Genomic DNA, 103017 nt, shown 5'->3' on the forward strand with positions numbered 1-103017 from the left:
CCAATTCTCTGTGTACCTATATACGTGTATGTATGTATATATGTCCTGTACATAGGCCTATATAATTCGTTATAATATTTGTTCGTACTTTGTACGCACTGAAATAGAAGCTTGCAGTCGTTAAGTTGGTTGAATGCGTGCTTGGAATTAACAAAAAAGCTAATAAAATTTCATAAAATAAAATCCTATAAAGGAAAAAGAAAATAAACAAAGCTAAGTAGAAGCAGATGCAGGCTTGTGAAGTAGTTCTCTCCAGTAGTGCTCATTCCGTTCTGTGAAGAAGAAGAAGAAAAAGAAGGGTTGTTTAGTTCGGTCCATATAGCATCTTTCAAATGTCCTTCAGTTTTCTTTTTCGTCCGTTTTTGCTTCACTCTTCCTTTCTATTTATTTATTTTATTTTTCTTTTTTGTTTTATTTATGTATAACCCTGTTTTCTCGTTTGCTGTTGCCCGTTGTCTACATCCTTTCCTGTCTTTGTTTATTTATTTTCTTTGTGTTTCTCTCCATATATTTATTGGCTTTGAATTCGTGATAACAACGTCTCTTCATTCACATGCAATCGGCGTAGACCCTTTGAGATAATGTGTGGAGATTGTTACGGACAGGGTTTTTACCTCTTATCCATGGACTTGTCACAGTTATATCGCCGTGCATAATGACCCGAATGAAATTTGTGTGGGATGTACTATATTTGACATTTAAAATTAAGGTTTCTAAATACGGGATCGTTAGCCAGATCTGCTTGCCTTTATTGAAAGCCCCGTTTTCGGAGCTGTACATTGTTGCATGATGGCATTTATGGTCCTATCCAGAGCATTGGCCTCATATAGGTCAGTCACCCGGACGTCGTAGGAGGAAATTCGACTCCTACGTAACTCAGATCGTTCCGTGATCGATCCTTGCTCAGAATATTATCAGCGAATATGAAGTACGTTACTACAGAAACAGGAGTTCACATGTGGCACCTGTATAAGGTGTTTCACAAACACATTATCGTAGAAACCAACACCGATGGATGCAAAGTAGTTTGGTACTCAATTCGAACCTCGGTTGGGTTAGATTTTCGGATTCTAATTTCTTGCAGGCCAGTGTACGGACTGAGCGAAAATGTGACCACTCACTTGCTTCGAGTGACGAGATGCGTCCCCGCTCTTCCTTCATGCTTCTGTTTTGCGGTGTTTAGCAAAAATTCATATTATATTTGTACCTTGTTACTAGTACAAGTTCAGATTGCTGGAGGAGAAAGTGATCATTCGCCTCCGTAACATATGTTCGTAAAATGGCTGGAAATGCTCACGGAAAGCTGAAATTAGTTAACCCATTTTAACAAAGAACCAAACTGAGAATAGCACAACTACGGATCATGATAATTTGCTTTTATTCAGTACCTCTCTTAGACACTAAAATGCACGACAGTGTGGGCCATGAAATTGAAAAGGAAGATGATAACGTGTGGAAAAATGAGAGTGAGAAGAAAGGGGGCGAGGCAGAGAAGGAGAACTAGGAAGAAGGAAAGAGAATGAAGAGAAGATAAGAAGTTGTAGAGACAAAGGATAGGAAATGGAGGAGGAGGAAAAGGACAAATAATTTATTTCTTTGTTTCTCTTAGAATCTCATCTGTATTGTCCAGAGCACCACCACGAAACAAAAATTGACTTTTTTCTTGACGACTTGGGTATGAATGCCATACGAAATGAAGCATGTTGCTGAGTTCTCTGGCCGCAAAAAGTTTCTACAGAATGCAGTCTGGAAAGTTTCGCCCGAGCGCTGCGAATTTTAAGACACATCAAAATTGAAACCACTGATAGCAGAACATCCGAGAAGGCTGAGGAATGCTGTTTGTGTGAATGGATCATAAGATCGGCCGCTTGTAGATTTTATGATAATGCCGCCATTTTGGTTGGGCAAAAATAAATACTTTTATAAAGAAATTGTTAAAATTAGCTTCCTTAAAAACTAATTTAGCTAAAGAATTTCTCAGCATCTGTGTTCACCGCTCTAAACTGCATAATTGCCGTCATTGCCCTAACTATATTCTATAATTTTTTTAAAAATATATTTCAGGAATTTATACCTTCAAATTTAAGTTGTGAAAATTTATGTTATAAAGTATGTTAGTTATATTCAAATATATTTGTAAAAGTAATTTCTTTGCCACTAGAAGAAGCTACAGCCATACAAAATATAACTTGTTACAAATTGTAGAATATATATATTTTTTTTTTCCAATGGCTCTTCCAGCCCATTCAGGGCCCCGGCCTCTTATTTAGATCTGTAATCATTTTTCACAGGCGGTAGGACTCCTTGGATGAGTGATCAGCCCGTCGCAAGGCCGCTGCCTAAACACAGAATAAACGCATACACACCAAACATCCATGCCTTCAGTATGATTCGAACCCACGATCCTAGCGTCCGAGCCAGCAAGACAGTTCATACCTTAGACCGTGTGGTTACTGTGACCGGCTTGTAGCATATAAGCACACATGTATACATAGGGCTACGAGTACATACACGTATATTATCGAAATCTTCCATTATTGTCAGTATTTTTCTCAAAATAGACTGTAGTGAAGTAATAAAATTTTCGTATCATGTAGTTAACGATGGATTTCTCTGATGTTACGTAATACAAAATTCAGAATACGCAGTGAAACTGGTTTCATTCTATATCTTCAGGGCACACGTGGTTCCTGCTGGAAGGCCCTAATTGATATTTTTAAACTGATGGTCTTAGAAACTAATTCAAAAAGAAAGATCAGATAAGAGATGGTTGTTAAAAAGTTGTTTGTACTGAAAAATATGAACATTTTTTACATTTTTTCAAATCCGTTTGGAAATGTTATTCTTCTAGCAGCTAATGAGTTGCCATGGGGACATGTGTGGAATTTAATTTCAACATGTAGAGAATTTAAGTATTTCTGCGTTACAGAGTAGGATATTATGTAAGAAATTTACAGCTGTAGTAGTAAGCATTTTCTAATGTCGCCGCTTCTGACGCTGTGCTATTTGAATACCGTACTCCACTAAGTTACAAAAGTTAATTTATTTAACTATTCTTCTAACAGTCCGAACAGAAATAATAGAATTGCTTACTCATTTTTAAGAGCTTAGGATGTATATTCGCTTTAACTTTCCTACTACTTACTGGCGTCGCTGTAAGAAATGATTACTTTATGAATTAAATTATTACCAAGCAAAGAATCCATCACTGTCTTGGGTGAATTTTGCATTGGTGACTAATAACAGTCTCCAAAAAGCGACTTCAGCAACGGACTGATCTTAGGGAGAAACATTTTTAGATATGGAGAACACGTAAGGGCATAACTGAGGAAAATAATTTACAACTCGATGCAAACCTTCTCAGCTGAATGTTCATGGTCATACTGTCATCGACTTATGCAGTTGAAGTGATGTACTATAATCGGGAACCTTAGAAGTAATCACTTTATTTCATGATGAAGTCAGTTAACACATGGCGTAATCCTGACTAAATCAGGAGTGGATTGTTTTGCAGTCAGTGCCAGATTGCTTCATTTCGAAGCGACCTCCTACCGATGGGTCTTGGGAAGATACTTCAGTAATTCGGAAGTCCGCAATGCCCATGAATGGCACTCACTGACTTATCACATTCTTATGAATGTACAGGAAGATAAAGAAATAGAGCGAACCAGTTCATGAATCTTAAACTGGCTGATGTTCTCAGTTTGAAGGCATGAATTAAACTGAACCTGGGGTCGGGTTTAATCGACTCTCACTTAAATATCTGAAGCTTTAGGAAACGGAAGAATTATGAATGAATACATAAGGGGCGGGCCGTAATAATACGGTCCTCGCACTGCGACCTTCAATAATCTATTTTGCTTCCACTTTTTTGATTAACCCTTTATCAATCCTATAATTCGAATGAAATGTAGGACTTTGTTTATTGGGGCGTCATAACGATCACTTGGTTCCATGAAGAACTGACCCAGGTGACGAAATCTTAAATAAGCTCTGGCCTCACAATAACATAACGTGTGTGTGGCTGATTCATCTTTTTCCGGGCACCGTTCACAAATGCAAATATTAATTATATGCACTAAGAATCACAAAACTTTCTTGTCGTCAAAACCAAGATTGTTAAACGTTTATTTTTTTATTTATATTTGTTATTTGAGTGTTATCCCTCCACTGCACATGTGAAAGCAAACTTGACGACACAAATCTTTCCATGCTACAAATGACATACCTCAGCAACTCATGAATTTGATAGCATAAATAAGATAGTTTAAGTTTGATTTGTTTCGTCCTCATCCGTCACACTAATAATATTGTAAAACGTTAATTAATTCCGTCCAGTGTGACAAGCGGCTGTAGTTGTTAAAAAATTAGATTTTGTACTCATTGTATTATGATAACATTTTATGTAGATATTAATATTCAGAAAACTATTGTAATAGTAGTTTATAATTATAGTGATATCCTTCTGAAGGTGGTCTCTAAGACCGAAACATGTTAAGGATAAAATATTATAAAGGAAAACAAAAAAATTTCATCAGTCACACTGGTCGGAATTAATTAACCCTTTATAAGATAGTTTAACTTCCGTTAGAAGTTCAAGCAAATAATTCTTGCCCTCTCAGTAATGGAGAGAGTATTAGTGGCTGTCGATATGGAGAAACAAGTGACAGGGATTCGTTCCTGAAATACTCAACAGCGGAAGGATAACAACCACTGAACATCGCAGCTGGCCACACTGAATTTTTCCTATTTCTACTAAAGCACTGGAAGATTCAGGATGTGTAGTGAATGAACTCAACGTAACCCAGCATAGCCATGATCCCCTATATGGGGAGACACACTAAGTGGACACAACGCTCCATGACTTCTGTGCTGTAGGTAACTGGGGAACCCCCCTCGCCCTTCCCAAAAGCAGTTATCACCCACCCGTACGCGTGCGATTCCTCCTACAGATATCTGGACTCTTGCGTCATTTACAGCTTGGCGTTAACCCTCCCTGACATGCCCTGCATACCGTATTGTTACATTATGAGCTACACTCGTTATGCTTCTTGGGGTGGATTCGCGATGATTGCTTGGCCTGCGTCCTAGGATGTTACAGCAAGCAGATTGAGTGTTCAGGCTATGGCTTTCTGAGTTCTGACACCAGCCTTCTTTTGAGAGTCGACCTGGAGATGGAGGCATAATATTCTTCCTAACGTTTGTATCCTCCTCCAAGAATACACGGTATCACAACGCAGAGGACCATAGCATGAATGTGCACCGCTCTGGAAACCTGAGCAGTCTTATACTGTTCGAATTATTGGGTTTTGGACATTGTCCATCGACCGGTATTCTAAAAATCAGAGAATACGACGTTTCAGAAAGTATTCCGGTTTCCGAAGCGTTGTGTGTTCTGGTTTTTAGAATACCGGAAGATGGATGAAGTCCAAAACCCTGTAATGCTGAAGTTGAACCATTTAGAATGAATTTTATAAAGTAGATTTTTCTCTTGAAACCATAGTTGTAGCTACAAGCGGACCCCCTGGTTTGACATTCATTAACTTGGCGCTGCCCACACAGGCCAAGGTATATTTGAGGGTCTGGAGGGATAGAGAAAGCCATGAAGATATCTGGCGTCCGGGACCGGCAGTCGAGCACATAACCTCCTGAATACGAAGATGGATTGCCAGTCTTCCAATTATCTTCACAGAAACTATATAAAATGCATTTTCTTTAAATAACAGCTGCGCAATGAGCTTAATGTTATTTTATTAAGTTTAATATTTTAATTCGCATAATTGTAGTCCTTCCCAGAACTTTTTAGAAAATTCAGTAAAATAGTAATTTCAAAATATCCTCTAGGGGCAATAACGTACAAGACCGATCACGGCAAAATAATAACAGTGTAACCGAGTTCCTCATTTTAATTGTAGGTAAGTGTAGGTTCTGTGGTTTCGTTAGTATCACCTGCAAGTAGTGCACCGTGTGGAGAATGAAAAAGATTTGCGCTTTCGACCCAATAATCGGCAAACTCACTCTTAACTCTGACGCAGTAAGTCAAATGAAAAGAAAGCAAAGTTGTCCTTATGCTTAAGTAATTAAGCTCCACGCATGAAAGCATTTGGGGGAGTGAAGGTATAACTCAATCATGCTTGACCTCGACACTAGATGGAGAAGAGTGGTCAGCTTCATGCCCCAGCCGCTTTACCCCCAGGGAAAGAATCCACGATACTCATTGTGTAGGAGTCTGGGTGGGCCCCAGAGTCGGCCTGGACGCTGTAAAAAAGAGAAAATTCGCTGACGTAATACTGAATGAAAATTCTGCATTCTTTGCTTAGTTTGGGGGAGGTGAACGGATGAAGGGGGTGTCGTGTCCCTTGCATAAGAGATACGCCTGAGTGAATTTAGGCTGAATTCTCTATATAGCATAAGCCTGTAATAAAAAAGGCATCACTTGGTTTAATGTTGCTAAATAAAATAAGAATATGGAAGAGGAGGATACATGTTGTTAGGTCGGGCTCTTCCTTCAATGCCTCTTTTATTTACAGAGGGGACTGGATTCACGAGCAGGTTTGAATCACGCATTTCGGCATCTAATTCTGTATAAGAATATATACTTATTCCCGTCGCCTATATATTGACATTGAAGCAACTAGTGAACTCTAGCCATCAACTTGCTAATGGTCTTAAACTTTTTTTTTTCATTGGCGCTACAGCCCTCATTTTGGGCCTAGGCCTACCTCCATGAAACTCTCCGTTTCACTTCGGTTTACTAGATCTTAGACATATGGTAGGACTCCTTGGCGGGTGGTCAGCTCGTCGCAAGGCCTCTACCTGTACACAAACAGAAAACTCACACAAACATCCATGCCCTGAGTGGGATTCGAAACCACGATCCCGGCTTCCGAGCGAGAGAAGACAAGGCATGCCTTAGACCGCTCGGCTGCCGTGACCGGCCTTAAATCTTTTACCTAGGACAATTAAATAAGCTTATGGCATGAATGAACTATAGCTGCATAAATAGTTTGACTTTTACATGTTCCTTCAAGTTTTTGTGTGTGTATGTGTTTTATGTTGAAGGGAGAGTTCGATGACCGTCAGGTCTGAACTTGAAAATTCTTCCTGAATACCATCATGCTACTATTACATGGAAATAACTTAATGAACGATACGTGGCCCTGAGCTATAATTATATTCTGCGGCTGGAAATTAGTTTCTGCACATTAAGGCGGCTCTTCCCTGCATTTTTAATACTGGCTCATATCCTGCTTCATACATATTGCAGCATGTAGACGCGTTGATGGCCGGTCACGGTAGCCGAGCGGTCTAAGGCATGTACTGTCTTCGCTCGCTCGGAAACCGGGTTCAAATCCCACTCAGGGCATGAATGTTTAGTTTGTATGTGTGCGTTTTTCTGTGTTTGTGTACAGGTAGACGCCTTGCAACGAGCTGGTCACTCGCCCAAGGAGTCCTACCGAATGTGTAAGATCTAGAAAAACCGAAGTAGGCCTAGGCCCACTGGGGCTGTAGTGCCAAGGAAAAAAAAAAGACTCGTTGATGAGTAATGACTCTATAAACAACACCCGCTGCTAGTCAATATATTCCTAATAACAACTGAGCAGCAACAGCAAAAGGGTGTTTTCTGTGAGGTCCGTACCGAGGTGTTATAACCAGGCCAATTAGTGAGAGAGTGCAATGCCGAGAAGTGAAGAGCCTTGAATTGGGTGTTAGATGTTCGCCAGCCTGACAGTTAGTCAGTTGGAGCAATGAGTCAGTTGTGGAATATTCACCAGCTGGTAAGAACGTAAGCAGAGAACATTATTAGGATCCGTTGCCAAGAAACAACTAGTGCACACAAAGGAGACTGTGTTTGCTGCAGTTACAGTGATCTTTAGAGTGCGTAATCCAGCGATAGCGTTATAATTACTTGTAGCTACGATCTGTAACTGGTTAGTAAATCCAATTACCAATCCAAACTCCGTCTATAGTCACGCAAACATGTGATAATTTTTTTTTTAGTTCTGTTTATGCATTTATCCTTATTTTCTGAGAGAGATAACACGGTCGCGGAAATGTTTGTTACAATTATGTTTTTTTAGAATCTTCCAGGAACCGGGGTAGGGTAGTCGGTATAGCGATTGACTAGAGGCTGAGCGACCGAGGGTTCGGAGTTCGAGTCCTGGTAGGCTCAAGAATTTTCACTTTTCCGCTTCGTTCAGACCTACTCTGGGACCCACCGAGCCTCCTATCCAGTGGGTACAGGGGCGTGAACCTGACCACTCAACTCCAGCTAGTGCCGAGGTCAAGAAAAATATGGATATATGCATCTACGCCTTCATGGCTTAGTATGTAATTAGCTAAGCACAGGAGCGATTTTTTTTAAAAGAATCCTTGAGTTTACGAAACATATCTACTGTGTACTGTATGCCAAACAGCCAGGGACCAAACTTATTTTCTCCAAAATACGGCATGCCTTCTTCTGTTTTCCGTATTAGGCCCCCTGGCCTGTTTCCCACCAGAATTAATGTGGAACTATGGATCTTATAGACAGTCGGTAGGAGTCCTTGGGCAGGGGGGGAGGGGGTCAGCCCGTCGCAAGGCCTCTTGGAACCAACGATCCCATTGTTCGAGAGGGCGAAGGTATTTGATGTCTTAGACCAGTATTTCTCTACCGTCGGGCCACGGCCCGCTACCGGGCCCTCTTCTTATAGAAAAAAGAACGTACCGGGCCGCAGTCTGATAAAAGTTGAGAACCACTGGTTTGGACCATGCGGCTATTGTGATGGGCCAGTATACCTGTAATGGAATAATTCATGCAGCCACTGGAATATGAAAAATGTTCAAAGTCTCTTCAGTATGGTCCCAAACAACGGCTGTCCCTAGCAATGTGAAGATGGATTAGAATTTAAAGCCAGTTGGTTAACGTTTATGGACATAATAAGTTTCTTCTTTGAGAATAATGTGAAACAAATGCATTCTGCAGGCAAATTTAAAGTTTTGCAAATGTTGAAGCGGGCGGTAAAAACAATAATAGCTGTGATTTAAATGACTGAGACGTCCTTTCGGCGACCTCGGACAACGATTATCTCTAACTATGAGAAGGTGAAGAAAAATGTGACTTCTCTCATGGCCTCAAATATTTACTGCTTATATCAATGGGGTAATGAACAAATATTCAAATCTTCACTGTTTGCATCCTGTTGTATATCATAATTGGTGGTATTTGGGCGTCAAACACAGCAGTAACGACAAGAGAATGTTAAGTAATTTGAATTTTAAATTTTGAAGAAAAAATAGAAAAATTCTTGCAACTTCGTGTCGATTGCATGTATTATATGACTGTGATGAGTAGCACTAATATACATCCATATTAGGGCAGTTCAATAACAAGAGACATATTTGTTGAGACTGCCTGAAGATGGTCCCAAATATGAACTGAAACATATAGCAACTATCAAATAAAATAAATTTGAGCAGTTCGATTAGTTTACTTTTATTGTTGTGTTGACTGACAAATACCACTGAAGATTCAAACGTGTTTTATTGTGGTTAAAAGCAGAACTGTCTCCTGAATTTGTAAAGCGAAATAAGATTCTTTTTCCCCCTTGATTACAGACAGAAACTCTTTAGCTTTTGAGCGCTGAGTTGAAGGCTCCTTACCATGACTACAAATAGCGACTGTTGTGCCAATAGGATTGCAATGTTGAAGGTGGAGTAATGGGAATTCAATATGTCGACAGTATCGAACCTGTCTGAGGGATACTCCTCTTAGTATCTTGGGATTCTGCCAGCACGTGTCGTGTCGTACAACCCACATACACAGAATGAATAATGTACGTAGTTATACACCTACAGGAATACGGTACATACGATACGATAATATTTTTAGCGTCCATACGATAAATCCTTCAGCGATATTCCCACTGATAATGAATATTCTCTTCTCATTGCGTGTCAGTTTGTAATTAAACAAGGATGCCGTTATGTAATCCATTACAGTGTAGATAATTTCCTGACAGGTTTTTTGCGATATTGCACTCTACATTGACCCTGATGTTATTTTATTACAGATAGAAACCTAGCCCTGTAAAGCCAATGACACTACAGACCCCACTCTGAGGATGTTATATATTATATATGTTATCAAAAATACACTAACAAAAAACAAACTCCGTGGTTTTAGTTCGCAAGCGAACTATACCGACCGAGTGACCGTCGCTTGTCGGCGAAGTTAGTGCCAAATATAGCGGATAGAGGGTGTTGCGTGGTCAGCGCAACGAATCCCCACAGCCGTTAATTTCGGCTTTCTAAACTGGAGCCGCTATTTCCTTGAAACAACTCCTCAATTGTCCTAACGAGGCTGGGTGGACCCCGTCCCAGACCCACTACTTCTCAGAAAATCTGGTAGCGCCGGGAATCGAACCCGGACATCTGGATCTGTAGCTGACTACTAGACCACAGAGGCGGTCTGTCAAAAATACACGGTACTGAAAAATATTTTATATGGAAGTTCCAGTTCTTTATGAGTTCTGCAAATTCTTTCGTTTACGTTGTACCAGTAGGTTGCATGACGAGCATTTCTTAAGATAAATTTAAGTTTCTTATAAATCAAGAGACGGGTTAGAGATATATGTCACAAAGTAAAATTTACCCAGTGATTTAGCGTTAACTTCCAATATGAGGTTCAGTCTAAAGCCGTTTAGTAATATCGGTTATGAAAGATGAGGATGAACTTGTAAACACAATGCTATTATGCGTTCGTCTCAGGCATTTCTTGTATGAAGGCGTGATATATATTGTGATATTTTGATCCATCAACACCGCGGTTCCACAGAACACTGATATTATACTGCTTACATAAGCAGATAATATTATTATGTTTCCTTATTGCCGTTAACTTAAGAAAAGTCCTTCAACGATATCCTACGATTTCAGCGACCTTTTCGGAAGTTCTGATGCGTTAAGGAACTTGGATCTTGTTCGTATTCTGTTCCACGTTAACAAATGAAGAACGGAATGCACATACTTTAGTAATTTGTTGGTTACAGTCTACTGGCGCCACGTCGACTCGAAAACTCAGTATCAGTCTTATTTCAATGTGCGCATTACGTTTTCCGGAAGTTACAGAGTGAATATTATAATGAATCTCTTCTTTTATCATGTAACTGACTCCCTGACCTCATGGTACCAATATTTATATTGTCACATGACGCCCGAAAGCCGGAATAGTGATGTCAGAATAAACGTTCGTTGCTGGGCAACGACTCGGTAAACACATATCCGCTGCAAAATACGCAAGCGACAATCATATAACTTCCGTGCTATGCAACGGCTCTGTAAACACGCCTTCCCAATAATAGAGAAGCTGCGTTTTCTGCGTGGTCCATGCAAAGTGGTTATAAAGAAAATTTCAAGTGAGAAGAGTCAGTCGAGTTTCGAGATGCCAGCCTGCCAGGATATGTGAGCTTAGGAGCAGAGGAAGAGAATTGAGGGAGTCTCTGTGATGGTAGTCGAATGACTGAAAAGAGATGGCAAGAAAGGAATTAGGCTATACAAAGAAAACTTTATATATGCTGTAGTTACAGTGAGACCGTTATAATTCTTGTGTTGAAATCCGTTGCCAGGATACGACTAGTGAAGACGGAGAACCCTAGTGCATTTGTAACGGTGAACTGTAAAATATGTAGATCAACGATAGCGCTCTAATTATATGTAGCCCCAAGTTTATGGTATAAGTTGTCAACAAAACCAGTCAACCAATCCGGAACCCGTCTAAAGTCACACACACCCCATACACCTAACAATATTGAAAAGTAGACTGTTGTTCAGCTTATCAAGAAACGCTTCACTCTAATAAAAACCGAAATTTAGTTCACAAAATTCCGTTACAGAAATTGCCCTGAACTAACTGCATCCAATCATCGTCTCGAAACCCTTTTCGAGACGTACGCAACCATTCCATTTTGTGTTAAATTTCACGTGCTTTATGCCGCGGAGTTAGCATGTCCGCTACGAACCAAACTCCTGAGGTGATCATTAACTGGTAAATTTATTCCAGCACGCGTAATTATCGTGAGCATGCAGAAATAGGGACGCACTTCATTGAGTTTCGCTACGAGCATAGTCTGACACCGCCCACGCGAATAGAATGCCAACGCCATAACTGTTACGTAACAGTGTAGGGATCTCTCAACATGCCAGTGTCCCCTTCGTTATGTCACCGACCTCGAAAATTCTCTACTTCGATTGCAGTTGTTAAAAGTGTGTAAGAACTGTTTATTGCTAGTCGTGAACGGTTAGAATAATCCATGCTGAAAATAAATATTGTTCTCACTGAACAGGCAGGCAGGCAGGCAGGCAGGCAGGCAGGCGTTTCCATCCTCACACACACAGAGTGTACAGTCGCTTGCGTAGCTCATGATCAGCGCAGCTGAATGCAGCCGACAACGGTTAGAGAATTCTAAATATATAGAATTAATCACAAGATGTCTGAAACAGTACTTACATGAGATTTTTGCGTTAAAATTTGTGTGTGACTTGAATTAATGGAGCTAGGCCTATCCATTTCAAACCAATTTGTATGATTAGTCATACTGTTCCTTTTTCGCTGGCTCTACAGCACCCTTGGGCCCTGGCCTCTGGTTTTCTGTCTCATGATCATTTAACAGATGGTAGTATTCCTTGGACGGGTGATCAGTTCGTCGTAAGGCATCTACCTAAACACAGAATAAACACATACACAGACAACACATTCATGCCTTATATGGGATTCGAACCCACGATCCAGGCTTCGGAGCGAGCGAAGACAGTTCATGTCTTAGACCGCTCGGCTACCGTGAACGGCTTTAGTCATAGTATATATATTAAACATTATATTAGCATAAATTTTCTAATAAAATTTAGGTTTTTGATAGGCTTGGTTTTAATAAGTATCTGATTCGAATCTTACATCCGCTTCTCCTGAGATTTTACATGATTTTCTCACTGTCCTGAAAAGTGCCGGGTTACTACCATGAAGTAGACCATGATTGTCTCTTTCGAAACTCTTTCCTGTCACCATGCATGATAATATTTTCATTTAAATTGTATTGTTCTGAAGAGAATTTGTTTGGATCTTAAGTTTATTTTATTTTCGGAAGGAAAACAAAATGTTGTATGCTGAACGTTGACATGTAATTTTTAGTCAATCTTGCCCTAATGCATTAAGAATTCTAATCTTCCGATTTAAAAAGCAAACAAATATATATATATCACTCAGATTGTCTGTTTCTAACAGCTCTTTGCCCTGTTTAATTTCGCTACCAGTTCTGAGTTAGGGGCTTCTGCGCCGTCTGAGTGCAACACAGACCGTCGTTCCTTTATTTAACGCTATTTCACTGCATATTTCGGGGCCCGAATGGCCATCTTTACGTTTACAGGTTGCTGCAGTTCAGGATTCTGCAGCTCACTATAATGAAAATGTGTTCAGTAAGGGAACAAGGAACTGCGTTGCACTCAGACGGTTCAGAAACCCTAAGTCAGATCTACACAGTGCCACAGGATGCTGAAATACAACACTGGCCACCAGTTTCATGATATCAGCTACTGCAACGTATGCAATTTGTTTTCCGTGTTCAATATATGCCACAAAATTTGTGAGACACGACTTGCGAAATTATATTTAATGGCACAAACACTTCCGCTCATGCTACCTGGTTATTGGTTATTGTACTATGTTGAAGAAAGCAGTCTTCTGGGATTTGGCACCGTGTATATGTGGTGTTAACCGACGTTTCGGAGGAACGTATCGCCTCCATCTTCAGGGTAGAAATCTGCTTTTACCGGTTCTCACGGTCTCTGCGCCTGCGGATTTCTTATGTTTTTCCTTCTACCCTGAAGATTGAGGCGATACGTTCCTCCGAAACGTCGGTTAACACCACATATACACGGTGCCAAATCCCAGAAAGCTGCACCGCCGTGAAAACCTCAAATCTTACACTGTACTATGTTGTTTGAAGTTCCTTCGACAAGATGAGCTGCATGCAGTTGCAATCCTAAGTCATTCTGCATTTCAATGGACTCACATCATCCTCTGGGTCTTCCTCTCCGTGACACTGAGGTTGAATAATAGCTCTTTAAAAGGTCGTTGCTCTGTTGTCCTAAGCGTTATGTAGCTAATTATGGTTATTAATGATCACACACAACCATGTTTGGGTTCTTAGATCACTGTATAAAGTTGGATCATAAGTGGATGCTATTTATAGTCTGAAGAAGCTGCAATAGTTCTGTCAGTAACACAACTGACTGCGGGCAACAAGGCAACAATTGTGTTCTCATCAGAGTAAGGATGTTTCTCTTCATCTGAACGAATTTCTACGCACAGGATAGTTTTTTATTCTTTGAAAAGATTTTGACAAAACTTCTTATATATCATATATATTTCAGTCTACTAATATCCATGTGTTTATTTTACTCTAATTTGTTTAAACTCCTGCCTTATTTAGGGACCACCTCTATGGGAGTGACTATAGACGGGGTTTGCATTGCTGACTCGATTTATTGACCACTGTAACACAGAACTAGTAACTGCAAGTAATTATAACCCTATCGATAATCTCCACACTTTACAAATCACTACACATGCTAAACATTCTCAGTCTGTTTTCACTAGTTGTTTGTTTCGCGGTCGTTACCTAGTAACGAGTCTGCGATCTATAATGTTTAGGAACTTGTGTAATTACGTAATCTTCTGGGAATTTGTCTTTAGTAATTTTCTAGCTATCTGTAAAATGCTGATGAAATATTTTAAAAATGTAACTTATATTTCTTTATTTAAATCATACGTAGTATAATTTCCTTGGTACAGCGAAGCATATTGCTCCCTCACGTTTCTAATGCCACAATCAAGAGTGAATTTTCACACTTTTATTCAGTGAAATATTTTAATATATTTCCTTTGTAACTTGTAAGTTGAATTTATGCAAGTTTGCAAGCAGTTATCGTTATGTGTGGCAGAACATGTTAATTTCATTTCGATGGCAAGAAGCCGTTTAAATTTTATATACATATTTTTTATTTTTTATTAATATTTTATTTAATGACACAGTCAGAAGCTCATGCTATATAGCTTTGAATGTTAGGATAACTAATGCATAATGAATTGAAAATGACATGAGAAGAAGCGGTCGTGGTCCAATTTGAGGCACAATCTCAGCATTTGCTGAAGAAATAGACATAGCCTCTTACGGGTTAAAATCGTGAATATAGACTGAGGGTGTTTGAGAACAAGGTGCTGAGGAGAAAAGTTGGACCGAAAAGAGATGAAGTGACAGGAGGTTGGAGAAAACTGCATAATGAACTTCGTAACTTGTACGCTTCTCCAAGTATAATTAGAATGATCAAGTCAAGAAGGGTGAAATGGATAGGGCATGTAGCATGAATTGGGGGGAAGACGAATGGATATAGGATATTGGTGGGGGAACGCCAGAAGGAAAGAACCACGGGGAAGACCAAGGCGTAGGTGGGCGGACAATATTAAAATGAATCTTTGAGAGATAGTATGGTATGGATTGAATTGATCTGTCTCAGGATAGGGACCGCTGGAGGGCTTTTGTGAACACGCCAATGAACCTTCGGGTTCCATAAACTGCTGGGAAGCTCTTGAGTGGCCGCACAATTGGCGGCTTCTCAAGAAGGGCCCAGCTCCATGAGTGAGTGAGTGAGTGAGTGAGCATCCAGATCAGACAAGACCAGGTCAGAGAGGAAGACAGGAAAAAAGACCAAAAGACAGAAGGATGATATATGGTAGACTAAAGGAAAAGTCTGTTTTTCGTCCTGGCTTTTCTTAAAAGGAATTGTACTGAAATGATGAAATTGCTTATTTATTATGACTGCCTTGTCAATACATATTCCCGCTGAACAAAGTTCTATTATGCATCGCCGTGGCGCCGCACAGTGATTGTTCTATGCATTAAAGGGCCGCAAAGGAACGAAAAAACTGTGGATATATATGTATATATATAACTTCTTGCGACGTAAAAAAGAAACCGGTTGCGAAGAGGTAATTACACGACTCCAGAGTCGCGAGACAGAAAAATATGGTGATGAGTCTCACCGGACCCGGAACCAAGAATGACCGTGCTGTCGATGGCCAGCAGCAATTTACCCCACCGGCCGACTAAAACTGGTTGCGGAACTCTACTCTACATAAATGGGTGTTTATTTCATTCGCTTGTTTATCCATTTTCCGTTATTGTATCTTGTTAAATCGAGCCATTTCTTTCAGTAATCATTTCCATATTGGCATGGGAGTGTCCCGAATTTTGGATCTTTACTAAAGGTTCTCATAATTGTCGAAGTTGGTCTGCGTGTTAATTTGATTTAAGCGGCCTCCGTAGTCTAGGGGTAACGTTCCCACCTCGTGACTCAAGGTACGCGGGTTCAAACCCGCGGAGGTCGTGGAATTTTTAAGGGCGGAAAAATTCAGGGAACAAGTCCTCCAGGAGGGACTTTAAGCCGTGGGTCCTGTGTCGTAACTTTACGGCACGTAAAAGAACCTTATGTCCCAAGGGGACCACTGAGCCAAATTGATCGGACGTTTCCCGCCCAACAGTAGTCTCTAACACTTCTGATAGATGGGGGAAGCATCGAGAGATACCGCTGAGCCAGTAGAGGCCTAACTCGCTGACTGAGTCGGGACTGATGGCACACACCAGTATCGGTAAGGTATAGAGACTAGTAGAATATCACAGGGGGACTCACAATGGACCAATATGTGGTCTATGTGCATGGGGAAACCCACCCTCTCCAATAACAACAACAACAACAACAACAACAAGAGATATCTTAGAAAGCAGGTTGTGATATTTGGAAGTGGATGGAAGTGGCTCTGCATCAATTGGTATTGGCGGTATCGAGCATGAAATTTCTACATTTTTAACCTCTAAGAGACACGTCTCGTGTTTGCCAATATCCACATTCATCTGTACTGTAATATATGCACCCCTTAACATACATATATATTACTTTAACATTATGTATATGATTTTGTCTGACTGTACAGACAGGAAGTTATAATTATAATTACAATAAGATAACTGGTCGAGACAAATACGCATGATGCAACACTTGTTTGTCGACCAGAGAACAAGGAACTTTGGGATCATCTGCTATGAGCATGTACTCCACGTGAAATCATAGCATGTGACTGCCAGCCAACGCCCATCCTAGCCTCTTTAAAAGACCATGTTTTGGGGCGCGGATCGGACTTCATAGATTTCACTTCATACACTGCACTGAGTCTCTGTGCTCCGTCATAGGGACTTCATAAACTTCTATCCAGGCAACATTCTTGATCTGTACAACATTTGTATCAACATCATTTATATTAAATATATTCACTGTATTGTACTGCGAGTTCGGCTTGGATTTCAATCCTTAAGTGTCCGACGTACCACGAGGAACAGTCTCCCGCTCGGCTAACCTCTCGTATCCCATCACCATCATAGGGATACAACACGTCGTACAAACATTTCTGGTGTCAGATGTGGGGTTGGACACAGCCAACCGACCAGTACGAGCAGTAGATTGGAAACTTCAAGGAATTCATCTCGACGATTCATCATATTACTCTCTTAGAGGTTGCCTAAGAGTCGTAATTTCGCCCTTCGCGGGAGAGTGTAGTGGTTCTGACCTGCTCTCCCATTAATCAGTTGCTTCTGCATCTTTCATCACTCCGGTTATGCTTAACGTTGGATCCACGAGCTCTGGCCGGAGGTTGACTGACTACGAGACAACACCATCACACAATCACCCAATCGTCGAGATCTTCTAGACATCAAAACTAATTCTAGAGGCCACCGAAGAGCCTATCTGAGAAGAAGAAGCCTGTGTCCATTCCAAGGACCGAGCATCGAGACCAGCTTCCCTGCCTAGTGAAGCTGCACCCGATCCACATCTCCACATCTCGCAGGAACTTCGTGGGACGTCCCCTGCGCCAGCCGCAGCCCCGAAGAACATCAATTGGGTAAGCTACACTCAAAATTTTTTGTATTCCTTGGAAGTCAGCTTTAATAATATCATTTTGTAAGATTTCGGTTACGAATTAGGAAGATTTTCCTTCGGGAAGAAGACATCGCCCAAACGCGTACGAATTAACTGTAGGACAGTGGTTGAGCTCTGATTTCAGCTAGACTGAGCAGACATTAAGTTAAGAAAGTGAATAAATTAAATTTTGAAATACGCTGTAAAATTTAGGGCAGAGATCAAATAAGTGAGACATGGAGGCAGATAACAGTAGCGATATTGACTCTGCCGCCGATGAAGGCGCGCAGTACTGTAGCATCTCAGAGGCCATGAGATTAATCACACATCCTTTCGATGGAGATAAGCGAAAATTGAGGGAATTTATTGAAAACGTGGACGTTGTTTTCGAACTAGTGCACCCCAGTAAACACGACACTTTGTTGAAGTTTGTAAAAGCTAAGATCACAGGAGATGCCCGATCCAAATTAATGGTAAGAGACCTAACACACAGCTGGAGGCTGGTGAAAGGTATTTTAGAAGAAAACTACGCCACGAGGCGTACGTTAGATTATTACGCTTGTAAAATGTTTAACGCTCGTCAGGATAAGAGCGAAAGTATAGCTTCATGGGGAAACAAAATAGACGAATTGCAGACCGACTTAAGGGAAGCTGCCAGGCGAGTTTGTAAGCCGGAAGAGATTTTGGGAGCCATAGGCCTTATAAATCACTTAGGGAAGGCTTGTTTCGTACAAGGCCTCCACAGCGAACGAATTCAAACTATCGTTCGTAGTAGGGGAGAATCCATCCTCCTCTCTCAGGCTATAGAAATTTCATTGGAAGAGGAGAGCGCTATCCTCTCCATGAAAGAGAGATCGCCCGCCGGAGCTAATGGGCCCCCCTTGAGATGCAATAAGTGCAATAAGATCGGCCACACGGCCAGTAGATGTTTGAGCTCAAACAGTTATCCCCGCCCTGAGTTACGGACTGTCGGTAGAGACAGATCCAGTGATAATGTTGTAAGGTTTGTCGGTAGAGACAGACGTGATTTTAATAATGTAAGGGTTGTCGGTAGAGACAGGCCCAATGTTAATGCAGTTTCAAGTTGTTGCGATCGTGAGGGACACGACGCAGACTTTTCGGCCGATGTACAGGCTATGAGTTGTTTTAATTGCGGTTGTGGCAACCACATCGCAAGAGATTGTCCGCAGGGACGGACGTGTAGAAAGTGTGGTCGCAGAGGTCACACAGCTGATGTATGTAGATCCCAAGGAAAGGGATGGGTTAATTCGGGAAATGGCGGAAGGGAGTTGTCGAGCAACCAGACGACTGCCCGGCCGAACAATTAAGGGGTTGTCCACAAATTAGAATAAACGAGTGCAAGAAGCATTATAAATCAAATTTGGATACCATGACCTTAGGAGTTGATCTAAGTAAAACAAATGAACTGAAATTCTTGATTGACACGGGCGCCGAAATCTCTTTAGTTAGAAGTTCAAGCTTAAAACCAGAAGTAGAGATTAGTTGCAGTGAAGGCATAAATGTTAAGGGAATTTCAAATACCATCATGAGAACCAAGGGAACAACTGAATTAAGGCTATTCGCGGGACCGTATGAAACCACGCATACGTTCCATGTTATGAATGACAATTTTCAATGGCAATACGATGGAATTTTAGGTCGTGACTTTTGGATAGATAAGGGAGCTAACATAAACTACTGTGACAGAAGGATTACTATGGACAATGTAGCAGTCGAGTTTGACCCTAATGTGAGGGACAAGGACAGACAGACTAAAATTACATTGAAGGCTAGAACAGAAAATTTAGTGAGACTGCCCACCCCGTCAAAGGGACAAGGTTTAATCTCAAAGAAAGAATTAATACCCGGTGTATATTTAGCAGAGTCGTTGAGTACTGAAATCAATGGGACCTGCGTGACAAGTATAATAAATTCATTAGAGACAGATGTTACAATTGAACCCCCTGTAGTTGTTTTGGAAGATATAGATAACGACGAGTGTGAGAAGACAGTAATAATATTTACTACCCAGTTAGCAGAAGATAATGATCGCCTAGCTAAATTACGGAACGAACTGAGAACCGATCACTTAAACAGTGAAGAGAGAGTATCCCTTATCAAAATTTGCGAAGAGTACAATGATGTATTTCACTTACCTGGAGATAAACTAACTTTTACCACCGCCGCCGAGCACGCCATTCCTACTCCCGCGATAAACCCGAACCGGGCTATAAACACAAGGTCATATAGGATTCCAGAAGTTCATAAGGAAGAAGTACAAAGACAGACTGAACAAATGCTGCAAGATGGCATTATTGCCCCTAGTAATAGCCCATGGAATTCACCAATTTTGGTCGTACCTAAGAAGGCAGACGCCTCAGGTAAAAAGAAATGGCGAATCGTAGTAGATTTTAGAAAACTTAATGACGTCACGATTGGTGATAGCTTTCCTATACCGGTCATTTCGGAAGTACTCGATGCCCTAGGAAATTCGAGATATTTTTCAACAATCGATTGTGCAAGTGGGTTTTTACAAGTACCCGTAAAACAGGAAGACCAAGCTAAAACCGCGTTTAGCACCCCTCAAGGTCACTACGAATACAAAAGAATGCCTTTTGGTTTGAAGGGAGCCCCCTCCACATTTCAAAGACTAATGAATTCCGTTCTTACCGGAATCCAAGGTATAAAATGCCTAGTTTACCTAGATGACATAGTCGTTTTTGGAGAGTCCTTACAAATCCATAATAATAAATTGAGAGACGTCCTGGACAGGATGAGAGAGCATAATCTGAAACTGCAACCTGATAAGTGCGAATTTTTAAGAAAAGAAGTATCATATCTAGGACACATCATCACGAGTGAAGGAGTAAAGCCAGACGAGAGGAAGGTAGAAGTAGTCAAAAACTTTCCAACCCCAACAACCACTCAGAAACTTAAAGGATTTTTGGGCTTAGCAGGATACTATAGAAGATTCATACCAAATTTTAGTAAAATTGCCAAACCCTTGACAGAGCTTTTGAAAAAGAACACGCCATACATTTGGAACGAGAAAACTGAAACAGCTTTCAACGCTTTGAAGGAATCATTATCGACGGAGCCAATACTCCAATACCCAGACTTTAAACGACCATTTGTTTTAACTACTGATGCTAGTAACGAAGCCATCGGAGCCGTGTTGAGTCAAGGCCCTATAGGCAGAGATCTCCCTGTTGCTTATGCCAGTCGAACCCTAATCGTTGCTGAACGTAACTATCCCACGATAGAGAAGGAATTATTAGCAATTGTATGGGCATGCAAATATTTTAGGCCATATTTATACGGTAGAAAATTCACAATAGTGACTGACCACCGCCCTCTTACATGGATATTCAGTGTGAAGGACCCGAGTTCGAGACTCTTAAGATGGAGGTTGAAGCTCGAGGAGTATGATTACCAGGTCGTATACAAGAAGGGTTCTAAGAACACAAATGCTGACGCACTGAGCAGGATTCAAGTAGCTGAAATTTCCCCTGATGACAAGGAACAAAGGATAGAGATAACTCAAGACGAGAAACAAAAAATATTTCAGGAAATGCATGAGAAGCCTACTGGAGGACACCTAGGAATGAATAGGACATACGATAGAATAAAACTTTTTACTTCATGGCCAGGAATGAAACAAGAGTTAGAAGATTATATTAGACGGTGTGAAATTTGCCAAAGGAACAAAATTACGCAAAACAAGACAAAAATGCCATTGCAGATCACAACAACTCCGGATGTGGTTTGGGAAAAATGTTCTTTGGATATTGTTGGTCCCTTAACTCTAACATTAGAAGGAAATAAATATCTGTTGACATTTCAAGACGAACTATCAAAGTACACGATAGCCATTCCTATCCAACAGCAAGACGCTGAAACTGTTGCCAAAGCCTTTGTGGAAGAAATTGTGTTGAAATTTGGAATACCACAGACAATCCTTACGGATCAAGGTTCCAATTTTCTTAGCGAACTTTTTGCTAATATTTGCAAACTATTGAAAATTAAGAAAATAAAAACCACAGCGTATCATCCCCAGTCTAATGGAGCCCTGGAACGCACACATAGAGTATTAGTGGAATATCTCCGTTGTTTCATTTTAGAAGATCAAACGAACTGGGATCAGTGGATCTCATATGCCACTTTTGTATTTAACACTACACCACATACTGCTACAGGATTCACCCCCCACGAACTTCTGTTTGGGAGAAAGCCTAACGTACCAGGCATATTGCAAAAGGAACCTCCCGAAGTTCTATACACATATGATAATTACGTCAAGGAATTACAATCTCGATTACAATCCAGTTACGACTTAGCCAAAAATAATTTGATAGCAAAGAAAGAACGCAGCAAGGAGTATCATGATAAGAACGTCAATGTTCCGTTATTTACAGTTGGAGACAAGGTCTTGCTACATGATGAGAAGGTCAGAAGAGGCAGATCATTAAAGTTGTCTCCCCCTTGGATAGGACCGTACGAAGTTACGGAAGTAGAGGACGTAAATGTTACGTTAAAATTACCAAGAAACAGAACACTCAAGGTCCACGCAAACAGACTGAAACCATTCTTTGACTGATTACAGGACAATGACCGCCACCCACAGACTCTGGACCGTCTGCTTAACACTGATATATCTGAAGCAAGTGCTCGCCCTCGACGCGACCCTAGTAAGATACAACGAATCGCCGGGACTTTACTACGAGCGATTAGGAGAAGCACAGCTGTACAATACAGAATGGAAAATTATCACTTACGTCAACCTTGACGAAGCCGACAAGAATTTAGATGCTGTTAAAAAGTACGCCAAAATGTCCATTGACTTTTGCAAAAACCATGAATTTACTTTCTGGGTTAACTTTACTGACTGCCGGAAATCCATTCAGTTTATTGAAATAAAAATTAAGGAAGTAGAAAACTTGAAAATGTTAGTTAGGCAATTAACTAGGAATGAAGAGAAAATTAATTATTCACGTGCAAGGCGTGGAGTTTTCAATTTTATAGGAGGAATCAGCAAAATACTCTTTGGTACAATGGATAGTGAAGATGCCTCTTATTATACTGATAAAATTTCTAAATTAGAAGAAGAACAGATTGATTTTCTAAAGCTTTCTAAGGAACAGATAACAGTTGTTAGGTCAACGTTAAGGTCCATGAATTCCACCTTGATGGATGTATCCGAAAATGAAAGAATTTTAGCTAAGGGATTACAGAAAATGGCCGAACACATAAATAAACACGACGGCGAAGTAAAGAGAATGTTCACAGCTACCTCCATGTTGCTCACGGTAAATGATCACTCCATACAGTTAGAGAGAGCAATCAATGAGTGTAGAAGAGAGTATGAAATTTTAATAGATGCAATTATCAATTCTCAAAGGGGGATAATTCAACCCCATATTATAACACCTGCCCAGATTATAAATCACTTAAAGGCTAGTCAAGCTGACATTCCAAGCGAACTTTCATTACCAATTCCCCTGAGTGTGGCTTACCAAAGCTTAGTGTTAAGAATAATTGATTTTGATGTATTTTTAAGGAACAGTTTTCTTGTATATGTAATTCGCCTACCTTTATCTAACCATGTAAATTACCAAATTTATCACGTTCTGCCACTACCTATTAAGATAAGAAATACAACCAACAAATTTATTTTTATTTTACCAGAACGTGAGTACCTGTTGATGGATACTGTTAGGCAAGGTTTCATGAAATTAAAGGTAGACGAAATTAAAGATTGTAAACAGATTGACAGCTACCATCGCATATGCAAACAAAAACATCCCATTCGAGTCACACATTTAGATGAGGATTGCGAAGCAGAGATGCTGCAACCCATTAGAGTAGTGCCAGCCAGCTGCTCCCGAAGAATCGTGGAGATCAATCAGACTATCTGGACGCAACTGGATAATAACGAGTGGCTGTATGTAGCCCCTCGACCTGATACTCTTACTGTACTCTGCTCAGGACAGGAACCAACGGACCTCGAAATAGTAGGTACAGGTAAACTTAAATTAAATAACTTATGCAAGGCATATGGAACCAAGGTCCTCATTCAAGCCCAGATGACGGTAGAAACAAACAGTACAGAAAGGGACATAATTCCTCACCTGTTCTTGGATGTCGACTGCTGTCAAACCGAAAGTAAAATTGTAAACCTTAACGATATTCATTTGGACCTGCCTTTAAAACACATAGTCAATCACCTTGACGATTTACGTGTGGCAAGTCACAGGGTAGACGACGTTGAAAGGTTAATCTCAGAACAAGAGTGGAAAATTAAACATTCAAACACAGATTATCACCTCTCTTTTCTGTCATATATAGGGATGGTCACCACAAGCCTAACTTTGTGTGTTCTCTGTTATTGCTGCTGTTGCAAGTGCTGTCGTAAAAATTGCCCAAATCTATCAAGATGGTGGAAGGACAATAACCCTTGTACAACTATAATCTTTAAGCCTAAGATAGTCAACTCAGTTCACTCATCAAGAGAAAGCCTCAAATACGAAAATAGTAAACCATCTGTAAGGACAAGAAATTCACATTGTGATGCCATAGAGGTGACAGAACTTGTGACTCTGAATCCTAACCCTAAGCATGCAATTATTTCTGGCAAAAGATAATTATATGTCGATATAATAATAATGTATAAGCACGGGACTGCAACTTTGCAAGTCTGAAGGTATCATAACTGTAATTCTGCATAACTTAGATTTAGGCTACGTGCAGGTATGTGTATGTGTATCACATGATTGCAAAAGGGACAGGAAATGTAACTCTGCTCAAAAATAAGCACTATTACTGCTTATTTTTCCTTAAGGGGGGAGGTGTAATATATGCACCCCTTAACATACATATATATTACTTTAACATTATGTATATGATTTTGTCTGACTGTACAGACAGGAAGTTATAATTATAATTACAATAAGATAACTGGTCGAGACAAATACGCATGATGCAACACTTGTTTGTCGACCAGAGAACAAGGAACTTTGGGATCATCTGCTATGAGCATGTACTCCACGTGAAATCATAGCATGTGACTGCCAGCCAACGCCCATCCTAGCCTCTTTAAAAGACCATGTTTTGGGGCGCGGATCGGACTTCATAGATTTCACTTCATACACTGCACTGAGTCTCTGTGCTCCGTCATAGGGACTTCATAAACTTCTATCCAGGCAACATTCTTGATCTGTACAACATTTGTATCAACATCATTTATATTAAATATATTCACTGTATTGTACTGCGAGTTCGGCTTGGATTTCAATCCTTAAGTGTCCGACGTACCACGAGGAACAGTCTCCCGCTCGGCTAACCTCTCGTATCCCATCACCATCATAGGGATACAACAGTACCTTTCAAAATAAAATGATAACGAGCCCTGAAGATGAGTACCATATCTTAAATTTTCATTTCGTTGTGCCCAAATAGTCTGGGGGAGTGAAGCATGGGTGCTTTATTGTGAAGTTAACTTTCCGAACTTCGTCAGTGCTGAAATGCGGATCTATTTATCAGTTAATTTAAGATATGCAGTGGAGTAGCAAACAAAGCTGGACGAGGCGACTTACCTTTAAATGTTTTTTCTTGATGGTTTCCTAAGATTGTGGAAACGATGTTTTGTACCTCAAGTTCATACCATCGAAACCTTGCCAAGTAAAATAATTTCTATATAATTTCTTTTGAAGTTAAAATACCAGTATCATAACCGTGGGAACCAAATATATTGTGACGTGTACACCCATTGCTACACAACGACTCGATAAACCAATTCCCGCGGGAGCCAACGCCCGTAATATGACCGATCAATAAACAAGTCTTCTCAACAATAGAGAGGCTGTGTTTTCTGTGTGATACGTGAAGAGAAAGTATAAAGGGACAAATAAGGTCTTTGCAACAGTTGTTTTCCAGAATTTGGTCGAGTTCTGGAGATTGAAGTCAAAGATTAAATGGCAAGAAAGGAATTAGGCTGTGAAAAGGAAGCTTTATGTGTGGTTTGAAGTGGAAGTGCTGTAAATCCGTTGCTAGTATACGACTAGTGAAGGCTCTTAGCCCTAGTGCGTGTGTAACGGTGAAGTGCAAATTATACAGATCAGCGAGAGCGCTGTACGAGTAATACCTGTAGTCCCGAGTTGTGTGAATAAGGTGTAAAAAATCCAATTATCCAGTCTAGATCCCGTCTGTAGTCACTAATACAAGTAACAATATATTTTGATTTTAGTTGTTTTTACACACGACTGAATAAGAAGTAGAAAATTAGGTATGAATAAAACTTATTAGAGAATAAATTACATGAACTCCGTCCCAAGTGCAAACAATATATTATATGTCCTTGATCTTGCTCTCCTTTACACTACATGTTTCGGCCTCAAACGGCCATCATCAGGTGTATACACTTACGTTGCTGTTACACTGCACTTAGTTTAAAATTTAACATTTAAAAAAACACATTGTTCCTTTCATTGTTATTATCAACATCTACTTCGTTGATATCTGTCTGGTTTATAGAATATTTTTGTTACACACGTTAGAGAAAAATTTTAAAGGATTTTAAAATTAGAACTAAAGATTTTATAAGTGCTAATGTGTGTAACAAAAATAATCTATAAACCAGACAGATACCAACGAAGTAGATGTTGATAATAACAACGAAAAGAACAATGTGTTTTTAAATGTTAAATTTTAAACTAAGTGCAGTGTAACAGCAACGTAAGTGTATAAACCTGATGATGGCCGTTTGAGGCCGAAACATGTAGTGTAAAGGAGAGCAAGATCAAGGACATATAATATATTGTTTGCACTTGGGACGGAGTTCATATCATTTATCGTATACAGTGCAACAGGATGCTTAAATATAATATTACTTACAGAATGTTTAACAGATGTAGACAAACATTTCACACAATTAATTTTTATACATTTCGCTGCATGTATTTCTGAGAGATACTTAATAGAAAAGCACACGTCCAAATTTCTTGCGTTTGAATTTATTGATACTTACAGCATTTGAGGTCCTCACAGAGGTGGTTTGACAAGAATATAACACGATGTAGTACTGTGAACGCCAACCGACGTTTCGGAGGACCATGTAACCTCAATCTTCAGGGTCGAATAGCCAAGCAAGAAACCAGCATGAAGCAGGATACAAGCAGAGCTCTTTTTCCGCCTGCTTCATGTTGGTTTACTTTTTACTTTACTCTTATAACCTCAGAAATTAGGCAGTAAGCTACTCTGAAACTTCAACGGATTTCTACCGGAATATACGGCGTTATATCCCAGAAGATGGTACTCCATATAGTCACCGCTGTGAGGAGCTCATATCCAACATGCGCTTCAGTAGATTACAAGTGTTTTCTAAAGATGTTCCTTGTTATTTTTCATATTTCACCGGTCATGATGTCAATTTACTGTATACGCAAGATGTTTGTTGGGAAGCGTGTCTTACTCACAGTCATAAATTATTTTCTTTGTGTTTCGTTAAATGTTTTCTCATAGAAAATTATTTTAGATATCCGTTTTAGACAGCAGTAAAATTTATATTTTACATCGTGTACCAGTATTTTGTTAAAGGTTAACTGATTTTGATAGAACTAATGGTTTTGGGTTTCATGTAAAGTATTGTTGTGGTTTTACTGGAGTCACACAAGCAAAAGTGAAAGTGGTGTAGACATTAAGTATCTAAATATGATCGAATTTCAATCAATAGTGTGGGCGTTATAATATGTGGACGGACAGACACGGCCGCCTATGGACCATTTCCTTCCACTTTATGAAAAGAAGGGGAAATACTATTCGGAAAATTCAATTCCAGTCGCTTGCGTATGGACATAAGATCTAAAATTTAGTGACGATAGTATATCAATGCACTCACTCTCTTTTTGGGCTTTTGCATCGTCCTGTTTTTATTTTAAAACAGCGCTTAGGAGACTGGACTCTCCGTCCTCAGTTGGGCCCTATCGATAGAACTAGTTCCTATTTCTGGAGGGAGAAGCTGGCTCTATCTGCTGGGGGCAACGTGAGGAGAGAGACAGGTTCATTTCTCCAAAAGTTATTTAAATAAATAAAAAATAACAAGCAGATGGATAATATCCAGAACGTCACTAATTGAATTAAATATGGACATTTTCAAGAAATAGAGGGCTTAGTAGAAATTGGTTTACGTATTTGCATGTTTATGTCAAGCGACATCAGCAGGAATTGGATCCATTGAATATTCAGTGACAATAAATAAATAGTGAGCAACTCTAAAAGATTTCAGACAAGTTTCTTTAGTGTTGTGTTTATTCAGTGTCAGTTGGTCTTGAAATCTTTCAAATCAGTATTTATATGTCATTTATTATTTGAAGCAATTGAAGTACATAGAAAAATATTGCAGATTGTACAATGCTGGAGGTAGTTCGTGATGTGTAATTTCACTTCGATCATGACTCATAATAAATTATACATAACTAAATAATGTTACCTCGTAATATAAATCGTGAAAAAAATTATCAGTAAATAAAAATCCATTTTCTTCTTCCATTTTGTTTAGAAACCCAAATTCTCTAATAAAAATTGCAAGTTATATATACAAATGCTGTGACAGAATACTGAATAATGAGCTGATCTGTTAAACCTCTTCATTGTAATGCTAAATATCCTTACTGGGCGAACTTGCTGGTGAATATTTTGGAAGAAATGTGATAATTTTTTAAATATTGTTTAAATATTGTGAATTGCTTACATCTATATCACTGGTATGTAGCAGGTCTGGTGTCTGTTGAATCTCCCTATTACATGTGAAGGAGACGAGTATACAGTTCCACAGACATTTCAACCATTGCTTATTTTGGTGGTTATTTTCGGGGACTCAAGTTCATGAAACTCTTTTGATAATAAACTGATTAAAAAGGAAGCGAATTCGAATAGATATATTCAAAATGTAAAGTCCCTGTTCTTGATTAATTAAGCACCATACAGTGAAGCCATATAGGGGGGTGTAGGTATAGCTCCACCATTCGTGATCTCGGCACTATATAGAGGTGAGTGGTCAGCTTCACGTCCCAGCCGTTATATCCCCGGTACCCATTGCATAGGAGGCTGGGTGGACCTGAGAGCCGGATCGATATAGGAAAATATTAAAATAGAAAATTACGAGATTGCTGTGCAAAAATATTGGAGAAAACGTACAGTAAATAAGGCTGTAGGCTTACTGTCATTAAACGATAGAGCAAATGGATAAGTCTTATTCCAAAGCCGACTGCAAATTTAGTCCTCTTTGAGTAAAGAGAGTGCACTCACATTAAGTGAGCAGATGTATTGATACGAACAAATTATACATAGTAGAGCAGTGTAGCTGAACGCTGCTTACCGATTTCATACAGTGATACAATAAGCGCCCGTCATTGTGGTTTCTTAATTATAATTCTGACATACTTGAAATCGTAGACCGCAAGACAGTTTTGCGAGGGAACTTGAAAAGCGATGCTAGTAATAAGCAACGGGGTACAGTAGCACGGACTGGGGGCTGTATTGCACAGAGTTCAGCACCGCCTGCGGCTGGAATCTGAAGTAAGTCGGCGAGTTCCTGGGGATATTTCTTGTTATGGGAACGACACCATACTTGGCGCCGTATTGCACGTGTGGGCCGACCGCTACATAGTTTTCTTTAGCAACCCTCATGCTCTGCTGGTCAGATCCCTGCGAACCGGAACCCAAAACAAGGTCTGGAGGAACTCCGGCGATAGCTGTAGCTATTGGCCGGGCGATGGCCAGTCCGCCGGGACCCACCACGGCAGTACCGGTTGGTTTTGACGCCGCCACTCCGCCTACCCCTGCTATGGATAAACCCACTGGACGAACTTCTGCAACGGATGCACCTGGAAGCAGAATATAGTAATCAGTTCGCATACTCAGACACGAAGCCCGCGGGAGAGTTATCTCCATACTTGTTACAAGTTTGCATGCACTTTTTGCCTTTGGTTACAAGGTAGATGAAGTATGCGTTTGCTTGATGGCGTCGTACGGTCTGGTACGCTGTGCCAACATTTCGCAGGAACATACTACTTCTCTCTTCAGGCTAGTGACTATGTACACAGTACATTCCTTCGAAACTTTGTTTCAACCTACCGAACTACACAGCTTCATATCCCAGAATGACACACTATGAATACTCATTTTCTTTCCTTTACGGGGTAAAAACTTAAAATTGTCCCTGTACTTAATTAATTAAGAGCTATGCCATGAAATATATGGGGTAGTAAGGTGTAGCTTCACCATTCCTGACATCTGCGCTAGATGGTTGTGGGTGGCTATCTTCACAACCCGGCTGATTTATTCCCGGGGAAATCGGCCCCTGTCTATACGGGGTAGTAATCTTGTTCTCTTTACGGACTTAAGCCATGTTTTCCTCTTTCCTTTGTCTTTCTCCGACTTCACCTCTCTTTTCTCATTCTCTCTGCATGCTATTTCCGACTCTTTACAGGTGTAGCAATCTTCAGCTAGGCATTACAGTATTGATCATAAGTCTCTTAGTTTCTATAACGGATCCTGTTTGTCCAATCGTTTATAAAATTAAAAGTTTCAAATTCACATTTCTGTCGCTTATATTATTTTGTAACTGTGATTCCACGGGACATGTACGTTATCGCTAGCTAAACCAATATTTCTCTAATTTCAATTATGTTCTCCTGGACACCATTGTACTAATGTTGAACATACTTTTTAACTATACACAGATAAATGTCTGTTTTAAATTTTACTCACCCCTCACACCATCCGAGATGATTAGAACTCTCGATTGCAGTTATCTCCCGTAACTTAAAGAACGATTAATTTAAAATGTTTGCTACGCCTTCGATTTTCACTGCTTTTAATTTACACTGAAAAATATATTAAGTTTAATACTCTTCATTTTAGTCGTTTACGAATTCTAGTTTTCTTATTTCATGCTTATAAACTATAGCAGATAAACACTGCTTCGCGTTCATGTCTTATTTCCGTGTCACATTAGCAACTAATTAACTTCATGGAACTGGGCCCTTCTTGAGAACCCGCCAGTTGTGCAGCTACTCAAGAACTTCCCAGGATTTTATGAAGGCCAAAGGTTCATTAACATGTTCACAAGAGCCCTCCACTGGTCCCTATCTCGAGGCAGGTCAATCCAGTCCATACCACCCCATACCATCTCTCTAAGTTCAGTTTTAACATGTCCACCCACCTACATCTTGGTCTTCCTAGTGGTCTCTTGTCTTTCCCACCAATATCCTATATGCATTCCTCTTCTCGCCTATTCGTGCTACAGTCCCTGCCCATTTCGATCTCCTTGACTTGATTATTCTAATTAAAAGTTCAAGTTATCAAGCTCCTTATTATGTAGGTTTTTTTCACATTGCCAACACCGATATCACATGTTAATTATTTATCGCCGTCAGCCCGAATTATAAATGTTGAATTCGCGTTGCCGACATATTGTTTTAGATTCTACAAACCTAAATAAATTTTGCGTATTCTTTTTAAATTTAGTGTCACAACAATTCGTGACCCTATTAAGTGAGCCTAGTTTTATCCTCCCTCCTGACTCTTTCGCAATATCGTCATTCTTAATTAGAGGATTTTTTCTGACTGACTCTACAGCCCCCCTTGGCCCTTAGTCTCTGATTTTTTTCAGTTTCATGATCATTTTACAGATGGTAGAACTCCTTGGACGAGTGATCAGCTCGTAGCAAGTCCTCTGCCTAAACACAGAACAACACAAACGCAGAATAAACGCATAAAGATGCCAAACATTCATGCCTTGTATGAGATTCGAACCCACGAGCTCGGCTTCCGAGCAGCGAATGCAGTAAATGCCTTTGACCACTCGGCTACCGTGAGCGGTAATGACAGGAAATTTAGAACCTTAATGAGAAACGGTTAATACATGAAGAAAGCAGTCTTCTGGGATTTGGCACCGTGTATATGTGGTGTTAACCGACGTTTCGGAGGAACGTATCGCCTCCATCTTCAGGGTATAAGAAAAAATATATAAGAAATCTGCAAAGCGAAGAGACCGTGAGAACCGGTAAAAGCAGACTGCTTTCTTCATAGTCACCGTCGTGAAAGCCTCAAATCTTACATGGTTAAATACATGGTTCATGTACATCTATTAACTAGGTGAAATTCAGTAGGTGCACACATATTCTGGCATGATGGTACTGTAATTCTATACAGGCGTAGAGATATCTATGTAAAATAAGGAATCTACGTGCGCGTAAGTCACAATTTATTTCACTCGTAACGAAACGAGGGTACACTACAGAAAACCGAAGATTACCTGGGGGAGGCAGGTTTATGGTGACGCCGTCACCGTCACCGCTCTCCTGCGCATCTTCCTCACCGACGTTGTCCTTATCATTCCCGCTGGGTAGCTGCTGCTTCAGAACAGATGTCACGCCCAGCGTCGGATGGTACACAAGCACATTGCCTTCAGCACCGCCGTAGTACCGCATGTTGAGTAGTTCCCCCTCAAGCGGAGGACCCCTGTGTTCCGCCCTGAGAACAAACCGTCAGTTAGCACAGAAGGTTGATTTTTTCTTGTAATACTTTCTTTTTTAATTTTCTTGGGGTGTGAGGCTGAGTACACTTGGTACATCGGCCACTAACTAGCCTGTTCTAACAGTGTCGGATGATAGATGAGGAGTGTGGAGCAGTCAGTGGAATGAGAATTGGTAGGGGACACTGAAGTACTTAGAAAAAACCTGCTCTAATGCCACTTTGTCCACCAAAAATCCTACTTGACCAGACCCGGGATTGAACCCGGACCGCCGCGGTGGGAAGCGAGACACTAAATGCCTGGGCTATGGCACAGCCTTTGTTTCTTATAACTCTGTTTCAACTGCAGTGATTATGGCTGATTCATTCCGTGATTACTTGACGAAGCTGCTTATGCTGCAGAGTTGATACGATATTGACTGGTAGCATAACAGCGAATGATAAATTCTCGTAGATCACTCACTCATTGATGGAGCTGAGCCCTTCCCGAGGAGCCGCCAATTCTGAAACTACTCAAGAATTTCCCAGCATTTTATGGAACCCGAAGATTCATTACCTTGTTCACGAGAGCCCTCCACTCGTCCCTATCTGATCCAGATCAATCCAATCCATACCATCCCATTCTATCTCTCTAAGATCCATTTTAGTATTGTCCACCCACCTACACCTTGGTCTTCCCAGTGGTCTCTCTCCTTCTGTCTTTCCCACCAATATCCTATATGCATTCCTCTTCTCCCCCATTCGTGCTACGTGCCCTGCCCACTCATCCTTCTTAGTTTGATCGTTCTAATTATACTTGGAGAAGAGTACAAGTTATGAAGCTCCTCATTATGCAGTTTTCTCCAACCTCCCGTCACTTCATCTCTCTTCGGTTCAAATATTCTCCTCAAACACCCTCAGTCTATTCCTCCCTTAAAAGTTCTATTGGATAGGAAGGAAAAATGCGTGTCCTATTTAAAGCACTGGATAAAAATTTGACTGGTGGGACTGAGAAAATCCATGAGTATTGTTTTTTTTTTATTTCTAATGGGGTGGGACTAAGTCCCTTGTACTGCGGCCACTTCTGGCCTATTGTACCAGCTCCAGACGATAGGTGAGGGTGATTGTGGAGCAATTGGTGGAATGAAGATTGGCAGGGGATACCGAAGTACCCGGAGAAAACCTGCCCCAAAGTCACTTTGTCCACCATAAATCACACTTGACCAGACCCGCGATGGGAAGCCAGCGACTAACGGCTTGAGCTATGGCGCGGCCCAAAACCATGAGTAACTTTAGTACGTATACCCTGCCGTCTATGGGCAGATTATCTCTGAGGCCTCTCTAACACGAAGGAGTGATAATTAATTATAAGGCCACATACAGTGGGGAGTCTGGGTCTGTCTGAGGGTTCAGGCTCCGATACAGTGCTGTCAACTGAATTTCAAAGACGGAATAAAATTCTGGGGAGAATTTCATTTTAATATCGACGTCAAATATATCGGGATAGGTCAGCTGGTAGTAATCGACTTTGGGTTAGACGCTGGGGCTTGCTTCTTGGGTGAAGATGGAGTTTTCTTTTCGCTACCACCTTATCCAGATCGGCTGTGAACCTCACAGTTTCCCATCAAAAGGAGAGACTGGAAGCCGCAGTCCGAAGCAGATCAGTCACGTGCATCTAATACTGAAGTTAAGAATGGACGAAGCCTTAACTCACTCATCCTACACTCTTTCATTGCACCAGACCAACTTTATTACATTTGAGATTTCCACGGCGGTGAGTGACGCCTTGTAAATCTTGTGCAAACCGACGTTTCGGAAGCACTTCTACTCCAAAAATGGAAGCGACACGTTACTCCGAAACGTCAGTTTACACAAGATCTACACGGCACCACATCCCAGAAGACGGAATTCTTCAGACCAACTTTATTTCTACTTTATGAATCTAAAAATCTTTTTTTTTTTTTTTTCAAAACTGACAATGTTTAATACGTATATATTCCGAAGATCTACAATTTTTGTGTGTGACATATTTAAGAGAACACAAAGTAAAATAATTTCTGTATGTGTGGATTACGTTGTGGAAGTAATATTGCAGCTGTGAATTTATTGTATCTGCAATAAATGAACAACCTACGAGTGAACTGTGTAAAATAATAGACACTTCGGAAAACACGGCACCCTTGCTTACCCATATACTTGCATAGCGCAGTCGGTATAGCGACTGGCTGCGAGCTGGATGACTGAGGGGTCAGAGTTCGAGTCCCGGTAGGATCAAGAATTTTCTCTTCTCCACGTCTTCCAGACCGGCTCTGGGGCCCACTCAGCCTCCTATCCATTAGTTACAAGGGGTTCTTTCCCTGGGGGTTAAGTGGCAGGAACGTGAAGCTGACCAATCACCTCCTGCTACTGCCGAGTTCAAGAAAAACGTGGATCTACACATCCATTCCCCTATACGCCTTCATGGTGTAATGCTTAATTGGTTAAGCCCAGGGACAACTTATCGAGTCACATATGATGTTTCATGAGAGTAAACTCTGACACAAGGTCATTGTTTTCCTCCTGCATGTTGCATTACGAGTACAACATACGTCACTTCCGCAGGCGTATGTTCCTGCTAGAATCCTGACGAACCCAACCTAAGAGTATTACCACTACACACAAATGGAACAGTTATCTCTGCCTTTCCAGTGCTCAGTGACAAAGAAATTATGATCAACGCTTGTTAAACTTAGGTCATAATGATATTAATTCTATTAATTATATTGAATCTGTTCAAGCCTAATTTTTTCCTCCTCCAGCTCCGACTTTTGAGAATAAGACTGATTTCTCAGTTTAATGATAATTTTACAGAGGGTAGGACTCCTTGGACGAGAGATCAGCTCGTCGCAAGGTCTCTACCTAAACATAGGACAACACAAACACAGAATAAACGCATACACACGCCAAACATCCATGCTTTGTGTGGAATTCGAACCCACGATCCCGGTTTCCTAGCGAGCGAAGACGGTACATGTCTTAGACCTCTCGGCTACTGTGACCGGCTTAAGTCTATTAATATTCACAAAATTAATTCATCTAAGATAACTTTTCATATTATTCTTTTGTCTATGCCTAAACTTGTGATGGGTTTAATTTTCCAGCACTCTTTTATATTATTAAAATTACTGAAGACCCATTTATGTATATGTTGTCTAGAACATTCACACACACTATATACATAAATATGTATGTAGAAGGCCATGGCTTTCCATTTCATCGTTAGTCTGTCATTATGTATATTAGTAGTTACAAATAAAGCCATAAGATGACTGCAGCAAACGAGAGTGAGGGTGATTCAGTCGGTACTGTAATATACCCCTTCGTGGAACACAAATTTACTCTGTTGACAGCTTGTGTATTCAGTGAAATCGTGATTTGATGTCAAAGAGTGGGTCTATGGAGGATTGGTCTGTCTAAACTGTTGTTTTAAGTAGGAATTGTCCATTTGGAAGCCTTTATGTTCTGCTGGGAGATCAGTAAACTGCATTCACTCACTCATGGAGCTGAGCCCTTCTTGAGAAGCCGCCAATTGTGCTGCTGTTCAAGAACTTCCCAGCATTTTATGGAACCCTAAGGTTCATTACCGTGTTCACAAGAGCCCTCCACCGGTCCATATCCTGAGCCAGATTAATCGAATCTATACCATCCCATCCTATCTCTCCAAGATCCATTTTAATACTGCCCACCCACCTACTCCTTGGTCTTCCCAATGGTCTCCTTCCATCTGGCTTTCCCACCGATATCCTACATACATTCCTCCTCTCCCCCATTCGTGCTACATGCCCCGTCTATTTCATCCTCCTTGACTTGATCATTCTAATTATACTTGGAGAAGAGTTCAAGTTATGAAGCTCCTCATTATGCAGTTTTCTCCAACCTCCTGTCACTTCATCCCTCTTCGGCCCAAATATTCTCCTCAGCACCCACAGTTTATGTTCCTCCCTTAATATCAGAGACCAAGTTTCAAAATTATAGTTATGCATATTCTAATTTTTATGTTTTTGGACACCAGACGAGAAGACAAAAGGTTCTGGACTGAATGGTAGCAGGCATTACCCGAGTTCAGTCTCCTCTTAATTTCTTCCTGAATCAGGTTTTTGTTTGTTATCGTCGGTCCTCAATAAACTGTGTTAGGAAGAAAAACTGTGCAGTACGTACCGTGACTTTCCGCCAATTTGCTACATTCCATATCATTCAGGGATGTAAATATATGGGAACATAACAGAATATGTATGAGGAAACATGGAGTTTATTTTGGTAATGTCGAAATAATAACTAGATCATATTAACATCAGTGAAGTGTTAGTGTTTTACTGAGATGGATTCATCATAAATTCTTGGATAATCTGTACTGATTTTTCCAGAAAATATTTTTGAATGCGTTGTAGTCGCTTATGATTCTATCAAGTACTTTCATCATAGACGGATTGTTACCCCGTTTTGAAGGATTTTTTATTCGGCAATGTCTGTCTTATGCAGTTGAAGGTTGTTTGAGGTGACACAAGTGTATAAAGACTTGAGTCACTAATTAGTGGTGAACAAAAGATGCAATGTAACTTCCTTTAAGAATTTTTGATGTTCGAGTCGCCATCAAGGATGCCTTCGCATGCTTCAAAGTTAAAATTTGCACATATTTATACTACTGACAAAGTTGAATTTAGGTTGAGGGTCGTGCAATGCAACAGAATTTTTCAGAACAGGATTAATTGACGATCATGTAGATTTAGAATTTGAGGTGGAATTAGCAATGGTCTCAAATTTTTAATCCTAAGAATCCATCCTACTCTCTATTTTTTATGAGTCTGTGTGTGTAGGCAGAAATTTTGGAAGTGAAGTGATTTGTTTTCTCAGTAGATTTTTACACAAAAATCAATAATAGTGTTCACAGAAGCAAGGATTTCTAGTTCATATTTAAACGGGGTTTACGCTGTTCACATATACGTACAGCCCTTTACTAGAATAAATCTTGCTCTTCTGTCGTTATGAATTTTCGGTACGTATGAACGAACTTAGACTTTTTGGGATCATTAAAACTTCGCTCCTCAATAAGCTGATAATGCAAGGGGTGGATAGAAGATGATGATTGATTCTTAGGTGATTTAACGACGCTATTTCAGTTACAGTGTTCATAAAGTGTCGAATAATGTAGGAAGTTCATGATTAGTGGCGGGTTCGTAATTGTTTCGAAAGAGGTGCCGTAGACTATTCCAAGTCCGTCGTGAATTTTCCTGGTTAGACTGAGGAAAACACGGTAAAAGGTATCACAGTCGAGACTAGAATAAGGGTACTTCCCGAATACAAGTCTCTCGATTTATCGCTACTGTAAATTATCTGGTTAAAGCAAGGAAAAAATTCTTATTTTTTTAAAGAATTACTTGATAAACGTTAAGATAAAAAGCGGTATTAAAAATAATAAAAAGGACATTCGTTTAGCTTACTCTTGTCCGCAGTTATGAAGAGAGGAAATAAGCAGCAGCATGATGAATCAGTGAAAGTCTTGACGTAACAGTTTGTCATGTGACACGTCTCGCATTTTGAACGATTTCCCACGAATCTGGCATTGCACATATAGCGGACGAGCCAAGTTCGTGACACAACATGACCACCACCCACGGCCACCTGCATAGCTACTGTCACGTTGCACTACACAAAATAGTCGGCGTTCTGAAGAGTCATCCATGTGATACACTAAACCATGTCCAAGGAAGGAGGTTTTGTATATATATAATTTTGAGTGTCCTATACACTTTTTACTCCTCGCGTTGAGGTGAGTTAGAATACCTCCACCATAGCCCTGCTAGTCGCAGAAGGCGACGAAAAGAAATCCCGGTGTCTGGAGGTATAACTTCGACGCACTGTCACTAGGAGACACATACAAAGACCTGTTCCTCCAGGTTGGGGTTTGGATGCAAAGCTGACGACTTTGCTCTGTAAGGGATATATATTGTTGGGAAACCAGAAGAAAGGAAAACCGGATCAAATCTGGCACAATCTTCTAAGGAGGGCAGTGGTTCAAAAGGACGGTTTCGGCAAGGATGATGATGATGATGATGATGGATATTTTACAGATACTTGTGTATTCTTTGCAAATGTGCATCACAAATTAGCTGAATTTTCACTTATTGCAAATTCCAATGGATATTAGTACATATGATGGAAATAACAACTGCCTACAAAATTTCAATCACAAACCTGAAACCGAGCTCTTTGGCTCTATCGGTAAAGTTTCTGACTTGTATTCGAGAGTAGCCCGGCTGGAATTTCGGCCGACTGAGAAGTTTCGTAGTTGTCCTCAGTCACCCCAGGCATATGCCCTTTCATTACGTATTTCAAATTGGGCTCAAGAACGTTTTCTGTCACATCCTGTCCAATTCACTAATCACTAATCATCCTACAATCCCACACTTATCTTCTCTGGGGTACTGGGAACGTCGTTACATAACCCACAGAGAAAGAGAAACCTGAAGGGAAGCGAGTGTTTGAGACGGACTGTGGAACGGATATGTCGAATAAATGTTTTTTTTTCGCTTAGTGGGGGGTGGAGTCCAACTGGGTCCACTCGGCACGGCGGCCGCTGATTGGCCTATTGTACCTGCCCCGGGTGATTATGATAATGGAGAAATTGGTGGAATGAAGATTGGCAGGGGTAACCGAAGTACTCGGAGAAAACCCGCCCAAGCGCCACTTTGTCCACCACAATTCCCACTTGACCAAACCCCGGGATCGAACCCCAGCCACCACGGTGGGAAGCCAGTGACTAACCGCTTGAGCTGTGGCGCGGCCTCGTATAAATGTTATTTCAGATCATTACCGACAGGTATTATGCATTATGTAACGAAATACAAGGGGAAATCGTTTATAACTCCAAGCAATATAATAATTTGTAAGTTTTGAGGTTTTCACGGCGATGACAATGAAGAAAGTTGTCTTCTGGGTTTAGGCACCGTGTATTCTTCGTTTTGGCCGACGTTTCGGAGGAACGTAGCGCCTCCATCTTCAGAGCAGTTGAATAGCTGCGGAGAGCAGTAGCTGTGTGACCACAGCTACTGCTCTGAAGATGGAGGCGCTACGTTCCTCCGAAACGTTGGCCAAAACGAAGAATACACGGTGCCTAAACCCAAAAGACAACTTTCTTCAATATAATAATTGTTTGCTGAATATCTTTGTCAAAGTTTTGCCTTGCGACGAGCCTTGCGAATCCTACCGTATGTAAAATGATCATGAAACTGAGAACTCAACCCTGTGCTCCTAAGTAGGAGCAAGAGGAGAGGGAATTTTCAAAGTCGTAGTTGTGTCTGCAATAACTGAACGTCAGCATCAGTAATTTCTGCATGAATATGTATATTTTTGCCTCTCAGATGTGGCTGAAAGTAGGAAAGTACGTTACATATTTGTACCATGTAGATCTCCATAACTATTGTTTGAAGCATTTTAGGATGTGATGTGTAGGCAGCTTAGTACAAGGAAGAATAATTTACATGTCAATCAGATATAGTATCTTTGACTTTTAAACAACACAAATTATGTCTTGTGTTTTGTGTATAATACGATTGTACCATGTTGTCAAGTTGCACTTCGGAGACGTGTAGGCTTAATGTTGGCATTACGACCATGAAACTAGTTGCCGTAAAACTTAGCAGTATATAACATTACTGTAAATGATATGAACTCCGTCCCAAGTGCAAAAATATATTATATATCCTTGATCTTGCTATCCTTTACACTACATGTTTCGGCCTCAAACGGCCATCATCAGGTGTATACACTCACGTTGCTGTTACACTGCACTTAGTTTAAAATTTAACATTTAAAAAAACACCTTGTTCCTTTCGTTGTTATTATCAACATCTACTTCGTTGATATCTGTCTGGGTTATAGATTAATTTTGTTACACACGTTAGCAATCATAAAATCTTTAGTTCTAATTTTAAAATCCTTTAAAATTTTTCGCTAAATTTTAAAATTTAAAATTTAAAATTGTCAGGGTTACTCGCCGTATGTCTATAGTGCTGCAGCGGCTAGTTCTTGTTTCCAGCACTGTACAGGTGTTATTTTGTGTAGTCTCCCTGTGTGCGTGCCGCTGCTATTCTATACTACGTGTGCAACAGGATGCTTAAATATAATATTGTAAACGTTACGGTAACAGCAATAAACAATATTTAAAGTAGGTTATAAATTCTTAGCTTAAACATATGATACGTTTAAGTGGAAAGAGTCCCGTAAATTAGCAGCCTATAGCTCCATCTGTTTCCCCAAACAAAGCATCACTTGCCCACCGAATTATTTGTTTCAGACTTCAATAAAATGAAAAATGGAGGGCGTTAGTTGTATCCATGACGGCAAGAGCCTCAACTGTGTATTATTATGGACAATGCTGTTGATTGTTTGCATGATGTATTACGAATAGACCTTGTCCTAGCCTTGCGCTGAATCGCTGACCTAATGATGCCGCTGAACCTGTTTGCAAGGTCATGCGGGACTCTGATTTTTATCATCATAATTCATCTTCTGCAGCCGACATTGTGATCAGAACAGACCCACGAATGAGAATTGTATTCTACCCTAAGACAAAAACCTGAAAGAAGAGAAGAACAAGAATGACGAAGGAGTAAGGGACAGAAGGAAAAGAACTGGCAAATAAGAGGGTTGAAGGAAGAATATTGATAAAGCAAGAGAAGATGGACGATGAAAACAAAATTTGTATGTTTATTTCAGTTCCATTCGTGCAGGCCTATTGTTCAGAATGCTATTACTCCACAGTCCCCAACTTCTTCCTCACAGCTCGAGTCTGTAAGCTGATTAATTTCCTTCCAGTATACTCTAATTTGCTTATTATAACTTTAATGGGCAGTCATCATTCTACCACTTGCCCTCTGGCTAATCTAAGCACAGTTCTAACCCCCTTTTAACACGTTTTCTGTTTCTCTGGATGTTCCTTAGTGTATTTAAATATGTTTCCTCATCCCCATTCGCTGTACACTATCAGTGGAAGAATAAACGTGAATGATGTTCTGTTATAATATTGATAGAAGAAATCACGGCGTGTTTTAAGTTTCCTCAGAATTTCCCTGTAAAGATTAACGGAACTCTCGAAGGACCTCTGGTTATCTATCCTACCTTGAGGGCAACCTGAGAACGACGCAGGAGTAACAGCCTCTCAGCAGCAGTACTTGAACAAAGTAAAGCCTTATATTCCAAGAATGTCAAGGGATAGTATGTTGTACTGGCTCATAGTGGAATTGCTAGGTAACAGCATTTATCTGTACTTACATGCTTGTTAGTGCCGTATTTATATTCTGATGTCGATAGATGGAGTGCCATCAGTGGAACCCGGAGCCAACAGTTTCGTGAAACTGTTGCTATTTCAATTAAGCATGTATTCGTAAACTTGTTCAGGTAGCAAAATGAAACTCGTATTATTTAACATCTACTTTACCGACTTTTCTATACTTTCCTTGTATTTTTAATTTAACTTAACACATAACATCTTAGTGGATATGAATGAATGCATGGTGCATCCATTAGGGCCTTATATGGCCTTATTTGGACCCCCCACCTGACTTTCAGCATGCTGTGCCTTGGAACTATTTAATTAAAGAGCATAATCTGTATGTGTTTAACTGGCTTCATTTAACTTATGCTTCTGTTTCTTCTTTTGGAATTTAGTGTATAATATCGCGGTATATATACCAGTTGCTAGGCAAAGACAACGAAAGAAGGAGCTATACAACAGCCGTTGAAAAGTAACGGCTTCGCAATCAAGCATGTTTCAACGGCAACAATTGCACAACAATAATGGAATGGAATTTCCGTGCTGCTCTTGCCGAGATGTTAGAGAGCTGAGTTAGTTGGTTGGTGAGTGACCGAGTTATAGAACTACTGGGACTCAGTTACTGTGAGAAGCTGGTAGCTCACGCCGGGAATAGTTCGGGAACCCAGAGGAAGGGGAACATCCGACGTTGAAAGCCACTACCGAGCAACGGCTAGTTAAGTCGCGACTGTGGAAACTAATATGTGTATATGTAATAGTGAACTGTAAAGTGTAGTCAAACGCTGTATCAAAGAGTTCAATAAATCCGATCATCAATCGAAAACATGTCTATAGTTACACTCCATAAAATTGTGGCAGTATATTAGTTTCAGTAAGCTGTATTTTGAATTTATGGGTTCACCTCAGGACTTTTAATTTAATGTGTGCAGAATTAATTACATCTATTACAAATTATAAAGACTTTATTGGTTTTTATTTTATTTTATTTTATTTAACAAGTCAAAACGTATGGATCATTTCTGCGCCAATCCAAACCGTCGAGTTCCGCCCTGTCAAAGCGCACATGACGAACATACATATTTGTGAAGTCAGTGACATGAATGCCACACAGATCACTGACTGTGTTAAAGCCAACAACCTTACAGAGCCAGAAGAATTTTACCCACAACCTTCAGAGTTAAATAGAAATAATAGACAACATTTACATTAGTTAAAGCGACATGAAACCATTCTGTTAAATTTAAATATTCATATTGGTAACTCAAGTATAAATTTTATAGCAAATGGTACATAGATAAACGTCTGAATTTTTACAAGGACGAAATATGTAAAGGTAAAGTTGTCCCTGTGCTTAACTAATTAAGCACTACACCATGAAGGCGTAGGGGGGAGTGGATTTACAAATACACATTTTCTTGAACTCGGCATTAGTCGGAAGTTAGTGGTGAGCTTCACATCCAGGCCGCTTTATTCGTCTTCTTCGTCCTTGGCGCTACAGCCCCAGTGGGCCTAGGCCTACCTTCATGAACTTCTCCGTCTTCGGTTTTTCTAGATCTTACACATTCGGTAGGACTCCTTGGGCGGGTGATCAGCTCGTCGCAAGGCCCAGGCCGCTTTACCCCTAGGGAAAGAGCCCCCGGTACCCATTGAATAGGAGGCTGGGTGGGCCCCAGAGCCGGTCTAAAATATTAGCCGCTTTAGAATATTATAATAGATTTTAAAATTATATTTATTATAAATTGTTAACATAACCTCACATTTCGTTTTCTTTCACAACAAGTACAGTGAGAGAGATGCATTGTCGAATATAGGAACCCCTGATTTTATGTAAATATAAATAATATGGGGTTAAAAAGTATCTTCGAAATTTTGTATATTTATAAGTAAAAATAACTGCTTGTTAAAGCCTAATGTTATTAAACAAAATTCACTGTCCTGAGTGTTATGTCAGTTTGAGTATTACTTCAAAATTTGTAAAATTCTGTGTACGAGTGTAGGTAGTTTGGTGTAGTAAAATTTAATTGAATATATCCTAGTGTAAAACCTTTTTACATATAATATTGAGCGCTCAGCAAGTCCACTAGACTGCTCATACTTGACGTCAGAAAATGAATTAATGAATATTAATTCCCACTCTCGTTTCTATTTCTCTATGTACGCAGAATAGTAAATCTGAATAGTGAATGATTCGTTGTACATACATTTTATAATATCAAGGACTCCATTCTGTGTACTGTATGTTACGTGGCGGTAAGAAAGCTGGTACATAGGAATTATATTTGCCTGTTGTGGAGAAATATCTGGGGGCAGAATGTGTGTTTCACTAATGAGCTGATACAATATTTGTAGACTCCTGCGCATATTAATCTTATGTTTTACAATGAAATTATGTATTCACAAGAGCATCTTCAGTAAGACAAACCGGTAGAATTGCACAAAAATTAAAAAATATAGCAAAATTATTGCATTCAGTTTTGTCTATATAACCGACCGAGCTACCGCCACTTTTCGGCGAAGTTAGTGCCAATTTTAAGCGGATAGAGGGTGTCGGTCGGTATAGTTCGCTTGCGGACTAAAACCACGGAGTTTTTTGTTTCTTGTTTCTTTCCCCCTTTATATAAACGTTACTTCCGGAGAGTCTTTATTATTAATCAATTTGAAATAGCAAAAGGAAGTTTATTGTACTGAGGTAGGTTCTATGTATGAATAACGAAACATACAGAGATCAATAACTTTCATTTTATTGTTTTTCTTTTAAATAGTTGAGAACTATTGCACATTATGTACCCGAAACCAATGACAACTATTTCATCAGGGGTGTAACTATATCAGCAAACATACATAAACTGGAGTGCGATAACTTCTGAAGAGAAAATGGATACATTAAACTCATATATTATAAAGTTCTTTATCAGAAAAAGTTTAAGCCTGCCGTGGAAGGTTAAATTGAACCATTTAACTTTCTGCAAAGCTAATTTATGTTTCCATTCCCCCTGTATCAGAACCCACTCATTCAGCCTAGCGACACCCCTGGTTACCCTTGTCATTCTACGATCTCCTAGAATTGTCTAATTCTGTACAAAGGATCATAAATATAATTATATATTTACTTTAATTATATTGCATTTAAGCATCCTGTTTCGTTGATATATTCTTCACACACCACACTTCCTTCCACAATGCAACTTACTTATTTCCTCCTCCTCCTTTTCACTTTCACAATATGTTTCGGCGGTATGTGGCCATCATCAGGTGGCTTTTGCCAAAAATTGTTTCACTCTGTGGTGTACCCCACTTCCTCTATCACATAAGGATGCGATATATCCTAATTTAAAATACTTAACTCCATTAAAATCAATACAAATGAATAAAGTCTAGTTAAAATTTAGTTAAAAATTATCAATGTTTTTCTTGGGGGCTGTCGTCTCTTTATCCAGACACCATTGTGTAGATTTTCTTTGTTTGGAATACTCTCGCCGAGGCATTAGTGTGTGTAGCTATCGAAATATTGATGTAGTTATCATGTAGGCCCCCTGCCTGTGTGCTGGTGGGGGTGCTGTTGTTGTTCCGTGTATGTAAGTCATATACGGTTGTGAAAGTGAAAAGTAGAGGAGAACATAATTAAGTTGCATTGTGGACGGAGGTATAGTTAGTGAAGAATACTTTAATTATTATGGTTATTCAATTCTCCAAAAAAAGATTAGATGGTTAATTCTCCTCTTCTCCCACACTACGTTATTCATTTTCCTGAGAAGGAAGGTCTTCGTAATATGAGACCAAAAGGTCAGAATGGGCATCAGCAAAGCCTCCAGGACCAACCACGGCGACGGCTTCAGGGTCAAAGTGAATTTTCACTTCCTGACCTTTTCGCACCACAGCTCGGGACAGTGGAGCTGCAATTGCAATGCCATTGGCACCTGCTATGGCTTTAGCTACCGGTTTCACAATTAGCGTCGTTGGCTTCCCCTGTTCACTCGGTTTTATTTCGTCTCTACTGCTTTCTAGCACAGATTCCATGGTCCTCTGTAACACACTTAGATGCTCTTTGTCAGCTTGTGAGTTCATTACTGCTGTTGGTATAACGTCATAAGTATTTCCGACGATGTTGAGGGTCACTTCCGGTAGAACATGAGAAGTCACATTGGTTGTTCCAATTTGATGTATATTGTTCTGGACTTCAGTCCGTGAAACTGCTGCCACTTCGTTGTTCTCACTTTCCACATCTTCACTTTGTGAGGGTCTGCTCTGCAATAGTACAGTATTTTGAACATTGCTTTCTTCCACAGTATTCTGCATGGGATGATGCCTTTCGTGTGGCAGGGAATTTAATAAAGGCTGAGTGTTGTACATGTTAGGAGCAATCGCAAATCTTGTATTCATATCCTTCCTCTCTTTCATAATAGGTTTAGGTGCAGATAATCTTCCGTTGAAGAACATGTAGAAGTTTGAAGTTGGTGGAGACATCTTGAATAACGGTAGACCGAAACCGAAAGACGGGTGGTGTTCTGTTAAGTAGTTGTTAGGCTCGAGACGATGGTGATCAGCTGACGAGTGATGGAACCATGAGTTAGAAGGGAGGTGCAATGAGGGTGGTGTAGTCGAATGGCGTAGCAATGGCGTGATGTCGCGGCGCATGTACTTGGGGATGAAGGTGGATGTCAGGTAGGCCCAGCGGTGCGGCGAAGTCTCGTACCTATGCAGAATACACAACTCTTACTCTCATTCAAGTGGGACGGTACTTACGCTATTATGTAACGCTATTTCACCTGAAGAGTTCCCGTATTGGATACCAATAGCAATTTATATATAGGTTTAAGTAACTGACTTCATGGTACGAAGTATTACTTGAAAATTTGTCAAGAAATTATTTGCTTCTATAGTATCTGAAGGTCCATCATTGCTCTCACCAAAGCCAGCCATCGCATATTATCCTGAAGCAATTAAAGCCAGCAATCACATCCACTCCCCGTTTCTCCAAGTCACATTTTAACCCCGTCCCTATTGGCTTTATGTACAAGTGCTATATTCCAAGGTTACACTTCCTTGGTTACGTATAATTTTTATTGTGGAAAATTCCCGAACTCTTTTGCGTTTAACTATTGAGAAATGGGGGAACGAAATTCTTTCACTGATTCTTCCAGCTCGGAATATATCTAGGCCAAAAGTTAACTCTAATCGAGGTATCTTATGTATCATGGGATGTATTGCACTTATCCGCCCTTGTATACCGATCGACATAAGACAGTAATATTTCTTAAAGAAAAAAGTAGAAATTCCAAGTGAGATGTTTTAATTTCTAATTGAGGTAATTATTAATCCCATTTGTTCGGAGTATGGGAAGATTCCAACGCCTCCACAGACGAGGTAGAAAAGAGAGAAATCTGTACGTATGAGAACAGTTCAATTATGAATGAGTATATATTCATACATACTTGCTTGAGAATACATGACATTTTCATGTTTATATTTAGGAATTGTGTTCCCAACTTTATAAAGAATTGTACTTTATTTAAAATGTTTCTAAACAAGTAAGACTCATAACTAACTTAAATTTTAATTATAATACAAATCTCCTGACATGAATGAACAATGCGGCTAATTAATTATAATGGTTATAATTATATCCAAGGAGGCAAACGCACTTGAATTTTCAGAAAGTTACAGGGTGAAAGTGTTGATCAAAAATTGTGAAAACTAAAGCAATAAAATTATTCGAATATATATATGGTTTATGTATACATACACACACTGTATACGTATATACACTATATATATGCCTGGATCCCATAATTTAAATTAATTCCTTATTAGCAACTATTAATTTCTAACACAAGGGCGTGATAAAGGTTCCTTCTTATATATTTCAGACAAAGTATCTCTTCTTTGATGGTTGATTTTAATAAATTATAAAGTTGTTTAAGTATTTCTGGTAAAATATAACCTATCTTTAATATGCTCCTATTTAATTCTTGTACCTGCGTATATCTGATTAATGTGACACATGCATCTTTAAGAAATCTCAGATATAGTGTTAACAATAATAGAGCACATTAACCACTTAAATATCATTCGAATATTAGGTTCAGATGATAATCACGAAATAATGTGAATTTATGCAGATTTTGTATCATTAACTGCCTTGGTGCCTTATCGTGATAAGTGTTTTAAATTCCAAATTGAATGCTTTGTGAAATAACATACATTTGATTGCCAAATGACAAAACAAAAGTTTTCTACATGAAAATTTGATTGTTTTATGCATTAACACATACTTTGCTGCTGAAGGACGAAAGAGAAATGGGCATAAATAGCTTTACATATTATGTGGTACTTGGCCTCTTGTACCGAATAACTATATACAGAAAGGACCGAACGATATGGGAAGAAGGGGTTATATATTATGAATAGGAAAGCAGGGTAATAATGATTCTAGAATTTCACATAATATTTACTTTACTTTGGACATTAAAAAAAGTGAAACGATTTAATGATTATCTCAAATCAAAATGTCTGCCTTTATTAATACAATTTTGAGATGTTACAACGTTCGAAAATGTAATTAGCCTACATAAATTAAACATTATTTAATTACATTCGTCACCAAAGATAGATACATAAATAAGTCAATAAATAAATAAATAAAACTATGTAGTAATACATAGCTTGGAATTGTGTATCCATTATTGACCCCTTTTTATTTTGGCTCATTGTGAAATTGTATTGGTATATCCCGAGTTTCCTTTCTCAATGAGTTCATCTTCACACAAGCCTAAAACTCATTCGGCTTTTATTCCTACGAACAACTCATGTTTACGGGTTCTGTGTCCACATATACATATTCGTTTCGCTCCTCACTGGCTCCTGTCGGAGGTCGGACATATTGGTTTTCCAAAGACGAAGCCTTTTCTCGTGCGACCATCTGAAATGGAGCTTAATCTTACTTAATGCCATATGCATACTTTTGAAAGCAATTCCTGATATTATAGTACAACTTCACGTTTAAATAATCAACAAAATTACATATTAGCAGCCTTTCTTGTTTTAAAACAGTCGATCCGGTCCATAACTTATAGTTCCAATATCTTCTTCGTGAAGAATATCATAAGCTAACGCGTATTCGCTTTAGCTGTGTTTTAGGAGATTCACCTACCTAATAAATCCTAATATACCTGTGCTCTGAGCTCGGTAACTTATCTGTAAAGTTATCTGTCTTATATCTCTGAAGACGATCAGGTTGGAAGACGGTAATGAAGGTCCTAGTTTCGGGTTATTAGTCTCAGAATGTCTGTATTTTACCTGCTTATTTACAAGAAAGCAGAAGTGTCCACAGTAAAAATATTTGCAAGTTTCGAACCAGTGTCCGCATAGTACATAAATATTAGGATAACCCGGTGCCTAGGAAACACGCCACGAGTGCCGAGAGCGACTTGAAAGCAAAGCCTCTTGCATTATCTGCCTCAGTGCGGCCGTAAAGTGAAGGTAAATTTGCTTGTCGCTCTATTATGGCACACAGGAGACACAAAGGTTTTCCACTCTTGTCCTACGCCTTGGCATCGCCGTAACAGAGACGAACTAATTAACTTAAAACAATATGTTCCAAGCTTTTTAAAGGAAACCGTAGCTACGTTTTACGTTGTTCATTTAAATTGGGTCGATTCAATTTATTCATTAATGTTTTATATCTGAGGTTATAACCAATATAAATAAGAGAATCGATTTTTATTTTTCTAATTTACCTGCAATTCATTAACCAGATAACTCGTATTTAATATTCTACAACGATTAAAATGAAGAAATCAGAGAGAAAACTTACTGTATTTAAAGTCACGAGAAAAACAAGACATTATAATAATGCCAGCATCAGTATGAGAAAGTTCTCAGCCAGCATACTAACCTACTGTCCTCACATTGTCAAGAAGGATTACTGTTATAATTTAAACCTCTCCCTTCGAAAAGAATGAACCTGGAACAGTTTAACTTATTGATTTGTAATGCGCATTTTATTTGAAGTAATCGTACTAAGAAGTGTCAAAATTATGATATTTTTAAGTGAAAGCACTCATCTTATATCAGTAGATATATTCCATAGCTAGAGTCATGTCCAAAAGATATATCTGTAACACCGCTCAGTGTAAATTGTTAGTAGAATGGTGGTATACATTAATCCAGATGTGTGTCCAGACAGCATATCCACCATCTCGCTTCATAAAAGAATCTCCTCCTATCCGGTTTGTATGATTCTGCTATCTAGCGGAATTTTGTGGAATCATACGAAAGGAATTTAAAGAGCGTCACCACACGTCTGCCCCCTGTTGGGTATAAGAGTTACTCAGAAGGATGAAAATACACGACGGGCCCTGTCGCAACAACTTTGCCACCTGATGGGATGTTTAAAAGTCTCGGAGTAGAACCTTCGCTGTTGGAGTCGGAGGCAGTTACTTTGCTTGCTACTAGGGAGAGGTCGGCGCCACTGGGAAGACCCACTACCTTTCCTCCAGGTCCGACCACAGCGAGCCCATTTGGACTAGTGTAGGCAATCCCCCCGGGACCCACAATAGCCGTGCCCCCAGAACCGGCAGTAGCAATGCCCCCTGGTCCGGCTATAGAGACTCCACCCTTTCTGACCATCAACCGCGTAATAAATGGACCACCATTTCCTTTTCCGCCAGTCTCCATTATGACTTCTGTGTTCTGGCTGTCGTCCTTGTTTTCCCTCTCCTCGCCTCTGTTCTCTTCTTTGTCTCCTGTCGTGACGTCCTCAGGCATCTTTCTTTCCATTTGGAGTGGATTTCCATCCTTGCCAGTTTCTCTCCATCCTCCATTTTCCATAATTAGGACCTTTTCGGCGGTTACTTCATCGGACCTCGTTATGGATTCGTCATTGTCAGACAACAAGGATCTGCTCCTCCCTTGTCTAAAGCTCTTCGTCTTTTTACACACATCGGCTTCTGGTCCATATTCTACCATATTCGTGAGCATATTGTACATACTGAGGAAGGGATCTTTGATTACGATGGGGAAATACCCTGCAAAAGGCCACTGTACTCTGGAAGAATATTGAGGTCCGTTGTAAATAAATCTTGTTTTTGGAAAGTCCAAAAGCGAAGGGACACTGCGAGATGGATATTCGGAAAAGGATTGCATGTACGGAGGATTGGACTGAGGTGGATAGATGCTGGGAGGTGATGGGGCTGAGGACGTACTTGTGAAACCTACAGTGGGTGTAGTGTACATGACTGATGCAATGGCTGGGTATAAAGTTAAAGTAGTTACAAAATTTCCCCCGCTTTCAGGATTACTAGAAAATTGTGGTACTTCCGCACGGACTAAATCGATCTTATTTTGATTATCGTGTTCCTGAAATAATTCACCTTTGTGCGGTATGCTACCAGGAAACTCAGATTGTGTTGTGTAAGTTAAGAACTGTGTGTTGGGAAATGAACCAAATTGTTGTTGCTGTGAAATTGGATATTGCACTTGATAATACGCAGGGTTTGTTTTCTGCTCGTTATTCTGATGATGTATGAATTGTCGAAGATACGGGTTCGAGTTGATAATAGTTTGCTGGTGAAATATTTCGCGTTTGATGTTCTGTGATATATTATCTTTGGTGTTTTCTGGTGCGTTGGCTTCGTTCCTTCTTAAGGTAGTGTCTGAATTGTTGCTGTCTTCTAGTGATTGTTGTTTGGTAAGATATGTCAGAATAGGATTCTCGAAAGGATTTATTAACTGCCTGGTGCTGCTGGCTAACAATGCTCTACCACTAGATGTCCCAGCTTCGACATCACTCGCCTGTGAATAAGACTTCATTTGTAATTCCCCCTTATTTTGAATTTTCAGTAAGTGCCCCTGTGGTGTCAATATTTGTTCTTTGGTTGTATTATCGTCGCGGTTTAATGGTTTTACTTTATCTTCCAATGCGCTGTTCGTTATCTTTGTCAGATCTGTATTCGTCGACTTGTCGAAGTTGTTGTTAGATTTTGAATCGCTACTGCTCGAGTTTTCTTCAGGACTATTTCCATGTACATTCTGAATTAGTCCCATGCGATCCTGTTCATTTTGGGCTGCTGCGGGCTTAGAGTTTAAATCGCTTGTTAATGAGAAGGAAATTGGAATATGTTCGTCTCTTATACCAGCATCGGCATCTCCTCTCTTATTATGCGCCGTTGATAAAAATGAACTTTCTAGTTCTTGTTTAGTTAGTCCAGCATGTTTCAGTGCCCTCGTCCCGCTGTCTCCAACTCCAGATTGTTCTTCCTGATGATGTTCCTCAGATCTAGCTGCTGGCCCGTGTCTGTTGCCATCGGAGAATGTAATATGGAGAGGAGTCTTGCGTTCACCATTTCCGCGATTGTCTTCATATCCCTGAGGCCTGATTCCAGTTGACAGCCTGAAATTAAAGAGAGCTTTCATACTACAAAGCTGACTTTGAATTATGAACTTAAGTAAGTTATAATAATGAAAGTGTAGCGAACTGAACTTTGGATTGTAAAATAAAAAGCGAAAAATTTAAGATTTCTTAACAACATACAAGGTTTTCAGATACATATATATAACTTATGAAGTGTGAAAATAGACACTGCACGTTATTTCTGAAGTATGTTAAAAGAGATATAAATCTAATTATAATAAGCAATGTGCGATTATTAATAGGACGTCCGATCAGTTAAGAGTCTTATTAATCGGCGAATTAATTTGCCCCTTCCATAAGCGTTATAAGGAAAAAGGAAATCATGCTCTTCGTTGGATATTCACGGTCCTCATTATTGAATAGCAACTAGAAATCAGGTCCCGATTTACAGACATAGCGAAAGTTGCCGTATACAAGCAAGCGACACTGTCACTGCACTTGGTAGAACAAAAGGCAGTACTGTTCCTAAACGGGATATCTCCAATTTAACTTTGCCTAAACATACACGATTGTAGGAAAAGTATTAATAACAATGTTATTAAAGAATTTAATTACAAATTAATAACAAAAGTATGTTAATTTAGTTAGAAATTATTTAAAGACATTTGTTATAATGTTTTTGTCCACTCACCTGTGGATGATTAGTTGATTCGGGATCAGCAATTCGGAGAAATTTCAAGAAAGAGTCTCTTCTTGTATTTTCTTTCCTTGTCGTCAGTGTTGTATGTGATTTCAGGCTGCAACTCCTTCATTTCCATTTATTCATTTTTATCGTACGTACTTGAAAACTGGTAATGCAAGTCGTTATATCCACCATACTTCGGACGCCTGAAGTTTCACTTAGCCTTACGCAGCCCTTTTTCAGGCGCTGTAATATTCTTTTCTAATTTTTAATAATACGAATTGAATATTGCTTTCGAACTATGTTAAAATTTGATTTGGTTCATCCTCGTCCGTCACACTGGCAATATCATAAAAACTTAATCAACTCTGTCCAATGTGACTGATAATTTTTTTTCTTTCCTTTTTAATCTTTCAACTTCTTTAAAGAGAGACAGTATAAAGGATACGAACCAAACTGGTTCTAAATTTTAACAAAATCTTTTTAAACCAAACTTGTAAACTAATTATAACATTTTATAAGTATATTTTAATGTATTCATGCACGTCGCTGTAGTTGTTAAAAGACAAGATTTTATATTTATGGCATTGTGAAGATATTGTATGTATGTATTGATATAGATCAGTCACATTGTCATAGTAGTTTCCGCTTGTATTAATATATCCTTCTGAAGATCGTCGCTCTGACCGAAACATGTCAAGGATTAAATATTAAAAAGGAGAGAAAGAAAAAAAAAACATTTTATCAGTCACACTGGACGGAGTTGATTAACCTTTTATATGTTAAAGCTCTGTTAATGAACGTGCATTACTGCATAGTGACGCTTGTTATGTCGTTCAGCGTAAGAAGGTTGTCAGAAATATCTGAATACAACACCCGAAAATCAGTACATTACTGTACTGGACCAATTTTGTTTTTCAAATATTTTTTCGGATTAAATTTAAATAGGTTTATTTTTTGATTATCATGCTATACGTCTGTAAGTTTTATCATATCGATATGCTGCGAAACTTAGAAGATTCTACAATTAATTCATGTCTCCGAGAAAATCTCGGGTCTCTACATTCCTTATCCCCTTCCCCCAACAAATTGATTCATGCTGGAGAGAGATAGTAGGTCTAAGACTTGAGTAATACGTGTATAATTAAAAATAAATAAATCTTCGATTGTCTTTGAAACCGAAACATTGAGTTAAAAACTTGATTTAACACAAAATGCTTGCTTTAATTCTCTCTGCTGTTTCTGATTCAAACAATTTTGGCTCCTGCATATATTTGGCAATACACGCCTTTGATACCTGCAGATACGCATGTAGGTTTTCATGTAAAATGTCCGTTATTTTTCTCCGAATTCAATCAAACTTGGGATGTGTTAACAAAATTCTACTGATAATAGGCAATTATTGTATGAAAATTTATTCAACGGTTCTAAGTTGCTACATGCAGACGGTCTGAAAGACAGACACCTTCAAGCTACTAGATTACAGTTTGCAACATTTTGTTGAAATGTATCAATATGACTTTCATATTACTGTTCCTGTNCAGGTCGTTATGAAAGTCCCATCGCTTATTAAACTCAAAGATTCATGATCATGTTCAGAAAATTCGCCATTGGACCTTACCTGGTGTCAGTTGAATCCATTTTCTAACTTCAAACATTATCCGACCTTCTCCACTTTGGTATCCTAAGCGACTTCTTCCCTTTTACTTTTCAGCTAAACTATTCTATCGATTTCTGTGTTCATCCTATGAGTGCTACATGCCCATCGCATCGAATTCATCTTCACTTAAGGCCCCCAGTAATATCCCTTGAGGAGTATGGATTATAAAGTTCCTTTCTTTATGCTTCTGTTAACTTTCTCTTTCATAGGTTCTCTAAGCATTCTGATCTCGGACACCTTCAATTTGTGTCCTCCTTAAACTGGGAGATTGTGCTTCACGTCTTTAAAAAATTGAAGAGATGTGCTGAAGATATGGAGCAGATATGGAGACTACGAATAGTTGTAAATATGTTCATTAAACCGCGAAGATCTTCCAGTTTGGGAGTTCGGCGCTAGGCTAACAATCTTTAATTGTGGATGCTAAAATGTTATGAGAAAAGGGCTTCTATTTGAGCATATATCTGTTATATGGACTTTCATATACTATACATGTATTTATAAGTGGACTGACATTTAGCAACAAATACAATTTAGGTATAATATTTTATTCTATACTAATCTAAGGTAGATATTTCTATTACCTCAAAAACTAACATAGCTTCATCAGCAAGTAGAATCGTCACAGGAGCCTGTTCAAACTATGTTATCCTCTACCTAGTATTAATATTCGGTAGCAAGGACTTCATTCTTTTCAGTCCATGATTACATAACACGTCTTGGCGAAAACTGTTGAGGATTTCCGTTAGCAGTCTGAACAGATTTATTCCAAGAACTTTCCAACATTCGTAGCCTGTATCTTCATTAGTAATCCTGCCGAATAGGACATTTTCCTGAGACAGTGATGTAATATTGTTACAGCGATTCGTTGAGGAATGTTCTTCCGTCGTCTAGGCTCTAGTCTTGACGGCGAGAGATACAAAGTGTCCTCTTCATATGAAGACGCGTATGTATTTGATTTTATCACTACTTAATTCCGTAAGGGTCTTGTCTTCTTTTATTCTACTTAGAACTTCATGTAAATTAAACAAGTAGAAGTGGAAGGAAATTAAAGTGTATTTTACGTGAAATACATCCCTCTGTATACATCATATAGACTATAATAGAAACTAAGTGGAAGAGATAATGCATTAAAATTTATAGAAATTAGCGATGCCTCAATGTTTGTTTAAAATATTATATTATATTATATATATTTGTTTAAAAATTTGGGCTAGTGTGTTTTATAGCTACCTAATCGTTCTCAGACTTAGCCTACAAATTTCACGCCATCAAAATATTTATTTATTGAATTACGGAAATTTACTCATATACCATTTTTAGATAGCGATATATTCTTTTTGCGCGCACAATGTCAGATTGGTGGGATTGAAAAGTTAAATGAATTACCTAATGAAACCTGGTCCTCTGTCCCAGATTCTAACTCTATACCTCTCGAATAACATCCATATTGCTAGTTTTAAGCCTTCATGATTTTCAGGATATAATTTTTTATTTGTTGTCTAAACATAACATAGGAAATAATTCAGAAGTGAAATCTCAATAATTTTGTGACCAGTTCATTAATTGTGTTGAGTACTGTTTAGTGTACGTTTAATATTCATAGTGCGTCATGAGTTGACGGCATTTCTGGCTTCAGATAAAGAACTGTCGTACTGAATGTGTTTTTACTTTTGTACTGGTTTTATATTGTGACATATAGGCCGTTTCTATAACAATAGAGGAATATCCGTAAACATGCTCATTGCAACGAATACAGGCAACAATAGAAGAACTGCCGTTTCTATGCGACGGCCGGTAACCTCCCCCCCCTTAAAAACGTGACAACAGTATAGGGGAAACTGTTTCCTGTGCTGTTCGCGCCAAGTAAACGCACGGAACAACAGGACGTCTATTGCCAGACAACGAAGCTGTAAACACGCATCAACAGAAGAAGACGGCGTTTTCCGTGGGGTCCGTGCAGAGGAGTTATCTTGAAGATAATCGGCTCTGATTCAAGCCATATCTCACTTTGAGTCGGTTCTCGGTAGAAGACAGCCACGAGAAGTTCATAGTAGAAGAAGAATGAGAAGTCGGCCTGTGAAGACTTAACGTGTAACTTGAAGACTTTACATATGTATATGTACTGTAGTGCAGTGATACCTGGAGTCTGGCAGTTATAGTTCCTGTATTAAAATCCCCTGCCAGGAAACGGATAGGGACAACTTTGCAGAGGAATAACCATTGCTTAGATCTGTTACCTAGAAACGACTATTGTAAGCAGATATAGAAAACTGTATTTATGTGTTATAATATAGTAATCTTGGAAGTGTTATAATTAATTGTAGTTACGACCTGTAAGTGGTCAATAAATCCAATTGCCCATCCGAATCCCAGCTTCTGACATCAAACTCTGAATCTTCGAATATTGATATTGAATATCAGGCCCTAAATACTGAGGTGATTCTTCTTCTTCTACGGCGCAACAGCCCGATGTCGGGCCTTGGCCTCCCTTATCAGGCCCCTCCATTCCTCTCTATCCTGCGCTGCTCCGTTATTTATCCAAATTCTGGATTTCTTAACAATTGTTGTCCTCCTTTTGTTCTTATTAGTTATTATTTCTGAGAGTTTAAATTGTAGGCTTGTATGGATAGCCACACGCAGTCGTTCTGCACTCCACGAATTAGGCTTAAGCCGGTTTCGGCTTTACAGTAATATCGTGAATGGTTTTTCCGTTTTCTTACATCCTTTGTAAACGAGCTGATCTACCACAAATTTGCAAAGCTGGCTTTACAGCAGTGTCCTTCAAAGCTTATATTCTCGAGGTAACAGGTTTGAATCTCAGCCTGATTAGCGTCTATCGTGATAGGAGTTTTGTGGCATTCCTCAGTATATCCAGGCCACTGCTGAGATGGTGATTTCAGATAGGCCATAATGACCCCCATTAAAATCCGTACGCGTTCTTCATTTATGATCATTTTCCCATATAATTCGAAACTAATAACCTTTGCACTTGGAAGTGCTTGATGGAGTGACTTAAGAATTAACTTTTACGTAGTTTAAGGTACTGTTACTTGGTTTTCGAAACATCATAAACAGGGCCAGGATTTTGATAACCTGAAAATATTAAAAAAAAAATGACCGAAAAAATCCAGAAAAATGACCTAAAGGAGAAAAGAAAGAACACTTCGCTTTCATACGAGTATTATTCACATTTCAGAAAACATATGAAGAAAAATTCCCTAAAATGGCCAAAAATGAGAAGAAATGCTCTTAAAATTACAAGAATTTACCAAAATATTACCACAAAAATAAAAAAAGTCCTTAAACTTAAAAATGTCAAAACATGACAAAAAATTACATATAAAATTTACATTTCTGTAACCGGCTGCTCATATCCGAGATTTATATATTTAAGAGCATCGCATAAGATACAAGGAAAAAAAATTACATGTCATCATAATCCTTGCCCTGATTATAACCAAATAATATTTAAAAACGTAAACACTTACATTGATCTGATCTAGTCAAAACGCTTGTATTTTTCTATGTATACACTCGGGACTTAGTGAAGTTGAATACTTCACAGCCACAAAAATCGATTATAAATTTAATCAAACTGGGCGACAAGACTCAGTAACAGAGGATTATAATAGCACCGACAATAAGCAGAATGCACCCCTCGCCAACCCAGTTGTTAATTTTGTTAGTGAAATTCTTAGGCATGCACATAGATAGGGATAAGTCAGGAGAGAAGCGATCCTCGCCTAAACTCACTTGAATCCGCTGGCTGCCCGAGATTCTCGGTGTTCGTCAGTGATGTCAGGACCAGACGGTCGAGCTAGGATGCAGGATCCTGCCAACACCACCACAGCACTCGCTGCCCACATCTGCCAATAACACCACAGAGTTTAGAATTCGTCTCTGAATTTGCAGGAAAAATACGTACAATGAAGGAGTCCACATAATTTAGCTGCGAAACTAGGGAGCTGATCCCGTTTGTACATTCTTCTCCTTGGATTTTGCCTTCTGGATTTCGTTGTATGACTTCCGCCGCGTCGAATATGGAAAGAATTTCCAACATTTCATCAAGAAACAGGTGTGTGAGTGTGTGTGTCTATATATATATATATGTGTGCCTATATATGTATCTGTTTTCAAAACCTAAAAGCATTAACCTTGAAGATGGTTCCCGCAATGTTAGCCAAAACATTGTGACATGACGTCTGAAAGCCGGAAGTGCACAGTGAATGAAAAACAACAGAGACGTCAGTTGCTGGACAACGGCTAGGTAAACATTGATCCCGCAGCAACGAATTAACACGCGTTTCGTGGTAACAGAGAATAACAGAAGAATCGACTGTCCGACTGGGTGTTCTATATTCGGTCCGCATGAAGCTAGCTCAGTACGTGATTCAGACAGAGAGAGAGAGAAGACTAGACTAGAAACTAGAGACAAATCCGAGAACCGGAAGAAATTCAGTGAGAGATTCGTTATCAAGAAGGAGTTCAATGTGTGAGCTGTTATAGTCAACTGCAATTGTAATAGAGACGTCCAATAAATCTAATCAACAAATCTAGAACCCATAATTATTAGTCACGCTACCCCTTATCACTCATGAAGCTGAGCCCTTCTTGAGAAGCCGCCAATTGTGCAGCTACTCAACTTCCTAGCATTTTATGGAACCCGAAGGTTCATTACCGTGTTCACAAGAGTCCTCCACTTGTCCCTATCCTGAGCCACATCAATCCCATCTACAGCACCCCCATTGTTTCTCTCTAAGATTAATTTTAATATCATCCACCCACATACGTCTTGGTCTTCTTTGTTGTCTCTTTCATTCTGGCTTTCGCGCCAATAACCTATATGCAGTCCTCTTCCCCCCCCATTCGTGCTACATGCCCTGCCGATCTCATCCTCCTTGACTTTCTAATTCTAATCATACTTGAGCGAAGACTACAAGTTATGAAGCTCCTCGTTATGCAATTTTCTCCAAATTCCCACCACTTCATCTCTCTTCGGTCCAGATATTCTCCTCAGCGCTGCATTCTCAAACACCCTCAGTCTGTGTTCCTCCTTTATTGTCAGAAACCAAGTTTCAGACCCATGCAGAATCACAGGCAAAATTTCTCTACAACTACATGGAATCTACGTAATACTACTCGAATGTCAATCATTAATGGTAGTTACTACGTTCTCAAAATTTGTAACGAATTTGGATAAAGTTTTATTAATATAATTATAGAAGCAGTCAGGCTGGACGCGATTATAATAGATTTTTCGAAAGCGTTTGATGTTGTTCCTCATGACCGGCTGCTAAATAAAATTTCGGCATCGGGCGTGGACTCAAGGGTAGTCGTATGGATTAGGGAATTTCTGATAGGTCGTTCCCAGAGAGTTAGAGTAGGGAGGCAATACTCAGAGGGAGTTAGAGTTACATCAGGTGTACCTCAAGGGAGCGTTCTGGGCCCACTTTTGTTCCTAGCTTATGTAAACGATATATGGAGGAACATTAAATGAAAAATTAGACTTTTCGCAGATGACTGTATAGTATATAGGAAAATATTAAATGGCAAGGATATAGAAAAATTACAGACAGATCTGGATAGATTGGGAAACTGGGCAGTAGAAATGAAATGAAAATAAATCCGAATAAAAGTAAGGCAATAAGCTTCACGAGAGCACGGGTGAGGGATCCGTTAAATTATTCAATTTTTTTTCCTGTGGCGCTACAGCCCCAATTTGGGCCTAGGCCTACCTCCATGAAACTCTCCGTAAATTACTCTCTTAGGGACCAAAATATTCCTGAAGCTAGCTTTTGCAAATATTTGGGAGTTATCATACGAAGTTATTTAAGCTTGACTGACCAGGTAAATTACACGGTCCGAAAATCCTAGATGGCACTACATTTCGTAATGGGTATTGTAAAAAGGGCTAATAAAAATACCAAAAGTTTAGCCTACACGTCGCTAGTACGTCCCATTCTCGAATATGGGGCGGCGTGCTGGGATCCATACAGGGAATGTCAGATCACTGCTTTAGACCGCGTTCAAAATAAAGCTGCTAAATTAGCCCATTATACGGGAGGCTCGGTCTGGGAATCTTTGGCGCAACGTAGGATGATAGCACGGATGTGCGCACTTTATACAGCGTATAACGGTGACAGGGCGTGGAAAGATATAGGGGACAGATTGCAGGCGCCACACTACGTGAGTAGAGTCGATCACCTTAGGAAAATAAGAGCCAGAAAAATAAGAACAGATGTCGGGAAGTTTTCCTTTGTGAACAGGACCATTGCTGACTGGAACCAGTTACCTGAAGGGGTGATTGGGACTCACCCCGTTAAAGCGCATATATTTAGAAAGAAGGTTAGGAAANAGCCCGTTGAAACCGTTGCTACATATTACGAACTTCAGTGTCAGCCAAGTTCGAAATTACGTACAACCCACTCACGCCACTGAGAGACGAGTATCATAAATTCTCGTTTTTTCATGAAAGAATCCGTGTGCCAAAGGTAACACACCGATTCATATCGCCTGCAGCTGTGAGAAGTCGTACAGACCTTGTGTGGGTACACGTGTGCTTGGGCGAGTTCCACCTCTCGTCTGGTGCAGAACACAAAAGCAACTGATGGCGCTTTCATTTTCGCTTAATAATAATCTAAATTTTGTCTTAAAAGAAGAATCAACTTCATCCACTTAAGAAATCTGCTCCGTACTTTGTTTTTCTGGCCTCAGTATTTACGCAGTCCCATTCTCAGAAGCTCATAATCTATTTATCTCGTTGTTTCATTCTGAAATATCAAGGAAAACTGAAGAGACAATATTCTGCATTGTTTTAATCCTGTTGCTCTTCGGATGAAATTAGTTACGTTATCGTACAAAGGTCTGAGATTTTAAGGCATCATGCAGACTAATGTCAGTAGCAACGCTGTAGACTCATGTTCGTTAGGTGTCCATTTTGAAAAATTGCTGACTTTTCGGCCATCCCGTTCGGGTGTTTTCGTGATTTATCTCATTACGTATATTCCGGCGAATGCACGCACAAGATACATTCGTACTATATACGTATTCTTAATCATAAATAATATAATCTCATTTGGAACTGCATCAAACCTGCAGTTTAAGTGAACAGTGCCTTTATTCCAGTGTATATGTGATGATTGACTTTTTTCAGTTTAAATTACTGATTTATGTTATATGACTTATGGTTGTGTAACAAATATAATTCTGCAGACCTGATTAAAATGATTACCATGGCATAAGACGTTTCGCTAACCAGACTGTATTGGAGCCTGTTACTTTCTTGAGAACTCTTCTTAAGTTTTTTATTTTCTAACTGAAAAAAATCGCGATTGTGTTTCAGTCAAGAAGAAGATTGTGTCTTAAAGGCTTTCATTCAAATCGCCTCATCGATCTGCAGAGGTATTAAATGTCGTTATTGTAGTAACTAAGGTAAAGCTATCCCTGTAACAGGCCGTGAAGGCCCATAGGGATGTGAGACATCGAGGCTCCCACATTTTATAGACAAGCGGCTCACAGATGGCGGTAAGGTTGTCGGCCACTCTTTACACCCCAGGAAGATTCCTGGTACTCATTTCTGTTAGAGGCTGAGTCGACCCCAAGGTCTTACTGCAACTGGAAAGCTTAGGTCAATTGGAAAAAATTCAATGACTTCCTCGGACTCGATCCCGCGACCTTCCGGCGTGTAGCATAGTGTCTCAACCCATTACACATCCTCGAGCCCCCATTGACATAATTACTGATTTGAAATTGACGTAACTTGTCTATGTGTATGCTACAGATGATGTTTCATGATGTGTTGAATCATTGCAAATAACTTGTGGTAAGCGAATTGCTGAAAGATGCTTTATGCGCGTGCTGAAATATTTGTCAAGAGTTGTAATCCTGTGAATTTTATCGCGTACTGAAAATAATACTGGACTTGCAGAGTTCACAGCTTAAAATTTCTGTGAACTCTAGGTATATTACATGACCACTGATTAAAATTAATGTATATCAAATATTCTTCTTCCGTTTTATTTTAACATAATATCGGCCAAGTAATGACTATTGTCTGAGGTATATGTATGTTTTTAATATTTTTTATTGCTAGTGGGGTGGGACTGAGTCCCTTGTACTGCGGCCACTTCTGGCCTATTGTACCAGTCCCAGATGATAGGTGAGGGTGATTGTGGAGCAATTGGTGGAATGAAGATTGGCAGGGGAAACCGAAATACTCGGAGAAAACCTGCCCAAGCGCCACTTTTCCTCCACAAATCCCACTTGATCAGCCCCGGGATCGAACCCTGGCCGCCGCGGTGGGAAGCCAGCGACTAACCGCTTGAGCTATGGCGCGGTTGTTTTGAATATTATCAGATTCTATCTCCCCGTTCCTCATTCCGGTGCACCTGCACTTCTTGCACTATTATCAGTTGCAGAATATGCTCTGACATGCACACCTTTCCAGGTAAGGGTGTGACTTCCTTCGTGAGAATATATAATTAGAAGCTGAGACACGCAACTATTTTTTGAAGCAATAATTATCAGGAAGTCTGGAAACTGAGAACAATACCGTTCTTTTGCCCTTGCTCAGGTAGTAGTTTTGGCGTTCCTTTTTTAGCAATGACTAGAAGATGTGAGTGACCTCTGCTGACCGCGATATTTGCCGCCTACTATGAGGGCTATTACGGATGCAGTGATACTCTTGTCCTTCCACAGTTACATTCACTCCCGTCGCTAGAGGACAATATTAACTTATCCTTAAGAGGAGTGACTCAACATCGGAACACAAAATTTATAATAATAATAATGGTAAAAAAGGTAAATTTGTTACTGCGCTTAACGAATTAAGCACTACGCCATGAAGACGTATGGGAGACTCGCTGTATAGATCAACGTTTTTCTTGATCTCAGCACTAGCTGGAGTTGAGTGGTCAGCTTTACGCACCGTCCGCTTTACCCCCTGGGAAAGAACCCTCGGTACCTATTGAATTGGAGGTTGGTTGGACCCCAGAGCCTGTCTGGACAACATGGAGGAGAGAAAATTCTAGACATTTCCGGGACTCGAACTCCGACCCCTCAGTCGTCCAACGCGTAGCTAGTCGCTGCACCGACTGCGCTACCCCGGCTCACCATGCAAGGAAGGTAGCTATGAATATGTTAAATAAACAGTCTCGAAAAGCGGATATTGTGTGCTTGGGGGTTGGACATTCATCTAACAAAGGTCAGGACTTTGAAGACAAAAATGCATACAGAATTTTTGTAGGGAAACTTTCTTGGATTACAGCCATTTAGAAGAACGAGAAACAAATTGAAGTTTACCATTAAAATAAAGCCTAGGAAATTAGCTCATGAGGATGGAAAGTGAACGTAATTGGCATTGAATAGTGCCTGATGATGTACTCAGCTTCGGCTTGCGCTACCAAAGAATTTGTTGTTACTTGTCAGCTACTTATCACTCGTCTTCTATGTGTGCCCCATGAAAAAGGGGTGATCATAAATTGAAAAGAACTCTTGTGTAGGGGAACTGAGAAATGCACAAGAAGTCAGTATTAGGATAGTTAATAAAACGGCTGACATATGTCCTAAATACAATTCATGTCATTGATTCTTATGTTATTAACGCTATTGATTTATATGTAGAATTTGTATAGCGACAAATGAGATGTAAATATGCTCATTAACTGCAAGCAGATACTTACAAGGAGACTTCGAAGCATGTTTTAAGGAACTGAACCAGCATTTGCATGGAGTAACTAGGAAAAATATACGAGACACCACAGTCATGTGATTCAAAGAGAATGCCTCCCGACTATGTCTAGAGCATAAGAACTACACCACAGTACTAGGTGCAAGTCATGCATTGTACGTGTACTTTAACTGAGGCGATGTTACGTATCGACCGCCTCTGTGGTATAGTGGTCAGAGTTCCTGGCAACATCCAGAAATCGTGGGTTCGATTCCCGGCGCTACCAGATTTTCTGAGAAGTAGTGGGCCTGGAACGAGGTCCACTCAGCCTCATGAGGATAACTGAGGAGCTACTGGAATGGAATAATAGCGGTTCCGGTATTGAAACCCGAAATTAATGGCCGTGGGGATTTATTACGCTGACTACGCGATACCCTCTATCCGCTAAAGTTAGCACTAACCTCGCCGACAAGCGGAGGTCGCTCGGTCGGTATAGTTCGCTTGCTGACTAAAGCCAGCGTTCTTTTTTTTTTTTGTTTGATGTGACGTATCGCCTTCAATGTTGACTTTCCCCTAATGCTTTCATATGCAGACGAATAAATGCGAAGGGCAAGGATATTGCATGAGAAAGAGAATAAGAAAAGGGTAAGGTGTAAGAAGAAGGAGAAAGAAAAGGAAGAAAGTGGAATAGTAGGAAAATAGGGAATGAAATAGAAAAAAAGAGAAAGAATAGGACATGAAGGAAAAATAGTAAGATGAATTTAATAGAATTAAGTTGTGTTACGTCATCTCCGTACTTGCATTCTCTTCACAAAAAGTGACTTCTTCTCCGTGTCTTCGGTCTGAAAGTTTGGAGTTGAAATGAAATTATTTGTAAGTCCATAGGAACAAGGAATGGTGGAGGAATTTCTGTTCGCTAACACTATCAAACAAAGAAAGCACGAGCAGAGAAACCAAAGCCCCTGAAGGGTGTATTCCATTAGTAACATGGAAGGTGTTAATTCATTTATTCAATATTTACACAAGGATACTATGCAGTGAGTTTGCCTCCACGGTAATATAACAAGAAGTCTTTCTTACTTCTGTAAAAAATTTATTGATAGTATCTGCATTATCAGCAACGTTCATGAAACTGTCGTAGGAGTACTTCTAGTAGCTCGTCGGGTGTAGATGAGTCATAATTTTCAACATCCCCCAGGAAAATTTGCATCTGCGAGTTTTTAGTTCGAATCTACTCAAAATACGTTTATTACTTACTTACTTACTTATGGAGCTAAGCCCTACTTGAGGAGAAGCCAAATCTGCAGCTATTCAAGAATTTTCCAGGATATAATGGAACCCGAAGGTTCATTACCGTGTTCGCAAGAGCCCTCCACTGATCCCTATCCTGAGCCAGATCAATCCAATTCAAACCATCCAATCGTATCTCTCTGGATCCATTTTAATATTTTCCACCCACCTACGTCTTGTCCTTCCTAGTGGTCTCTTTCCTTCTGGCCTTCCCACCAATATCCTATATGCATTCCTCTTCTCCCCATTCGTGCTACATGCCCTGCCCACCTCATTCTCCTTGACTTATTCATTCTAATTATACTTGGAGAAGAGTACAAATTATGAAGCTCCTCATTATGCAGTTTTCTCCAACCTCCTGTCACTTCATCTCTCTTCGGTCCAAATATTCTCAACACCCTGTTCTCAAATACCCTCAGTCTATGTTCCTCCCTTAATGTCAGAGACCAAGTTTCACACCCATACAGAACCACATGCAAAATTGTATTTTTGTATATTCTAATTTTTATGTTTTTGGAAAGAGAATACGCTTTTATATATACATGATATACAAAAGTGATAATTTTTACTGTTATAAAAATTGTAAAGTTTCCCCTGTGCTTAATTAATTAAATCCCATGCCATGAGACATAAGGGAGAATGGAGGTCTAGATACCCTTTTGTTAATCTCGGCACTAGATGAAGGTGAGTTGTTAGATTCAGTCTTCGGCCTATTCACCCCAAAGGAAAGAGATGCAGTATCCATAGAAGGGGAGGCTATGTGGGCCCCAGAGCGATCTGAACGCTGTAGAGCAAAGAAAAAACTTGCCCGTTCCGGGAATCGAACTCCGACCGTCCAGCGTGTAGCACACTGCTATACCGTCTGAGCTATCCCGTCTCCTCAGTTACATTATAAGAGAATTAAAATTAAGCCTTGCATTTTCCAGATTATTCATTATTTGTGGTTCATATAATTGTTTAACTGTTTTATGGGGTTCCAGTTGCAACAATTTTGAGAACCTTTTTGCTAGAGCAGTATCATGCAATTTCCTTCACCCCTCCTAAAATCTATCACATGTTTGCCACAAGGAAAGTGGAATAGGCTTGTTCTATTTACATTTGGAATACCACGTGTATGGAAACGCTGCAAATGACAACTCAATCTTAGTGTGAAATTATTGCCAGAAGCGACGTTACATAGGTTAATTTCATTTTCAGCCGGGAAAACTCATTCAGTAAAGTATGGACAAGGCCGCCGCGGACCGGGTTCAATCCCGGGTCTGGTCAAGTGGGATTTATGGTGGACAAAGTGGCGCTGGGGCGGGTTTCCTCCGAGTACTTCGGTTTCCCCTGCCAATCTTTATTCCACCAAATTCTCCATCATCATAATCACCCGGGGCAGGCTACAATAGGCCAATCAGTGGCCGCTGTGCCGAGTGGACCCAGTTGGAATCCACCCCCCACTAAGCGAATTAAAAAAACTATGGACGACCACCAGGTGCTCTGTTGCCGACTGCGGAAATAGCTATCCATTCATTGCAAAATCCAGATGGATCTATGTTCACTCATTGTCATATAGTGCTTTCTTCTGTTTACTTTCTTGTTCCTGGTTTATTTAACAACGTTCTTTTAACTACACTGGTTATATGGTGTCGAACAGTAAAATATTATTCTTCATGATTAATTTCGATTAATGTATGAACTTTTGTTTTATTTATTTACTGATTGATTAACGCCACTTATTATCAAATGTTATGTAATGGTGAACCCCGACTTTGGAAGTGCATGAAATGGGGCGTTAATGGAGTCCCAGTTTTCCTGGAATCAATATAAAGTTGTAGTATCCGGCTTCAGGATAGAGAATCGAACTTGGGAACCTCAGAGCATGAAGCAGCAATTGATACCCATTTGACCGTAGCTTTATGTGTTCTTGTTTAGGAGCCACTTTTTATTGAAATATAATTAATATCTTGAATCTGTTTCAATTGTTAATAAAAATTAACGCAACTGTTACTGTGATGGACATCATAGACTTACTGAGTAGTGATGGAGAATGCAGTATTCAGCTAAAGATGAAATGTATGTAATTTACCTCATTTATTAACTGAGCATGTACGATGTTATACGAATTGCTAGTTGTCATTAGCTTCCTCCCTATCAAACATTGTTAATGAGAGCCTAAGACTTGTGCTTCATGTCCTTGAAGTTCCGGTTTCAGATATAGCCGCGAATATCAGTTATCCTGAATAAGATTTCTCGTTGTTCTCCTCAGTTTCTCCAGAAGAATTCCGGGGTAATACCGGCATCTTAAAATGGGCTATGATTTCTTCCTTTCACACTATTTCCAGTCACACAATAGTAAATGAGAAAATATCCCAACGATGCTACTAATATTGTACATGAGCAATCCATATAAGTGTATAAATCGATATGACGCATTAATATTCTCTTACCTTAGTGCAGACACCCATTCTAACAGACGTCAGTGTCTTCCTGGATTCCAGCGGTAACGACGTTTCTTGCGTGTGAACGAACAGCCTTGAGTCCAGAGGATGATCCAGCGAGCTTTGGTGAAGATGTTACTATGTTACATCAGGTACACCAGTCAATGCCTTATAAAACCCGTTCTGTCTTCCTCTTGAAGAAAAAAAAAACACAGGGATGGTAAGGGGGAGGGGATGAGTCTTCTTCGAACACCCCTCTTTACTACTGTTCTCTCTTTTAGTTTAACTATAATCAGTTAACCGTCTCTCTCTTTACCATAAACTTGCTCTATTCAGCTCTCCCTTGTCACTCCTTGCATTGTAACATGAAGTGGTAAATTTTCTGTCTTGCTTTGCCTAAATGATGGTTCTATGTATTTGTCTCTGTCTCACTTATACACTTGTGTCGAACCTTGACACTGCCAACAAACTGATAGGTTATTCACCTCCATGCGTTCGTGTAAAACCAGACTTTCTATTTCTCTCTCTGTTCAGGACTTTAGTTAATTTAGTGGTTCGCTGTGACGAAGGCAACATACAGCATGAATATCAAAATGATGCTATAAAATATGGCGTGAATAATTATGGAATACACACGAAGAGACTTGTGATGAGCTGAAGTAGCTACAGAATAGGAAATTTATCACGGAAGCAATAACAAGAGTTCGGTAGATATATTGAGTAAGAAATCATAACTTAGCTCACTCTTGCAGTAATGCTCATTGCAAAGCTGAATGTGGAAACTATTCCTTAATCGAAAGTTCCTAGTTAGATGCCATTTGAAGTTACTGGGACTTCGAGTGAGGAAATGGAAGCCCCCCCCCCAGAACAGTCGGCCTAGTAAAAATCACACGTAGGACATCACAACATAATGTTTATGTGGGGTAGCAACTAACAGAGCACAGCAGAGATTGTATGGGTGATCCGCTAATAAATTAAATGATAAAATTTATTGAAATTTTCAACCTATTTTAATCTTATTTTATTTTAAACTGGCTGAAGTTAACGAACTCTGGCGCCGTGTCTGCGCGTCCGTCAGTTTTTCAATATCGAACCTGATGTACTGGTTATAAAAGGATAATCAGTTCCGTCCAGTGTGACCGATGAAGATTTTTCCCTTTTAATCTTTTATCCTTTATATGTTTCGGTCTTATACCATCTTCAGAAGGATATCAATACAATTAGAAACCACTATTACAATATGTTTTGTGAATATTAATATATATACCATATCATCATAATTCATTCTAATAGTATTGTCAATAATACATATTGTAGTAATGGTTTCTAATTGTATTGATATCCTTCTGAAGATGGCATAAGACCGAAGCATATAAAGGATAAAAGATTAAAGGGGAAAAATCTTCATCGGTCACACTGGACGGAATTATTTAACCTTTTATAATCCTGTAGTGTGACGGACCAGGATGAAGCAAATCAAATTAATAAACTGATGTCTAAAAATTTTGTATTTGCGACATGCAGTAAAACTTCCAAGCGATATTTATTTTGGTCCTCATCGTCCAACATAGCCTCTAATTTACACGAAGCTGAGATTAAATTCTAAAATGTTCTGCCAAGAAAATTTCATAGAGTAGTTTCATTCCTACTTATTTTTATATTTTATGCTGAGGATAAAAAATTGTACGTACCATACATTTTAGAGTGTACATTATACATAACTAAAATTACATTTCGATTTAAATGTCCTAAGATATGGTGAAACACGGTTATTCAAATACAAGCAAAATGATTTGATTACGCAGTACAAATCATTCCAGCCGCACTATGGCCCTGGGGTCGACTCAGCCTCTAACAGAAATGAGTACCAGGAATCTTCCTCGGGGTAAAGGGCGGCCGGCACGTAAGGCTGACAGCCTTACGGCCATCTGTGAGCCGATTGTCTAGAGAAAATGTGGGAACCTCGACGTCTCACAACCCTATGGGCCTCCACGGCCTGGTACAGCGACAGATTTACCTTTAGTACGTATGAATAAATTAATTATGACTGGAGCAATGAATTTGTAAGATCTACAAGTAATTTAACGGAAGAAACTATGAGTTATACAGAATGCAAAGACACAATTGAAACAGATATAGGCCTGCTACAATTTTGAGAGAATTTCCATTATTTCCAAGGGAAAGACAGGCTTATTATTTCATCGTGTCCGTCTGTATACATATAATTGTCTGTTTCTCCACCAATAACTTCTGAACCATTGGAAGGATTTTTACAAAATTCCTTACGGTGTTGATGGCCAGTTCTGTAACTCGGAAGCAAAACAACTGTACCTCTCGTTCTTCTTGAGTGACGTCTAATAGTAGGAATAAGCATGAAGCTTGACGGTACTTCCTGGTATGCCTTGCAGGGAGGCAAGCGGTTTGCGTTACCCTTACATGGGCTTCCATGAGCATTATTCCTCAAACCTAGAGACTTCATTGCTCCACGCGGAACTGCAGAGTTTATGTGTGTTATTTACGTTACTGTACTGCAACCCACACATCTGTCGTAAGATTTCAGGTCCACTCACGGAGGGTAGGATTTTGTTTTACTGTTAATGATATTTATTGAATTATTTCAACCTTTCCATAAAGCGTAGGAGGTATATCGTTTAAATTACTTATCCATGTTATCTGCTGATAACATCGTTGAAAGGACCCTCGCCCACCATCTGTGAGTATGTAAACCAACTACTTGTGGCTTTTCCGCAGTAAATAACTACAAAACTCGGTCACAGAACAGGTAGAGAGAGATAATGCAGAAATGGATGTCAGGGAAGCAAAATGTGAGGATGTTAGTTGGTTTAAACTGACTTTGTGTAGTAGATATGTTTTGGTTATAGCAATGGTACACATTTTAATTATTCAAGTAGAGAGGCACCGATCGCAGTGGCCGCGCGGTCTAAGGCATGAAATGTCTTTTCCGCTCCATCACTGGAATCGTGGGTTCGAATCCCACTTAAGTTATGGATGTCTCTTTGTGTTTATTCTGTGTTTGTGTTAGGTGGCGGCTTGCGACGGGCTGATCCCCACACCGAGGTATCCTAGTGACTGTCTTAAATTAAGAAACTGAAATGAAACGAAGCGTTCCACTGATGCCCTGTATTCCAAGTGGGAGCAACAGGAAGAAGAGAAAAGTTTGAGAGGCGAGGATTTAGTTATATGATTTCATAGTTATACCAACAGTTTTGTTTCTGATCTTTGTTGTTTCAATATTGATTATATGACGAATTTAAGAAAACGATTTGAGTGAACGTGACTTTGAATCCGTTATTATCGCTAAGTAACGAATTCCACGGAGCTGAGTCCTTCAATATTCGCGCAGCTACTGAAAAATTTCCCAACATTTTATGGAACCCGAAAGTGCATTACCCTCTTCACAAGGGTCCACTACTGCTGAGCCCAACGACTCCAGTCTACACCCCGTCTTGTAAGATTTGAGGTTTCCACAGCGGTGACTATTAAGAATACCGTCTTCGAGATGTGGCGCCCAGTAGATCTTATGTGAACCGACGTTTCGGAGGAACGTATCGCCTCCATCTTCAGGGTACAAAACACGCGAGCGAGGAACCAGCTTGAGCAGGTGGCTGCAGCTCGCTCGTGGATTTTTCCACCCTGAAGATGTAGGCAATACGTTCCTCTGAAACGTCAGTTCACACAAGATTTACATGGTACCACATCCCGAAGACGGCATTCTTCTTACGCCCTCTCTTAATTCTGTACGATCAGTTTCAATATTATCCTCCCATCTACACCTACCTCCTCCTAGGGGTCTCCTTAACCTTTCTGATTCAGGTATACACGTGTATTACCATACGGACAGACATGGCTGCTAGAAGGCAACATGCTACCACCTCTTGACATTTTGTGTTTCTAAACTGCCGTCCTGTTTAACGGATTATACCAGAATTTGACCTGGCGCTGCAAAATCACTGCAGTTGTGAGTCAGGATATTCTAAGCGCTAGTTACCGAGCGGGATGTGACAAGGGAGATCAGTCACAAGAACCTGAGGATCTTCATCATGCGCGAGCAGTTTCAGTAAGCGATATTCTGCGTAATCTTCACTCGAACACTTCCCCTCAGTTGCATTACCCGCCGCAGGCTCTGGTGTCTGACGTAAATTTACGTAATTGTTTTTCACAGTACATGAAGTACATGAAGTAACTGGAATCCAGATTACTAAATAGAGCTTATGTGATCGGACGCGTAATAAGAAGGACGGATCGAACACTTCTGAATCTTCGGTTTCCGTAAAAGGCGAGGACCGATCACAGTGGCCGCGCGGTCTAAGACCACTCGCCCACTCAAACACTGGGGTCGTTGTTTCGAATCCCACACAAGGCATAGATGTCTGTGTTTGTGTTATTATACGTGTAGGTGCTTTATAATTTTTGTCCGGTGCAGGTCAGACAACGGATTTGTCAATCCACCAGGAACAGTTCGATCGTGGGTGGCAGTACCAGCCTGGCACAGGCGCAGTAGTGTCGGGATCCAGCTGGTCGGGATACAAGAGGCCGTGACGTTGATCCACTGATGCATTTAGGAGCGATAAAGTAACACAAGACAGAAAATGCAGTCTTGTACCACATAAATAATATAGTGTTAGATGCCAAAGGGTTCTGACGATGTTGTGTAATACTCAGAATTACTGGTTGTTTAGCTTTTGTCCATCTTCCGGTATTCTAGAAATTAGAAAACGCGACGTTTCGGAAACTCGATCTGTTTCCTTCCTCAGGTGAAGGAGGGAGTTATTGAGATTAGCTCTTTAGATGGGACCCAACAGAGTTGGTGTCTCCCCTCTCACCAGGGGACGGAAACAGGTCCAGTTTCCGAAACGCTGTGTTTACGATTTTCGAGAATACTGGACGATGGGCAAATTCCGAAAAACCCAGTAACTCTGAATGTAGTGTTAGATAGTTTCAGCCTGTTACTAATAGTCTCAAGATGATCTTAGTGTCTTCATCGTCTTTCCGGTCGTTCTAAGTGTCGTTGTCCCTCTCTCGGTAACGGAATGCCAACTGTGGAAAGCTGTGTCTTTCCACTCTTTCGAAATGAATGGGGTCTAAATGGAGGCGAGTAGTCGGCTTCACGCTCCGTCGCTTTCTCCCTGGAAAATTTCCCCTGATATCCACTGGGTAGGAGGCTGGATGGACCCCAGAAACGAACTGGACGCTGTGGAGAAAAGAAAATCGTACCACTTGTAGGGATTCGAATCCCTGTCGTCCAGTCTTCAACCTGTCGCTCTACTGATTGAGCTACGCATTATAACTCACTTAGAACGAGTCTCCAAACATGCCTATTGAAAGCTTCCAACTTTTAAACTGTAACATGAAAATATGGAACCCCTACCTCCAAAAATTCCGGCTATACTTCCACCATCGCAGGTGAGCGAAGCATTCTGTATTTCGACTAAAAAATTGTTAAAGTATTAATAAAGACAATGAAGAAGTTGTAAGAAATTTCCAAGCACGTTGAGAGATTTCTGGCTGACATAAGTATGATGCCAACGTGGAGCTCCTGCCACCAACGATTCTACTTAAGCTGCAAGTGATTGAACCTCATAAAACTTGCAGAAGCGCTTATCTCGAGTTTCCAGATTCAAATCCGCCCATTGTAAATGCCAGGCCTATATTACACCATATTACGAAGAGAAACGCAGGCTGAATGCAAAATAACTTGTTTGAAATCTGGCGGATTAAGATTATTACTTCTAACATGCTTACAGTCTCATGCTGTGGGAGGGTTCTTCATTTGGTTTATCGCCATGTTTTAAATATAGTTGGATCAGTTCCAAGAGATGGAAAATAAATCATTTCAGTATGCGGTCACATATTCTCAGCCCACCAATATGCGGATTGTATCCGCGCTAAAATGTTTGCAAGACACATCTCCTTGTGTGAGATCCATGTAAGTACTTACTTCTGTACTATATGGCCGTAACAAATCAGAATATGTACTAATTCACATTTCTCGAAATATTCCTAAAATAACTCATCATATCTGTACGATCCCTGTAATTATTTCCTACTTTCCCGAGACACTCTTGGGTGGAGTGGCTATTGGGAAGTACTAACGATTTCCTTTTGTTTGGTCAATGTCTCTATGGCAATATGAATGTAATAATTGTAATAATTATATCGCAGTCGGTATGTCGACTGAGTACGCGTTAGACGGCCGAAATTTGCAGTTCGAGTCCCGGTAAAGGCAAGATATTTCTCTTCTCCACGTCGTCCAGGCTTGTTCTGCGTTCCAGCCAGCCTCCTATCCAGTAGGCACGGGGGTAAAGGGCCCGGGCGTGAAACTGATCACTCATCTGCATCTAATGTCAAGGTTAAGAATATGTGGATCTATATATCCACTCCCTCATACATCCTTGTACCGTAGTACTTAATTATGCACAGGAACAATTTTATTAGCATTGAAGAAGATCAGGGAAAGCCCTACCACGATTCCTTTTCATTTGATGCTTTTATATGAATAGGGAGTCTGCTGGACACTGGAAATAAAGTTCTAATTGCCTGAATATTATCAGACATAGGCCTAAAATGTAAGTTTTGCTCCTTAATGTTCTTCATATGCTTGGCTGCAGTGGGTAATTGACTGTCACTTTTGCAAAGAGTTACGTTAAACGAGGACAACTGAAAGATGAAATAGCCATCAGAATGTTATGTCAGTATTTGGGAAGTTGGGATATATCTGCATGTCAATGAAGGAAGTAGAGTTATGTGATAGCTCCGTAATTGCTTTCAGAAGTCCATGCAATTTATTTCATTCGTATTTTGGCTTACAGACTGCACATTCTTAATCTTAAAGATGTCACGTGAACTTCAGTAATCATGACCTCAGTTCCATCTAACTCCCAACTTCAAAACTATTTCCCTGTAATTATGGTTACTAACTTACAGCGTACCTGATCTGACCGATTTCAATCAAGCTGTGTACGGAAGACCTGCATTAAATTATTTAACATCTTTTAAATTTTAGTTAAATTTGATTAATGTTAAGGGTCACTACCCAATTACGTATACAATAATCCTTTAATAGATTTTGTTTAAAGTTCATATGCGATATATTTTGTTTTACTAATATTAGCATTCTTTTTTTCCTGTGGTGCTACAGCCCCAATGTGGGCCTAGGCCTACCTTCATGAAACTCCCCGTTTCACTTCGGTTTACTAGATCTTACATACGGTAGGACTCCTTGGGCGAGTGATCAGCTCGTCGCAAGGCCTCTACCTGTAGACAAACACAGAAAAACGCACACAAACATCCATGCCCTGAGTTGGATTCGAACTCACGATCTCGACTTCCGAGCTGGTGAAGACAGTGCACGCCTTAGACCGCTGGGCTACCGTGACCGGCAATAGTAGCATATACACATTTCATTCTCGTTTCAATTTTAAGTCAAACTTTACCTATATGTCCGATTGAAATTTTACTTAATGTCATCTTTTGAATTTCGTGACCTATGACCTGTAAATTTTACTTTCTTCCTACGACTTTATATGTATATGATTAATATTCACTAAATATTCGGCTTGTATCCATATGCAGGAATAGCTTCTATCGGATTTTGAAGGAGGGAAGTAATCCCATATGTTATCACTTTCTTTGGAAAATTATTTCAACTTACATTGCTTTTCTAGGAAACTTAACCAAACGTATTTTCAAGGGCAACTAGTAAAGCTACGTGTACACAATTTATGTAAGGTCGGAAGAGTGGAAGCTTGAATAATGAGTTTGTAAGGCTGGCATGTGTTGACAGAAGCCGCAACATTTGTCTCGTCAGGAAAGCCAGCTTCCGGAGAGAGAATTTAAACTCACGAAGCAGGAGTGTTGAGCAATCAGTTATTCAACCGCCCAGTTTGCCCACCTTACCCATATACCGACGTTTCAGTGCTTGTAGTCATGTTCCTGGAATGTTTCCCTCACTATACACTCTAATAATCAGTACTGTGACGGATGTTGCCTAATAGCTGGGCTAGAGCCCGCCACTTTCTCCTCATCAGATATTGACCACATAGCGTGCTTAAGATCGTAGCATGTGCAGTTGTTACATTTAAATGTAACTCACCAACAAGAGGAAAATTGTTCTTACACATCTGTTGGCAACGATGTTTCGATTTCTTCGTTCACAGTCTTGTGTTGTGGAACAGGGATCGGCTTTAAAGAATAAAATTATTGTATTTATTGCAGGCAGGTTCACAAGGTTCCAAAAAAGCTCAGACTTCTTAGAAGACTTACTCGAATTCACAGGATCATAACATCTTTCTTCATTTCTGCGGGTTCGATGCTAGATTATATGTAAAGACACCGTCTTCTAGCTGTATTTCCACCGACAGGTAGTTCTCACGGCGGGGCGCTTTTCATTCACGGGTGTTTTCAAACGCCATTATTGTACACAAAGAAACTCGGTGGTTTTAGTCCGCAAGAAAACTGTACCAATCGAGTGACGGCCGCTTGTCGGTGAAGTTAGTGCCAACTTTTGCGGATAGAGGGTGTCGCGTGGTCAGCGCAACGGATCCCCACAGCCGTTAATCTCAGTTTTCCAGACCGGACATTATTGTATACAGAAATAGGAATATTTCGTAAAGTTCATTACATATAGGCTTTGGGAAAATTATTCATTTAATTGATCGGTGTGCTTCAAAGTAAAGTTCGTCGAATATTTTTTATGTAGACTCAGAATACAAGATGTGTTCACTCCTTGTAATGAAAGAAGAAATATTATGGGGTCAGATTACAGACCTCATATATATAATGTTAAATGGATTCAGCATGCATCACGTTTACCTTTCATTTCCTGTCAACTGAATACAGCTCCCACTGACACAATCCGTTTGTTGGGTGTAAAGGCCGACAACTCGTGACAGTAATGAATAACATGAAGTGTCTCATGGGACTTTTGTATGGACATTGGTGCCCCTGTATCCCCTTTACATACAATTCGTATTCAATGTAAGAATTCATGAAAAAAGCAATCTAAGCCTCTGACTCTTAGTTTCTATCAGTTTACGTTCACACTCGTCTGTACCACATTTTTTTGTTTTTCTAAACATTGATTATTCAATTCCTCTTAAAATTTGTATAATTTGCTCCAAATTGAAAATTGTGATCGTTTGAGGAATGTAAATAATTTCTGCAGACCGTTTTAATTTGTATCTTGTGATCATATTCCAAGAGTTTGCGCCTTTGTTTCTATATATAGTCAGCTTCTTTTTTTTTTCTGTGGCGCTACAGCCCCAATTTGGGCCTAGGCCTACCTCCATGAAACTCTCCGTTTCACTTCGGTTTACTAGATCTTACACATGCGGTAGGACTCCTTGAGCGAGTGATCAGCTCGTCGCAAGGCCTCTACCTGTAGACGAACACAGAAAAACGCACACAAACATCCATGCCCTGAGTGAGATTCGAACCCACGATCCCGGCTTTCGAGCGAGCGAATACAGTGCATGCCTTAGACCGCTCGGCTACCGTAAATATTTGACACAGCTTCTAATTACTCATAATTGTATCTCAGTACGGAATTCTCACAGCTGGCCAAATATGATTATGTGCTCCCTTGTTTCTCTGCATAATCATCTCCTAATTCAATATATTTCTTTCATCGTTGTATAAAATTTACGTAAAATTTTTATCCGTGTTTCTCTACATAATCACTTGCCAATGGCACACACTTTTTTTTCCATCGCTCTGTGTTATACGTAAACTAAAGCGGATACATGTTTCGCGCACGTTTCTGTATATATTCGCTTTTCAGTTAAAGAATTTCTTCTCTCGTTGTATGAAATTCATACACCAAGCAACATGTATTTATTTTAATTATGCAAGAGTTCACAGATATACTGCGGGAACTGCTCTGCATGTTGAAAAATCTTGCTTCACATCAACTCCTGTGTTTATCCTTATGTAAGTAATGGCTGTGTTCCTTCAAATGTTTATCGGTTACCCTGAGTTACCTTTTGACCTCCTCCGATTCAGAACTAGTTCTGAAACAACGAATCATCCAGACATTTAATGTGTCTTCTTAGAAGCTGGATCGGTCATCTCTACCTACGCAAACCCACACAGCACTACACAACACAACACAACACAACACAGCACAACACAACACAACACAACACAGCACAGCACAGCACAGCACTACACAACACAACACAACACAGCACTACACAACACAACACAACACAGCACAATACAACACAACACAACACATCACTACACAACACAACACAACACAACACAACACAACACAACACTGAAAACGGGGACATGTACCTATATTATGACCATGCTGTAAGCTGATCTGATCCCAGTCTTCGTGCAATCCAAGATCGCATGCGCCTTAGACGCTGTGTCCACTGCGTCATAACTTTTCATCAAATTTCATGATCTCTATTCTTAAGTAATTATTTTGAAACTAGTTTCAAACATGTTATGTCCAAGTAAGGATTTCCTAAGAGATTTGCAGGCCTATAATATATAGGTTCATTTTTCTGTTTTGTTACAACAACGTGTACCATGAAGAAGGAGGCAACGTATCTCTCCGAAATGTCAGACATTTCTCAGATTTCTATGCGACGTCAGAACTTTTTGACGCCACCAAATAAATTTATACTCCGCGGGAGTTTACGAGTTCTTCATTTCATGACGAGCTTAATAATAAGCTACAAATATGCTACTTAGTGGAAACAAGTTGAGAAATGTCTTATAGCCACTTTCTTATGTCTGCAATAAAAAAGTCTTTGTGCAGATGGTGATCAGGAGCCTCATAATTTGTAATATCCTCCAAATACAGTCTGTTCCATTTAAACCTCCCACATTTTATAAGATCTTAGAATAGGAAATATGAATTGTAGGAAAATGAAGCTATAGGAAATACAAGAACAACTCAAAAAAAAAATATTTGACACCCCCAATAAACCCCTACATGTGCACCATTGGTAGCACGAACAATATCCAATCTGTATTAAATTTCTTGCCACGTTCTTTCCAACATGTCCATTGGTACAATCGCAAGCGTTTCACGGATGCGGGCTTGTAAATCTGGGAGGTCATTCAGTGGAGGCACGAACACACGGTCCTTCACGTAACCCCAGAGGAAGAAATTGAGTGAGTGAGGTCCGGTGAACGTGGTAGCCACTGAATTGGTCCTCCACGTCCAGTCCAGCGATCTTGGAAGGTGACATTGAGAGAGCTCCGAACATCCAAACCCCAATGTGGGGGGAGGGGGGGGGGTTCCATTTTTTTGGAAGATTATATTAGGCTGCAGATCAGCTACCGGGGATACAGGAACTGTTCTAACATGTCAAGGTATACGCGGCCAGATACTGTAGCTTCACCGAAGAAAAACATAAATAAAATTCTTTGAGTTTTTCTTTCATCTAGTGTTAATTAAAATCCATAACTTGTCACACTTTGTTCGCAGTGATTAATTAAAACGTATGAGGTTTGTACGGAACACACTGTATTGTTGGGGTGAACAGATTAAAAGTGGATGAGGTATGAATTTCGTACGGAGGGTGGAATGAGAGAGAGATGCAGGTGGGGGTAGAGGCCAAATTCACACCAAATTCAGCTCGGACAATCTGAACTTAAAAAACCATTAGAAAGACTTAGATGTAGATGGAAGGATGATATTAAAATGTATTTTATAAAAATAATGTTTAAGTGTGTGTACTAGCTTCATCTGGATCAGGGTAAGGTTTATTGGCATAATACTGCGAACGTAGAAGTCAAAACTTCCAGTTCAATACAATTTGGGAAGTTCTTTCAGAGTCTGTTACCTTATCAAGAAGAGCTCTCTTCTGTGTAGTTGTTTAGTTATTTGGTATTGTTTCGGATTTTAGCTTGGTATAAAGGATACATGTCACAGTGATTTTCAGATACTTAACTTTTTATATTGATACTTATTATGAACTTCTTTTCTGAAAGCGTTCACTAACCTCGAAGGCAACCTTGATAGTGTACTTGGAGGACGTTGCTTCTTCATGTCTCTGACCGCTGTTCAACTGTTTTTGTCATGCTCTTCGCAATTACGTTGTTTTTTAATGCTTGCTTTTTATCTCTTCTGTTAGTAGAATCGTTTGGACCGGTTAGAACATCGTGACGATGCTTAACAGATTTAACCAGAGACGAAAAGACGTGCTGACATCTAAAAGGGTTTTACTTCACGCAAGTGAATCTTATGTTATGTTGCAAGTTATGTGCAGCTGCTAAATTTAGTTGAACTTTTTAATTTGTGTGTTTCTCGGCAATGTTTTCCTTTCGCCGTGCCCGTCTGCCTCGTCTTTAGTCCAACTACACACAAAAAATCTCATGAATAAATCATGTAATCCATGTTCCTATATACTACCTAAAACTCTACGTAGAGATTAACTACACACACACATATATATATATTATTTTGTACTGGAATGATACTGCCGATTACAGTGGCCGCGCAGTCTAAGGCATGAACGGTCTTTGCCTGCTCGTACACTTGGGTCGTGAGTTCGAATCCCACATGAAACATTAATTTCTGTGTGTGTTTATTGTGTGTTTGTGTTTTTCTGTGTGTAGGCAGCGGCCGCGCGACGGGCTGATCCCCAAACCAAGGCGTCCTAGCGGCTGTGTAAAATATCAAGAAACTGAAAAAGCGACCAAGGTCCAACAAAGGACTCTAGAGCCATAGATAGATAGATATATGGAAGGATGGACGGACGGACGGATAGGCAGGCATGAGACTTGGGCTTTCGCCATAAAGGAAGGGAGTAGATAGACAGTGTGTGTAAACAAAGTGTTAAGAAAAATATGTTGGACTAAGAAAGAAGAATTAATGGGAGGATGAAGAAAATTACCTCATACAGAGCTTTATGATTTATACTCTTCGCCCTTCATTTTTAAAAGGATGGTGAGGGGGTTTGAGTATGCCAAGGACCCTGAGAGCTATACCAGCGGTAGCGTAGCTACTGGCAGGTCCTCCCTTGCTGGACAGGTCAAAGGGTAGGCATCAGACGAAGAGAGGCATCAAAAACCAAAAACTGATGCCGGAAGCAGCGTCATCAGCAGCGACTTAAAGCACAGAGCAAATGATGCTCAAGATTACTAGAAGAGCATAAAGAAATATGACCGTTTTCAAGAGTAATTACAGGCTGGATGTAACAATGGAATTGTAAAGGTAAAGGTAAAGCCAGAACCAGTCTGGATTTTATAGACAAGAGAAAAATCTTTTGCTCCTACCGGGAATCGAATAATTGAATGGTATTTATATAAGTAAGATGTTAACTTAGCGGCCTCCGTAGTCTAGAGGTAACGTTCCCACCTCATGACTCGTAGTACGCGGGTTCAAATATCCGGCGGAGGTCGTCGAATTTTTAAGGGCGGAAAAATTCAGGGAACAAGTCCTCCGGGAGGGACTTTAAGCCGTGGGTCCCTAGCTTTACGGCACGTAAAAGAACCTCATATCTCCAAAGGAGGTCACTGAGCCAAATTACAGGACGTTTCCCGCCCGACAGCAGTCTCTAATACCTCCGGTAGATGGAGGAAGCATTATAGATACTTCTCAGCCAGTAGAGCCGGTCTCGCTGGCTGGGCGGGACTGATGGTAAGCACCAATACCGGTAGGATATAGAGACTGGTAGAAATCATAGAGGGAAGCACAATGGACCAATACAGGTCTAAGTGCATGGGGAAACGCACCCTCTCCAATAACTAACTAAAATGTTAACTTGCTTGGAAAGCGTAAGCTCAAGCCGACTCCCATCTCACTGCACGAAAAGTAAAGGAATGTTGAGTACCATAACTAACATAAGAAATCCATTTCTGGAAAAATTTAACAACTAACATACAAAAATGCGTTATTGTCAGAACCTGTTTTGTCTGGAAACTGAACGTGTAATCTCTCGTTTCATTCTAAAGGTGTATCAAGGTGGCGCATATTTCGGCGTGCATTGTACATTGGGCTTTGTATTAACATTTTATATTGTGCTGGGATTATGTACTTGAATTATGGGGATTAATTCAAGAGTTCTGGTATCTTGCTTCTTCTGCCTTCGGGATATTTCCCACCATATTAATTCACTAATTGTGTCCCTTCTTACGTCTAAAATTGCTGGCTACATTGCTACCAGAGTTTCCATTTACGTGATTTATTTCACGAAACTAATGTTAGGATGATTGATGAATAATGAAGGGAAGTGATTTCGAAGGAATCGGTCGTGGCTTAATCAGGGTTTTATCTCAGCATTTTATTGAAGAGACTGAGGAAACCAGCAAGAAATTTCGATTCGAGCCGAATACAGTTCTAGAGCTTCTATTGCTACTCCAACCAGCTCGGTAGTAACCGAAATTATACACGTAATTTAATTTTAATTCTGCAGATGGCATGATGAATCTTAAGGTCCAGAAACGAAGTTGTCTTTGAAAATGGTTGAGAATTTTTACGTACACCATTATTGCCGTTATATTGTTCATGTATTCCATTCAGAAAGCAACTATATTTTTAGCAGGTTTATTGGACACTGCTGAAGATTACATAGTGGCCGAAACACGTATGGTGAATTGATATTTTATTATTACATGCCTTGTATTAGATGATTACTTTACGAACAGAACAGTAAAGTAAAAAGTAAAGTAAAACTATCCCTCTAACAGGCCGTGGAGGCCCATAGGGTTGTGAGATGTTGAGTTTTCCACATTTTCTAGACAATCGGCTCGCAAATGGCAGTGAGGTTGTCAGCCTTACGCACCGGCCGCCCTTAACCCCCAGGGATATTCCTGGTACTCATTTCTGTTAGAGGCTGAGTCGACGCCAGGGCCATAATGCGGCTGGAAGGATTAGGTCAATTGAAAAAATCCACCTCATCGGGATTCGATCCCGCGACCTTCTGGCTTGTAGCATAGTGCCTCAACCAGCTACGCTACAGCGTGGCCCACGAACAGAACAGTCTAAAGTAAATTTATATTAGAGATTATACATAAAATTACGGTCTGAACTTCCTAACGACGACGAGTGTCACGTATTCTTCACTACATATAGTCGCATATTTAGTGACCAGACACGGGGCTTGGATGGTAATTGGATTTATTGAACATTTACAGATATTAAGTACAAGTAATTGTAGGGCTCTCGCTAATTCGAAAATACTACAATCCGCTACAGCATTCCTTGTCTTCATTAATCTTTGCCTGGTAACGAGTTCCAACAAATTCTTCTTCTGCTCACCTTCTTACCGGGTGGTGACTGTCTCGCATCTTAACGCATGGGTTTGAAGGTCCCCATATTCTCGATTGCAACTCTCAACCGGCTGGATGTTTAGCTATATAGCCTTTGGACGGATCCAGTAGAAAACACCATTTCCAGCAGTTTCTTCATTATGCCGTCACGTGTTCTTGCAGCGGAAACGTGTTTCTCTGCCATGTCACAATATTTTAACATTTTGCATGCTATGAACGAGACGCCTTTTAGACCAGTACTTCCCTGTATATCTCTGGTGCCAATAAATGCGGTGAATAGAAAACCCTTGTCATCTCTTGACACTTTGAGTAATCATTAGCAGAACAGTGCAAAATGGAAGTAGAGACTAGAGTTTGCTACAGTATTATAACAAAATAATATGACTTTCTGCTGATTATATCACCATTGTAAGGGTTGAATCATATGTCGAATTTTAGTTCTGAATGTCGTGAATCATGTAGTACTTATGCAGGTGGTACCTCACATGTAACCCCTTGTTAATGTAGGTTGGGGCCCACTGTTAGTACAGTATATAGGCTGTATTTATGCAGAATAATCTTGATACATTTATCTCTCTCTTTTCTCCTTTCTCTTTCCTAGTATAATAAATATTTTCCTTCTGCACACATGCCCCTGCGATTTTTCAGTTAATTGCAACACTTAGTTTCCTTGTCTTTGAGGAGCGGACTTGATATAATTAATAATCTACCTCAGAACTAATTAATTCATAATATTTCTTATACTTTAAATTGTCTCTTTAATTTGTAGTTTTGTTACAACATAAGATAATACGTTTAGTATCTTCCTTTTCTCAACGCAAATACACAAAATTTCATCAGCTGTGCCACAGCAGTCGTTCAGTTTCCAGGCCATCTCCAGTGAGTTATCTCTTCTTTCATTCCTGTAACGTTTGGAGTGTATATCTTTGCCCAATATATTTCCATACTGGAACAGTTTTCGGTGACTACTCACAAGTTTCATATCTGGGGAGGATGTCACTTCCGATGCCTACTGATGAGCCTCCATTGTGTTCCGGCTTAGGAAATTCATGTTTTCATAGTCAGTAACGATTAGAGTTCTTGGTTCGTCTAATGAACTATTTTGGACAACCTTTAAGAATAAGGAAAAAAAAACAAATGATTCAGACAGACGGACTAACAACTACGCCTCGTATTACAGCATAAAATAAAAAACAAAGAAGCTTCTTTAATTAAATTAAATAATTGATTGCCTCACGGGATATTGAACCCGGGATATTCGGGTAATGAACTAGGCAGTCAAATACCTGACATGGAATGTTCCGCTAAGCATGCAGTCAGATTCAATTCAAGACTTTATCATATTATTTTCTAGATTCGTCTTGGGATACATTTTCTTTTCCATTGCCAGCCGCGATAATTTACACCTGTACTCAGAAGTTCTCATTTCGAATATCGGTCGATTTTCCTACTGGTGTAATTGTGTTTCTCATTTTCTCTTTTCTTCTATCTCTATATTGCTAATGTTGGGATAGTACCACCAATTGATCCACTGCCGCCTCCTACCAGATCTTCACGCACTGACTGTCGCATGGCCTCAACATTCCGTTCCGGAAGCGGTGAGTCTGCGTGCGTATCGGAGTAACCGAATATAGTTAGATGAGTGGAACACTAGAATCATCCTGCTTGAGGCTTGGGAAAATGCACTGATTTCTCTGTTGTTTTGTGCTGCAGATAGAGGCCTTTAGATGATCTTATCTCCAGTCCAAACAAATGTCTAATAATCCACTATTTAAGAAATCAATTTTAAAGCGGAACAGGCAAAAATGCTTAATTTGTTATACCTGAAGAATGAGAGAAAGAAAAATTTATGATGTTGAGAATTATGCCTTATAATTCAAAAACATTTTCTCAATAGGGGCACGCAGTAACGTAGTTGGTTGAGGTATTATGCTAAAAGCCGGAAGGTCACGGGTTCGAATCCTGATGAGATGGATTTTTCAATTGACCTAATCCTTCCAGCCGCATTACGGCCCTGGGGTCGACCCAGCCTGTAAGAGAAATGGGTATCAGGAATCTTCCTGGGAGTAAAGGGGAGCCGGCGCTTAGGGCAGACTACCTCACCGATAACTGAGGGCCGATTGTTTAGGAAATATGGTAGTCTTGACGTCTCGCAACTCTATGGGCCTCCATGGCCCATCTAATAATTCAGGAACAACTAAATACACATATTTTTCTGCGCATAACCGTTGCGCAGGATTCTGAAACAGAAAGCGGGGTAGGAAACGTCTCCTAACGGCAACATTGGCAAAGGCTTGAATTTAAATTATTCTGTTCTCGATGTATATGCCTAAACCATGTTAACGAGGAGAAATATTTCTTGAAGAAGAGTAGTAGTATATCATCGGGATATTTTTAAGGATACCTAGTGCTTGCCAAATATTTTTAATATTGTCACATATTAGTGATTAGACGCGGGATTTGGATTGGTAATTGGATTTGTTGCACACTTCTAACTCGTAACTAAAATCGTTATAAGAATCTCATTAATCTACATACTTTACAAATCATTATATCACGCGCTAAATCTCTATCTGCTATAATCTTCGCCAGGCTAGGCGTTGCTAGGTAACGGCTCCCAACAGTGGAGATTGCTCTTGTTCCGTGCTAACTTCCTTGTTGGCTAGCGACTGCCTTACAACTCCCTCGATCGGTTTGTGGGTTAAATAGCTGCAGGCTATTGCCAGTACAGTAAATCGTGGTTGCGGGTCCTGTCGATACACACGAGCGTGTTTATCTTTTCAAGACTATCACGTGTGTTGAAATGCGGCCTGCTCTTCAACGGGAGTAGGGATTTAACTACTATTCGTTACTCCCCTTCGACTTTTGATGACTCCGCATACTCACTCACTAACTGGCCTCGGTATGAACACCGCTTTCAGCACTTATATTATTGCGTGCGTACCCGTTGCCGAGGAAACGTGTTTACCGTGCCGTTGCCTGGCAATGGCCACATTTATACATATAACTATTCCTGCCTTTCATCCGTCATATCACAATATTTACAAAGGAAGATAATTCTGAATTACTGAAAATTGTTTTTGGTAGTTATTTAGAAATCTGTGAACGTAATGTGAATTGTAGTCCGGTAGCTCCCGCAGTAACAAGCGAAAGACAAATTTAACACTAATCATATTCTAATTTTATTTCATGACAGTATATTGGAACGTACTATTGCATAATAACTGCCATAAAATTTACGGCATGGCCGTTATAATGCTTATATTTAAAGTGTAATGAGTTATTTGTAAACGACTTGACTTAGCTAATTAAGCACTACGCAATGAAGACGTAGGGGAGAGTGGATATATGTATCCACGTATTCTTTACCTCGGCATTTGGAGGTGAGTGATCAGCTTAACGCTTCGGCCGCTTTAACTCCAGGTACCCATTGGACAGGAGGCTGGATGGGCCCCAGAAGCGGTGTAGACTACAAGGAAAGGAAAAAATGCTTGTCCCTACGGGGACACGAATTCCGACTCCTCGGCGTTAGCCTGTAGCCAGTTACTATACCGACTGTACTACTCCATCTTCCTTTAAAGGGTTAATAAGCAAATAAAACAAACGCAATATTTACGTACATAAAAAACTAAACCCTTGTTTCATTCGGCTGTGATATGTACAATTATAGATATTCACTGATAATAGGAACTAGAGGCCCTATAACAAGAGTGACCTCTATTGCAGTATCGTCTAAACAGAATTTCAGTACGAAACTGTCGAATGATTAGAACTATTCTTATTTTGGAAGTTCCAGTTTCGCATATCGATTAGGTACTGGCCACTCCAACCGATTCTTCAGTGCTTTTCGTAAGTTATTCTGGGAAGATTCTTGTATTGCACGAAAAAGACCACGACTGCTTAATTCCAGTGTATTTCACGTCCAGTTTCCATAACCTTCCTACACTTGGCCGGTGTGTAGCATTCGCGACTGAGTTATTGTCCTTAATAAACCCATGAATAAACCGAATATTGGTCAAAACCCGTTATCCTGGGTGATACTTGAATACAGTCTGTCAAATTTACAGAAACTGATATTTATAGAACTGAGGAACTGATGTGCTGCCACAGTTAATTAACACTATCCTGTGCTTTGCCGGTCAAGGTAGCCGAGCGGTCTAAGGCATACACTGTCTTCGCTCGCTCGGAAGCCGGGATCGTGGGTTCGAATCCCACTCAGGGCATGGATGTTTGTGTGCGTTTTTCTGTGTTTGTCTACAGGTAGAGGCCTTGCGACGAGCTGATCACTCGCCCAAGGAGTCCTACCGTATGTGTAAGATCTAGTAAACTGAAGTGAAACGGAGATTTTCATGGAGGTAGGCCTAGGCCCAAATTGGGGCTGTAGCTTCACAGAAAAAAAAATCCTGTGCTTTACCTTCATCTCGTACAGCAGCTCCACAACGTGAAATATAAGTATGAATAAACCCGTTGTTCTTACATATTATAATAAACCCATTCACAGCCCTGTTCTCTCTGCATCTTCCTACTGACATATACAGATTTCCAGTTTCTTGAGTTTTGGCCAATCTAAATACATTCAAGTTAATTTAAATTTGAGTAACAACTCACTCACTCACTCATGGAGCTGAGCCCTTCTTCAGAAGCTGCCGTTTGTGCAGCTATGAGCAACAACATTGTAGGCAATAAATAATATTTTGATTGTAAATTAATTTTAATACCATACATACATATACATGTCTTTTTATGTTATTTCAAGTATTTTACTTTTAAATAATTTTCAAAATATTACCGACAACAAGTTCGTTACTGAAATATATCCACTCAGAAACACAACCCAGTATTAATATTGAGTCTATGGAAATGCGATAGAGAATTAGTAACTACGTCACAGATGGATATAAAACGTAAAATATATGATATATCAACCTGGGAAAAACATTTATTTCTCGACATACCCTCCACAAACATTGATACACTTGTCCCATCGCTTTATCATTGCGTAGAAACCGGAAGCATAGAAGTACTTGACTGTTGTCTCAGCCACTTCCGCACCTCCGTTTCAAATTCATCATCAGCGCAACATTTTCACTAAGGTCTCTTTTAGCGAACCAAACACATGTAAGTCAGTAGGAGCCAAGTCCGGGCTGTAAGGCGGATGTTCAAGAAGTTCCCGCTGTAGTTCTTGAATTCTCTCCTGGGTTGACCAGTCAGTATGGGGTCTGGCATTGTCATGATGAAGCAGTACCCTTCTTACCAGGTGGCCCTGACGTTTTCTGAGAATTGCATCTGAAGCTTCAACAGAACTTCAGGGTATAATGCAGAATTAACATTTTCACCACGCTTCTGAAAATAGGCTAACAATACTCGCCGATAATCCAAAAACACGATAAGCATAAACTTCTCAGTAGATGGCGTAACCTTAAACTTTTTGGTTGAAAGAAAACTGGGATGTTTCCATTGCATTGAAGCACTCTTTGATGCGAGTTGGTAGTGATGTACCCGTGATTCATCCCCAGTAACAATCCTGTTAAGCATATTTTCTGCGTCATCTGCATACCGTAAGAGATGTTGCAAGGACAGGTCCATTCGGTTTATTCTTTCTCGATCCTCCAATTCTCTGGGGCACTACCGTGCGTACACTTTCCGAAACTTCACATGATCATGCATTGCCCTGTACGCTAAACCATGGGAACACCACAGTACAGTTGCTACACTGTCTATCATTATCCTCCTGTCAGCTCGAATCAACCCTTCTACCCGCTGCACAGTAGCTTCTGTCACAACCTCAACAGGGCGATCTGATGGGGCATCATCTGCGACTTTCGAACTTCCTTGAAAATTTCTCGACTAAGTTGTGAACGGCTTTACGCGACAAACACTTCCCACCGTAAACAGGAAATGTTTCTTTATGAATATCCTTTTGAATTGAGGCCTTTTGTCCACAGAAAAACACAAATGAACGCTGTTCTTCGGTAGCATACCCTCAAGCACGGTCCCCATTTTACTACTGAAACTAGCATCTTAACATCCGCATGCGCGTCTACTATCTAGACTGTCATGAAGCTGGACTGTGCTGCTACCTATTGATACAAATAGGGAACCTATTTGGTCCATCACTGCTGTTTTACTTCCATCTGTGACCTATTTACTGAGTCTCTCTCGTATCTTCTTTAATTTACACATTTTTGATCAAGTGAAGATAATCAGGATTGCAGTTAATACGTAACTCTATGTAAACATATATCTACATTTGGAATTTCATCTTAAACCAACGCCTGCGAAATAAAGCAGTTCACTTAATGAAACGCGGGTGCCCTGATAAACTGTTTCACCAAAGCTGTATGGTGATGTCATGGTTCTTCTCTACTCTGCAGTTACATCTGGAACTGTCGGAGTTTATATCAGCTTTGGACTAACATGATACACAACCGGAGCCAGCTGCACTTCTTCCGTTTCTTTCAACTTGGTGACTCCAGGGATATCTGTAGTGTGGCTCTCATCTTGAGAACCTTCCATATTTGTAGAACCCTCACTTCTGGAATATTCGGTCTGTGACACCATCTCTTCAGGAACATAAATAGATTTCACTTCATCGCTTTTCATTGGCTCAGCTAATTGATGGTTTTTATTATCTGTTTTATCAGTTGCAGCGTTTCCATCATGTTCTACACCTTTCATATCTCTATTGTTGCTGATTACTTTTAGAGTTTGGTTTTGAGATTCAGTGTCAGGAACAGTAACATGGTATTCTCCGTTATCTTTCGGATAACTTGAGGATATCTCATCGTTTTCAGATTCATTATTTTCCACATTGCCTTTACCATGCGTAGATTTGCCTTCTCTACTTTCTGACTCAGTTGTTGACTCATCCTCTTCGACATCAGTTTCTTCAGTCGAATTCCCTTCATCATTTTCCTGTTCTCCTGAGCCATCCTCAGAATTACTTTCATACTCCTCTGGCTTCTCATAGTCCTCAGATTCACCTTCACCTCTATTATGATAATCGTCTGGTTCTTCTAGCTCTTTACTTTCTGTCATGGATTCTTCATAAGATTTTTCATGGTAATCTTCATCTCCTTCATACGTTGTACCCACAGAATAATCCCCACTGTCGTAATATTCCTTTCCTTCTTGATTTTTTTGGGTTTGTTCTTCCATTCCTTCTTCTTCTTTCTCGTTTTTTCCTTCTTCCTCCTTCCAGTCCTGGCTTTCCTCAGAGTCATCATCATAATGTTTGAATTCTCCTTCTTCCTCCTGCTGTTTTGCATCGGTTTCTGAAGCCATTAGGAGCACGCGCTCTCCAACAAGGGTCAGCACTAGCCCCGGTCCGCCACGAGGAGTTCCCAATTGAGCACCGTTGTTAATCAGAAATGGTTGCAACACAAATGCAGGAAGGGCTCCGCAGACACCGGCGGTCAGAACAGTCATCGCCTGCGTGGAAACAAATTGAAAGTCAGATAAATAACAGAATTGTGCTGAAAGAGTGCCTCTTGGTAGTGTTGCGTCAAATCGAAATGTTTTTTCATTCCCTCACAACGGTGTTGATAGGTGGAAGTGGAGCATTGGTGATGATACTCGAGAGGATAGATAATTCTGTGAAAACACTGCCCCCACGTCGCTCTGTCCGCCACTAACTCTACATTGATTCACCTCAGGTTGAGCCGTGGTCCCCTCTGGGGTAATTCGGCAATTTCCCATCTGATAAATGTCCTGACATATAGTTAACGACTTAATGGGACTGAAACTAAAAATCCGAACACCTCTGATTTCAAAGCTTATCACTGGACATGGCTCTGAGTCAGTTTTATCCAAGTCCAGTTTTTTCTTAATTTCCGTACATTTGTAACCTCCCTTGTGATTCCAGGTCTTCCACTTAGAGTCTTTCAAACGACTTCCGCGAATATTTCTCTGTTAACTTTACCTTCTTGTGGAACTACATTTCGTGCCTTCATAGCCTCCTTGATTTTGCTATCCTAGAACCACTGGGCGACCTGTATTGGATAGACCACTAAGTTCCTCCTTATGCAGCCCAGGTATTTCAATCCGGTTTGGACTTGTAATGCTTCTTAGAAGATGGAGTGTTGTAATGTATAATATCATATTACACCCCATCGGTTACGAAAAATCGAACTGGGGTTTTCCCAAATAGGAAAGCAAAGCGTAACATTTCGACTGTGACATGTGGTTACCAAAATACTGAATGGACTAAACTAAAGAATATCTTTAAACATTTCATACCGATGGGAATATATGCAAATCCTGTTTTCATTGTTGTTGCAACAATCCATATTTTAGCTGACGACTCAAATTATGAGAAATCCTTCCAATATATCGCAATAAAATTTATCGCTTGAGATCATTTACTTTCAAATCCCGGATGCGTTTGGAGTTTCAGAATATGTGAAATGAGCATGTCCCCCCCCCTCAAAAGTTAGAATTATTCATCTTTTTTTTCAGCAGTATAAATGACATACAATCATTAGAACAGACCACGAGAAGAAGGTTTATTTGATAGATGCATGAAGAGTGTTGAAAGATGCATTTCATGACTGAAACAAAACACAAGTCATCTCGTGATACCGAGTAATTAATCTCTTCATGAGGTGTCTACTGGCAACTTTCGAGCAATTCATTATTTCAACGGACACAGATTAAATGATATGTTTGGAAGTACACTGTATCTTCCAGTGTGAAGCAAAGCTACAGCAATTTTCACGGCTATTCGAGCGTGTCGTGCTGTGGATGATTCTTCTTATAATTACTCACAGAACGTCCTTCACTGAGACCTTGCAGCGCAAAATTACGATGACTTGCTTCTTCATATCGACGAAATTAGTTCACGTTACACGTCTATTCTTCTGTTCTTTTTGTGTGCGAATTTATTTCCAATATTTCATACTGTTATGTTGTGACTGACGTTACCTGACCATCCTATTTCCAGCCATATTGCTATGGTGAAGTTATCTGTTCATTTTTAAATACTTTATTTACTGTATGGTTTATTTGACGACGATTTCAGCGACTGAGACCACAGAACGACGAATGATAGATTAATTGCACTTAGGACAGAGTTTATATCATATAATTGATATAAAAATTCGAAAATATGTGAGGGAAAGCGGTCGTGGACTAATGTGAGATACTATCCCAGCATCTGCCTGCAACTACTCAGACAAATTACAATCAATCACAGTTAGGATAGCCATCTCAGATTCAAGATGTGAACCCGGGAATTCCCAAATATGGCGTAGCAGCGACTCGAAGTAGCCCGTGGCGTACGGCGATTCACGATCACAGTGGGAGCATTGCTAATGTGGGACTTCATTTTATCCCTCGACCGTAGGATAATGGCCGGCAGGGGGACCCGAGGATGCCTGATATCCTTATAGACCTGAACGAAAGGCAAGGCATACGGAGAAACCCGCACAAAATCCGGCTTCTGGAATGACTAGTACGTTTTTGATGGAAGAGGAATTCGATGTAATGACAATGATTAATGTTCTGCTCAGGGTGGCATTAACTTTCTAAACTAATATTGTTTAGGGTTCTGGGTTTAGTCTCAGGCGGCTTACACATTGCCCTGGCAGGTCTTTCATTATTTTGTACTGTATCTCTAAGCCAATATCGGGGCACTGCCTTAACATAAGCCAGAACAACTCTTCAAATATTTACTTGTTCGTTGTAGATGACCAGTTTCATTCGAAGCTATAGTACATTCTATCTGAACATCATTTCCAAATAACCTAAGAATCACTCAATCTCTATTTAAGTTTCCAAAATGTCATCTCTAAATAAGGGACACACGCTATAGTAGTTGGTTGAGGCACTATGCTACAAGCCGGAAGGTCGCGGGTTCGAGTCCCGATGATGTGGATTTTTTCAGTTTACCTAATCCTTCCAGCCGCACTATGGCCCTGGGTTATACTCAGCCTCTAACATAAATTAGTGCCAGAAATATCCCTGTGGGTTAAGGCCCGCCGGCGCTAAGGCTGACAAGCTTACTGCCATCTGTGAGCCGACTGTCTACAGAAAGTGTGGGAGCCTCGACGTCTCACAAAACTGTGGGCCTTCACAGGCTGTTAGAGGGATTGTTTTACCGAAGTTTTTGCATTTATTTTTTGTTCCTCCGTAGGTGCTACATGCCCGGTCCATCTAAAATCTTTACATTTCTCCTGAAAATATATTTAGTTAAAACTGACGTCTCTTGGAGAGTCAACTCTGGATTTACTTGGTCCATTTGGCCGCACCATAGCTCAAGCGGTTAGTCACTGGCTTCCCACCACGGCGGCCCGGGTTCGAAACCGGGTCTGCTCAAGTGGGATTTGTGGTGGACAAAGTGGCGCTGGGGCAGGTTTTCTCCGAGTACTTAAGTTTCCCCTGCCAATCTTCATTCCACCAAATTCTTCACCATAATCACCCGGGGCACGTACAATAGACCAATCAGTGGCCGACGTGCCAGGTGGACCCAGTTCGACTCCACCCACCACCATGAAAATTAAAAATAAAATTAAAAAGTATCTGTTGTGACATATTGTATAACAGTGACTCTTATTTATTAAAATATTAATTGTATTCAAGATTAATTATATGTCTATATATTTCCTTTTAGGTATGTACTGCCTTCGCTCGCTTGGAAACCGGGATCGTGGATTCGAATCCCACTCAGGGCATGGATGTGCGTTTTTCTGTGTTTGTGTGCAGGTAGAGGCTTTGCGACGAGCTGATCACCCGCCCAAGGAGTCCTACCGAACGTGTAAGATCTAGTAAAACCGAAGTGAAACGGAGAGTTCCATGGAGGTAGGCCTAGGCCCACTGGGGCTGTAGTGCCAAGAAAAAAAAATTCCTTTTCTACGCATAAATGTTGGCATGACTATACCAAATTAATTTTCTAAATTATATAAGGCGCCTTTTGTCTTCTTCCTTTTTACGTTTTGTTTTGTTTCTTCCTTTTGCATATGCTTACTTTAGGTTTGGCCTTTGGGTTATTGATTAAACACGTAAATCGATAAGGAACTGACTAAGAACTTAATTATTATAGCTTTTTATTGTTATTTTCATCTACCACTACACGTAAAATATTAATGTCATTAAACTTTTTATCCTTCCTGAAACAAGAATTAAAGACGCGTAGCTCTTCTTGCTCTCCTTTTTGTAATTTACTAATATTTTCGCTTTTAGACTATTTGCAGAATATTCAATTAAGAAGGTTTAAGAGCTGTTTTGTAAATCACAATTCTCCAGTTTCGTCTGTCCATAGAGGTATATGATATTCAGTATGAAAACAAACATAGGTCACTTACCAATTTTAAATAGCGGGACTTCATTGTTGCAGTCTGCTTGAAAAGTTTACAGTCGAATGACAATAAGCAATACCCTCACTGTCCTCTTGCTTTACGTCTTGATGCTACGCAAACAAGTTTGTAAACACCTTCTCTTATTGCGCAGCTTCTGCGCCTTCAGGAAGTTTCCAGCTAAACGTCTTCTGCGATTCTCTCAGAACGAAGAATCGTCTTCTATCCTTCGAGACTGCACTCTTTTAACTCTTCTTGTTTCAACAATTCCTGCAACTTTGTCGTTAGTTACGGGTTTTCTTGCTCTTGTTTGCTAATTCTCACACATGTATATTGCTACTGAAGCTGAATGACTATAACCAAGATAAAACCATCTCGAGGTCACAGAAACAGTTTTATTTCTTATTATATTGACTGTCTCCTTAAATGTTGTTCTTGTAATACATTGTAGTGGGGCAGATGATGACGTGAACGTAAGAGAAGTTGGCCAGAATTCAATACACGGTGAATTTATTTCAAACTGGAAGGAAGATGACACAGTTCTTACGTAATCTATTCATGATGGTTCACAGAATAACAGGTAGAAGGCAACACTAATATGAAATAAAATGTATTTCTTGTGGAGGACCGGATGGGCATTGCCTAGGCCTTTTTTGTAATTATATTTTTTTTTCATAATAAAAAAGTATTTCCTTTGGCTAGAGAGGGGCGGATGGGCATTGCGTAGGCCATTTTTGTATTTATTTTTAAAAATATAAAAGTATTTCTTGTGTTAAATATGCAGTACATCTAATCGGACTATTTCTTACCCTTTCCTCCTGAATTTTATTTAAAAAAGTCTACTTTTGTTGGTGTACTATGTTACGATTAATTACCTCTTACGAGGTGATGGGACATTTTACCATCGCTGATCTTAAACATCAAATAAATACACACCCGAAGGGTAGATTTTTTCAAGTAAGGCATGGCGTACATATCGTGCGAAACATTAATGCAATATTTTAATGATTTTAACTTGCCAATTTAGCCTAATTATTGCTAGAATGCCTAAAAGTATTTATTAAAAATATAGAAATTGAGGTCTTTATAAAATGTTAAAGTCGAAGAGACGTTATGATCGCCCAGAAGTATCATTTCCACACAAATATTACTATTATGCATGGACACACTCATGAGCATAACATTTCTTTATTGATACAATTCGTAGAATCAGTTACAGACATAACTTGTCTTCCCATTTCCTTAATTACTGATGAATGTTCACTAATTATTTGTGAATAGCTACGATGTTGTAGCCTAAGTTTGCTTGAAACATGTTACCTTATGTTATAAAATCTTCTAAACTTTAGCGTTTCTTTTATATTGTCACGCGTAGGAGTGACTTCTGGATTGGATGATTGAATTTTTTGCGCAGTATACTTCACGCAGTTCTGGAGTACAGACAATACAGCGCTTTGTTCTACACACTCTCCAGTTCACCCTTACAAACGCACTAGGGTTCACTATCTTCACTAGTCGTATCCTGACAACGGATTTATAACAATTTCTTTGTAACTACAAATCACGCATGATGTCTTCGTGTCACATTCTAATTCCTTTCTTACAATTTCTTTTCAATCACCTTCGACTGTCATCTCCAGAACTCGACCAAATTCTCTTCCAACTATTGTTCTGTACTCTCCAAGCGACCTTCTTTGTCCCTTTATGAGCCCTGGCACGGACCCCACGGAAAACGCCGTTTTCTCTTGTTAAGGAATCATGTTTACTGGTCCGTTACCTAGCAATGGATGTCCTTTTGTCGCATGCGCGGGTGTTGCGGGAATGTATTTATCGACCAGTTGCCTAGCAATGGATATACACGTCACAATATAATTCATTGTAAGTTGCATTTATGTTTTGTAAATTCGCCCTGAGAGTAGGATATTATATTAATATTTTCACTTTGTAATCGATTTCAGTGGGCCGTTCTTTAATAAATGGATAAATAAATAAATAACCATTAAGGGTTTCTGAAAATTACTTCACTACATGTCGCTGTGAAGTATATATTTCCTCTTCTAACTTATAGGCATTCCACAACATTTCTGTAAGGTGGACCATAGCCTTGATATTAGAAATTCTTTCCCAGAAAATAAGAATATGATTCCCCTTTAATATAAAAATCGTCACAAATAAGGTAAAGTTTCCGACATTTCTTCCTGTCTTTTATATATCATAACATTTTTGCAAAAATTTCCTATCTTTTTAATGTTCGCGTCATCGGTCTTATTCTAAGAGAAGAAAAAATAATTATTTTCGTCAGATGGCTGCGCTAAATGTAAAATTCTGTCGTAATGGTGTGACCATTTCAAAGCTAATCTAACCTTGAATCATGGCCAAGAACCGAGGCGTAGAACAGGTTTGTAGTCTGGGTCCCTTAATCTGCACAGTGCATCATACGTACAGGATAGTATAACTGACAAGTTAGCCAATGGATGGAGTCTAAACTGACCAATGAGAACAAATTTTCTTATATTAAGCCGAACTATTTGTTTTCAGTATATTTTATAGTGTGACGTGCTGCCTGAAAGACGGACTATAAAACGTCCATCACTAGTCAATGACTAGCAATACCTAATAAATCATTGCCCCGGAAATTAAAGTTTAACAGCGGGGTTTACACCGTTAAAAACCAATCGTTTGAGGCAGACACGTATTCACGCAGCAACAAGAGGCAGTTGCATAGCAGCGGGCAAAATTAACCCTTCGACAAGGTGTTTCCTATTCAGTCCGAGTGCAAGATATAACAGTACAACTTCGGAAAGAGACCAACAGAGTTCGTATCAGACTGGAGCTAAGGATAGTTGAGCTCCGAGCAGAAACACTTCACCGAGATGAACTGTGCGAGAGGGTACAACACAGAAGAGGAAACGTCCGAAGACGTTCTAAGTGTGAATAATTGTATTTCTATCCGTCTAAATCCGAGACCCAAGTAAATTTTCTTGTCGCGTTACCAAGGAAATGCGCGACAAGAAGTGTTAAATAATCAAAATTTAGATTTTATTTATTTTTGGGTATAATAATTTATAGTACCTTCATCTTCATTATTCGCATCCTGTTGTGTTTCATGATTTATGATACTCTGGCCGGAGTATCACAAAAATATACATATATACACTTTACAGTACACTAGAACGCCCTTATATAACGTTTATATTTACAGTAGTACTAGGAGCTCTGCCTACTTGGAGTTTCGTGACATCCTGTAAGGGAAAAGCAAATGTACGTTTCAAGGTACTATTCTTAGCTAATATTTTCATGAAAACAAAGACAGCTGACGACAGAGAGCTTATTATTATGTGCAGGTCTACCTACAGACGGAAATAGTATTACTGCAACCATAGGATGCACTGTGTTACCATAATCTTACTCGGCATCGTTATGATTTCATAGCTTTGAGAGAACACATAGAAAGGAACAGCGTCGCTTAACGCAAAGTAGGGCTAGATCATAAATTATGCATGCCTAACTCGCCACAGGTAGCCGCGTGCTGCCCGATAGTTTCCAGGTTCGATTTCAATACAAATGAGCTGATGTATATAAAAATTTGTCCTTGTGTCCAAGCACTACGGAACGTAGGCGTGTAAGGTGAGTGAACGCAATATCTCCATGCGTTTTTAACCTTGACGCTAGATGATGAGTTGTCAGTTTCACGTTCCGACTAACTTATTTCTGCGAATATTTCACTGGAGCTCAAGATATTCGGTGTAGCTCAGGCAGTAAAACCTGACTGAGGATGAAATTAAGAGACTGAACTCGGGTAATACTTGCTACAATTCAGTTCAGAACCTTTTGTCTTCTCGTCTGCTGTCCAAAAACATAAAAATTAGAATATACCAAACTATAATTCTGCCTGTGGTTCTGTATGGGTGTGAAACTTGGCTTCTGACATTAAGGGAGGAACATAGACTCAGGGTGTTTGAGAACAGGGTGTTGCGAATATTTGGACCGAAGAGAGATGAAGTGACAGGAGGTTGGAGAAAGCTGCATAATGAGGAGCTTCATAACTTGTACTCTTCTCCAAGTATAATTAGAATGATCAAGTCAAGGGGGATGAGATGAGCAGGGCATGTAGCAAGAATGGGGAGAGGAGAAATGCATATAGGATATTGGTGGGACAGCCAGAAGGAAACAGACCACTGGGAAGACAAAGGCGTAGGTGGGGGGACAATATTAAAATAGATCTTGGAGAGATAAGATGGGATGGTATGGATTGGATTGATCTGTCTGAGGATAGGGACCAGTGTAGGGCTCTTGTGAACACGGTAATGAACCTTCGGGTTCCATAAAATGCTGGGAAATTCTAGGCGGCTCCTCAAGAAGGGCTCAGCTCCATAAGTAAGTAAGTAACCTCAGGCGATAAACTCACTGGGTACGGTATGACCACCGATTCTTCAATCCCAGTAAATGGATGATTTTTATGTTGATCACATGGTTCACCCCGGCTCTGGGATCCATCCAGCCTCCTGTACAATGGCTATTGGGGACCCTTCAACGGGCATCGTGAAGTAGAGGCATGAAATTATCTACTAACATTTATCTGTTACTGAGGTTAAGGAGAATGCTAGGAGTTGTACCTCCACTCCCCCGTACTTCTTCATGGCGTATTGCTTATCTAATCACAATAAAAGCTTCGCATATTGTATGTTCACGTAATGCATAGGAGGGTACATGGAAGGCAGAGGAGGTGTCCATATGGCACCGAAGAGATCAATTCTTGATCGTATTGCCTGTAGATAGGCACATCACTGAATAGAGATCGCCACTCTTTATTCATAACATCATATGTGTAAATATTCTTCATATTAAAAATAATACATTTGAAATTTACGTATGATTTCAAGGACATGATTTTAGGGTAACTAATTTCACGGTGCACAGCATTTCTTGAAAAATATGGGCACTCGGTAGTGTAGTTGGTTGCTACAAGCCAGAAGGTCGCGAGTACCGATGACGTGGATTTTTTTTTCAATTGACCTAATCCTCCCAACCGCACTATGACCCTGGGGTCGACTCAGCCTCTAACAGAAATGAGTACCAGGAATCTGTCTGGGGGGTAAAGGCCGGCCTGCGCATAAGGCTGACAACCTTACCGCCATCTGTGAGCCGATTGTCTAAATAACACGGGAGCCTCGACATCTGACAACCCTGTGGACCTTCATGGCCTGTTACAGTGATAGCTTTACGTATTCTTTTTTAGAGTTTAGTGATTAATATACGGGCAGTATCTCCTTCCTTTCATTCTATATGATTGCTGTCTTTGTCATTATCATAATATAGGGCAGCTAAAACTTCGAAGAAAGAAGTTACACTCAAATTAGAAAATTAAATTTACTCATATAATTAAAAAGAAGAAAATTAGATTGATTATTTTAATCGCATCCCAAAATTCTCTCACATTACTGCACGTCTGCAACCGTACATATAGGGAAAAGTACGTGGACGATGTCACGTGTTTGTATGCTCTGTATTACGTCCGCTATATGAAATAATGTGTTGTTAAGATAGCGAATTCTAGAAAGCCGTAGTGGGCTGATCGTGTGCCTCTGATATGAGTTATAACAGTTGAACACAGCATTGTTTTGGGAACACCTGCTCGATAGCTGGCCACTGTGAAGGTCGAGATACAGGCGAGTCGGTAACATTAAGATGAACATTAGAAAAATAAATAATAAGAACGAATGTTGGATGCAGTTGGCTCATGATCTTATACAGTGGTAGCTTTGGTATTCGTGATGTTGAAGTTTAGCTTATACTTTCAGCGACTAGATTAAATAGTTAAAAGACTCATAATTATTATTATTATTATTATTATTATTATTTTTATTATTATTATTATTATTATTATTAGAAGTTTACGAATGTAAGCATCTCTTGAATATATCAATAATATTACTGATTGCTTTCTAGAAACATTCGATTTTTTCTCTTGGACAAATGGATTGATCTGGCTCAGGATACGGACCACTGTAGGGTTCTTGTGAACACAGTGATATGAAGTTTAAGGTTCCATAAAATGTTGGGAAATTCTTCAGTGGCTGAGCGACTAACACTTTCCCAAGAAGGGCTCAGCTCCGTGAAATTAGTTACTTTCACATACGCTCACTTGTCTCTCTTGTCCCTTCGAAATCATTATAAAATTCGGAACGTACAAGTAATTACACGGGATTTGACTGCGCAGTGTGTATTTTGTTAAAGTATTTGATATCCACTTGAAAAAAATTTGTGTCTAGACTTCGTGCAAGAGGAAGTTCTGTCAATCTACCAAACACCGTTCAGTATTCCTCTGAGTTTCGAGACGCTTAAGTACGCGTAGTTAGGAGACTCGATAAAAAGTTGTCGAGGTTGAAGAATGCTTTTATTTTCCTCTTTTGAAGATTTATGATGTTGAATTCCAACCGCCATCTTGAATACGTTATCCTCCAACGATGGAACATGCTAAGTTGTTTTGCTTGGCTGTCCTTTTCAAAGAATTCCGCAACTAATCACGTCGGTACACTACAACCGTTAAAGTAACCGGTGCTCACAGGCTCCTTTATTTGCATCATTTTGTACTAACGTATTCTGTCCTTGCCTCGAGTGATGTTCTGACGAAGAATCCGTACAGTCGCCTTCAATATTCAAGTACTCTCTCCTTGCCTTGAGTGATGTTCTGACGAAGAATCCGTACAGTCGTCTTCAGTATTCAAGTACTCTCTCCTTGCCTTGAGTGACGTTCTGACGAAGAATCCGTACAGTCGTCTTCAATAATCAAGTACTCTCTCCTTGCCTGCAATGATGTTCTGCCGAAGAATCCGTACAGTCGTCTTCAGTATTCAAGTACTCTCTCCTTGCCTCGAGTGATGTTCTGACGAAGAATCCGTACAGTCGTCTTCAATATTAAAGTACTCTCTCCTTGCCTCCAGTGATGACCTGGTGAAAAACCCATAGAGTCGTCAGTATTTAACATGTTGCCGTCTTTTTTTTTTCATAAATGAAAAGTGCTGTGTTGTTTACACAGCAGGCCACGAATAAACACGGACAATACTAAGAATCTCCTTTCTCAAGATAGACAGGCGCACAAGATCAGCCACCTCAAAGAAAGACAATAGGAAAATTGACACGAACCTGCGTGTTTTATAGAAATTTTAATCTTAAACAACAAACTTTTTAATAAACTGTAATAATTTTAATACCAGGGAGGCTGCTGCGACTGTGAAAATTGAACATTGTGTACATTGTGTATTTCAGACATTANATTCTGTAACGAAACACGTTACAATATGTTTGTATATAATTTAACACCTATTGTAATAGTAGTTTCCGGAAAGATTTTTGATGCCCTCTGAGGATGATCCGTAGGGATCGAAATATGTAATTGTGATGAGTTTTCAAGTGATAAAACTTAAATGGTCACACTGAACGATGTTATTTTTGTCTTTGTCAGTTGACCTAATTGCACAAAACATATTAACGCACATTAAGTGATTAGATCGCTCCAGCATCGTATTTTGTAATTTCCGACATCTATTAATAACAAGAGGGCGAAATTGTGAGTTGGGAATGCTACTTAATTTAGAGTCCTTAAATTATATTTGCAAATTTATTGTCGCGAGAGTTGAACGAGGAGCTGGGCGGGTTTAATCGATTGGGCTGCTCGCACCTCCCGTTCTATCATCTCGTCAAGACTCCAATCTTTATAGACTGTTCCACGAAAGGCCGAAGCCGCGCAAGTACGAGAACATTCTCGAATATTGCATACATATAATAACGGTATAATTAGAAAGACCTATGGTCTTTTTACCATAGACCTTTTCAATTGCCCCATTCGTTCATTGACATGTATGCATTTTATTGTTTATATCAACATCATATTGTAGTGATGTCACATTTAAGAAATGTTTAAAGCGAAAGTCTTTCTTCTTCAAGGGCAATTCTGTAGTACAGGATATTGCCTCCTGTGTATTATGACATCTGATTATTTTAAAAATGTAAGCTTTAAAATAAATATCATATTTTTCTTCGGGGATTAAGTAAATTCATGCCTGTACATATCTCAAAATACTCCATGTCATATCCCCATGGGCGGTATTCCTTTCTCGGACTGGAGGCCGACTAAACTAATTGAAATTTTATGACTTTCATTAGTATTGCGTCAAATGGTGGGACAGTATCCAGAAATAGGCCACAGCCGCTTCTTTATTCGCAAATCACCTTGCCATTCAAAGCTACATATCATATTCAGCTGAAACAAACGTTAAATATTCAATAACAATATGCTGTTAAGCTTCGTTTTAGATATTACTGACATCTAGGATGTGACACCGTGTAGTCTAGCAGAATGTAACCCATGTTTCTGAGAATCAATGAATCGGTGAATAAGTGGTAGGCCTAAACTGGCCCTTGCTTCCTGCCCTTCAATGACTTATTGTGCACCCCCCTCTATTTCAACCCCCCAACAATTCTACACTGCGTACAGGGACGTGTTGATATTCACATGGCTCCTTAAAGTAATGGCCCATGTGGCGAATTGTTAAGCAATCTACAGCCTCACTG

General features: G+C 39.8%; 1 protein-coding gene across 5 annotated transcripts; it reads right to left on the reverse strand.

The window, feature by feature from the left end:
• Positions 1 to 29078: 29078 nt before the first annotated feature.
• LOC111874400 (cilia- and flagella-associated protein 251) lies at positions 29079 to 94958 on the reverse strand. 5 transcript variants are annotated; one of them, XM_023869881.2, is made up of 4 exons: positions 94453 to 94953; positions 58271 to 58383; positions 32318 to 32535; positions 29079 to 29882 (listed from the first exon to the last, which is right to left on the reverse strand). In XM_023869881.2, exons 1-4 carry the CDS (start codon positions 94474 to 94476, stop codon positions 29491 to 29493), a joined length of 747 nt encoding a protein of 248 aa, XP_023725649.1. In that variant the 5' UTR covers positions 94477 to 94953; the 3' UTR covers positions 29079 to 29490. The 5 variants fall into 5 exon arrangements, with proteins under 5 accessions (XP_023725649.1, XP_023725647.1, XP_033611328.1 ...); XM_033755437.1 differs by lacking the exons at positions 29079 to 29882; positions 32318 to 32535 and adding exons at positions 48260 to 52214; positions 67907 to 68090 and having other exon boundaries at positions 94453 to 94958; XM_023869879.2 differs by lacking the exons at positions 29079 to 29882; positions 32318 to 32535 and adding an exon at positions 44548 to 46517 and having other exon boundaries at positions 94453 to 94958.
• Positions 94959 to 103017: the final 8059 nt, after the last annotated feature.

Source organism: Cryptotermes secundus, unplaced genomic scaffold, assembly GCF_002891405.2.
Source record: "Cryptotermes secundus unplaced genomic scaffold, Csec_1.0 scaffold251, whole genome shotgun sequence".
NCBI lineage: Eukaryota > Metazoa > Arthropoda > Insecta > Blattodea > Kalotermitidae > Cryptotermes > Cryptotermes secundus.

Excerpts from the sequence above, each read along its gene's own strand:
- LOC111874400 (XM_023869877.2), bottom strand. The coding sequence starts at position 94,476 with ATGAAGTCCCGCTATTTAAAATTG. Across the intron at positions 58,384-94,452 it reads AGTCCCGCTATTTAAAATTG|ATGTGGGCAGCGAGTGCTGT; the intron begins GTAAGTGACCTA and ends TGTTATTGGCAG. Across the intron at positions 52,215-58,270 it reads CGGGCAGCCAGCGGATTCAA|GCTGTCAACTGGAATCAGGC; the intron begins GTGAGTTTAGGC and ends CTTTAATTTCAG.